The sequence below is a fragment of the Clinocottus analis genome, unplaced genomic scaffold, assembly GCF_023055335.1.
Source record: "Clinocottus analis isolate CAN_PGR_092001 unplaced genomic scaffold, fCliAna1.0.p SCAF_3, whole genome shotgun sequence".
Lineage (NCBI taxonomy): Eukaryota > Metazoa > Chordata > Actinopteri > Perciformes > Cottidae > Clinocottus > Clinocottus analis.
In genome coordinates, this window is record NW_027176042.1 from 13156524 (window position 1) to 13274264 (window position 117741).

Below are 117741 nucleotides of genomic sequence, written 5' to 3' on the forward strand. Positions count from 1 at the left end.
GTAATACTTTAATATAAAACAATGTTTTTTAAATCAGGCATCATCACCGAGGAGAGGATTAAAAAATAACTGTGAAAACCATGACATGATAATTATGCTTACTAATAATGATATACATATCACTCCATGTAGAAAGACACATCAATGTCTGTGTTTTTGTCCATACCTGTACAAAAGTGTACAAAAACAACAATTACACAGCTGGATTATGAAAAGACAATTAGATGAACTGAAACACAAAAAATCCATATTGTGTAACATCTGCCATCAATACAAGGTCATCGTCAACTTAAACAAAATCTCCTGTGTGGAGCAGGTACTGCAACTACTGTCCTTCATCACTACATGTATATTAACATGCTATCAATTTTTCATTTTTTAAATATCAGAGTTATCGTCGATACCAGTATATTGCAACACCCCTTGGTATGACTTAAAGATACATCTGGGCAACCAAAATTGCTTCTGCAAGTAGGGAAATATTTCTTCCTGCATTATTTTGGACAACATGACCTCAACGCATCGCAATCCCCATTGATTTATAACTCAACAATTCATTTTCACTTGCCAAAACACAGAACTCTTTAAAAGTACACTTCCAGCAGATCTCACCTGATTAGTAAGCAGTATCCTCTTTCAGACTAATGAAAACTGTGGACACAGTTGCTTGTTTGACATATTCTTGTTAAACATGGGTTTCTGACATGGAACAAATTGAATTTTGTTTCTGCTTCATCAGTGTGAGCTCATGGTGTAACACTCTTTGACCAGTGAACTGGAAAGACAATTTCAAAGGGAGATGTAATCATCTAATTTATGCAACACTTTTTTCTCAGAGTAACCATCAATACACTGCTTGTTCCTAATCCTTTAAGGGTAATCAACGGAGTGCTGACTACACACTCTACACGTAAACCTCAAGTTCATCCAACTCTTTATCTGATATCGTTTCTCCATCATGTGGCAACCAAAGAAAGTGCAGACTGTGGCTTTGTATGGAGTCGGTTTATTTAGTGTTTACTAATGCCTGGCTTTAAAATATTCCTCTTCTTGTTTTTTTATCAGCTCCCATCCAACATATTACTTACTAATGTTATTAATAGGTTGTTACTTATTCACATTTACCTTCTTTTAAAAAATATCTTTATATAAATTTGCTATGGTTGTTACAGCTGTTTATTACTCTGTACTTGCACTACTTGTACTCTATCTCCTTGATTTAAATGTGCAGTGAGTAACATTTAGGAGTACTACTGATAGAAATTAAGTATCTTACTAGTAAGAATGTTTTTTGTGTGGTGTAATAAGCTGAATTATTTTTTATTTTAAATGTTTCTATTACCTTGCAATGAGCCGCTTATATCTACATAAAGAGTCATATACATGCCATAAACTGTGTCAAAAATATTGTCAATTTTAATCCTGGGTTAGGAGCTTTATTAAAATGGTCCTCACCCTAATTTTCTCAATCAGCTTTTTATGATAAAAGGGTTTATACGCGAATACACAATGCTATGCCAAAGTGAGAAAAGATTTAATTGTTTCACATGAGAGCGTTCCTCTCTCATGTCTTTTTCTCACTTATTTGAAGTTGGTGAGGCTCAGTTGGAAAAAGGTGATGTCATCATGTACCTAAAAGCACCAATCTAAAACATTTATCAAAATCTTGTGAAGTTTTATCAGATGTGTTGCTTATTATTCCTGGCACTGTCAGTCAACCTTAGTTTTAAAATAATTCACATAGTAAGGATGTTTCGATTTTTACAATACCACTTTAAAGTACGCTAATGCGTCCACAACATTATCTGTTATCTTTTAGATGACGTACTTTATCTTTCTTTCACAAGTGGATTCCAGATCGGTGTTTTGGACCTACTAATTAAAAACGATTCACTCATAATAACCAGATCACAGAGCAATAATGGTTTTATTTGGATGCAGAGGTCGTATACATCCAGTCAGTGGTATGGTGTACATTACATCACAGGGATTCAACCAACCAGACACTCATCAACAAACAGCATCACTAGACAAACAGTTAAAGAGAAGGTAAACTCCGGTCCCCACAACATGACAGCCTGCTCCCTTTTGAGATGTCCTTTTTGAATATTAACTTATTGTCTTCTCATGTCAGTAGACTAACAGTGTTACAAATTTCAGCATATATTCCAGGAAAGAAAATGTCTGGTAAAATCACATTTTGGGAGAAGGAGAGCGCACAGAGTGCCCTGTGACCTTTGCAAGAGGGCCATATCAGTCCCACTGTTTCCAACAATATACTGCAATGAAGGGAAGGAGCTAAAGGACAAGTTACGGCTCAACCACAGCACAGGCAGTTCACACAGAAAACAAAAAACTTAGAGAAATATTCTTCGATGATTCTACTGACCCTCATCAGTAGATTGCATGTATAGTAGTCTTCAGTGATCAGTCCAAACAACATACAAGCCTTTCACGATGATTCTTCTGTAATTCATGAGAGAACTATCTTTGCACAATGTATTCCTTGTGGTGGTTTGACGACTGAGTAGCATTATGAAGTAAAGATAAAAAGCAACATTATTTTTTAATAAACAACTAATAGACAACATATTACAGTAAAAAAAAGTAAATATAAAAGTCAAATACAAATTGCTGTTGTGCACAAAAGGCACTCAAATCTTCTGCTCCACCTAAACAGTGTCTATAAATAAAAAAACAAAACCAGTCTTAATATGATGATAATTTCACCTTTTGAACTTGTGTGCTTTCTTTGTATTTCAATAAACAAATGCTTTTTTTTGAAACATTATCTTCATAGATTTCCACCGGTGCAAAACTGTAAAGACAGACAAATATAACTATACGGATAAGCTTAATGATTGTAACATTATCTCCAGATCATAACTCCCTCGAAAAGGTGATTGTATCACTGGTTTGTCACAAGAAGAAGCAATACCAGCAGGAACCAGCAGAGGATGTGAGTGCACTGTTTGACTTGTATTGCCCTTTTCTGGCTGCAGGAGCTCTGTGAAGAATCGATCCATTGACAACAAGCAAATGTATTTAACTTACATGTATCTCAGTAACACTGCATAATGTACAGACTGACTGCAGTCGACGGTGGAATCTGGTTTACATGCTAATATTTAAGTTGATTTCACTCAATCAAGCATTGTTCTCTTTCACTTTTGTTTTCACAACTGCTACAAGCAGCTTAATATATCATTCCCAATCCCCATAAATGTTTAAAATAAAATCCAATATTGAATTAATTTGTGCATTTTACTAAGGCAAGGCACCACATACAGCCATTGTTTAACTGCCGCAGTATATGAGTCAGACGTTACAGCGTAAAGCATGCAAAACAGAGCAGGCTCTTTAAAATGCGGATAACAAGGTCTCTGGATGAGAGCTGTCAGAATGACAAGAGGTATAGTAGATATAAACACTGACATGTTCTCTATTTAGTTTCCTTCCATGAAAAGAAATAGTCTACAGCCAGAGCATAACTGTATCTATCAACAAGGATAAGGAGAAGCAGGAATAAGGAGCCTGTGACGGCTGTGATAACAGTATGTCACAACATCTTCTTCTCAGGTTTCTATGGCTGAGTATCACATTTTACATTTCGGAGAGGATCTGTCAGAGGGTATTTTTTCCATGTATATTATGCATTGATAGAATCAACCCAATTAGACTTGAAGTGGCAGCAGTTCAAGTTTTGCAAACTGAGGGTGAAAATGGGCGAGCGTGTCAAAAGCCGAAGAAAACATATTCAGGCTTCGTTGTCCGTTCAACAGCAATCGGGTTGTTTCTACAGTACAGTTACCAAATGCATTCTAAGCTCACAGCTACTATTTTAACTCTATTTTACATTGCTAAAAAATGTTTGTAGTTTACTGGAGATGATAAGAAGGTGGTTAAGGATCTTTACTCTAAGTGCCATTCACAGCCAACCCTTTGCCTTTATTTTTCTAACGGCCTGCACAAGATTAACACTTCAAAATGACAAGCTATATATTATGTAGAAGGTTACCACAGGATGCCTACAGTACATTAGTTGATGCATAAGTTAAGTCTGCCCACAGTCCACCCGTACATGATGGTGTGGGACAACAATGTTCTGGTTAGTATGTCTCAGACTCCAGAGATTATCTCCATGCCAGGATGTTTTTATCTTTAGCTGTGAACGGGATGACTTCAAGTGCAACATCTAGATTAGCACACAGATGACAGATTTAAAATTGAAAACATCTGAAACTTGATTCAAGAAAATTAGGTTTCAGACTAATATTTTAAGCTCCCAATGACCATCAGTTAAAAATCCAACATCATCTCTCAATGATGCAAGTCTTTAATGTTTTCCTAATTTTATACGAACCCTGCATGCAAAAGTATATAATGTCACTAAGTTGTTACTTTGCTTAAAATCCACTGTATTATAGCACAAACCGAAAGCATGGCGACTTCAAGTAAGTTTGTAAGTACAGCCTTAAGGCCTGCAACCTAAATGGTAACCAGACTTGGTATTTAAGCCTAAATGTCAACCGTCCAGATGAGGTGTTTTACAAACATCAGCATGAGTGACTGAAACATCAGCTGGACAACGTGAGCTGTGTGGAAACTAATACTAAATGTCTCAATCTCAGTATTGCTTCACTTGTATCCATTGTATCACTGGAACGAGAACATGACTACAGATTTTTTTGTTGTTGTTAAAATTGAGGTAAATCTGAATTGTATGTATTCTTATGAAATTTTTTTTGAATTAAATCAAGTTTCAAAGAGGGTGGAGCTTTACGCTAACACACCTCAACAGCTCCTTCCACTGTTTCATCACCATGGTAGTAACACTCGCTTCAAGAGCTTCCTGAATAATATGAATTAGGTTTGGCAGAAAAGAGAAATGAAAATATCCATATCTGCTCTTCACATATCAGCACTAATTACCATAAGTTAGGAAGATTTACTACCTTCCCCACCTCTGCTACATGGTACCAGACTTATCTCCAGCATCACCGGACATATTCATGTTAGAAGCAGCAGTTGTACTGTTACTTGGAAACATCTTCTCAGTGGGAGTTACAGCGGGGCTGCCGACCCCGGAAGAACTGGAGCTGCTCGAGCGATGCTGAGTGGGAGGAGGGCGCACCGGCCTCATGGGCGGGGGGCGTAGCTGAGCCCCAGCCAGCCGGGCAGAGAGAGCGGGTTTGAAGGTGGTCATCATCTCAGAGGTCGAGCTGCTACTGCGGCGCATGGCTGCATCGGGGTCACGGATCATCATGGTATGCAGAGGACTGCCCGGCTCAGAGCTAACTGGGTTCTTCATGGGCTCCAGAGTGTCCAAGACCACATCGGGGGCCTGCTTCACGGTGTTCTGTCGCTCCAGCTCACGGAGCTCATGGAGCGCTGTAGTCATTGTCTTCTCTATGTCCTGGTTAGAGAGGGATGACGACGAGGAGAACAAAACAATCAGAAATAACAGCCACGTCAGTGAGGCATGTAGCATTTAAAATAATAAGACATATATCCATGAGTTTTTAAGTGATAGTGTTTTAAATCATAAACTGTACACTTCACGTTATTGTTGACCATTTTCAGATAAAAACTGTACAGTGTAAGATTTGGAGGAAATTATTTATTAATTTATTTCATAATGTGTAATAAAGTTGTTTTTAACAAATACACAATCAAGTAAAACACAATAAAACGGCTGCATTCAATATACTGCCTATCATTTTGAGCTGACCCATCAAAACCCATCAGTTTGAGTCAAGTTAGTACACACAGAACATTGGATGTTTTAAATGTATTTGGATCTAATGACTGAAATCAATAACTCAGGTGGATGATTTGGTGCCAAACTTTCAGTGCTCTTTAGCTTGATATTCAGTTCCATACGTCTGTGTCCTTGAGGTCAGTCTGTCTCCCAGCTGCAGTTTGGCTCTGACATTTACTGTGGTCTCAGCTGCTGCTCTTAGATTGACAGCTACATCAGGCTGTCTGGCTCTTTTCTACCAAACCTACCAAATCCTCTTATATGCTAAAATTGCCAGACAGTTCACATAATTTTTGGTACTGAGACTACAGTGCCACCAAACAAACAAACTGTATATAAATACATTGTATCAAAAAAGTATGTTTCTCTGTATCACTTTTTCTTTTTTTCCATCATTTTTTTCTCGACCTGAAATTCCCGCCTCTTACCTCAGCTAGAGCTTCGGTCTCTAGTGATTTGTGGTCTCCAAGGCTGCTGTGACGAGTGGCCCCCGCCACTGGTCTCAGAGGGTGGCCCTCAGGATATGCCTTCCTGTCTGGGTAGTTGATGCTCCCTGCACTGCCAAAGGTGCCAATGTGCCTCTTTTCCGGGCTCTCCATTCGACTCTTGCTGATGGACACCTTGTGGGGGCTGCTGGGACACGCTGCAGCCCGTGGCGGAGTGTCAGCCACTCTGGTTGGGCTGTTGGTGTCTGTACCACTCCGATGACGAGGGATTGCAGCTCCGTCGGACCGTAACCTTACCCTGCAGACAGAGATCAAATCGGACCCACAGTCAAACAGGAAAACTCCTCATTAGCACTCACTAGAACTTCTCCAACAAGAAAGATGTTATTCTTAATTTTTCCCACCTCCCCATGACTCCTCCAAAGTTGTAATCAGGTGATTGCTCGCATGGTGACGGGACATCATTTTTGGAGGAAGCCTTATCATCCAGCAGTGGTCCACTGCTCGCTTCACTATCCGCTTTCTGACTGAGGTTATCTGAGAAAGCATCATCCCTGAAAGAGCAGAGGCATTGATGGTGAGCATAAAACCCACACAGGAAGTACATGTACTGTATACCTACAATAATTACATTTTAAGGGATTATTCAGTGAAACATTGTCCAACTTAACAGTTTAGAAATATTGTCAGCTTTACTGATGATGATGATTTGAAATGTAAGTGAGAGAATTACAGGACACAAGATAAACTGCTGTTACTCACAGGTCTTGTACGACAATGTACTGATGTGGGATGAGGCCATCCACACCATTGTGACGTCCCTCCCACCAGTCTTCAGAAGCTCGGTGATACAGAAGCAGAGAGGCTCCCTTTTTAAAGGACAGCTCCCTGGGGGTACGTCCCACGTAGTCAAACTTAGCGATGGCCTCGATCTGTTCGACCTCTGAAAACGTAAGTGTACATGAACACAAAGTCACTTAGTTTACATTGTAAATACTTTAAACATACCCCTGCAGTACTCTGCTAAGTTATTTTGATTACATGACAAACAGTCTCTACTGTTAAAACATGCTGTATAAGAAATAACGATTTTTAGGTCGCAACAAGTCTGATAAATTAAGAGTATTTTGCCAAAATTAAAAAAGAAACCTAGTCTTGTCTGAGGTGTATTTTACCATTCCAGCCAGCAGGGGGCAGCCAGAGTTAACAGCGATCAGCTCTTACCAAGAAAAAAAACACAGTTTTGCACCCCATAGTTTGAAAAAAAGCGGTGCAAAGATGTGAAAGAGTATAGTCTTAGTTCAGAGGAAATGAAGATAAAAAAACAAGCTGTTTTGTTCAAATTTGGTTTAAATTCCAAAGTAATGACAATAAAAAAGATACCGCATGGTTGTTTTTCTTCCATTAAAACACAACTGCTGCCACAGGACACCAACTTGAACTGGCTACAGGAACTACAGTGCAACACCTGAGACCATACTTTAACACAAGAACCCTCAGCATCAAAGCCTGCAGCAGGCAATCAGTCTGTGTTGTCTATTTCAAGTATGAGCAAGAAAAGAAAGAAAATGTTATTACAAACGTAACCAACAGCACAAATGAAGCTCAATGAGAGGGTTACCCAAGTCTGACCTCACACACTCGATATACACAACAGCACTTAGACCCGTCTACTGACTCTTCACATACGACACCGGAGATATTATTCTGTGTATTACCCGTGTTTTGGCTATTGTGCCTAACCCAGGCATGCATTCAAAGCTCAGAGGAGAATTGGGAAATACTGCACAAAGGAGAAAGTCTCAGGAGAATTGCTGACTAACACTGAACAAAGAGCAAGTGGGGTGGAGAGAGAGGGGGTAGAGAGAGCATAGAAACTATCAAACACACACACACACACACACACACACACACACACACACACACACACACACACACACACACACACACACACACACAAACACACACACACACACACAAACACAAACAAACACAGACAGATCAAAGAGGCAGCACTGCATGCCAACACTGTTTACTCAACTTCAAACATCACAAAGGTCTTTGCAATTGTAAGCTGCTGCAGCAGAAACCAACCAAGTCATCTCTCAGTAAAAAAAGCACTTAATGAAAAAGGTCAGTCTATACAGCTACCTTATCTACAAAGACTAATGAAATCACATTGCAAATATTCTCACATGAAACAAAATAAAAAAATAAATAAAAATACAAAAATACAAATACAAAATAAAGCTGATGAAAATGTCAACATGCTAGTGGCACTCGATGCAAAACCAAAAGATGCACGAACCTTCATCACTGGTGTGTGGTTCAGTTCCATTGTCAGCCTCGTCAATAGTTCCTGGTTCACTGTGTGGGCTGTCACTGTGGGGTCAAATGAAAAGGGAAAAATCACCGCTGTGTGAACATTGGAATATTACAAATATTTGTTTTATGAGCCTTAAATAAAACCCTTTCTTCTCAACCAAAACAACTGTAGTCTCAAAATAACTGTACTTTGCTAACCGGCAATACTCACCAGTACTCCTCCCCACCAGTCATGCACTTTTCATACACTGGGCCGTCCAGCTCCCGTTGATTGGGAAAGATGAGTTCATTGTGGATGATGATGGTCTTGACAACCTCGTTAACATGGGCCTGGCACGCTACAGGATCTTGTCCATCAGGGATGGGCATCAGGGTTGGACCAAAGCAGATGGCCAAATTGTATGGGTCCATCATGTTCTCATCACTGTACTGGGAGAGACTGAGGGACGGGGCAGGGGAGCATTGTGTGTTTAAAGATGTAAGCAACCTTTAAAAACATCAGGTAACATAAAAACTGTCAGTATAAGTTGTTGTCTAGTAATAGTCGGTAATGTTTTTTGTGCTAGGGCTACTCTTTTGTTTACTTTTGGGACACAAATTGTGTCATAAATCATAAGGCTGTTTTTTTTTTGTTGACCATACTAAACCTGCAATACTTTGTTTGATGGCCACTTGGGGACCCTGGAAACAAACTGTGAAACCAATACTGACATATAATCTGATTTTAAGTTCATAAGTTAAAATGTAAATAAAATAGCAACTTTATACATCCAGCAGGTCAAAAGCAAAATTATCACATTTTCAAAGTCATGTTGCTGCCTGGTGAATGTAAGAATGATTTGTCTCCATCGCTGCAAAATAACCCACAATGTTTGCTAACTAGCTGCTAAATGTGTTAGTTAAATCATATTTTAAGAGTTTTCAAATGAAAACCACTGCTGCTGCCACAATCAAGACAGAACTAGAGTAGAACAACTTTAAAAAAAAAAAAAAAAGATTAAGCTGAAAGATTATGTAAAGATACTTAGAAGTGAGGGGAACTAGCTGTGATCTTGTTCTGTTGATTAATCACTGTTCATGACCCTGTTCACATACATTGCATATAATTGCTTTCATACAGAGGCAGAGTCTGGCTTCAACTTAATACAGTTTTGACATACTGTCTTACATGCTCCCTTGCACAACTTAGTTTGGCATTTGCTTGAAAAGCACTCCGCCACCCCTCAAACAAATTGACTTAGCCGGCGTATGCTGCAACCCACTATGGATAGCCAAGTCATTCAGTGGTACAAGAGGAAGTCATAATCAGTCCTTGTACAGTATCAACAAGCTGAGGTTACCGAGTGAAACCACAACTGGAATAGCACCAACATTGAAGGGGGTATAGAAGAGCAGAATAAAACATGGGGTAAGAAATTTAACTATTTGTTATGCAGGCAACCCCAGAAAAAGGGGCATTAATAACATCCCTTAAAAGAGGACAGACAATCTGTTTCAGCGAGGCATGCGTTTCAAAGACCACGAATAACTCCTAAAACATTGCAAACAGATGTGACAATAAATAGGAGGTGGGATTTTTTTCAACATAATTTTTAATCTTGTCTTTTCACTTGACTGTATCTAATTTGTGTTTGTACAACATGGATTTTCCCCAGCAGAATCAAATTCACATGTGAGTTAAGTTCAAGATAAAATGACTTCACTGATGTTTGTGCAAAGAAAAAACTCATCTCTACATGTGTGTATGTGTACACCAGGACCTGTAGCTTATAATGCAACATGAATCAGTACCAACTCACTGATTGAGAAAAGCAAAAAGGTATCTCATGACGATTATGATGGCGCGAGAAAGTGTCACAGTAATCTGCTGGATGTGATGCGCTCTCTCAGCTCCAGACTCCAGTTCTGAAACACAAAGGACAAGTGTAACAACTGTGGTTTATACTGCAATAAACAATATAAACATAGCTTTTAAACTTGTATATACACATGGACATCAAGCCGTTTACGACAGTACACTGAAATTTAGGATAAACTAAGATAAAATAAGATAATCCTTTATTAGTCCCTCAGAGGGGAGATAACAGGATTATAGCAGCTTTACTCACAGTAAACAAATATCAAGTAATATAAATAAATATTAGAACAGTAATAAAACAAAATTAAATAAAAAATTAAACAGTCAGAAAAGTATTAAATATACAGATGGAATAAAAAAAATAAAACAAGTAAAACATGTGTATACGAATTGCACAAGGGTATATAACGGACCCTAGTGAGGAGCATTGATCAAAGTGAGCAAAAGCAAAAGGCAGAAGAGAAAGAAAATGTTATTTGACACTTTAATAGATGCCCCTCTGAGCTGTTCACCAGGCTTCTGAGGCCCACTGAGTGATCAAACTATTACTGTAGAAACAGCGGGGAAATTATTCTGCGGTGAACTTGCACGCGGCAGACTGATGTGGCCCACACTCCCCTCTTTCTACTGGCTCTCTGTAAAGCATCAGGCCGAGAGCCCTGGTGTTGAGATTGATTCCATATGCTGCAGTGCATGCCTTTCTCTTCTTCAGTAAAGAGTCTCTAAGAAAATACAAGGTGTGTTTTCTTTTTTTATATCCAACTAGTTCACTCGTGACTGCAGTGGCTTTTGTGTCGTGCGTGACTCACTGATGGTAGAGATGAAGTCCAGGAAGCGCTCCTTTGGGAAAATGGGGTTCTCCAGTCCTCTGAAGTACAGCTTCAGCACCCCTGCCACTGAGTTGATATCATGCTCATTCTGGTCATCAATCAAGGGATCCTCTCCTGATTAAGACATACAGTATATGTGTGTTTTCAGTGCTGACATTTGGGTTTAGATGGGTTTATTTTGTTAGTATTTGTGAGATTAAAAGAGGGACTAAAATGTCATCTGTCTTGGACTCACCTCTCTCAAATGAGTTCTTAATGTCATTGACTTCCAACTGTGATCCCGGCACGCGAAAGATGCCTTGCTGCTGCAAGCCTGAAAGAAATACAACCCATGATTTAGAGATTCAGAGTTACACTAGCTACAATTATCACCAAACCCCAGTGCCAGCTGCATGAAAGCCCATTGGAAACACATAACCCAGAGCAGGAAATGTAATCTAGTCATAAAGGGAGATGCGTATTTTTCCATGAGAGGGCCCCTCGGTGAGGCGGCAACATATGGTTTCAGTTAGAGGGCTTCTAATCAGTTTTCTAAAGTTTCATTAGGTCCAGATCTGGAGGAAAGGCCTGCAGGCTACAGCAGTGAGCTGAAGACAGATGTGAAGGTAGACAGGGAGAAGGTATAAACACCGTTAGGTGGGGAGGGAGCAGAACTGACTAAACCAAGACCAATTGGACATTCAAAACTCTCTATGTGTGATCTATTGTTATGAGTCAAATCACTGACAGGCAGCTGAGCACCTCAGAGACTTGAGGTGCAGAGCAGAGCAGGTCAGTACCTGCAGCTATTTGTGGAAATAGACCGCCTTGTCCAACAGCTACTGTCACTTCTAATGGGCGGAAGAAGTATTTGACCAACTTCATAGTTGGCTTGCTTTTTCTGCTTTTACTCAGACATATTCGTCACGACAACATGATGTGAGACGTACCGTATAGATTGATGTGTCGGATACAGCTTTCAACAACAAGTGGGATTGGTTGACCTGAATCCTAAAAAATACATTGATAAATGAATACAGACAAGGCAGAACAAAAATAGCAAACAATAAAAACATTACCAAAATGTATACAGCACCATTACTAATAACTAACTATAACTTCGATGTCTTATTAAATAAATACAGATTATCGTATCAATATGAAGAAATAAAGAATATCCTGTTCCAGTGCATATTACTTAAAGACTAGCAAGACAAGAAATCCATTTCATCACAAATGTCTCATAAACGTTTTATGTTGCAAATCTTAGGAGCAGAGGAAAACAGAGAAAAACAACCAAATTACTAGACACTGTTATTAAAAACATAGTCAGTTGTGGAAACTAGCAGCATGCAAGTGTAGCCCCGAGCAGTAGCCAGTCAATTTCTACTCTTGGTCTAAAAGTTTAGTGCCCTTGTGCCCTGAACTATAGTCCGCAGCAACAGATACCTGAACGCGGGTTCGGGCATTCCTTCTTCCTCTGGGACAGAAAGCAGCAAAGCACAGAGTAGCAGAGGAAGAGAGGGCAGAGAAGCACAACGTTAGAGAAGCTCAGATGACGAATCACCCCTCTGGAGGTTAAAGAAGGCTAAGCACAAGGACTGGCAGGAGGAAAGCTACAGATATGCAGTGAAGGTTTGGGTGCAGTTAGGGACATAGCAGATTCACTGCTGTCTCCTGGCTCTCAATTGTAGAAAGAGTGGGTTTGAAAATAAAGCCAGAGATGGTAAATTGTTCTGGAGCGGAATAAAGAGACAGCTGACTGCCGTTCTGTCTGCCCCGGCAGAACCACAGAAGGGAGAAGAAGGATTAGAGGTTAAACAGAGGCGTTATATCATGATCAAGGGGCAGCTGGAAGAGGGAGGAACAGAAGGCCAAAGTAAGGAAGAGAATGAGAGTGAAGGCCCGAGCTGCTTTCCCCTCCTGCTCCACAGGGGCTGCTCAATCATACACCACCAGAGGTACCTTGATGAAGCTTTCCATATTGCCGTTAAACAGCTTATGGTTATACTGGGAGCGTGGCCTAGGCTTCCGCATTTTCTGTGGTTTAGGGGGAAGGGTGGGGGGCCTGTGAAATGATGGACAAACGATACAAAAACACCATATTCTGTGAAAACTGTGCAACCAAACATAAAGATTCAAAAGCAGGTGTGAATGAAAAAACAAAGATTTTTTTTCAGTGAGGTATTTCATTAGAGAGGTCTTTATTCACTGACACATGATAAAAGTTAGCCTTTTAATTACCCCTGAGGGGATGTGTCAAAACCCTAGGTGTGGATCTTCAATAAACTACGTCTTGATTTAATAAAAACACAGCACAGATGAATTAACATGATTAACAAGGCCAATTAGATCACTATCAAGTGATCCAAGTGAGTTGGATCTGAAAGGTATTTGGATATATATCACAATCCTTTGAAAAAATAATCCGCAAAAGCAATATGTTGTATGTGCAAGTAGATGTATAATTCTTTGAGAATATTTTTGCTAATAACAAATGCATCATGGTCGAAAGGCAAAGGACATCATACCTTGTTGTTCCACATTCAGCCCTTTCCCCTGCGGAAACAAAAATACACAAAAGGGCCATGTTCACCATCACTGAAGGGTTTGATGAGATACAACATGACTATTGAAGGAGAGATGAATGGAGCAGTGCGTACTCCATTCAGAAACAAGCTATTGAGCAGTCGTCGCTGAAACCACAGGGGACCCAGAGGACCTTGTGGGGTTAGGCCCCCTCACAGGGCAAATAAAAGGGGGCTGGTGGCTGCAATGTGTATATTATGTTGGGGATGTCTGTGCTGGTTCACTAAACCTATTGTTATAGTTTTTCAACAACACATGCATATATACTAGGCGTATTATTTATTTACTTATTTACTTATTTCTTACTTATGTATACATCTGTTACCCCCTGTTCCTGTTATTATTTATTTTATTTTATCATCTGTGTGTTTAGCTTAGTTTATGGCATTGGGATGCTGCTAGTACGACAAAAAATTTCTCCTTGGAGATTAATAAAGTACTTTTCATTCATTTCATTTCATTCATTTCATTTCATTCATTTCGTATGCATGGAGAAAACATGCACACTTATCATTAAATCCAGCTATACTGTTTCGGACTAATTGAAGAATATGTCAAAGTGTATGTCTCTACTGATAACACACATCCTTCGGTCACTAAGTTAAAGATTAAGCAGATTTTCTGAATGAACTAATATTGTGTCTTTGTCTGACAATGACTGGATTATCAACTGGAGGACAGTCCATGTACAGAAACCCCTGAAAAGCATTATTTATTTCCTCCATCTAACAATGGACAGACAGAGCAAAGGCTAACCCATTTCTCAACATATCATTCTGGCAGATGGACAGGGTCTCTGGAGCATTCAAGTGAAGAAACAACAGCACATTTCCCAGACACCATTCCTCTGAGTGATAGCCGCTGTCTAACTCTGACCAACCAACCTCAAAATTACAGACTTTCTCAAGCATGAGCCAAAAAGTCTCCGTTGATTTTCACCTAAATTCATTCAAAAAGTGCCAGATTCAGAAATATATTAATTATATAAACATAAAAGGAGACGCGTACAAATCAGATTCACTGAACAACTGAATTGGTGACTCCTTATATGGGAAACAAGGGCTGCCAGATATCCTAGCACCATCTTGTCTGGTGCCAGTGCTCGACATAATGTTTTTATTAATACATGCAGCAAGATATAATGCCATATGGCACTCACCAGTCTCATCTTGTTCTCTCTGTCATGCTCACAAACAACCACGCACATACACAAACACGTAATTTTGGGCGTAAAGCAACGAGCAGAACACCCCCCCTGATTGATCACCTGAATAATTAAACATAGGTGGTACCTGGAGACGCCATATGCCACATTCATACACTCTCTCAGCTGCTCCACTGTGGACATACAAATAGCTCTGTCCAGAGAGTGATACGAACCATAATGTGAGTGTTTATGGGTGCACAAGCAGGCAGCTGATAATTTGCCACAGAGGACGTTTTTAGGTCCTGAAAACTTGAAGTAAAGACATGAATGAATAAATCCATGGTGTGAAATGAGGAAATAATCATGTGTGTTGCAAGGCCTCAGCTGTCTGTGCCTGATGCCCTTTTCTATGAGGTGAAGCCCTGATGCAGGAGCAGCTGTAGAAATGGGCCTCAGTCTGGTCCCGCTGATTGATTGGGCGTAAACTGTTCACGGCTGAGGTGACAAGGGGACCCCTGGGGAAGGGAGGGGCTGAGGGAAGCCTTTCTCTTACAGCCTGGAAATGGAAATCCTCCCAACAGCTTCACCATATAGAAACTAACCAGATCATGCTTTAACCAATGGAGAATGGGGAACGGATACTTCAAAGTAGACGTGGTCAGCTTTTTGTGTGATGGTCTTTTCCGTGAATACCAGCTCTCGTTCCTGCCTGCATTCCTAAAAAATGGTTGTCTTTGTAAACTCCTATACCTCATTCCTTGTTGCTTATCTGATAAGACCAGCAGCATTATAACATGAGCTCAGAGATTTTACCGAGCTGTGGCGGGATTCTCTGGGTCATAGAATAAGAGAGACGAAGAGAATCGACTCCTTACCTTCGCCCAGTGTCTGCTTCAGTAAGTCATGCTTGGCCTGCAGCTTGATGATGAGGTTACTGCCATTCAGGAACTCCTTGAATTTCTACACACAGAGAGATGAAGACAACAATGACTGAGCAGTAGCACTAATCCATTGTTATTTGAGCCCATTCAAATGATTCAGTGTGGCTCAAATCAGCATGAATTCAATCTGTTCTAGTTTAATTTAATTAATATTTGCGGAGCATGTGGAAATGTTGACTGATGGCTGGATTTTAAAAAGCACAACAAGTCAGTACAGCCATATGTTGGAACATTTTCCCTCCACAATAGACAGATCAAAAGTGACAAGAACTCACTGAGAAGTAAAACATTTCCGTCTCCTGTTGGTTCGCCCTCCTCTTGGCTACATTCAGCTTGCTCATGTAGAACTCGGAGGCCACGGACTTAATAGACTCAGTGGAGCGGCTGTGGTGAAAGGCATCCGACATGTCAAAGTCCTCTACTGTCAGCATGTCCTGCAGCGTTTGCATGGTGGCATCCAAGGTCTTTCTCACCTGCACAGATGAGGGGAAATAGAACGGAAACAAGATGACAAATGAAGCCTCATATCTTTTCTCATACGTTTTTTGTCGATTTTTTTTCCACAGGACTTGATGAACCGAAGTAACTGATGGGATTTCCAAGGGCAAGAGAGAGAGAAGAGAGAATTACAGCACTAGCATATTTATATCAAAGACAAATTGACCCTTGAACAATAAATGTTCCTTGAATTACACAGAAGATACATAGATATCATCCAGCATTGAAATATCAGTCCAGAGTCAGGCATACATCAGACTAAGACAGGAAAATGAAGAGTGTCTGCCAAAAGAACAAATTATATGTGTAAATTACTGAAGGAGGCTTTTTGTGTAGGGCTGAGATTGATAACACTAATTCCCATTAATGGCAGGGCTCATCTATTATCCTCTATAGCACAAGACACAGGGAGACAGGGAAGAGGCAGAGCCATTGGCACAGGAGTCTAACAAGCCCTGGTTATTATAACCTCAATTTGCACTTTCGTGTCTGTGGCACTTAATGGAAAAGTCCTCTCTTTATCACAAAATAGACAATAGAACATCATAGAAAACATATAATTTGTGCTAGGAAAATCTTAATATATTCTCCCCTCCTGCAGAGAAAGGGTCATTGGAGTGTAATTGCAATGAGAACAGATGGTGATGTGGCCCTCCTACTTGGCTCCAGGGTAAATGAGATGGGGCTTTCTGTCTTTGGGGGTGGGGCTGAAGGTGGTGGTGGAGGGGTTGCTGGACAGACACAGGCCCATCATAAATCCTCACCTCCTCATTCTCAATCTTTAGTGTAGCTAAGCGGGACTGCAGTTGGTGGTAGCGCATCAGGAGCTCAGTCTGGACAGGCTGCTGGGCGCTCACCTGGCACACCTAAGGAGTCGAAGGAGGACACATGTGTTACAACTGACAAAAGAGATCCCTCTGAAGCTTGAATAGTTACTTTGTAAAAAAATAAAAACATTTTTCACTAAGTGACCTCCAGGTCAAGTGAAAAATAAATCTGCAGCATTTTGAGTATCTCACCTCATCTCCCATGTGTGGCAGGTACTCAAAGCGCATTGGAGGACAGAACACCTGATTATGCATGTCCATTATCTTGTGCTTGTCACTGCGGGAATCCAGGTTGTCCACTGCATTCTCTATGATATCCAGTCCCTCGTGGCGCGATGTCTCCAAGTTATATTCAGCAGATAAGTAGGTCCTGAGGGTTCGTGCCAAGCTAGCATGATAGCCCAGGTCACAGCACTGCAGAGATAAAATGTCTGATAAATAACCAGGAACACATTCTGTAAATGTAGTAGTAGTAAATAGAGTTGCAAAATAGAGGGAAATAATTAATACTAATTCAACACAAGGCTGAAAAACTGTGTTTTAAGTTGCAGCTGTTACCACATGTCATGATGTACTGACCACACCCTGGAGAACACTTCTCCATCACTGCTGTGGCAACGTGGGAAGTTAAGACGTGGGAAGACATGAGAAACATTTGAACTGGTGTTACCTTGCTCTTTGATTTGACAAATATGTTTATCAGGGAATAATGACGAATGTGCAAGTTTCAGTAACGTTGGTTAGTTTGAGGACCTTCTAGCATGTTCAGACCTATTTAATGGACTAAATCCCAAATTGCATCCTGCTAGGGGTTACCTTTCAGAAATAGAGGGATAGTTCACAGAATTTTAGAAGCTAGCACAGGACACCAGGGATAATTACAGAGTCTTATCATACAGAGCTGGATGAAGTAACCTAATTAAGCAGAGGATGGTAGTGAGGAGGTTCAGAGGGAGCTTGGGGCAGCTGACAGCTTAGTGAATCACTATGTAAACACTCTTTAACACTCTTTAGCACTGAGGAAGTACTCTTTCTACTTTGGTGCACAAGCCTCATTTCCACCACTCAGTCAAAGTGGCTCAATAGATTAAAGACTAAAGGGGGGAAAATATCTTCTTTTTAAACATGCAAACTGATTAAAACACATTCATATATGCTGCAGCAGCCTGAAGGAAGCAGATTATCAGGGAAGGAAGATTAGATACACGCTTTAATCGCAACACTGTTGAGCACAAACTTTTATGTGTCTTATAGTATCTTTCCCATTAGAGCTGTGCAAACATATTGAAGGTGAATACAGCATATTGCCATTTATGTATATATATTTCATATGTCACTTATTTCATTATAAATATGTTCATGTTTAGATACGCAGCATTTTATTTGATTGCTTAAGGTCTACTCAAGTTGTTTCCCACAGCAACAATACCTCACACATTTACTTTAAAATGCTTTCATTTCAATCCTCACAGCATTCATTATTTCTAAGGAGCGTAGAATAAACTCAACGTGTTGTTCAGAATTACTCTTCAACAGTTTAAAGTGTCTGATGCTAACTGACAAAGCTGACTTCTTGCTGCGTGAGCATCTGGTTTGATGCGTGGTGTGCAGTTACTCTGACTTGACAAACGGACCCTTCTTCCTCACTGCCCCGCTTGTGGCAGCCAAAGCAGTCAAGCTCACAATCCCATACCCTGCAGCTCAGCAGGATTTGGGATGACATGGACATTTATAGTTTCAAGAAACTGGGTCCATGAAACAGGCAGCGGTGAGCATGAATCAGGTTCTCATTATGTCAACCAACATCTCACCATCACACTGCAAATAGCAAATACATATTCTTCATGCTATGTCAACTGTAATTGTTTAAAATAATGTAATGGTTGTTATATTATAGAAATCTCATCTTATCAAGTCTGACCTGGAAAATGTACTATCACTGTGAGTAATGTGGTGCCGTATGGTGTGTGTGGCCTCGAGCTAAAATGTGAAAACTAGGTCATTAACACAAAAAAAGTACTGGCACATTGAAGGGCTGACAGGTAACATCCATATATATATATATATATATATATATATATATATATATATATATATATATATATATATATATATATATATATATATATATATATATATATATATATATATATATATATAGCAAGGATCATAGTGTTCCCATTGTTGTAATACATTATAATTGTAATTACATTATATGTATACGTATAATCACTGTTATAATGCGTTAAAATGTGATTATATGTTACTTTGGTCTAATGGGTAATTTTATGCTTTAAGTAAAGTGAAAACAATATTTAAGGAACAGCACAAAATAACTTTCTTTGAAGCAAACAATTACCACTTATAGTCACATTATAATGCATTATAACAGTGATTATAATTTGACAAAGAAAGGTTTATTGAGAATGAGATTAGAAAGCAAATAAAGTCTCAGAGTCACACAAATCCTGACGTGTTCACATCTAAGAGTTCATCTCAATGTTTGTCTGTTTGTCTGCAGGGTGGCTGGTGGCAGGTCACCCGGGTCTGAAGCCCAGTGCCAACCACATTAACTGCATTCATGCCTTCATAAACACAGCCTCTGCTCAGCAGCTGACTTTGATCATCTTCCAACCTTTAGTGGACAAAGTCAGTCATTTTAAACACTAATGATTACACTAGTAATACATTTTCCAGCAATGTTACTATTTCATATTTTGAGTAAAAGTGCTTAATATGAACATTTTTTATGTAGGTTTTGTGGAAATATATGATGTGGATATTATTGTAGGTTATAATGAAGGGAATATTATAGTATTAGTCAGAAAGGTTTGCTCACTCTGACCAATTAAAGGGAATACCACATGAAGGCAGACAATCGATGGTAGACAGAGAGTCGGCATGTGTCGTACATTATGCCTTTTACTTGGTGACAGTTTGAGGCAGACAATCACAAGTACATGCTGTGTTCGACCCAGCGAAGCTCTCAAAAGCAGCATCAACGAAAGCAAAACAATGAGGACAAGAAGTCAACACTGATGGAGTTCCTTGAGATAATCAGTCAAAAATATCCTTCTGTAGCTGCATAGTACTGCTGAAGGCTGAACTAATACTCATGTCAACAGAAATCATTTACCAGCATAACAGTGTTAAGTTTGTTGTGCAGAAATTACTAATGATGGCAAATTCATTCACTGGAGCCAACAGAACAGCTTGAAAACAAACAGCTATCAGGAGAGTGAATGAGACTCAGGAACAGATGGTGGGAATAGCGACAGTGCGGCAAAGTTAAATCAACATCAGAAATCCCAGCTGAGAGATATAAACAAACACATGTGCCTAGTGCATACTTACATCAATCATATCGGAGACGTCATGGATGTAATATTTTGCCACAACTGCATTAGTTGCTGTCAGGTTCAACAAATAGTCATTCCGGGCTTTTGTGCATTTCAGCTTATTCTCTGAGTACTTGGCTTGCCTCTGGGGAGGAGAAAAGAGAAGATGAGGGAAAAAACATCAGTGCAGGGAAATGAAGCAGTAGGTATGGCTCGAGTGTGTGCTCAGGCAGTGGCAGCTTTGGGACCAGCTTTGGGAAAGGTATAAATGGCAGGGAGCGTTTGGAGATTCAGGCCGAAGAGAAGCTGCTTCTAACCTGTTAAGTGCCACAACCAGGCTTTAGTCGTTATTCTATCTCTAAACACTTAAGTAACAGAAGTTAGTGATATGTAGCATCAAAGCAACCGTCCAACCTTTTGGTGTCTAAGCGTTTTCACTTTCAGAGAAGAAATTTAGATGAGAAGACTGAGTCTGTATAGTGAATATGAAGTCGGGGCCAGCAGTGGGTTAGCTTAGCATGAACTAAGCTAAGCAAAATGAATGTAAAGTATGTACAGAGACTTGCTCAAACTTTACTTGATAGGTAATATGTGGATCTGTATATCCAGTCTGGGTTTAGATAAACACATGCAGTTATACTAAGTTTTAAAGAATATGAACAACATTACAGCAATTTCCCTCAAGTGACATTTGTACTGAAAAAATCTAAACACATTGATTTTGCGAACTTGTGCTTGTGAAGTATTCTCACTCTTGTGTTTAAAACGACACAAAAGCATCATAATTCACAAAGCAGAAACATTTCACCCATTGTTTGAATAGTTTGTTTTTCACTACACATTTTCGTTGCAATTTCCAATTCCACAAAGCCATTATAATGCAACATTCCTGCAGTGAGTAAGAGGAAAAGAATTTAACTTGTGTGTCGTCTTCTTCTTCATCTAACCTGTTAGCAAACTCATTGACAAGCTGTGTTATACATAGTGTTCAGTTCCCAAGCCAAGCAGCATCTCTGAGAATACCAGCCCGAGGAGGGAGAGACGCTGTCATCCTCACAGCCTTTCGATTTCTCGCACCTGAGAGATAATGGGAGTTCAATTCGCGAGTAGAAACTCCAGAAGAAGATCCAAAATAAAAAATGCATGGTTGCCCTCGACTGCTAGCGGAGAAGACTTTATACAAAGAAGAAGTAATATGCATAAGATGGAAAGTGAGTCAGGTTGTTGGCAGGGATTACTGCTGTTTGCTCAGTGTGGATCTGGCAGCAGACCTACAGTGTTCTCCTGAGACTCCCTGACATGATACTGCTGCCTGTCGGCTGGTCTACCCATCTCACTTACTCTCTCTCCGTCTAAACCCAACAAAGTGAGCTGGTCGGACATTTACTTCAAACCTCCTCATTCAGCTTTGCCGAGAAGCTGCTTAACCTGCAATAACTGTGTATATTACTCAACAACACTTACCTGTATCATCTATGGTCGGTATGGTGAACTTGATCAGACAGATCAGATTTCTGACTACCTGGCGGATTTATTTTAAATATTAATTCTCCTATTAGCTCTGTTCTTTTGTATTTACTAACTCCTGAGGTACTTAATGTGCCACCGTGTTCAGCAGATGGTCGCTAACTTTGTCTGTTTGTCTGAGAGTACGTGCAGAATAAGTTTATCAATACAGCTGCCTGCTGTGACCAAACATTACGTTATGAGATAGGCGAGGGTTGACCAAAACCAAAACAATAGGAAGAAGGCTAAGAAGCCACAAAGCTCAGATGAGCTGAGAGGAAGTGGAGGCTTGTGTGTTAATTATGTGTGAGTTCCTCACTATGAGCGACCTCTTTCACACTGACCACAGCAATTACTTGTTATTATATACTGATTATGGCATCTTTTAATGTCCCCGCTGAACTAAATACCCAACTGATGGTTTGGGATTTGAATCTGAATGGCCCTGTATAAGTCAACATGAACAACACGATCCATCCTTACTCACCTTTTCTTTCATCTTCTCAATTTTCCTGACGAAGCCGCGTCTTGGTTGGCGGTCCTCGTGGCGCAGGAGGTTGACGTTGAGATCTCCGGACTTGTTGAACTGTTTCTCCTCTTGCTTCTCAGCATCCTTCAACTTGCTCTCTGCACTGATACTCTCAGTGTGGTACATGTGGTATGTTTTCATCACCTGCAGCAGGTGCAAGACAGATATTCAAAATATTGCAACAGTTGCAGGGATACGGTGATTCATTTAGTCGATTAACAGAAAATTATTTTGATAATTGCTTTAAAAACTGTCAAATTTTTTACGGTTTCTGCTCCTCAAATGTGAAGATTTGCTCCTGTTCTTTGTCAGATTTCTTTTTTTTTTGACTAAACGATTAATTAAAAAAATCACCATATTAATCGAAAAGGAAAATATTTTTTACAGTCATGTACAATAATAAATTGTGAATAGACTAATGCGCTCTGCAGTGGTGTAGAAGTTGTTGTATGACATCTATTGTCGATATCCTCTGTATTTCTAGTTAGCCAGCCATAAAGCGTATGTAGTATTAACCTCTGCTGATCAGTGTAGAAGTGTAATCGGACATTTAGTGATGTAATGCCCTGATTCTGATTGAATATTGTCATGAATACCACAACTCACAGAAACTATAAGGTGGGTTAACTGAAACATGAGATAGATGGTTTAAGTTTCTTTCTGGAACAAACAAAAAAGCATTGTGCATGTGTGTTATACTCTTTACTACCAACAACTAACACTTGAACACTTACTTACAACAACATTACTGTTGTGTTGATTGAGGTAAAAAAGGGAAGATCACAGTTTTCAAATCAGTGTCATTTACCCCCAAAATCTGGTTTGATTTGAGCTTTTTCATGGTTGCCTGGTGGATCAATTTGAAAGTCAATGCAGTGGCAACACAGATGTCACTACATGTGGATAATTTCAAGTGAATCCCGGGGCTTGGGGTTGTGTGTGGTGTAGCCTTGGCTGTCAAATCTTCAACTCACTCCCTCACCCCTTCCTTACTGAGGCTTTCCCAGCCTCATCGCCTGGACAGTAACTCTTCATCACCACACACCTGTTCATTATAGCTCTTTTGAGCAGCAGTGACAGCGTTGTTCTCTGCAGTTACCTCTTCACTTTGATCTCTCCTTAAACACTCAAACATGTGACACTCCACACCCCACAACAACGTGGCAATGACAAGATCGTAGTGACAGAAAACCCTCGTTAGAAAAGACGGAAGTATCCTGCGTCTTTTAACTCGTCCCAGATGCTCATTGGGAGTGTCTCCCCACTTGGAAGTCCATTTTTAAACCTTGTAAAAGAACGTCCAGATGTGAGCATCTCAGGATGTTAGACCGGCAACATAAAAAGTAATTTATTTGTTTCCTGTGATCAAGTAAGTAATGCTCACTTGGTGCTCAGCTAAAGCAGTGGGGTTTCTTTTATCTCTACGAGAACTACTCATCAAATCACGTGTTTTCCATTTGCTCACTGGCAACTATAATCAGCCACTGACCTCCAACCCTGTGATAGTAATATTTACCAGTGCTGCAACTTGAAGAGGCTCTATTTATTCCCTTCTGTGTGCTCTGTGAGTAAATAGCCCTCCTCTCCAGGCAGTGCAGGCATTCTCATAAAAAACAAGAACAGGGTTACAAAAAGGTGCAGGGAAAACACCTGAAAGTAAAATAAACAGATAGAATAAAAGCCACATGTCTATTCTTAGAGTGACAAAGCTTGACTTTGATGTTGCTACTCCATGAAGGGAGAAACTAGGCTAACACATTGTTTGTCCCTGGGCAGTAAAACCGTTTCCTTTTTAATTCCCCTGAAAACTTGCTTCATTTTCCATGCAGCCAACTTTGAACCATCTGACTACAGGAGCTCCAGCTAAAGACAGAAACTCATTTGCAGGAAGACTGAGCCTCAGCTGTGTCTACAGGAGGTGTGTGTTTAGTTGAGTCCTCTGACGACAGCCATGGGCCTTTTCACTCCTGCAGTCTCTGAGCTGTTGAAACAAACTCACCAGCTCGAGAGAAGCTGGAGTTTTCATAAATGCAAGGTAAAAATGTACTGCTTTTCAACATACATTTAAATATTCTCGGCATTTAATTCCCAACTAACCACAATGTCCCTGGTTCCAGGAGCTTTGTTGTACTTCATTCCCTCTTTATCTCCTGTTACAATATTATCCTCTCTGACAGGTCAAAACATCTACTGTGAAGAGTGAAAACAGGCTCTTGACGATATCATGGAAAAATTATGATAAGTGTCACCAAAGTCTAACCAAAATAATGAAGGTTACTGTTTGCAAAGAAGGACAAGTGAGATGCGACAAATCTCTTCTAAAATTATACGCTGTTGATCATATCTTTTCTTCCCAATAATTATACAGCAGCTACAATATTTTAATATTTATTTTTTCAGCACTACCAAACAGTGAGTAAATGTTGTTATATATTGCTAAAAAAAAAACAGCAATGACTGAACTAGACAGGCGTAAATGAATGGAAGCAGCACCCAGGTCTGAGGGAGATATTGTCAATGTTGTCAACAAAAGAATAACCGTGTATCAGACTGAAGAGCAGACATCAGACACAAGGTGGACGAGCAGAGAGATAAGATAAGCTTTATCGATCCCAGTGGGGATATTAAGTCAGTGCGGCAGGAAATTAAAACGGGCTAAAGCTAAGAAAACAGAATTTCACAGAGACAGGTAGCTGAGAGCAGGAAGTGATCGGCTCCGTGTACATCATGGCTTCAGCTTTTTCTCATTCAGGTTTGGTATAGACGACGAGCAACCAGAACGACAACAGGTTCTTCACCCTCAGTAATACTACTCCTGCAGCGTCATACTTTAAGCAATATTTGAACAACAGCTACAGCCCACAGTCTTACCTCTTACTGAGCAGGCAGGGAACCAAATGGGAATTTCACAGTTTTATTTCAGGAAAAAAAAGTTTTTTCTGGCAGCCAGTAAAACCTGTTTGAAAACACCACAGGGCCATCACTAGGTGGCCATGCTATTGATTTAGCTATTTCTGTACAATCAAATAGTAATAAGGGTGCAGTCAGGAAAAACAGACTTAACGAAAAAAGAGCATTACTGCTGCCTGAGGGTCATTAGTGAAATAACTTCTATGCCAGCCTTTGCATTGCCAAACCTCCCACCCACAATGCAGTGGTGAAAGCTTAACGTCCACTACAATTACCTCTCATTTAAATTAGCTCTGTTAGCACTGTTGCACTGTTTGTGTTGCTACAACCATTAGCTGCTCGCCGCTGGCCAAGCCATCCCCATGCTGGGGGTACCAAAACAATGACCTACCATCAAATATTGCCACAATGCAATGGATAGAGTGATACAACAATTAATTAGGAGGGAAAAGTATATGTTTATTTTCTAACATTAAATCTTTAATTTAATAGGAAAGGATATTTGTGTTGTAGCAACAATAATCCATTTCCGAACCTTCGCTGTGAAGGTTCACATAACTCCCACAATCCTCATTTTGATTTAAAATGTTCTGCCAGACTGTAGCTGAGGCCAAGAAGAAAATGAGAGTTTTATCATGCAGCAATGTCCTTGGCCGGAAAAAGTACAATGGGGGAAAGAAACCTATGAAGTTATAAGTTATAAATAATTATATCTTTCAATGTGTTTTAATGAACCTGAAATACACTGGAAACCAATCTGGTGGCTGACGGGTAACATTTTACACAAATGATTGCATGCCAGTCTTTTTGAAAGTATTTGCCACTTACAAAGTCCTTTTATAATGCAAATTAACATAATGAACAAGCGTGCACTTTTGATTAATACTTGCTCTCCGTAACAAGGATCTATTGCAGCATGCAAATGTACAGATGGCAAGATCAGGGAGAGTTGCCAGCCCTGCCCTTTGGTAGTTTGACTTTCATCACATTGCACAGATGAATAAGTCAAAGGCAGCTCTGCCACCTCTTCTGTTTCACCGCAGGGGGCAGAAGATTGCTGAAGTTGCCTGAAGCTCGTCCAGGTTTTTAGGCACTACGCCTCCCTCAATAGGAACTCACCAGTGCAGCACCAGTACAGTATGTCATAATCCCTGACATATGTTCATCTATCTGCAGGGTTTCCTGCAGGAAATCCCATTATTAACGATTCAGTTCTTCAGTTCTTACCAATTATCATAAATTGTATGTAATACAACTGAGAAAGGTTGACAAAATGGTGAAGATAAACAAATTGCTCCACAATGTTGATTAGAAAAACTTACTTAACTTGTGTTATCTGAAAGTATTGTATAACAACATGGTCTAATTTGCTGACAGACCGTTTAAATACATCTAAGAAAAAGTGGTAAATGTGGACTGTTGTACTGATTCTTGAAAACCAAACATCTTGGCTATAAAGTACCACAGGACACAGCTATCCATGCATCCATTCAGCACCTTTCTTACATTTAAATGTACAGGAAGCAGGTGCAGGATGCCCAAGACAATTTGGGTTGGGAGAAAAAAAAAACATTTTTGGAGAAGTGAATAATATGAACTACATTTTTCTCAACTGGCGAATCAAAATGAGTCGTAATAGGTGACCTAAAGTAAACGAGTAAGTCCATTGTTATGGAAACAAGATATGCAATATGCAATATGCTTATTATTTCTTCTCAAACACTTTCTTCCTCTCTACAAAAATTATGCAAACAGTCCAACAAATGATTCAGTCATGCATGATGGCAGGCAGCTATTTCACAGAGACAACCAGGGATCTGACCTCTGAAGAGGACCAGAGCTGAGGGGACCAACAGATGTGAAAGTCATTGAAGCTCAGGAACTTTAACGACTAAGAGAGAAACATTGTGCTCCAGCAAGTCATCATTTCCTACTGTAAAATATATTTTGTGTCATTGCAAGTACCTACCGTAGTTTTAGCGAGCTGTTTCTACTAAAATGGCAACTGAGAGTATATTATGCATTTGGGCTGATGCCTCGGTTTAAGGTCGCATGGACATTAGCTGAGGTGGCAACGTGATGAGGAAACGTTTGGATCTTTTATAATCTGGCCAGGAAATCATAGTTGAAAATGTACAAAGAAGAATGCTTTCTTATTTGTACTTTTTTTTCAAGTAATAAAAGTAAATAAAAAGGAGAAAACATGAAATAAAATGTCCAAAGGCCAGAGAAAGCAAAAAGAACTGGATGAGCTTGGAGATGAGATAAGGTGAGGCATCGATCAGGAGCAGACACTCTGCTTACACTACGTACTACTTACAGTGTAGAGTTCATTCGTCACCTTCACCAGCTCCTCATGCATCTGGATCCCAATGTCCTTGCTCTGAAACAATCAGAAATAAGAGGGGTGAGACAACAAATAATGTTGGAGACTTCAGCTCGGACCTGTTGGTCTGTTATGCTGACACAATGACTTTGCTGAGTCATAGTGAATATCTCGACAACTACTGAATAGATTGCCACTGACTTTGGGACAAATCCAAAGACATCAGCGAATGAATACTAATGACTCCCTGATTTGTTCCTCAAGCACCATTGTGAGGTCAGAATTTCCATTTGTGCAAAACTTGAGTTCCCCTGAAGTGACACTTCAATGTTCATCAAAAGATTTGGGCCTTTCTCCTTCCAATATTATGAGTATTACAACACGAGAGGTCCTGACTGAGAATAGTTGGTTTGATTTTCATAAATGTTCATTTAACTATGATAAATTTAATGAAATTAATGAAAAGTATGAATCAGTATTAATTAGATGAATAATGAGGTTTAACAAATCTATTGTACAGTGTACACACAATCACAGTGTTCTTGTGCTTTGAATGTATTAGTAGTACTTCTTTTGTACATTTATTTCTTGTTCAATAGGCAGGACGAGCAATGACACATGCACACTCAATTTCCTGTTGCACTTTGAAGTGAGTGTGTACATCTGTAAAATGTGTCAAGGGGTGATAATAATGTGTGACATGATCCTCTGACAGAGACAAACTCTATGATCTACTGATGTACTACTGCGCTCTACAAAGTTGAATAATACTCAATAATGTATGAAGAGAAAGTACAAGATCTATTTCCAGTTTCGTATCGCATTTAAATGGTGAAGAGTTTGCTTGAGCAATGATCTCTTTCTGCTGACGATTGTCATATGTTTTGTTTGGGATAAACTGTCAGGCATTCAGTGAACACCTCATGAAGACACAATTATTTCTTCTCAGCTGTAGACACACATGCAGCTGTACGTTTTCACAGTCATATCACCGCAAGCATGCCTTGTGATCAACAACGTGTGGCACACCTGGACTGGAGAAATAAATGACTGAATATATTGCTGTCTGTGTTTGTGTGGAAGAGAAGCATGAAGCCTTTATTTGAAGACAAAAAAGGTGAGACAATGCAACAGTACCACAATGTTTCAGCGTGATGATCTGACACATTCTGAAAAACAGAAGAAACACCTCTAACTAACTTCCCAGAGTTATGGGAAGTTGTGATGTTTGAGGAAGCTCGATTCAAAAACTAACGTTGTCTGTACGATCACAAATAGGATGCTGGTCGGGTAACTTATGTGACTATATTTTGTCTTCTATTATATTCATATTTGTCATTTTATGTGTCTTTATTGATACCATAACCTGGTATACGATCATGAAACTCACCATTTTACATCACAACACATTGGGGTCTCTGCTTCAGTTTGTTTAGGTAAGTTTGATTGAGTGGATATTTACTTTTTAGGTTTTCTTTTATCTATTTCGGTTTAGGATTTCTTTTATCTGACAAGGGACCACAATCTGTGTAACACAATGATTAGGTTGCTAGCTATGTGTTTAAAATAGTGCGAAACGTTCTGTGCTCTCGACCTTTCTTAGAGGTTGACTCACTAATGCTGGCGCATCTTAGTGACTCCACAAGATGCATACTTGTCATTTCACATTTGGATCATTTTGAGTATCATTTTCTGTCACATCAATATAACAATTAATAACTGTGTTGAAGGAAAACCAATACAGTTAGGGACAGGGCAAGAATTTATTACATTTACTGACCCTCCCCCTCACCCCAACACACACACACACACACACACACACACACACACGCACACGCACACGCACACGCACACACACACACACACACACACACACACACACACACGCATAAAGTCGGGATTTGTTGTTTTTACTTTGTTTGCAGTAAGTCCTGCTCAAACAAACAATGAACTGAATGTGATAAATGGGAAATATCCACAGATGCCTCCAGCAGCTGGAGAATAGCATCTGTATGCATCAGTGGCTCTGAAGTGAGACAGACTGCAGCATCTACTGCAGAGGCGCAGGGATGATTCAACCAGCAAGTGAACCACTGTGATGCAACACACTGTAAGAGATGTGGCGGGTTGTATTGTAACAATCCTAATAGAAACATGTTAGTATGCATGCTTAAATTATTCCCTCCTAGCAGGCAATAAGGAGGAATATTGTACCCCGCTGTAGTTTAAAAACGTAAAATGTATTACAATCATTGCTTGCATAGATGAAATTTGACCTCTGCGTTTATCCCATCTTTGGCCTTTAGGAACCAGGGAAGCTACTACAAAGCGCCCTTAGTCACATGTAGATAGTAGGAGCCGGGGATTGAACCACCAACAATGTACCTAAATGAAAAGCCCACTCGATCCACTGAGCCACAACCATTCACACAGCCATCTATGTATTAATATATTCTCTTTGCAATTAATTTAAACAGAAAAGGGCCATCTGTCCAGTCAAATCTAATACGCATTATTTGAGACAGAAGAACAGAAGATGCAAACATCATAACATATTGACCATTACTTCACAGCCACCCTCACAACTCTGTGAGACTATACAGTTTTGTTTGTCATTTATATGCTAAACAAGACCTTGATCAAGTTTGTGTTGACAGCTGTACTTTCTGTCCTTAATCACCTTGTCATGTATAACAGTCAATCACCCAAAGCTCTTTCATGTGCATGAGGCACGTGTTACATGACATTTGTGATGCATTATGTATTGCCTCCTAATATATCTGCCAGCCAGCAGCAGCAGAGTTATCCATTCAGACTTTAAAAATAGAAAAAGCTACCTGAGGGTACCTTTCTTAAAAAGGTTGGAGTGTTTCTCCCTTTTCAGCTTTGGTACAGTTTCTGACAAACATTGGCCTTGCTTGCATCCACACAAGTATGCAAACACAAAGATGCACATGTACAAACACACACAAACTGAGACTGTGTCTACTACCGGACACTTGAGCACTTTGAGCACTGACTTTCACTGCTTAAGGCGCCACACTGACAAAACCAGCAGAATTCAGTTCACTGAAAGTACCTGGAGAGCGCACTGCAAACGGTCAAAACATGCAGTGTAAATCGATGGACACTACTCGCACTGGGCGCCATCTTGGCTACGTAGCGGACGAGGAGCCCTTTTGCCAGCTTTTCATTAATTTATTTATATCCTCCTGCCGCGATTGTGGAGGTGTCGCAATTTCCACATGGGGTAGAGAAAGGGACAAAAAGAGGGTCCGTCACTTCCACCAATTGGTTAACGTAAGTGTTCCATTTGATACAGTGCGTATCAGCGGCGGAGTGCACTACAGATGTTAGTGCACTGTATTGCAGTGTATTCGTAAAGTGTTCGGTGATAGACATAGTCAGAGTAACATTTGATTGGAGCCTATTAGGCAGATTGCAGGTCACCTACAGGATGGCCTGCAAGAAGAATACAGGGTTCTGATGTTCGCATAAGTAATATCTGCTATGTGCTGACAGTGAGCCAGATGTTGCTCACAGTTGTAGGGGCTGCAGACAGTTGGGCGAGGGATTCTTTGCTTCACTTTTACCCATGCGGTTTTGCTGGTCAGACAGAATATACAGAATCCATGTGCGTTGAGATAGAGCTAAAAAAAAACACTTTTTTTTTAAAGCTAACATCACTGAATATGCTGAGGCCAAAAAGGTAGCCCAAATGTAGAGTGGTAGCTTTCCCTTTATCTGCTGCAACTTGAACCTTGCAAGTTCAGTTTCATAAGACACCGAGGCATAACAACGAGGGCCAAAGTTCAGCAAATGAAAGCTTCGAGCGCATTGCTTGATAATCGTTGTGTCTTTCTAACGCTGACATTTTGTGACTCGTGAAAAGAGAGTAGCAGTAAACAATGAGGGAAGGATGATAGTTTCACTGACCTTCTTGAACAGCCGAATGATGTCTTCGCTGATCTGGGCCAAGCGGACGATGACATTGTTGGTGTAGATGTCGCTGAGGGTGGCATGGTCTCGGCTCTCTCGCCTTGTTTGGTTCAGCACCAGGTACCAGCTGTTTACGGACGACAGCAGGTGCTGGTCTTTCCTGAAAAAAAAAGTAAAATACAGCACTGTTAGAATGTTACAGCATCTGAACAGGTTGTTTTGTATCTTAATGATTATTTGCTCTAAGAGTCAACAGATACCCGAACAGCTCTGTGAGGCTATACTTACTCACAGCAGTGCTTTGAGCTAAAGGCTAACATCCGTGGGCTTACATGCTCCCATTGACAATGCTAGGATGCTGATGTGTGTAATGTTTACCATTTCAGAACAGCGTGTTAGGCATCAGCTGTTGTAGATGCAAAATGCTGGTTTACCATAATGATGCACAGAGCCCTGATTGCTGCGTAATCAGTTTAAACTGTCTCCGCCTCGGGTGGTCTCGAATAGGAAGAGCAAGGCACATAGACATAGAACCACCCACACACACACACACACACACACACACACACACACACAATCCATTCAAACCCTTGTCTGGATCCTATCTACACGTAAGTATTAATCAATCAATCAACCCTGAGGAGAAGGAGACGAAGAGGGAGAGGAGTAAATGAGAGGAAAGAAGGGAGAGAGCCAGAGAAGGGTGGGGGATAGGGTTTCACTAGTCAAAAATAAAAGAGATGAACAGCACCAACATCAAAGAGCCCTCCTTCAGAGAGCTTCTATAAAGCTAATCACATCTAATGAAGTTGATATCTAGCTTCTCCAGAGAGCTTTCCCCATTATTCCTTTACTTAACTCCTGCTCTAAACACACTTACGTCAGGACACAAACACCAGCACATTATTCTGATGACATCAGCGAGAGGCAAAAAACAGGATGGCATGTGTTTATTTCAGGGCCCACTTCTTCAACGTTACACTGAGAATGGTGTCTTGAGATGCACTTTGTCATAGAGAGATTCAATTAATAATTAATTAATTTGAAAGAGCCGCGATAATCCAGCCATAAATTCACACCACATTTTAGTCTTACAATTAAGATTTAATAATACAATTATTACTTTTTACACTAATTTGCTGTTTTACTAACACCACTGATGTGGAGCATATTCTCTTTTACTTCTGTGGGATGGACTATTTCTACCGTCTCAGTCACCGTCCCTCATTTTGTACCGGTTCTGCTTGACTAACCTATCTGCCTGCACAGGATGCAGCTCTTTGGTGTATAATTGTGGTTTGAGATTGAAAGGTTTATGAATATAGTAAGCACCTCGACTCTTCGCTAATCCCTAAAAGTGGTCAGAGACGCTTCATCACATCCCTAAGCACAATCAGGCACATTTTAGTCCTTTTTATCCTCCTTAGCTTTCAATCATAACACTGTTCAGGTAAATCCTTGGTCCTCCTCTGATGGTGAAAAGTGCTCGTAGTCCTCAATGGAATAGTGGCGCTAAATCTGCTGCTTAAAGTTATTTACAGAAACTACTTTCTTGACTTTGTGTTGATGTTGGTGGTCCCTGTAGACAAAATCAGTCGTGTTTCTGAGCAGCAGAAGCCCTTTAGAGAACCTCTCATTTTACTGCAGCTGGGTCCGACAGTCTGCCGCAGTCTTAGGTTCAAAGCTCATCTCGTGACCGGAGGAGGAGTCGCTCTCCAGAGATCTCCACCTCCCATCAGAGCTTCTGACTGCAAGTCGGAGGCAGCTGAGAAGCCGGTTCTGGGTCTGTCTGCACGAGTTTGCGCTTAGGTGCACCTGCATGATTTCATCTGATTTTGCGGGGAATCGAACCAAACGGCATCAAAGACAAGCATGAAGAAAAACTATATGGAAATAGCTAATCTTCTCGCTGATCAGTATTTATTTGAGACAGTTTCATAACAAGTTAAAAGTTTATCACCTTTTAGATATGCTATGTCTCTATGTCTCTATGTCTATATGCTATTAAAGCCCTGAAAAATGAAACAGAAAAAGGACACAAGATCTCTTTTTTCCAGTTGCTGTCCTCATTACAAATGAATTAGGAGCCGGAGGTTGATAATTAGGTCTGTGTACCAGCAGCATCTCTGGAATTATTTTAACGCAGCAATAAATGTAGCTACTCAACTTGTTTTATGGGAAAAAGACACAAGCTTTTCTACACCGACTATGAGATCGAGGCTTATCCATCACAAAGGATCGACTCCAGCATGTAGTAAAACTCTTTCATGTCTACTCTGTACCTCCTTCTTCTGGCTGAATTCTCCGAAAAGGCTGAGTATGGGTTAAGAGCCGGCGGCTCAATTAATCTAGGGTTGCTGTTGGATGGCTCCATGCCCTCGGTATTTATACACAGGATATCATTAACATGCAGAAGACAAACAATGAGCTCTCCGAGTCTCCAGAGAAGTGAGAAGGAAGACGAGAGACGAGAGCAGCTTTCTGGCATCCTATTACATCTGTCTCATCCTGCAAAGCACTGCCTGGCTGTCTCCATGGTTTTTACAAGTTCTGCACTGCTTTTCTGTCTCTGTGAGGCAGACACACGCATGCAGTGCAATCTGTGAATACATGGAGGAGTGTGAAGCAGATCTGACACAGAGACAGTTTGAAATTTAGAAACAAAGAAAGAGTGTATGGTTGGAAAATATTGCAATAATCCTTTGATTCAAGGATAAACTGATGGCAAGCTGTCTCCATAATGTGCATGCCCTGAACAAGTAAGCATTATATAGAACGCTGCATATGCTTTAGTCATGGCTGCACTGGATGCCATCATCTAATCACCCAGGGCCTATGATGTGTCTGAGCCAGGATTTTCAGAAGGAAGTGTGTATTTATCAAACCAGGACTCGGCTCTGTGAAGGCCTTTAATCCCCTCCACACTGCATGTCTGTTGCTTATCAATGAAACAGCCAAAGAAAAGGGGAGGGAGCCAAACACAGTTTCAAGAGACAAGGCGAACGTGGGCACATGCAGCCAGCTTTGCCATTCAAATTCGTTTTCCCCCTGTTTTCAAGCAGGGCTTCAATATGCTACAGCGCTGATCTGCACATCATTTAGCAATTTTTTTCTTCTTCTTTTTTTCGTGAGCAGACACACTGCCAACATTTAATAATGCACAGCTGCACAGACACATAGGCCAGAGCAAAGTGCAGCACACTGAATAGTCAATGAAGGTTTTGACAAGATCTGAAAAGCAAACTGCAAACCAGCTAATCTATTGATATTGCACCAGCTGGACTTGTCAACCTGACACAATCAGGGAATTGACTGCTGTCTTCAAACAAACCCAGCTGAAAGAAAAATAGTTCAACCGTTTACCCTTTGCACCTTGAAGCTCCTGAGAGCCGTCATGGTTATCGGACTAAATGTACAGTTTGGTGCCAGTGCATTAATGCACCAGATACTATGCAGCAGACTTCACTCGTCATAATAATATCATAACTAAATGGCGTTGCATCATATTTCTTTTCAGGTTTTGTATTGTTGCTCGAGGCAGCCTAACACTGCTCTTAAAAGAAACACACTGGAATATCCATTGATACATGTTCAAAGCTGCGCCATGCTGACCATAAAATGAACTGAGCCAGCACATGAAAATGAGCAAAAGCGCCTTCAAAACTAAAATAATTCACATAAACTGTACAAAGATCTGGCATTGTAAAGACACCAAAAATGTTCTCCTCCAGTTTATCCCAAACCACACACACACACACACACACACACACACACACACACACACACACACACACACACACACTCACACACACACACGCACACACACACACACACACACACACACACCAATTTGGACATTATCACAAGCCCTTTCTTATCTCCCCCAGACAGGTTATTCTCCATATCAATATTGCATGAGTTGCCTTTTTAATGGTGCTATGTTATGTTCTGAATATGCCTGTTTGACAGACAGATGATACCAATCCACGCTAATTTGATGTGTTACATTATAAATCCCATCCCCTATATACCTTGAAATGTCTGCTCCATAATTATAATCGAGTTAGCTGTTGTCTCCCAGAAACTGTGAACCAGTAAGATAAAGGAAGTGGTGCACTATCTGGCACAGCAACTGTAGTATGGGGCATCTCCTAAACCCTTCAGTGTTTCTTGTCAATGAGACAAATGACGTAAAGTGGGAAAGCAATATTTTCCTTGGTCGGGGTGCTGCGGTGCAGCTGTAGCTGCAGTAGCTGTAAATCACTGTGGCATTCAGCTTGCTAATGAATCTGCACTGTGAGGGTTCAGCCAGCAGATTGGAGGCTGAGATCCAACACATATAGAAGTCTGTAATGGTCAAGATGACTCTATTGTGTTGCTCTGCTTTGGATGTCCCTTAAAACGATAAAGGTATAGATAGGCACACAACTCTGAAGTGCTTCTCTGCAGAGCAACACAGTGTACAGATCACAACCTTCACTGTTACACACAAAGGATATAGTTCAGATTTGCTACATGGGATGAAATACAGAGTAAGCGATAACTCAGACAAAACCAAAGACAACTATCTAACATATTTTTCTGAATGTTTTTGCTGGTGCGCACAGGACTGTTGGGCTTTATGCCAACTAAGCGTTTTTATTAGACAAACAAGTGTTTTTCTTGCCTCGGCCCATTGGGTGTTCTGGTGTCTCGCCATGAACTTAACTGCACTCAAGTGTGAGGCCTGGCACAGCACAAGGCGTTTCACAGCTGATGACCAAGATTTGCGGTTGCCCGTCTGTTGACCTGGAGTTATTGGCAGGTGCAATCATGTTTATGCTTAAAAAACTCAGTTTACATTTAATATAGCTTGCATACGCTTTAAGCAGGAAAACTTACGAAAGTGTTAATTACAATACATAAGAGAGAGAGAGAGAGAGAGAGAGAGAGAGAGAGAGAGAGAGAGAGAGAGAGAGAGAGAGAGAGAGAGAGAGTGAGTGTGTGTGTGTGTGTGTGTGTGTGTGTGTGTTTCAGTATGACCGAGTATTACTATACTATATATGTCTAACAACAAGTGTAGTAGCCGCCCACCCACACTTCCTGTGTGGTCTGTTACTGCTTCAGTTCAGCTCTTTAGCTCACATTGTTGACGTACTGTTTCATATTTTTAAACATTATCCGTTTTATTATTATTTCATATAATTTCATTATGCTGAATTAAGTGTCAATATACCGGGGTTTGCATAAAAAGACAATCACTAGAAGTGCTGAGGTCACTATACTGTGGATGTGTAGGTGTGTGTCTCTGAGTGTGCGTGTGTGTATGGCAATGTCAAGTCCCTGCACTGCTGTCTGCAGTCTAATATGATCTCGGCAGTGTAAAATGTAATATTATTGGAACATGTGTCTGTGGATTAGCTGTTTTCTTACTCGCACTTGTTCCTTGCTGTGTGGATAAGATCAACTGTACGGTCCAAAGGTTAAGCCACTGCGTCTCGTCAGCAGCACAGCTCTGTCTTCTATCATACAAGTCTTGGCCGCAGTAAAGCAAACCTGCTTTAACACATGTCGACTCAAATTATGCAGTCAAATCCTCACACACTTCACACACTTTACACACAACACACACACACACACACACACACATGCACACACACTGCTCTCCTAGTTCAATAATCTTCGTAACGTAACTCACTTCTCTTCAAATGGACACTATTCAATGTGGTGAATTGGCTTCTTGTGTTTATCTGTTTTTATTTGGAATAAACCTGCTGGGTTGGTTTGCAGTCTGAATCAAACTCGCCTGTTTGCCAGAGGTGCATGATTTTAGGAGTGATAGAGTTTATTTTCATGCCCTGCGTGAGTCATGTACCAATGTGTTAGTGGTGGTTTCTGAGCAGACAATCCCTTTTTTTCTTCAGTGTTTCCCGAGCTGTAAATCTAAATGGGTCGAAGCTACGGGTGGATTATTGTTACCTTGACTCCAAAGATCCATCTATGCTTTTTGCCTTTGAACTTCACCATTGGCTTTACATTTCTCTCAACAGACATAGACTTTCTTTCATTTAAATAGTACATGGTAAATAATCAAATCCAGTAAAAGTAATTGGAAATGATTTACTGTATACATAAACTCAGTGGCGGGCTGTGGATTTTCTACCAGCGAGTTTAGTTAATTGACAATTTAATTATAGAATATTTTTCTTTTAATTATTTAATAAAATCAATTATAAATTAGCGATAACGTTGTGATTCTGCTTAGGCCAGCAGAGAAGGCTTAGCAGGCCCTGACGGCCCGCCACTATATATATATATATATATATATATATATATATATATATATATATATATATATATATATATATATATATATATAGTCCAACAAAATAATCTTGCATAATTTATTACAGTAAAGTGTTGATATTTTGAGCACTCTAAAACACATTTTAGTCCCTGACAATGTATTAATCCTTGTTGGCTTCAGTCAAAACTTTCTTCTATAAAGTTAAAGTTAATTACAATACTGAGTGCATTGGATTTGTTACGTGCAGCCTCTGTCTTTAACTTCTTTAATGAACTGCATCCTCATCAGCGTGACCGCACCAGTCGACCTTTGAAGATGTCATAGATATCTTGACCGTAATAATATATATTCTCTTACAATACATAATCATATTGGAGAATTTTGTTGTGTAGTTCTAACAAGGCACTGTGATTAGCAGCTGCGCTATGCCTCACAGTCGAGATATAAATAGTGAGTGTTTAGAGGAGGATAAAGTCACTTGGCATACACATCCCTGTGGTCTGCTACACAATGAAAGGAAAAGGGGAAAGAATACGTTTAAACTCAACAAAAAACGTTTAGTTAAAGTAAACTATATTAAGGAAAATTAATATGAAAAGGATGCTGCTTTCAAGCTACAACCCGCCAACGAAGACCTAATTTCCACAGAGGATGAGGTACACATTTACCCCTCATGTTCACAAAATCCAATATTATTGTATGTGATATATATATATATATATATATATATATATATATATATATATATATATATATAGATATAAACAATGCCTTCTTACTGTCCAGTAGTTTAAATTCAGATAAAATTGTTGATAGACTGCTGAGTTGCCTTTAGTTGTTAATGTGCCAATGGCAATAACGAGCTTAACGAGCATTGTTGAGTCATGTTGGGCTTTATTTTTGCCTCCGGTGGCCCAGGGCTGAGAAAATAGTGCAAACTCGGCTGGTAAAAAAAAACAACTTCATCTATATTTTTACACTTTGTTTTTTCTTAAAGATTTTTTTTTGTATAGACCAAAAACACAAATTGGCCTCTGAGGGCTTGAAGTAAAAATGTGCAATAATTTAACTTCAAACAGATAGCAACTAAACAACGCAGTCTTTTAGTGAAGGTGCATACGGAGAAATTGCAAATCAAATTTGGAAAGCATAAATAAAGACATGGAACCAAACCAATGATCTTTCACACAATTTCTGTAGATGTACAGTTTCATCAGCAAATGAGGTCACCAGGGAGACTCACTTGAACTGTTGGTGTTCCCTGGAGCTGCGGATCTTGGAGGAGAACCTCTCGGCCAATTTCTCTAAGCTGCGTGAATATTCCAGTTCAATCTCTGCTTTGCGGCGGAAGAACTCCTGCAGGTCCTGCAGCAGCTGGATACGAGACTCTGACTGTTGCTCCAAGCATTTGAACTGCTCCACCAGCTGGTTACGGATCTCTGTTACATCAAAACAGAAAACACAAAGGGTGTGAGTCAACTGTTGATGCTGCTGTTACAACATGCCTTGGTTATAAACAACCTGCCAAGCATATTATAAAGGGTATTATCATTATTTGCCTTAAAAGACAAATGTTCTCAGGCATTTGTCTTCCACATACTCATGTAGAGAAATGAGGTGAAGTGGAAAAGCAAAATGACCTATGGTCGGGTTGCTGCAGTTGATTGACAATAATGTTGATTGACAAATATGACAAGTAATAAGACGAATATGTTTAGATTGATCCATCAGCCACTAACAGAAATATTAGAAAATAATACTCCAGAAAAACTTGTGAACACTGTGAAGCAGGATTTCCTCAACATCTGTTCGGGCAACACAATGCTGTGGAGTGACTTCAGCCAGTCTTGAGATAATGCTGCTCGTGATTGACTGACAGTAATAATCAATTGCAATAACATACTATTTGTAGCACCTTTAAAATACTTCTGGAAAATGAAAAACCTTCAAATAAGCCACTAAATTAATCGTCTTTTAGGATCTTATAGGATATCACATTTTTGGTTAACACAATTAAATACATCAAATGCTTTTGTTTAAAGATATTTCATTGCACGTCAAGAGACAAGCAGTAACATCAAGCGCCCATACTGAGAGTGGGAATGAGCAGTGAGGCTCTGTGCCAAGCTGTAACTCGACTCATGTTGTATTAGAGGCGTCTACACTGTGGACCTACTGTGAGATCAAACTGATTCAATGAGAAGCTAATGCACTCTCCCACTTGGAGCAAGTACAAGAGTAACGTTTCTCCTTGAGAGGAACCTGATGCTACCAGGCAGACTAGAGATCCTTCATGCCAGTGGGAACCCATGAGAGGAACCTGATTCCTCTTTGTCGTGCTGTCATCAGCAACAATAATGCCCCTGCTCAGGGAACAGAGAAAGGCCTATTTAGCAGAACAGAAACACAACCTGATGGAAGAACAAGTTGCAAACAGGATGAGTGGTGTCACTTCTCAAAAGGAGGGAAAGCTCCTGAACTAATGAGCATCTTTTATTAGAAACCAAAATGCTGTTTGATCATCTCATCTTAAAGACGTTTTATTGTCACATACAAACACTATTTGACTCAGTGCAGCTCCTGAATAAAGTCTCTTACTAGAATTAAATGACAAGAATGCAAGATTACAGCACATCCAGCAATGGTTTCATCATCATTGTCTTGAATGCTTTCAGTGTTTTCTTGAGTGTTGTCTTTAGCAATTCATCAAACAAACTGTGATGGAAGAATAAAAGTGTTGTTTTTTTTAATAAAGAGTAATACACAATATATCACATGATGCTTTGCACAGAATGTATGTTTTTTCCTCAACTCAAAAAGACTTATTTTATCTATGTGTTTACGGCCTGCGTGGTAAAGCACTTGAAAGCAGCAATGGAAAAAGTAACTTCCTAAATGTAAGTCAATGTAAGAGTCAACATGAGACATTGCAAGTAATAAACCTAAAAAATAAGGATGGAGGATGGATTTTTATGGATATCTGAGCCATGGCAGATGAACTGCTGACTGAATGGTGAAACCACTGCAGAGACACAGACTGTTTCCATGCTGTTGAGGGGGTGAGTTGGTCAGCCAAGCCCTCCTTGTGGATATATGCAGGCTCTCACTGCATAAGGGAAGCTTGCCATTTGAACTGAAACAGTGATGTTGTGGGGGCGAGCCTTTTCTCTCCCTGTGATGTCGAGCCGCCTGGCTTTCGCCTCAAGCGGCATGCTCCACTCTGTGGTTAACCATTGTCCCAGCCCTCTTCTTCATCCATGGCCCTCCCTCGGCCTCCCAGCGCTGACGGCTTAGAACTCCGATTTTAGTGGGAGCCCTGAACCAGAGCTCAGGGAGAGATACCACTTAACTGCTTCAGTCCTGATGGGAATAACTGGCTGTCCCAGACGTGCGCTTATGTTCCCTGTATGCAGTCTTTTTTGTTCTATGTTATTTGTCTTTCAAAGAGAAAAACAGTGCCAAAGCAGGCAAGCTGAAAAAAAGCCCCAGGAAAATGTGACACCGATGTGCATGAGTGACAGGGAGGACTTTTGAAAACATTCTTTCACAAAAAGGGAACTCTGAGCCAGCAGCTGCAGCTCTACATTTGACAGATGAGTTTGGAAAAATAGGTCACGCACACCAGTAGTGTGCCTTTCCTCTCAGAAACCATGAGCAATTGGAGAACTATTCCCTAAGTATTCCCAGCTCTTTGAGTGGCTTCGCTGGCTGCGGTTTATACAACGTGAGGGACTCCTCTGTGGTTCTTTTCAATCTGTGAGGAGAATGTAAATGTAGACCAGAAGCTAAAGTGAAAATGATTGTTCCTCTATTTCAAACACCACCATAAGTCCTGCGCACTATTATTACACTCCTTGAATAAAAGAAATCCTTCTGATGTCCATATTTGTTTCTGCTCGGGTTTGCTACCATGAAGTGAAGAAAAAAAAGACCAGCATTTACAATGTAGATAAAACACACATTGAGTAATTTGACATACAACACATGCCTGCATTGCTTTCCAGAATGATGACTGTTTCTGACACATAAGTTGCTTTTAAAGCTGTTAAAAAGATGTAAGATACTAGAGACATCTCATTTTCTGTATGATCTACAGGTATGTAATACCCTCAGTATACTTGAACTACAGCCACACTTCCATTCCTCTCTGACATGTATAAAAAGGCTTTAAATCCACACATTTCTATGTAAAGATGCTAAACATGGATGCCCCACTTTCAGCTTGATTTATACTCCTGCGGCTGTTCGTCTATGTGTTATGTGTAGGCACCTCTCGCACATGCCAGGCATATTACTGCAGTGGATTCTGCTTTGCATGTTATCTATTTGTTTTTTTCAAATCCTTTGTCAGGTGGTCTCTGATTTATGTGATAAACGTGATTCAATGGTTTGATTTAAGATTTTGCCCACACATGTCCATGGCTGGAAAACAATATGTAAGAGTGGGATTTTAAGGAGAAGCTCCTGTGTTTATATTTCATAAAGGTGTTGTTGTTGTAACAGGATGTGGTGGTACTTGTCCAGAAAATCCATTTCTCAGCTCTGAAGTCCAATCAAACATCTGCAGTGCAGGTGCATAGTAACTAATTATTCAGGAGGTGCTTGTTGCGTCTATGCAGCTCTTTGTGTACTTGGAAAACCATTTCTTCAGCTCTGCACAAGCTTTTCCACAGAATTATAAATTAGACATTAGCTTCTCTATTTTTTGGGGTTTAAAAACAAATAGAAAAACGATTTAGACAGTTGCAGATATGTTTCTTATTCTTATGAAAATATGCAAACATTACTGAGTTTATGTACTGAAATAGGGACTTTTAGGGACTAGTTTAACTATTGAACTATTAGCATGCTCATTGCTCAAGAGTAAAGTTGTCAATGTATTAAAACATAGCCTCATTTTAAGTTGCTGACCATTTATTTAAATTACACCGTTACTAAATAAGGGGAAGGGCAAGCCCGGTGGGCAACCGATCAAAAACACAATTCCTCTATTTTAAAGTGAGCAAGTCTAACCTTTAATGTTGTTGCCTAATTTAACATGCAGATAGAATCTGTGGCAGGCATGTGTGCCTCTAATCTTTTTATTTAGAGATGAAGCCATCTGCTTACTTTACTTATTTTTTTTCGCCTATTTTCTCTTGAGTGAGGTTATTTTCAAACAAAAAGGCTGATAGAGAGCTGGGGGTAAGTGACAGTACAATACAATATAGTTATAGTTAGGCCTTTCATAATAAGTGTAATAAGAGTGGAGAAAGAATTATTGCACTTCTCCAATCTACTAAAATTAAAATGTTTTTTCTTTTGAACTGGAATGGTCTGTGTGTGTGTGTGTGTGTGTGTGTGTGTGTGTGTGTGTGTGTGTGTGTGTGTGTGTGTGTGTGTGTGTGTGTGTGTAGGTATACATACACAGTGTATGCATGCATTGTGTATTAGCTTAAAATCTCCAGTAAGTCTGATTATCTGTCTGAGGTCAGCAATCATGTTTTATTGTTCTGCAACCTGGTCTATAGCTGCAAACCTGTAAATTATTCATGATGACATGTCCTGTAAATTACATATTATGAGAGCAGACAGTATCTATATATATATATATATATATATATATATATATATATATATATATATATATATATATATATATATATATCTCATCATAAAGATCCTGTCCCCTTATACTAGACACCTGCTCCACAACATAATCTCCCCTTCAACGTTTAAGGACAGGAATTGAAAGCACAGTGGACACACAGGAAACCCTCGGAAAACAATAGTTGGATGTTGACGATTCTTGACATTTGACCCTGACAGACAAAACCAAGTGTTGGCAGCTGAGTTAAAGCCCACTACTAACTGAACTGTCTGCTGTTGCGCTCCTCCCAAACATTTGTGTTGAACTCAACACTAACCTCTTGCGAAGGGCCTGTGTTTAGAAAATACAGATAGACATCAAAGAAATTGATATTGAAGAAAGTTTCTACTGACTGTGAAAATCCATTGATGCTCAAGCTGAACGCAGCCCCTGTTCTCAAAACTACAAACAGTTAATAATCGAGATGGTGTGAGTGTTTGATGCTCAAAACAGTTTAGATGAAGTTGCTCTGTTCAACAGAACTCACAATAGTTTTAATGTTTTATGTTTTTGTCTCCCTCAGACAAAATGCAGCTCAGTGCAAAAACCTGTCAACAACTTCCCCCACGGATGTAAAACTGATTCACACTAAAAAGGACACACAAGACATTTCCTCAGCACTGAGAGGGTATCACTGGCTCTGATGTAATATGGAGCTTTTTATGGCCTGAGAACAAGACATTACTTATTATCTAGTAAAAAATTAACCTACACCTCTTCCTGAACTTAATCCAGGACACTGGTGCAGCATTTTAATGCAAGTCTGCTGTTTGAGAGGGCCATGTGACGTCTTGACGCAATGAAGTAGTGATACAATTTGAGTGACTGAGGGGGATTTTCTGCAGAGTATTCTGAAAGCAGCCGTGCTGAACAGAGCAGCAGGCTGTCAGAGAAGGAACAGGAGGGATGGATTATGACATTGCAGATCAATAAGGCTAAAATATTATCTTCCATATTGATGGGATACATCCTCTTCATATTTTTGGATTCTAGTGCAATGACTGTGGAGGGAAGATCGACATGTCTCTGTGTAATGGGGATAAATTATAAATCATAACAAGCCTCAGAAGGTATTAAACACTTTGAAAATTACATCTTCAGATGTCCACATCACCATGCAGTAAGGCACACATACTGTGTGTAGACAGACACACACACACCAGACAAAAGCCACTCTGAGCCAAATTTCACTAACTTAATCCCCAACTCAGCTCTGCAGTAGCTGGGCTCAACACTGCAGAGCCAAAGTCACAAGAAAAACAGACACAGAGACAAATGCAACCCTTATCCAGACCTTAATTCACTCTCTCTCTCTCTCTGTCCTTTGCACTGAGTCTTATAATACAAGTTCCAGTCGTTGAACTAATCCCCCACTTCTCTGTTCTTTTTTTAAAATCCCTAATGATTAATGCAATTTTTGATTCATAAGGGCATGGTCCTGATGTCAGTGCAGGTTCTTTTCTGCTCATCTATTGCCTGTTCCCTCATTAGTCCAGGCTGCAGCAGCACATGTACTCAAAGATAAGAAACAGGAGACCAATCAATGGCTGAGCAGAGGTGAACCGACGGAGCGTCCCGCAGCAAGATGTCAGCTGTCAGTCTCTGGGTCGTCCCTCACTCCTAATCCTCCTTCCTAATTATCCGATGCTTCATCGGATTTTCCACTGGATGTTCTGTCAAAGTAAGTATCCATCAAATTTGCTTGTTTCATATTTCTACCAACTTCTAGCCTCTCATTGAAAATGAATGCCATTTAGGCAACTGGTTGGTGATAATACGCCACATGATTAACAGCTTAAGTCTCTTAAACTGTCATAAACCTTAAACCACATAGCTTTTAATGAAAAAACAGTCAACTCCTGATGACAAAAAATACATTTTTGCTCTGCTCCACAATGCAAGGAGAGGTAAATCATCCCAGACCTCCTTTGTAGCGACTGTATCGTCATCACGTTGTGAGTCTGACGCTTCAGAGTAGCCCAAGCATATTAAAAAACTCCAAACAGAAACACTCCCTTTCAGCGTCTAGCTGTCCATCACTGCTGTATCCAGGGTCCAGGACAGCAGGACCAGGCTCAGAGGTGTCTCCATGGCAACACACTGTCTCCAGGGAGCAGCTTATTGGAGGAGAGGTGGAGTCTAATGGATGTGGACGGCTAGATGCACGTAGGGATGTATGCACTGAGACGTGGGACACATTTGTAAAGCTGACAAGGTGTCGACTGATCAAAGCACTCAGACTGTGCCTTAAATTAAAATGAAATACTCCTTGAGCATTTTGTATTTACAAATGCACTCAAATGTTTTAAATGCATTCATAAAAAAGAGAGTGTGGGCTTCTGAGCAGCCTAAAGAGCTTCTTGTATTCCTTCTGACATCATATACAGTAAACTGTAAACCACATCAACTGCATACCATGAAAAAGACTGGCAGCTTTTCTTTGTCACATGTGAGAATAAACTGAATATCTTTTGAGTTTTGGACCTATGGTCAGACAAAACTATCAATTTAAAGACACAACCTTGGACTTTAAGAAAATGGTGATTTTACATAAATAAACGTAATACATTTCTAATCATTAGTTGCAGCCCGACAGTAAATAAATGCTTAAAGCAGATAAAACTAAATGCCACAGTTTTGGGTTCCTAATGATAGCAAAACTGTGCCATATTTGCTTCTATTTCTACCACCAGTGGTGGGAGAAAGGGATTCATGGGCTGCAAATAGGTACAGTCTTTAATTATCTAAAGTCTTTAGTGGGACTTGCACTTCACTGGTACCTAATAAAGTTAATTTAGAAGGTCCCCAGCCTACACTAGAAGAACTTAACTCATTCCTCTATGAAATAGTCACTTTTTAAAACTCTCGTTGGAAAGTTATTTTTAGACTGTCCTGTTTTCTCAGTTTCTAAGGTTACAGTCTAAGAGCAGGAAGTTATTAATTCATGTTTTGCTACTATTGCTTAATCTCACTAAACTTGTTGGTTAGTAAAGAATTTCCTGTCACTTTCGATTTGCCAGGCGATAAGGAGCAGCTGAACTGCCAGACAATGACCTCTGTCACATTGTAAAGAGTTTTGAGACCATCAATAACAGTTTGTTTTATGATAAAATAATAACGGTATTAAATTGTGGTATTTAGAAAAGAAAACGTACAAACATAGTCATATTCCATTAAAACCTTTTAAGAGCACTTTGACCTGAGCTTGTAAAGTTTGTCCTGCCTTAAGTGTCAATATGCAGTGGTAAAGTATATGTCTGTATCTTCAAAGCTTAAGTGGAAAAACAAAATACAGTTTGTATATAAAAAAAATCTATTAATTCAATAACTGTTCATTTTAAAAACTTACAAAAGCAATGCATGCTTGCTATGATCCATTCACTCTTGATTTGAATTAACTTTAAGTGTAGCTCAGTCCTCCAGCAAACAGAAGAGCATTACTGGACTTCTAATACAATCATGGTGTTGATAGCTACACTCCTCCAGACAGTGTTGATTAAGATTCATTCAGCATACACAACAGAATGAAAGGAGACGTGAAATCATGCACTGACTGGCACCAAACAACCAAGAAAATGAATGTGTTTTATTGTTTAAACGACCCTTTGTCTACTTCATCAAGGCCGGCACACAAATTAGAACAAAAATACAGGGACTGTTTTAGATGATAATCTACGCCTGGCAGATCACCAGTTTCATGAAGGTCTTATTATCTCTTGAATCTTTGTGAAACCGGCAGAACAAGCTCTCAATTAATCAAGTGGCAGCTGCATTCATGAGTTTCCAGAGACCAGAGCAGATCTCCAAAGTTGGGAGAACTCTGATGGCAGACTGCATTTATGATATGTCTAAGTATGACATACATATTGTTGTTGTTCTAATGGTAGCTCTGAAACATTTAATCTGAGTCTATGATATTGTATGCGGTAGACGTGTTGCTTTATCAACATGACAAGCTTCACAACAGTTCTTCAGAAACCTTTTGGGCCAGGTCATAATGATGATGTTCATATTACATTCATTCTATTGATTAAATGGGAGTGGGGACCTTTAGAGATGCTGGTAGGCCAGAGACTGTTTCTGTCTGTCTTTATGTGAAGCGAAGCTAGCTGGCTGTTGGAGGTAGCTTTCTAGTTAGCTTACACACACAAAAGCAGTATCAATCTGCTACTCTTAACTCTTGATAAGAAAGTGAATCAGCATATTTCCTGAAATGTCAAACTTTTCTATCAACTTCACTTCTCTATATACTCACACAATGAAATCCCCCAATCTTAACTCAGCAACAGAGCAGTTAAAGCTGTTGTTTGTTTGACTAGTCGCTGTCACAGCACACAAACAAACCAGCCCTTAAAGAAACCCACAATGCATTGGACCAAATAATAAGCAAGCTGTCCCACTGAAGACTATTCTTTCTAAAAAAGCTAGTACATTGTTTTTCTTCTTTGCAAATGTTCTCTTAGTCAGCAACAAGTTTGCCAAACAAGCTGCCAGTGAGTGAGTCAATGCGACCATTTCTCTCCCAACTTCGTAGACATGTCCTTATTTATAAAACAATTCTTTATGCACTTCCATCTTATCTGTGTAAATGAATTCATCAGAAAAATGCTGGAAGCTATCGTCTTTGCTCAGTGACAAATGTGCAAGGCGTACTCCTGCTAGTTGTCCCCAACGTCAGTCTAGAAATGGGTAAAATGGGTTTTAGGTTTGCTGCTCCTGCGGCTTATAATCTGCTGCAGACTGCTCTGGGGCTGGTCTCTTTAGGTGTTTTAAGAAACAGACTGAAAGAGTTGGAGGAAGGTTCATCTGGTTGTAGATGTTTTTAAATGAAGAATGTGCACCTGTGTGAGCTATGATATGATGACTTGAGTCTCATGCTGTGATCTAAAAAATGTTCTGTCACTGTTTTATATGTTTTATCTGTATGTCTGAAACTTTTGTGAAACTATGTGTTACTGCTGTCTTGGCCAGGACACTCTTGAAAAGGAGACTTTCGATCTCAATGAGGCTTTCCTGGGTACATGAAAAGGATAGCTGACTGACCAAATCCCACTATGATGATAACAAGCTCTGATCTTAATTAACAATACCAGCATCAGTTAACCAACACATTTTTACTTTGCTAAAACATGTATCTCCTTCAGAAAAGCACACAAGACACACATAGTGTCTCACAGAATTTTCATCAGCGTTTGACCAAACTCACCTGTTCAGGTCATTATTAGGATCATTGTATTAGACAAATAAGGGGTGGGGATTCTGAACATGCTAGGTACTGTACATATTGCAAGCTAATGATTGACATGTGCAGTTGCAAAGAACATACAATGATATAATTAATAATTTTAATTTAAACAAAAAAGTTTGTGTGATCTGAAATAATGATTTAATAATTTCATGATTTTATTCGGTCTGCTTCAGTTAAACTTGTTTCTGGCAAAAAGGAACCAGCAGAGACTTGGAAAAAAAAAAGAAACTTGAACCTCGAGGTGAAAAAACTCTGCTTCTTTTTCAGTATTACCTTAAGTTTGTTTGTATGTGGATCGTTGGTATAACTGGACATTAATGAGTACATCTGAAACACTGAACAATTTCTAAGAGCAGTTGCCTGTATTAATTTCCCTGATCAGAGCAGTTGTTTTTAGCCTCGAGGAAAAATAAGTGAAAGCAAATTAAGTATTAAATTTCATCACATTAACACTGTGCCTCCTCTCAAACACAATATGCCTGTCTTTCTGTATGCTTGTGTGAGTGCGTGGGTGTATTGGTGTCAGTGCGGTTAATGACTGCCATGGTCGTGTCTGACTTAAACAGTAGTTACATCCAAGAAAAGACTACCATCAAACTAAACTAACTCGTTTAATCATTGATCACGCTGACTTTTATCTTGCTAGTATACTGCACGAAAAATACAAACACCAAGGTTCCCATATGTAAGAAAATGAGAGTGGGGTGAAAACGGTGCTGCACTCCAAGTAAGGAGCTCGGCCAACTGAACAGGCGACCTGCTGTCTCCCGAGCTGAAGTACAGTACAGCCCAAAGATGTAAACACAAGACCAGTTTAATAAAACTGAACTGTTCAGAGGACAATGGATGTCTTGACTTTTACTTTACTTTAAGCGTTGAGGTTTGGTTTCAAAGCTTCTTCCTGTGTTCATATAAGGTGTAGTTACTGCCGCTATCATCCTCGATCCGCTATCATCCTCTCTTTCTATGTTAAACAAGCAAGGTAACCTCTGCTCCCTGGACTTTTAAAGCATCCAGTTTTAGATGATGAAGACTGATGGTTCAGTCCATTCCCGTCCTACGGATGTGGAAGTTTATACTGCAGCCATATTTTAGTTTCAGAACCTGGAGCGTAAATGTCAAACAGCTGCTGATGGCTGAGCCCGGGGAGCAACACTTCACAAACTGCCTATTAGACTGCAAACAGGAGTCGGGGGTTGTGCTGTGCAGCAAACACACGGTGGTACGCTCCAAAAGCCGCTTTCTGTTCAGCGTATGAACCCTGTCTATTGACATGCTAATGCCAGATCTGTCAGCTGAACAGCTTGAATCAAGTGAACACCATCTCCCAAGGCTTTTTCAGAGACCTGGGCTTTGGGAGCTAGCCTCAAGGGTTGTCAAGAATTCATTAACTGTGGTTAAGATCTTTGACAAATGTGGTTTGTTACAGTTCAACAGCGGAATTAACTTATATCTTATACCACTTGCAGCCAGTATAATTAAGGAAACAATATTTTTCCCACATAGCCAAAGTAATGGCACTGCTGAAACCAAGTGATTTTTGTTTTTTCATTAGACCTGATAAATAATAAAGAAACCCCGCGATGTTGCTCTGTCCCAATCAATGACACACTGATGATTTGGCCCCTTCTGCCATGTACACATTAACAATAAAGCAATAAGTCAGAGGAAGACAGGTGCAATTTCCAATTTGAATTTCATTATGTTCGCTCACTGCCTTCTTCGATTCATAACATTGCCATTGTTGTGAGGTTGTGGATGTCGGGAGCATAGCCCTCTGTGTATTTAGGCAAAGCAACAAACCAGCTATGAATGAGAAACAAGCAGCTCCATAAATTCTCCTCTTCTCCATAAATTAACATTTACTTCATACCCCCACAGTTCAAGGGCCCTGTCTAATGCAAAGAAGCAGCACACAGGGCCTGACTCTGTGAAACTAGAGTCATTCTCCCATGGCTCAGTGAGATCTAAGATGAATAATTGATGTCTGAATTATCAAAAACATGGCCTGGAGTAAAATCGAGAGTATAGAAATAAGATATTGGCAGAAAAAAGACATGCAATTTCCTGAATGACAAAATTAAGATTTTAGAGGCACAGAAAGTCTTGTAGGTAGGACCAGCAGCTGAATCACAACGATCAACACAAAGAAGAATGTGAAGCCTAAATGCAACGGCTCACACTTTTAGCATCCAAAGGTCCATGGACTTGTACAATACTCTGGGGATGATCAGCTGAAGCCCCGTAGGCGCAACATTAGGGAAACCACTAAAGAGTGAGAGTGCCAGTAATGGGTCCAGGGCCTTGAAACTGAACCCCAGCTCCACTTAGGGAACTGTCTGCTCATAACCAGTCTACTGTGCTTGTATGTACAGTATGCCTCCATTATTTTTATACCACAAGGCAGAATAAACTGTCGCTTTATGTATTTTTTGGTTGTTTATTTGAGTTTCCTGTATTATTTGTATTATTAATATATTAATAATCAACACAGTTCATCATAGTTTGACTTACATTGACTGCATGTCTAACACAATGCTCGACAGCAAGCACTGTATCGTTTCATAGTTCATTAATAAGACTCAGATATATAGCTAAACCATCAGTCTATAATTGAAACTCTGATTTAAGCCAATTAGGATTAACTAAAATCATACCAGGGGTGAAGTTACCTTGGCGTGTGTAAAAGGACTGAAAAAATGTTTTAATAAGGAACAGAGTGTTTAATCCTTGATAATAAAAAGCCAGGTGGGAAACAGTCAAACTGACTATGAATCAAAGCATAACGTGAGCATTGAGTGATCAGCTCTGAAGGTTAAAGCTGAAGCCATATTGATATCATAAGACATGATGAATATGTATTAAATCTATTCCAGAACGTGTGATCAGCATGTTTAACCACACCAGCCACAATAAACCAAACGCAGGCCCCAAAATGTGAAAGAATGAGGAGCAATAATACAGCCAGTCCTCCATCCTGATTTCAGCACGGGGATCATTTTACCCGGCAATGGAGCTGCTGCACATCCACGATCCTAACCACAAATGATAATTCAGCACACGGACATCCCTCTGGCTGTTGATGAATTAATCTAAGAAAGCTGTGCACACGAGTGGGAAAGAAATTGAACCGGCGGATCGCTGCTCGCACTCTGATGCTCTGTCATTGGATTGACTGTCACGGTTTACCTGCCATGAAGGAGGGAAGCCTGTCAGTGCTCTCTGTTTGAACACGATATGTGTAAAAGCCATAGAGGTGGATGGCACTAACGTATGGTGCAAAAATCAAAAGAAAAGCACGAACATGGAGGAGGGTAAACGGGCTCTTGCTCGGCGGGCAGACAATGCACACAGAGCGGACACAGACAGACTCACACCGCACCTTTCACTTGGGTCTCATAGTCCGCAATGATCTCCTTGTCTTTCTTGAATTTCGTAGATGACATCGTTCCTCGGGCTGTTAGGGGGATAGTCTGCAGGTCGAGGACTATCCTGAGTATTTATAGGGGATGATCCCGGACTTGCGACGGAGCAGCGTGTTCCTCCTTTTCTTTTCTAGCAGCCGCGCATTGAGGAGAACAAAAGCGTAAATGTGTTGTATTCCCGCAGTCCGCGCAGTTTGAACCACCTTATCAGTGCAGCAACAACACACGAGCAGCAGTCCAATGTTGCATTCTTCTCTTTTTCTCCTGGGTCTTTCTCTCTTTCCTCCTCCTCCTCCTCTCCTCCTCCTGATGGTACCAGTCAACTCAGACGCTTGAGCAGGACAAAGTGAAAACACAAGCGAGCTCAAAACTGTAATAACAACATGATGAAGCGAGCGGAGCTTGAAGGTTTCCAAGCAGTCAGATCCTTGCTGTCGCTTCTGTGCCCAAAATATGATGAGACATGCGTAAAAGCAGCGAGACGGGAGCTCAGCTTCGTACACTGACAAATTGCGTTGCAGGGGAACAGGAATTTAAAAGATCGTCACGTGAGCCGCCTCATTTTGTCAACTACAAGTCTTTCCCCCCGCCCTCTCTCTCTCTCTCTCTCTCTCTCTCTTTCTCTCTCTCTCTCTCTCTCTCTTTCTCTCTCTCTCTCTCTCTCTCTCGCTCTCTCTCTCTCTCTCTGTCTCTCCCCCCCTCCCTCCCTCGCCCCCTCACCCTCACCTACACACACACATGCAATGCATGTGACAGAGTTTTGTGATCCTTTCTATTGTTAATAATGTAATGATGTATGATAGTGTTCTTAGTTCGGCCCACACATATTTTGAATTTAGTTTTTTGGAACAGTTTGTACAAATACTTTGTATGTCCTACCTGCGTGCACGTTTAAGGTGTTTATGTCACTGGCATTCTTGCTTTCACATTCATCTCTAATTGTTCCGCATAAACAATGGGTACAACGAAGGCATGGCGATACACCTCTTTGCAATAAAGGAGGGTGCGGTGCAAACGACACAAACTAGCTTTGTAACAGGATTGGTGTGACTACATTTGTGGTTACCACAGCAGCATCGGTGCCTTCATGGTTACACCTCTCACTTCACAGAAACTCTGCTCTGTGTTGTAACTGTGGTGTTGTTGATTCTGTACACATGACATCTATCGTACTTCTGTCCATCTGGGGAAAGGGATCCTCTTCTGTTGCCCTCCCAAAGGTTTCTTTCCTTTTTCTCCCAGTTGAAAGGTTTTTTTAGGGGAGGTTTTCCTGAACTAATGTCAGGGTCAAAGGTCAGAGGATGTCGTAAGTGTGATTCTAAAGCTCTCTGGGGCAGAGTTTGTAAGTTGTGATTTTGGATTGTACAAAATAAATTGAATTGAGTTGAATTGAATTTGTCTGCGCCTCTGTGGTGGAAGTCATGCATTTCTTGTATGGGAATATTTGAATTCATATCATGAAGAAAGATCCTTGTAGTGACAGAGACTGAGTGTTACTGTCATCTGGTTCTTCACTGCGTTTTTAACAGTCCATGGAACTCGGTTTGTTGTCTGTCACCTGAGCTTTTCTCAGTTCAGGAGGGAACAGGCTGTTGACTCACAATGAGGTGACTCAAACCTACAAACTGCCAAACTGTGAAGTCTTCTGCATGTCATTTCCATCTGCACCACATAGCGTCAATGCACATTTCAAGCTGACAGGTTGGAGATCATTTTTGACAGATAGTGGGTAAACATTCTGCCCCATCTGAAAACAGATAGAAATGATTTTGTAGTAAAAGAATCTATCCCAAAAATCCTACACCACTTACCCTCATGGCCCTATATCAGTGTTTTACTAACGATCTTGTAACTGCAGACCTGATGGCTTATGATAAACCAATAAGCATTTACTATAAAACTTAATCATTATGGAAAAGAGAAGTTAAACATCTACTTAACAATGAAACTTAATTTATATAGCTCGTTTTAAATCAAACTTACTAATTGCCAAGCAATAAAAACAACATTAAATCCTTTAGAAATGTTCTTCAGGCCTTGCTGGAGGAGCTCAAGCAGCAATCAGGCACATGCAGGATCACAGATGGAGGCAGGAGCCTGACCTTTCAAGGCTAAAAATATTAAAGTCAATTATAAAACCCACAGATGACAGTGAAGGCCAGCATGACCGAAAAGTGTGTTGTGGTCATTTATCTTAGAACAAGGACATAGCGGAAAAAATAACCTATAATGTTCCAAAAAGAATGTATTTGTGAAAAGCACATGAAAGTAAGCTCGAGCTCATGTTGGTGGTCACCAACACCAACCTTAAAAGGAATGTAATATGAAGAAATGACGATATTAGATCGTACAAATGAGGTGGAACAAATCGTCGCCCGAGAGGGTCAAATTTACCAATTACAGAGATGAAGAAGATGTCTGCAGTGTTTGTCTCACCCAAAGAATATCCATAGACACAAATGTTGGCATCCTCCTGCCTTCCTGTTTTCCCAATAGTGACGACTTAAGAGATCCTGTTTGGATTCAAACATGCCTCGTGATGTGACAATAATATATTTTCTTGCTGTTGAACACAACGGGCACAACCTTCTTTGCAAGAGAAAAATACCCTGAGGAAATTAAATGGCCTCTGGTAGTGTGTGTGTGTGTGTGTGTGTGTGTGTGTGTGTGTGTGTGTGTGTGTGTGTGTGTGTGTGTGTGTGTGTGTGTGTGTGTGTATCTGTGTGTGTGTGTGTGTGTGTGTGTGTGTGTGTGTGTGTGTGTGTGTGTGTGTGTGTCTGTGTGTCTGTGTGTCTGTGTATGTGTGTATGTGTTCAGCGAGACAGGGAAAGGATGACTTCATGTGTTGAGTTTCTCACTGCATCACACTGTCTTTTGTTACTTTGCAGTTCCAGTTGTGAGTCCAAATTGTTAGTCAAGCCTTATGTATCACCTCCACATCTGAGGAGTGGAGCCCTGAGAGAGCAGACACATCAGCTGTGACAGAGACTTGCTGGAGGGCCAGAGTGACAGCAAGGTGGATTCTGCTTTTGTTTGTGTTTACCACAGAGAAGTCAGCGGATGTAACCTTTCCGCATCCCTTCATCCCTGTTTCTCACCCCTACCTCTCTCATTGGGCAGCTCAGGGGGGAAGCCTGGGGAACTGTGACTTCACTATTTTTATAGCACAAAGATCCATTGTGAGATTCTTTTACTATTTATTTCTACGGAGATAACAAAAGTGGGAACGGCTCTACCCAACGTGTGAAAAAAAAATGCTGTTCTTATAAATGTATTTGCAGCATCATAAAATGTATTCAAATGTTTTCATGGTTCCCATCCGGCACATATGTATCTTGGGGCAAATATGAAGTTCAAGTTGATTGTTGATGTTGTTTTCACTATAATGTTTTCTTTCCAGTTAGTTAAAGGAGAAAGAGGCTCTGACTTCTTTAATGCAAACGACAACCTCTATTGTTTCATACTGTCATTAATCAATCATCAAGCCCTCGTGCTGAGGGATGTCTTTGTGATATGCCATTTTCTTTCCTGTTCTTTCTTTCCTGGAGCTGTTTTTACTCACTGTGAGACACTTTTTGATTATTCTCTTTGCAGATAATATGAAAATGTGTGTTGATAATGTGTTAACAAGTTATCATTTATTTGTCAAAAGTTCCCTTACTGTACTTTGTGCAACAGCGGCCATCTGTTGTGCAGGACTTTTCGTTCCCTGATATGAATGCATGCCCACTCGTCTTGCAGACTTCACACTTACTAATCAGATAGAAAGAACAGACTTGACCTTCAATAAACAGTTAGAAAAACAACAAAACATGTTCAATAAACATGGTGTATGTTGTGTGGAGACATGGAACCAGCTATTTGTGTTTTTTCTGACAGACAAGACATTTAAGAATTATACTTTAATCCTAAATAAAAGTTTTTAAATGTAACTTGACTCCAGTGAATTAGACAACAGTAAATATACAAAGAGCTGCTCTTTGTAAATGAACAGATAATGGTCTCACTAAGTTCAAGCTCTTACTTCCACTGCCCTTAATCACACAAGGAAATGTGACACAGAAAAGAAGAAAGTTATAATGAACCCCATCAATCATAAATGATGAGTCTGGAAAGAAGATTATGGGTGACTTTAAAATAACTAAGATGCTTGGACTGGCTATAGGAAAGACTTGCATGTTTAATTTAAAACAAAAGAATAAATCAATGGCAGTGTTGTGGGCTATGTTATCATAAGCCACTAACAAGCCACCGATCTAGCATGCAGATCGAGAATCACTTTTGGCCACTTTAATTGTGTTCATCATCTGGTGCAATATAAATGCATTTAAATATGTTCATATACTGATTTTACTTCATCTGTATATTTAATATTGCTGTTGTATTATCTTTTTTGTTTGTATTACTGTTCTACTGTTTATTTATATTACTTGATGTGTTACTACAATGTGTCTCTGTTTGCAATGCTGCTGCAATCCTGCAATTTCCACACTGAGTGACAAATAAAGGATTATCTTATCTTACATTGTTACTTTGGGTATTGTAATATGTGTTTGATTCAACTAAATACTCATTGTTGTTAGTAATAATTACTTAGTGACTACACAGTTGTATCTCTTTTAACCCAACGTCTATACAATTGATTACAATTAGTGGTGAGTAGCAACCCACAATTTAAAACAAACTGTGTTTTATTGTTCTATTTTCTCCTACTAAATATCTTAAAGTTGTGTTTTGTCTTTGTATTTATCTTGTTCACTTAAACTAGGTGTTAAGTGGCCTCTCTCTTACTACCTGTCTTATAATGATTGTATATCGTTTGTTGTTTCCCTGTGAGGTCTAAGGTTTTGTTCAGCGCTCTCAAACTACGTTCTAAAGATTACATCATGGCGCCCTCTGTCGGTTACCTGTTGGAAAGCTGCACCCGGAAGTAGTAGCCAGTGAAAATGAATGGAAACACGATGAAACAAGCTCGTGCAAACTACATTTCCTGTTTGGACCCATGGCTTTAAAAAAAAAATCAAAGTTGTTAAGATGACAGTTTTAATCATTTACATTATAATTTAAGCACCATTTACCTATAATTTAAGCACTAGGCCCACTTAATGAAGGTCATACAAAAAATGGTGGCAGAAAAAAAATTACACCTCTAACTTATATATAGCTGTAATTTGATCTTTAATTTTTTTTGTTTTATTTGTCATGTAATTTTTTTAAATATATTTTAAAATGTAGATGCTGAACACTATGACAAATACAAAAATGTATTTCACTCAACACGATATACAATACTGTAATAGTTTTCAGATGTTTAGAGAAAAAAAGAAGGAAAAAAATGTTGATGTGTGTTAATACGTGTACATAAATTATAATATTGTAACATATAATAATAATGTATAATATTGTAATATGTAAACAATAGTACTACTCTATTTTCACATTGTATGGTCCGAGAAGTATTTTAACATCCAGCCTCTCTCGGACTACGTTTGTGGAGGTGATGCTTTTATTTTGTTGGGTTTCCGCCGGAAGTCTCCATGTTGCTGCTCCTGAGTGAAAACACGATATAGGTGCCTCGTGTTTCACAGGTTGGTTTGACTCCAGTTAGCAAGTTAATTATAACTCTTATGCAATATTAATCTGCTGCTACAGTTCAACTAAGGGGCTTCACTCATAAACACGTACAACGTGGCAGCGACGTAAAAGAAAAGCCGCTAGTTTACGTCAGCTTGTTGTTTAGCGAGACGTAACAACTTTTTAGCACCCAGAGGCTAACTTTAGCCAGCTAGCTAAGTTAACAAGTAGCATTTTATCCCCAGCAATAACGTGCATTGTAACAGGTTTATTCACTATGTTTAATCAAACCGTATTTTATGCTAACATGTGACTTGCAATAGTTCACAATATACTTTTATAACACGTTACTCTCTTGCAAATGACTCGTACCTGAATGTCGCAAAAATCTACACTATTAACGGTATACCTCTCTCCCCTTCCAAGTGTTACATGTGAGTCTCTGAACTTGGAACAAGCTGTGATACATATCCTCCAGTTATACCTCCGAGTCTGGGGAGGTGCAGCCCACAAATACAGCATGTCCTCCCAGGAAAATGGGGCTGCAGAGCCAGGCCCTGATACAGTCGGACCACCTACCTCTGCCTTCACTAAGGATGATGCTATCACTGGGGACGTCTTCACTGTCACCATTGGAGCAACCGTGCCGACAGGATTCGAGCTCACTGCCGCAGAAGAGGTCAAGGAGAAAATTGGGGTGGATGCACGAATCAGCAAAGATCGTGGCCGCATCTATTTTCCAATAACCACTGACAAGCTTTTCCAGGTAGGAAACCTGAAATCCATGCATGCCTTCAGTAAAACTGAGAAGAAAGTGTCCAGAAAACCTCAGTCTAAAATGTATCTGTCTGGCTTTCTGTCCATTTTTTTAATCCATAGGTCCATCTTCTGAAATCTGTGGACAACCTGTTTGTTGTGGTTGAGGAGTATGATTATTACGAATTCAAAGAATCAAAGGTAACTCAACAACCAGCATTATTTACATGTTGCTTATATTTATCGTTTGAGGGTAATAAACACTTGTGTTTGTGCAGGAAGAGACATTGATGGAGATGATGCAGCTTGCCTCTAAAATCCCCTGGACTAAGGCCTTAGAGGTTTGGAAACTAAATCGCACCCTAAAAAAGAGGAAAGGCTACCGGAAAGGAGGAAAGAGCACCAAAGTAAAATCTAATAGTGAGGCCACGGATGCAACTGTGGCTGAAAGTGAGCAGCAAGAGCCACCACAGGAGGCGGCGTCTGCTGCTGAAAATGAGACAAAGGCTGAAAGCGAGCAGAAAGTGGTACCAGAGGTGGCATTTGCTGCTGAAAACCAGACGAAGGCAGAGAGCACGGCTGACGAAGAGACCAGCATACAGGACTCCGAAGAGGCAGAACCCGAGGCCAAAATCATCAAGTTCCGTGTGACGTGCAACAGGGCTGGTGATAAACACAGCTTTTCCTCCAATGAGGCAGCCAGAGACTTTGGTGGAGCTGTGCAAGAATTTTTCCAGTGGAAAGCAGACATGACGAAGTTTGACATAGAGGTAGTCATCCTTGTTCAGATTGGTCAGACGCAAAGTTAATACCGTCACACTGGCCAAGACAAACTTTGCCTATTGAGATTGATTTGCAAGACATGATCTAATGTTTAGTTTAAGGAGTAACAAAAGAAAAAATAACAGTGTCTTCACAGTGATAACAATTTGTGGCCGCCTACATTTTTTTAAAGAGTCTTTTAATTCAGCAGTTGCCAGTTGTGTGTAACTTGACTAGTAGAACGGCAGTTTCTTCACTGACTAAATTCAGTTTTAATGCCTATTGTGGGTAAGCTGATATATAACTCAGTGTTTGAATAGATGTTGAAATGATTAATCAATTCTATATGTGTTTGCTTTGAGCTGGCATGTTTGTTTACTAAATAGATAAGACTATTAGGTTGCTAAGAAACACTTAATCTACATCAGAATAGTTTTACGATTGTTTTAACTCCATAGAATATAAAAATGTATGCGTGGTTACATTGATTATTGCTTTGTAATCCTGCACTCTATGTTCCTGAATTGTAGGTGTTACTAAACATACACAATATAGAGGTGGTTATTGGCATTGCACTCACAGAAGAGAGTCTTCACAGGAGGAACATCAGTCACTTTGGACCCACCACTCTGCGGTCTACCTTGTGTTACGGCATGCTCAGGTAATTCAACACTGCTTTCACTCTATTTTCAAATGTCCCAGGGAGTTAAGGATATAGTTGAGCTATTGTTAATATATATTATTTAAGTCATTTATAATTCCAAATTTCTAATTGGCTGATGATTTTGGTTCACTAACTGAATGTTGTGTTTTAGTCATAAAAAAATAAATTAAAAAAAACTGGCATAAAGACACTTGCGATCACAGGTGCAATCACATTGCAGTGTTTCCCCTACCATTATAATAGGGGATCGGGGCGCCCCCCTGAAAAAACCCCGCACATCTGTAATTTGCTCTATAGCACCAGATCACAAAATGTCATTTACGGTTCTCTTTCCTGTAGAACAGATTTACACCTTTTATCTGTTATTGAAGAAACTAAACGGCCGTATTTTATTGATCGGATCGACACGACAGCTACGTGGTTGCGCGAGTTCCGCCCTCATGTGCACAGACGCTTGCGCGCATACAGGTGAGCACTGAGCACACGCACAGCAGCGGACAGAGAGCGTCAAAAAATATGTCGCGTGAAAAGTAGACAACTAAGTTAAATCTGCGTTTTAAACGCTCCCAGGTTGAAGATGGCATCAGTAGCTCTCCTGCAAGGAGCACCGGAGCAACTCTCTGAACGACGCTCTCTGAACTGAAAGTAAAACGAACCAAAGTGCTCGTGTCTTGTACCAACAATGAGCTGCTGGCTTCACACATTACAAAAGTACAAAGTACACGGACATAAAACTAAGTCATGAATAAATACATGGAGAAATGCCTGTACTTTTAGGTAAATGTTTAGTTACGCCGTTGACAGGTTAAACTGGTTTATGAAGAATAAACTGAGAGCGGCCGTATCAAATCTACAACCCAGTTCATATTTGTGGAGGAAAGCATACCTGCACTCATTCTGTTTTGTCAAAAAAATATTAGCTCATTGTTTTCCACAATGAGCTATTTAGTAGTAACTAAATATTAGTTATTTTTTGCACGTTAGAACATTATTTTCATTTTTCTAAGTGATTGCAATTTAAGAAGAAATTGGTTTGATGGAGCAACCTGGTTTACTTGAAAGTTATTGTAATTTCCTTTATTCTTTCACTATATAAGCACAGAGCGAGTCATCAAATGATGTTATTTACATACCCCTCCACCCCCTCCCCTGAAGCTGTACACCTCGGGGAAACACTGCCTTGGACAGCTACCTAAGTTACAGGAGGAGGAAGAGTTAGTGACAAAAATACTGCAAGCTGCACGCACAGAGTCTCACCTCCAGTTGCAGCAGATCTTACTGGGTTTGCCTCCTCGCAGTCACACAAATGAACACACATGAAGAAAAGAGTGCAGACAGACAAAGGGCTGGAATGTTAATGATTGATCATTGAACTATGTCTTTCACTGAGTACTTGTAGAAAGCAAAGTTGGCCAAATGACGTCAAAAATAAAAGGATTAATAGATTTATTCTAATACTATGTCATGGAATAGTTTCGATAGATAGTGGACAGGACATGACTAAGTGACTGAATACAGGCCGATCCAACACCATCATAGCGGCCAAAAACAACTCTGTTCTGGAAATAAAGGTTGCGAGTAGAGGAGGTTGATGAGAGCGAATAGTTGGCCGAAATAAAAAAGGAGGACAATTTATGTTTGTAGAGCCGAGGTAGTTAGCCCAGATACATGAGTCATTACTCTAATTGTCCATTTAGACACACGCAAGTTGTGTATTATCTGTTTAAAATGTAATATGCAAATTTCTGCTGATAGGTAATGCTACAGTTATTGTTTTTTCAGAGGTTCATTCAGTATATGATCAAAATAAATGGTAATTAGACAGAAACTTAGTCAAATGAAAACATTGTGTGCACATTCCAGATAAGTACAATGAGAGCAAAGAAATACAAATAATGACGATGTTATGCCAAAGAACTTTGAATATTTGATGAAACTCATTTAGCATGTTCCAATTGTTTTTTTTTTAAAGCAAATAGTGTTCAATGCATTTATCGCTTTAAAAAAATGAACACTATTTGTATTCATTGAATACAAATAATCTTGTTAAGTGTGTGTGTGTGTGTGTGTGTGTGTATATATGTGTGTGTGTGTGTGTGTATGTATGTGTGTATATATATATATATATATATATGTATATATATATATATGTATATATATATATATATATATATATATATATATATATATATATGTATATATATATATATATATATGTATATATATATATATATATATATATATATATATATATATATATATATATATATATATATATATATATAAAAATGAGTCCATATAATACAACCTATGATGTCGCACTGGTGATAAACTGTATCCATAACCGATTGTCTGTTGACAGGCTCTGTAAACCTCAGACATCAGATATAATAATTGATCCAATGTGTGGGACTGGAGCTATACCATTAGAGGTGAGACATAACTGCTGTACCTGGACTACAGTATTGCTTGAAAAAGTGTTGTATGCCCAGCCCCTCACACTGAAAAACACATTGTTAACTGCACCACTGCCACTGATCTTCTGATGACCTACATTATATAAATTTCATGAGCGAACTACAGACTGAAGACTTACAGTGTCAAATGATCAACAAGTGTCCTGATGGATATACACTTTTCTTATGTTTTGTTTTATTTAAAAAATGTGTATTTTTCTTCTCTTTCCAAGGGAGCCATTGAATTTGACAGTTCCTTCTACGTTGCTGGTGACAACAATGACATGGCAGTTAACCGCACAGTAAATAATATATGTCACTTCCAGAAACGGAGGGCAGACAAAGGCAGGTGAGAGGCTGCACAGCTGGACATCTCATGAGGTAGTTTTCATATCCAATTTTGTGTAGTTGATTGTCATAATGACTTAAAATCCCTTTTATCTCATTTCAAACAGTGTATCTGGATTGCCCATTGACACAGTGCAGTGGGATCTTTGCAATTTACCCATGAGGACGGGCTCTGTCGATATTGTCATCACGGACATGCCCTTTGGGAAGAGGTACCATAATCACAGTGGTGTTCATACAGTACATGGCTGATTAATCACGTCAATAACATCACCAGGACTGCATTTTTCCATCTTAAAAACATTGCACGCCTCCGTCCGTCACTCTCCTCCTCCACTGCCGAGATTCTGATCCACTCGTTCATCACTTCCAGACTCGATTACTGCAATAGCATCCTTTTCGGCTCACCATCCAAAATCCTCTATAAACTCCAGTCCATCCAAAACTCCACCGCACGTCTGCTCACTCATACCCGCTCCTGTGACCACAGTACCCCCGTCCTCCAGAACCTCCACTGGCTCCCCGTCCCTCAACGCATTAACTTTAAAATCCTTCACAACCAGGCCCCCCGCTATCTCACCGACCTGCTCCGGCACCACACTCACTCCCGCTCCCTCCGTTCCTCTGATGCCAACCTCCTGTCCACCCCACTCTTGACCACGCACCGAACCTGGGGTGACAGAGCTTTCTCCATCGCCGCTCCCTCCCTCTGGAACTCACTCCCCAAACCCATTAGAGACTGCACCAACCTGACAAGTTGTAAATCACTAATCAAAACGCACCTTTTTAGATCTGCTTTTAATGTGTAATTACTGCTGTGATTTTATATGATGTCCTTGTTTTATGTTAATTTTAACCATGTAAAGCAACTTCACGTACTTTGAAAAGCGCTATATAAATAAAATGTTTTATTATTATTAATAAATAGTATGTGAAAATTATGCTGAATAATTTGTGTTTCAATACTAGGTCTAAGCTGACCAACATAACCACGGTGCTTTAGATGGTTAAAAATGTAATTTTGAAACAGAGTACTTAACAATGGATTTAGCTTTCAGCCCAACTATAAGTTAAAATATTTCCATTGTTTTCCTAAAGAATGGGCTCAAGGAAGAAGAACTGGGACCTGTACCCGTCCTGTCTGAGGGAAATGGCCCGTGTGTGCACACCAGGAACAGGAAAGGCTGCCTTGTTGACACAGGACAAGAAGTGTTTTACCAAGGTAACTGTATACTCATGCAGATGATATGATTTTCAGTTAAGACATTTCTAACAAAGTTCCAAGTAAATAAGATTCCATGGCATGAACATTACATTTGAACTTGTCATGTCTTGCCACCAATTTCCTGTTAGAGAAAACTGGTGCCAATATGGCACCACACCAAAACACAACTCAGATTTTGGTGCTTCCTTTCGGTGCCTGACCCGTTTGAAATACCGAGTGTTTTCCTAGTTTTACAGCTTTGGTGTAGTTTCAACTAGAACAGCTCATTTTGGAAAAGTAAAAGCAAATTACAAAGCAAAACAGAATGAGTGCAGATATGTGAGCCATCAGGTTGTATCAGTATTAGTGGCTGCGGATGCACGGCAGTTGCCAACCCGTGCATACAGCAAACTACCGTATACAAACACAACAACTGCTTTTCTCTGTAGCCTTGTTATTCATGAACCAGCACCAATGAACAAATAGCAGAATAACACCAATATATCCTTAAACTTTGGACCACACAGAAATGGGACAGTGAGTGCATCAACCGAAACTGAGGCAACATACAAACATGATTACTGCTCAGGAGTCGGCAACGTGCACCCGTTTTACAATCTTTTACAATTTGTACTAATTTACACTGTGGTGACTAGTACATGGCCCTGCTCAGCAGGACAGTACATTGTGCCCTCTGATGCTCCGCCATTTGTGTTTATTAGTGTGTTCCATATACAGTGTGACAATACATAATTTAAATACTATGTTCCACCCAAAAACAATTTAGTTTTCATCTCCACCCTTGTATCATCAATAGTTCTGTTTTCTCCACACCTCATTGAGCTTTAGATGGAGGTGTGTCAAGATCACAACCAAATAGTACACTGTGTTTTCAAGTATTAAACCTGTTGCTATGAAAGTCATTCTAAAAATAATTAATTCCCAGCCACCAATGAACATCTTATAAGTCTCTTTCTGCCAATCTGTACAGGAATCCATTTTTCTTTTTGATGAAAGATCAAAACAGTTTAAACAGAAGCTCAAAGGATATTCCTTATTTATTATGCGTGTAGCTGAACCAAATTGTTGTGTAATGTTTCTTAATTTCTCATCAGCCACTATGTGCCAAATTAGGGAGTGAAAACATGTTCTGCTCTTCGCAAGAATAACGCATCAACGTCATAGTGATGTAAAACAAGCAACAACCTTTGTGGTTATTGTTACCCGCAGTTAAACTTGCTGCACATTAAAAATAAAATATATCACAAAAAATGGATAATATTAACATGGCGTTCGGTTGTGAAGTGGAAAGGACCAGTGTTGGTTTTCTCAATCCATCAGTTAAGCATTTGTAAATGCTGGTGTTTTTTTAATGTTTATGCAGTTCCCCAAGTTTAAACATCCTAATGTGGTCCTCTACTTAAAAGCTCATGTGCTGAATCAATTTACCTTCTATAAATAATCTCTAAATAAACCATCTACAGTTCGACTCTGCTAAATCTCTGAGTCATGGAATAAGACTTTAGCCAGCTGTATTTGTCTCAAGAGCTCTTGTTTTACACAGAACAAATGTGTCATTTGTCAGTTTGCCCTCATAAGATTTATGTTGTATGCAGGCTATCTCCAGGATGGGAGGACTGTGGAAGAGGCTGCATACCGTTTGGGTCAATGTCGGGGGTTTACATGCTGGCGTCTACCTCCTCAAGCGGACTGAGGGCGTGTTTGGCCAAACTCCGGAAGATGTCCATGAATCAAAAGGGATGTCTAATGCTCAAGGGGATGAGAAGGTCGCCAAGGAGCTCCCTTAGTTCACATCCTGCGTTTAAGTTCTGAGTTTATATTTGATGCTGTGTAGGATCAATATTATTTATATTCTCTTTTTTTTTTTTTTTTAATCATTCAGGTTCTCTGGTCAAGCTTCTCAAGCAGTTTTTGTGAAACTTTTTTTTTATTTCACATTTTGTGATAATTTAAATGGCTAACTGGACAGAGAAAATACACGTTCATGTTCAGCAGCAGTTCAGTAGTTCTCTTTCTCGGTTTGAATGAGGCGGTTCATTTGTCATGTTGCTGTTCAGAAACCTGCTGAAAATTGTGTCTTCAGACGAGCTGCACCCACTTTACAGAAACTGCACATTGCCATATTGTTCTGTTTAAATAAAAGATTCAAACAAAATGTGAGTTGATGTAAGTATTCATCACATTATACAAGTTGTCTGACGGTGATACAACAAAGAAGTAAGATGTATCGATATTATTATCCTTAATTTTTGAATTAGTATGATAATTATCATTATCTGTTACTGTTATTTTATATTTGACCTGCTGGAGGAGACAGTAGGTGAAAGCCTCACAATGAGACTGCAAACCTCTAATCAGTGTTTCAGTCATGCTTCCATGGTGAACGTGCTGACCTGAACACAGTAGGAAGATAAAATCACCTAAAAAGTCATAAGGGAAGTAGAGTATTGATGAGTGACACATGCGGTGTGCGTGAGCCATTCCATGCAGGATTATAACTTCCTTTAAGCTTTCAGTAAACTGTTGCCTAACCCGACAACTAGTGCCAAGGGAAAGTATACATAGTACGTTTCTAAGCAGTTCCTGTTATTATTTATTTTATTTTATCATCTGTGTGTTTAGCTTAGCTTATGGCATTGGGATGCTGCTAGTACGACAAAAAAATTCTCCTTGGAGATTAATAAAGTACGTTTCATTCATTTCATTCTTAATACTAATAAAAAAAACTCATGAAATTAGTAAACAAGACCACAAAAGGTTCTTCTAAGTGATTTGTATATATTTGTATAGTAATGAACTAACATGACAATAATGCCATGTTTTAAACTAATATGCTGTAAACAGGATTCATATTGTTAGTTTGAGTACGGACATTTTTCAAAGTCAGACAGATAAGTGCGGATACCTCCCCATCATCAAAAAACTAAAAGGTTGACGCTAATATTGATCTGTTCTAGGTCATCTATTCTTGCACAGGAACAAATGACCTACGATTAGCCGAGCAGCTCGTGAAACGAGCGTAAGAGGAATTTAATTAATATTATTTATGTCTCTGTCAATCAAAGTCAACGGGCATGATGTCAGCGAGTACGCCCACACCCGCAGACTCTTTAGTAGTGAGACGAGCGGTGTGCAAGTTCATGACCGATGGGAGAGAGCAACACAGTGACGTCGATGTGAGCTCATAAAAAGCCACGTGAGAGCTGATGGGACTTCATTGACTGCGCAGCGAGGAACGTAAACACACGAGATGATCTGGACCCTTTTTCTGCTGGGGCAAGCTGTCCTGCTTTACTTTATTCTCACACACAGATCGAGGTGAGCTACTGCTTGATTCACTTGTGTTGCCCTGTGTACATGTTGTAAATACTGCCATATTTGTCACAGCAGGGAACGCATGCGTAAATACTCCGTTTGACACTGAATCAGTTGGGCTCTTGTCAATTATGCTCTTGTAATAACTGTGCAGTCAAGTGTATCGCTAATAACGTTGTGATGAACCCATGTATTGTATTAGTTGAGCAGGTTGTTCATTCTCCAGTCAGAGGCATGCGGTACACGTGTCTTTTTGTGAAGCTTTACTGTTTTTTGTTTTCCTTTCAGACCGTTGCAAATCAGATTTTTTAATTATTGTTGAGTTGACCTTTAATCTATACCCATATTTTCACGATAAAACACACAACCTGCACTATTTTAAATCAAACGTTATGCCTGTGTCCAATGAGATTAAAAAGCAGGAACTTCAGTTGACCTCTATGGATGAGGAAAGTTTTCTGCTTGGATGAACTTTATGCTACTGTGGCTCTGTTATTGTCCAGGACTGTTAGTTGTGCTGTTTATTGTCCAGGACTGTTAGTTGTGTCCCCATCTTTAAAACTGTCAGTAAAGATAAAGTGCCCAATAAAACTATGGGTGAGCATCTTAAAAGTAGCAACTACTTGAAAATACACAATCATTTTGACTTTTCTTTTCTTGTTTGTATTTTTTCTTTCTCTTTCTTTTCCTTCTTAGATCGAAGAGTGATCCTCCTCTAGATAAAGGAGTTATCCCATGGTTAGGCCATGCACTTGAGTTTGGAAAAGATGCTTTCAAGTTCTTAAACCGAATGAAGCGGAAACACGGTGACATTTTCACAGTGAGTAGAAGAAAACATAAAGAAACATAAACATAAAGATGCACATTGGTCTCACCTGTAGACACTTAAATGTTAATTGTGTATGAGCACTTTTGGACTTCATATTCATTCAATAGTTTAGCTTCAAAGTCTGCTTGAAAACTGTTAAAAACTTTTAAAATGACAATTTCCTGACACTACCGCCACTGAAGAAGATAATGTGAGAGATAGATCAGCTACTAAATGGACTTGGAGGTCAGCTTGTTTTGTCAACCACCGTTTCTAAAGTCAAGAATTAATTTTATGAGTAGGATTTTCTGATGATTTATTATTTGCATTATTAGTATCAAATGTCAGTTTTAATGCTAAGTTTAGAGGAGAAAAGTGAAATCATGAGTAGTGAATTAGAAAAATGTTACAGATACAATAACATAAAGAAAAAAAATCTCAATATACTAGGATTGATTTATCCTGAATCCAAATACTAAGTTTGATATTAGCAAATAATTTTCCAAGAAATGGGATTCCAAGTTATGTATTCATAAAAAAAAATCTTGCATTTCAACAGATATCACATAAACTGGGATGAATATGGTTTGCTTATGAACTGACAACACAGTTAAGATTAAAGAGACATCATATTAATTAAAACAAAGTATTATGGTATAATATATAGCTGTGGTGTTAACTGTGTTTTCTAAAACAGTTAAGCACTCAGAAATGCTTGCAAAAAGAGTTATATCTGTTTATGTATATTATACTCATTTCTCACTTTGGCACTGCTGTACAGGTGCGTGTTGCGGGACGTTACGTGACGGTACTGCTGGATCCGCACTCGTACGACACGGTCATCAACGACTCCGACTCCCTGGACTTTACTCGCTATGCACAGGTGCTCATGGAGAGGATCTTCAACCTGCAGCTCCCATGTCACCAGCCAGCTAAGGCCAAAGCAATAATGAAGAAGTATGCCCTCATTTGTTTATACTCCTAACTGGAAGCTTGTTATGTATATTTTCAATTTCATTTCATATAAATGTAGAAGCGAAAATGGTTTGTGGAGATCCTCCCACTATATTCTTGTAAATAGTATGGGTGGGGATATTTCTTTTAAAACAACTTTTCTATTTTGGGAAATCTATATGGCTTCTTGTTTTGCTTTTGCTCTGACACCTGTTCTTACGAAACACTGGCATACATCAAAGAAAGGAGGAGAAATACCTAAATTTTAGTGTTTTGTGTGTTCACAGGCACTTCCTGGGAGTGAATTTTGCCGCCCTGAACAACACTATGAGCAGACACCTGCAGGCCTCACTCAAAGCTGAAATGCCTCAGAACCAGAAAGACTGGAAAAAGGAGGGACTATTCAACTTTTCATACAGCCTACTCTTCAAGTAAGAGTTGCCATCCCCCCGAACCACAAACACACACACACACACACACACAGGCACGTAGGTACGCCCGCACACGCACACACTGAACTATGTTAAAAGAAGCAATCATGTCTAAAGCTTTCAGCTAAACAGTTTACACACCAGTCAGTCCTCTGTTTGTAAACCCAGCAAGAAAAATGTAGGCTGACTCTTTCACATAAATGTTCAAGGTCACCTTTCCGATCAAATTTCTTTTGCAAAGCAGATGTTCGTCAAAATGTATAGCCGCCTTTCATGATATGAAGTTTTACTAGCAAACAAAGGAGAAAGCAGATATCTGGATTGTGAAACAATAGATGGGGTAATGTTTCCCTGTGACATGGGGACATCCACCGAGATGCTGCACCTTGTGTGGGCCAGTGGAAAAATACCACTTGAAAGGGGATCGCTTGTGTGCTTTCAGAATGGAAAAACTGTGGCGGCTGGTTATCTTTCCATCAAGGTAAAACAAATCTCCTTCCTCTGCAGGGCGGGGTACCTGACGCTGTTTGGGGGAGATCAAAACAACAACAACACAGACCCCTCAGGTGTCTACGAAGAGTACAAGAAGTTTGACGCTCTCCTAACCAAAATGGCAAGGGGCACACTAAAGCCAGGTATTGACGCTGAAAGCAACTCTCACAATGCGTTGTGCCCACTGATATTCTCCATGAGCTCATCAGACATCAGGGTCACGCAGCCTGCACTTATCTGAACGCAAAGTGACGAAATGAATGACAAACGTGTCTGTCTGTGCCTGCTGCACACCATGCGCAGATTTATTTGTTTTGCAGTTGCCATAGCGGGTTTCATTTACTCACGTGCTTACGTCAAGGAGCCTTTTTTTTAAACTTTCTTTCACGACTCATAAATCATCATCGAAGTCCTGTACAGACTGTGACCAATATTGGACTTAACTTACTGCATATGCTGTGTTTCCCTCAAGCCTCATCTTTCTCTGTGTGCTATATATCATTGTTTAGAATTGTAGTCGGACAATTACAACATTACGCACGCCTCCTCAGTCCTTCTTGTCATACCTGAAATAATGTTCCTCTCACACCTATTATGCTCAAGGATATCTGTATATGTTTCTGGGCTTTGGTTCACATTCCGTTCAACGGGTTCTGTTGTGCCTGTGACTCACTCGAGCCTTTACTTTGTGACGTTTGTCTGTGTGACAGAGGAGAAGAGGACAGCCCAGGGTGTTCGGCAGAGGCTGTGGGAGCTTTTGGCTTCAGCCGGTGTGACTGAGGACTCGGGGTCGAGTCCCTGGCTTCACGACTACAGGCGGCTCCTGCGGGAGGAAGGGGCCAATGAGGAGACGCAGAAGAAAGCAGTACTGATGCAACTTTGGGCCACACAAGTGAGTGAGACGTCAGAAGAAACATGCTTTGTGTGCAAAGCAGGAACTTCAGTTGACCTCTATGGATTAGGAAAGTTTTCTGTTTGGATGAACTTTCTGCTACTGTGGCTCTGTGCTGTCCCTAGTGTCGTGAAGTTGATTTACTCCAGTTGCACAGTTTGACGTACTTCACATGACCATTTACATTTTCTACAAATTTTTTACTTTTTACTTTTTTTACACTACTTTTACATGCTAGCTGCAGTTGCTGGGTACTTTGCAGATGGAGATTTGAACTAAAATAAAATGGTTTGAAATAATAAAACATTGTTAAAGAATGTGTGTAGTAGCTCAACTAGAGAGTCCAAAGCAAGTGTGTGCTGCAGTGTGTTAATAAATGACATCAAAACATTTTAAAGTACTGATAAAAAAGCACCAGTAGCGCCAGGGTTAATTATTCATCCTTGTTTAATACTGGGTTTCAGAACGCATCACTACCTTCAGATAACACAAAATACTAAAAGGTTTGCAATGGAGCCAGTGTTTTGTTAGTGTCTGTTGTGCGCTGCTGTAGAAACATGACGGTACCAGATGGCGGACTCCGTGGAAGATGAGCCACATTCATAGAAATGTAAATGGCTGTTTCAAAGCTAAAGAAAACACAATTATTCTTAGTTTTGGGTGATTATACACTGATTAAATATTAAATCATAGTTATGAACATCATATTTGATATCTGCCCCTTAGCACCCCTATATGTTACACACTCTTCCTTTAAGTTAAAAATCTTCCTTCACTGTGCAGTACTTTTACTTAACACATGAGTGTGCTGCACTTACAGTTTTTCTGTCTTTGATTGGGAATTGTGATGGAGTATAGTGTGTCTCGACTACTTTTTAATTGTGATGGACTTCAAGAGGCTGAATCTTGTCATGACGATGTATCGTGTCCAAAAAAAGAGAAATGGCAACCTAAATGATAGGATTCACCGTCACTACAGTCCACACAGTTCACAGTGTTTCTGCTGAAAGGGATTTGAGCTGCTCTTGACTTCACACAGTCCTTCTTTCAGCCAGCTGGAGGGTTTATTGCATCAAAAGCATTAATCAGATGTTTACTTCAACATTTGACTGCAGGGTGCTTACTCATCCTTTTTGTTTTTCTTCCTGTCATCGTGGTGAATTTCCATTTGATTACGAGTTTTGAGTCATAACTTTTCGTCACTGTCTTTATTTCCCTCAAACTTTAGTGGAAGCTTTTAACATGTATTTTCATGACCTGCAGATGATTTATTGGACAGTTTTTGCAGCAATGACTAACTGTATTGTAATCACAGTGAGTTTTAGTACTATGATGTTTAAACAGTGAAATATTTCGAAACTCTCCCACACTCAGGTCTGTGATACATTTCAAGTGTGGATAATGGTTTGTTCTTGTGGAGCATATTATCAGCAGTGTTTATGTATTTTAAAGTAATCCTTAATACACTCTGTGGTGCATTTGCAGTGACTTAAGAGGCAGTTTCACTGTGTTGAATTTCCATATACTGTTGCATGTGTCTACTCCTGGCAAACAGCGCCTCAGTTGGCTGTAAAACTAAATAGCTTCGTAGCTTGTTCTTCCTTTGGACACAGACGGATGTCAGAGGACCTCAGGTTTCCAATGGCTTTCCTTATTAAGTAAACCATTACCGCGTGAGACTGTCCGGAGCATGGCTACTCTCATCCCAGACACATAAAAGGGAGCTGTTTTTTTCTTCTTTTCATCTCGCCAGATCTTCAGAATCATTAGACCTTTTTATTTAATTTAAGTCAACTTGTACTATATATATATATATATATATATATATATATATATATATATATATATATATATATATATATATATATATATATATATATATATATATATATATGAGAGTACTATGGCTGCCTACTGATGTTCTTATTTACTATTAGCAAACAACCACCTGGGCCGTCACTATGCAACACCAGAGTGAGAGAGGCACCTGTACCATTGTCTTCAAGAGAGTCTCTGTCTGTTTTCAGGGAAATGTTGGTCCTGCAGCATTTTGGCTCTTGGGCTACTTATTGACCAATCCTGAAGCTCTGGCAGCGGTGAAAAGGGAGTTCAGCGGGATCTCAATGATGGAAACCTCAGAGACCTCATCACAGAACAGACCTATGGACACGCCTGTGTTTGGTGAGAGTTTGATCCCAGCTTTTGTAAAAAAAAAAAGAAAAGAGAAACATGTATTGGTGGTACTGCAGATTGGTCTTATTGTCACTAAGATGACGTGAAAACTAAAGTCTAGATTAAATAATACACATTATGTACATATATAGTGCACACAAATATAGAAATATTGCAAATAAGGACAAAAGCTGCTGCTCTTTTGCTGTTAATAACATTTATTTCTGCCCCTCCCCAGATAGCAGCTTGGAAGAGACACTCAGACTCACTGCTGCCCCTTTCATCACCAGAGAGGTGGTGCAGGAAAAGACTCTTCATATGGCTGATGGCCAAGAGTACCTGCTACGGAAAGGAGACAGAGTGTGTTTGTTCCCCTTCAACAGCCCTCAAATGGACCCTGAGATTCACCACGAGCCACAGGTTTGTTGTGCTGTCTTGTTAAAATAAAAAACTCCCACTGCTGCCAACAGGAGTATAGTAGTAATTGTCTTTGAGACTTTTTGGCAGCAGACTTAAATGTAATTAGCGTAGTTGTTCATGTAAGGTGCAATTCACGCCTACAAAGCTGACCCTGTGTTACCCAGTGAGAGGTCAAACCCAGTGGACCGTTGAGGGATTAGCTGAGCATGGGAACAGAAACACAGCTAATAGGCGTTGGAAGGACATTGCATGCTGCATTAAGAAACTCTGGTCCACCAGAACTTAAACAAACAGACATTACACTGTTTGATCAAGCTAACTTTCATGAATAAATATGTATTTTCCAATTGCTTGCATCCCTAAATGTGTTTCCTTTCCAGAAATACAAGTACAACCGGTTCCTGAATCAAGATGGATCAGTGAAGAGAGATTTTTACAAAGGAGGGAGGCGGCTGAAATATTACACCATGCCATGGGGCGCAGGGAGCAATGGCTGTGTGGGAAAGCAGTTTGCCATCAACACAATCAGACAGTGAGTGTCCGAGAATGAGTTCATCATGTAACTTTACAATCAGCTAAGGCCTCAAAATGTTCGACACTGGAGGAGTTGACTTTTCTAATCTCATGTTTTATTTGTATTTATTCTTCAGGTTTGTTTACATGATGTTGACTGACTATGATTTGGAGCTGTGTGACCAAAATGCTCAGATGCCAGCAGTAAATGCCAGTCGATATGGATTTGGGATGCTCCAACCGGACAGGGACTTGCTTGTCAAATACAAACCTAGCAATAAAAACTAGGTGTTTAGTAAATACACGGTAGTTATGCACGTTACAACACATGCACTTTCTTTATGGTATCAATATGCCCTTTTTTACTTTTGTAATCTTTATTTATATTATAGTATATCATCATTTTGTTATTTATCAATAAATGTAATTAATACAATATTGTGTTGTCAAATTTCATAAGTCTTTTTGGTCAAATTATTTTTTTGGGGTGAATTCATACAGTCATATTAAGGTTTGTGCTGCACCCCACATTATTATTTTGTGAGTCGAACCAATAATAAGATAATGGCATTTGTCTCAGAGCTGTAAGAGGTTCAGCTTTGGAGGATGGTTTCGTATATTAAATACAGAGCATGAGCGTAATTAGGGGACTGCCTGTTCTGTAAACAGAGCCGCCCACACATCTGTCACCCTGACACATGCCCGCTGTTTGCACAGTGAAGCTGAGTGGAAAGTTTAGATTTAGATGTTGTTTGGAAATCAACTGATCACTTACTCGAAGAAGTTACTTCGTTGGACAACAGACTGCAAGATACAGTGCAAGTTTTCACAGCAATGAATATGTTCTTATTTCTACTCATATTTTCAGAATGAAAAGCCTGTAAACATGTTGGGGCACAATCAGGGACAAAATCAGCGCTATTAATTGTTTTGAGCCCTTTTGTGTGGCTTAATGATGAAGTTTCCCACTGAGCCTGACTGTGTGCCAGTCGGGTTGTCTCTGCCAAGTCTGATCGTATTATTGCACAGACTTACAGTAGATCAGATATTGTATTCCTTATCGCTTTCCAGTTTACTAAGTATTTACAGGCTACCATCCAGGGAAGAATACGATCACTATGATATTCCTAGGAGGCATCACACTACTGGTCTGTCTCTATCAGTCTGAATGTATGCCCCATAGAGATGTATGATATGTTTAGTGGCCTGACTTGGGTGTTTGTATACTTTTGACTACCTTAGTACTGCATTTTGTACTCTTTTATTGGCTACTTTTCTTTGTACTGCTTTATTAATCCAACTATACTTGCACAGTAACTAGGAAAAATAGCAACGTTGCCTTGTTTTATGAAGGGCAATGTTTCTTGTTCATGGTCCCTGTGATAAAAAAACCCAACAACAACAAAACTGATATGTTATATAAATCATATGATATTGTTAAATAATACAAATGTTGCAATACTTTTTATTACAGTGTTGCAGAAATCGTTATGGATACATAATACCTTCTTTAAATTATATTTAATACGTGCTGATCCATAACACGGCTCCACAGAGCAGAAACGCCATGTAGACGCAGTGAGCTGCGGCTCACTGGCGCTGAGAGGGTTAAACTCACAGGCTGCAGCCGCTGGAGGAGCGTGAGTGAAATCAGCCCCCTGCAGGATCCCGTTCGCAGTCGCAGGCGCCGGCCAGCTCTCACTCACTGTGAGCAGGTGGAGGACCGAGACCGAGAGTATTCCGGGCTACTCTCAATAGTTTACTTGCTGAAGAGGGCTGATCAGGGCGGACTGGGCACGAGGATACACTGTTATGTTTTCCAACATGTCGCCACGTAGCTCATGATGCCTCCACCGGCTCCCAGCTGAGCACCGGGCATAGCAAGTTTTTACGCGTTTACACTTGAAATGCTGCTGATGTCCGTCCATAAGATGATCGGAATGAACGGCAGGCACGTATGTATACGTATTTATTCATTGTGTTCATCTCCTATTTAATTTGTTTAGGCTATAGCCCACTCGGTTTCAATTTGATAGTGTATGTCCTGTGTATGTCCTGCTAACCACCATATGTACTTTGACGTTCAGCTCATAGGAAATATTCATATATTTCCCGAAAATGCAGTTGTTGTGCATCACTCAGATACGCGCTAATTAATGTAGTTATTACGCCATGTTTCCTTAGCTAACTTTAAGAACTGCTTTAATTGATTGTTAATTGAAACTACAGACCGGTCTGAGGGGTTGATCTAATGTTTTATGGGCTGCAAATCAAAGTTGATAAGCAGTGTTGGTATCAGTCCATCTTATTATGTGGAATAGTATTAATATCCACATATTTACACGAGTAGTTCTCGACTACGCTCCTTTGAATCAGGATTGATCTCTGTTCCTTCCCGAGCTGAGATGTTTCAGCACCATAGTGCGCGGATAGCAGGTCTGCAGAGTGACAGACAGGCGCTTCAGCACCGGACAGCGCTCACAAGTGAAGTCCAGTTTATCATTGGGATGGCTCTCCACCCCCGCACCGACACCCTTGTCAGCAAGACAAGCGGCTGTGCCTCTCAAAGCTGATTAAAATATCTATTTGGTTCTCTGATGAGTGGATAAACCACCTGACATTGCTACTGTGGGATACCGACACTGGCTGTTCAACAGTGTTTTAAATTATGTATTTTTATTTATTTAATTACAGCCACAACAAGAAACAAGGGGGCACCCTGATGCGGTCATCTGCCGGACCACGTCTTCATAATCTGCCGAATTGTATCTTCTAGTCTTTTCAAGTGACCGGGTTACTTGACCGAAGATGATCAAAACAGAGTCTCGGTCGACCACCTCGCTGCCACCGGATACCATGGACATCATCCGCAGCAAGACCCACGCCTTTCGAGTGAGACTCAACGTCGGGGGTCTTCTCCACGAAGTCCTGTGGAGGACGCTGGACAGGCTGCCCCGCACAAGACTGGGCAAGCTGAGGGACTGCAACACCCACGACTCGATCATGGAGATATGCGATGACTACAGCTTGAATGAAAGCGAGTACTTTTTTGACAGACACCCCGGAGCTTTTACCTCCATTCTGAACTTCTACCGCACCGGGAAGTTGCACATGATGGAAGAAATGTGCGCCCTCTCGTTCAGTCAAGAGCTGGACTTCTGGGGCATCGACGAGATCTACCTGGAGTCCTGCTGCCAGGCCAGGTACCACCAGAAAAAGGAGCAAATGAACGAGGAGCTCAAGAGAGAGGCCGAGAATATGAGCGAGAGGGTCGGAGAGGAGTTTACAACCACGTGTTGTTCCGAGAAGAGGAAGAAGCTCTGGGACCTCTTGGAGAAACCAAGCTCATCATTTGCTGCTAAGGTAATGTCTTACACAGCCAACACGAGAGAGGATAGCATTGATATAACGTTTATATTACTTATTTTTTGTGTGGAGGGAAGGTCGCTGCAGTTTGGTAAAATGGTTTGAATTTAGAAAAATAGTTTAAGACAAAAAAGAAAAGGAGGAACATAAGAAATGTCGGAATCAGAATCAGAAACGTTTTATTGCCACGTAAGTTGATACAAATCAGGAATTTGTCCTAGTGGAAGGTGCATCATAACACAACAACAACAACAACAACAAAGAACATTTAACTATACAAGTGAAAGTGTAAAACTTGGATAAAAACAAGTAAGTAAATAAGTAAAGACGCAGTAAACATGAGGCTTTTTGAGACTGGTTTGATCTGATGTCTGACTCTCTTTAAATACAATGCAGTGCTTTTAATCTGTCACTTTGAGCAGCTGGAGTTCAAGTGAGAGGGAGATGTTGTTATGCACGTCAAAGCTGTCAGTAAACATTTGCCTCATCGGTGTGTATTGGAGAATAGTATAACGTTGGAATCTGTTATTCCACTTAATTAAATAATCTTGTATTACTCTGAGAAGAAAAGGTGCTGTTTTTACTGGCAAGTCAATTAAAAAGCCTTTTTTTATGTTGGTGAAAACATGACAGCCTTCATTGATTCCCTTTATTGGTTTCAGTCAGCTGTTCCTGAGCCATGTATTGCCTGCACACTGTTCTCCTGCATATTCTATGAAGGCAAATTAATGTCATAAATAGAGAGCACAAATGTAACAGTTTCACGTGTAATTTACTTAGATAAGCGCTTTTACATCAATCTGCAAGCAAAAGTTGCGCGAGCAAAAGTTGCTCTTGCGAATTTTTGACCTGCTTGCTCCAGAAGCTTCAAACTGGCTCGTGTGTCTGTTGCCTGCTCTTTCTCACTCTCTCTCTCGAGTAGATTTTCTTTCCTACAGTAAGTGGGCAGACCAAGTCACCATCACCATCTCATTAGACTGAAGTTGCAAGTAGGCGGTAAAAAGCTTTTTTGCATTAAACTTGGGATTCAGTATGAGACATGGCAGACCAAAAACATATAATTGTATATATATATTGTGTTTATAAATATGTATTTTATATATACTTATCTATTTATATAGATACACATATAATTGCAACAATTTGGTCAAAAGTAATAAGACAGTTTGAAGTTTATAGTTTAAAGTAAAAGTTAAATTAAAGTCTTAAGTTATAAATTTTAACCTTTCAGTCAAACTGATGTAATGTTACTGTGAATGATTAATAAACTAATAAAGTTTGCTCAGTACGGAATTATGTCTCATGTTTAATCTATACTGAGAAATTGAAGCCAAATTTCAAAAAATCCTGCCGGGATGAGGCTGCTCTCGGCGGTCATCAGAGCGCTGACCGCCCGGTGCTGACGCGGCTCACCCGTCCCAGAGCAGGACCTAAAAGTGTTCGCTTTTTAAGTCGGTTGATTCTTGACAAACTGACCACAGATTTGCTGCTCAAACAACTAACTTCTAACCTGCCAACATCCTAAAATTACATTTTGTGACTCAACAACAGTAGTATTTTGAGAATAGCAACTTTCAGTTTTGTTTTCTCATCCGCCATTGTTTGCTGGTGCGAATTGCATTCTGATATCCAGCCAACCCAAAGACGAGGATTGTAACCCATCAGATGTAGAGATACGATGGTGGCCGGTCCGCCCACTTACTGTCAGAAAATCTACTGGAGAGAGAGCAGGCAACAGACACGTGAGTGCAGTTTAAAGCTTTCAGAGCAAGCAGGTTAAAAATTCGTAAGCGCAACTTTTGCTCGCGCAAGGGCAACTTTTGCTCGCGCGAGCGGGGATTTTGCTTGCGGAGTCAGATAAAAGCGCTCGTCAAAGTAAATTGTGTGTGCGACTGTTTGATTTGCTCGCTTGCATGAAGCTCATTTGTGCTCTCTATGTATGACATTAATTTCTCTTCATAATAATCATTAAATGTTTGTTTTCAATGGCAACACAGAGCAGATGACAATAATGACACTCAGTGGTAGTTTAATCCATAACATGAATAATATATATATATATTGTTCGACCTCCTTTCCACAGTCACCCCCTTTTAGCTTCATTAGCCATCACTGCCTTATATACACAGTCCAGTATTAAATCATCCAGCTCATTAACAGGCTCATGGCTCACACTCCAGGAACAAAAGTACTTCGCTTTGCTTGATCAATGATGTTGTGTCATGTTAACAGCCCTTTAAGTGAGCTGACGTGACTGGGTCGATAATCATCCACAAATGTTAACTCCTCGATTGCATTTCACCATTACAACAACTCTTTGGGGGAATCTGCACATCTGCCTTTTTCAGTCACATTTACCAGAGAGAGTCTGGAAAAAGCTTTTATTTTCAGAGTTAATTATGACTATGTGTCTTTAGTGTTTCAGTTTCAATTCAATTCAATTTATTTTGTACAGCCCAAAATCACAAATTACAAACTCTGCCTCAGAGGGCTTTACAATGTGGACACATATGACCTCCTCTGTCCCAGGACCTCACATCGATTCCTGGAAAAACATCTCCCAAAAAATCTTTAACGGGGGGAAAAAGGAACGAAACCTTCAGGAGAGCAACAGAGGAGGATCCCTCTCCCTGGATGGACAGAAGGACAAGATTTTTTTTTTCAGAAAGCAAATTAGTTTTGTAGTGTTTTTTTATTTACCTTTTTAAACTGTTTAAACTGTGACAGAGAAAATAGGTTTTCGCCACAACATAATTAGGATTGCAGTTAGTTGTATGGGAATGCAATTTTCTCGGCTAAAGGGGTTGATTCATGTTGACTGGCAATATGTGTTAGAGTAACGAGAAAAGAAAGTCTATAAAAGGGAAAGGAAAAAAGAAATTCCATCCATCTATATTTTTATCCTCTCATCCGGGGTCGGTGGCAGTGGCAGCAGGTCCAGCCGGCTGACCCGGGCTTCCCTCTCACCTGCAACGTTTACCAACTCATCCTGGGGACCCTGAGGCGTTCACAGGCAAACTGGGCAATATAATCCCTTCAGCGTGTCCTGGGTCTTCCCCGGGGTCTTTTCTGTCAAACTGTAGTGTGCATACATTTTTCACACATTCATCTATGAAACAACTCCTATATTCAAGACACAGACTGTAGAAGCTATTAATTGTCATTTTATGTTGCTTTGGGCTCATATTTAAGATTGTGAAAATCTTCTTGGCCTCACCTTGTTCTCCTCTCTTGGAGGCTTTGGATATTGATGGGCTTTTTTTTACATAGAGAGTCTTTGTTAATTTAAAAAAAAAAAAGCTTTATTTCATCTAATAACTTGGGTTATTGTTGCTGATATAAAATGAACCCCCCTCAAGACATTTTGTGCAATTCCTCAATAGAATACACCCGGTCGTCTATTATTGCCAGCGTAAGTCAATAACAGATTTATCCACAGTAATATCTATAACTGTTCTAACTATTTCTAATAAGTATAACTGTTATTGTTATACAAACACTTAACAGTTATTAAACGTAACTTACTCAACTTTGAAAATAGTAAAAGTATTAGTATAATGCAATTGACTGTCATATCCTTAGTTAATTTGATAGAATTAAAGTATTTTATACTCACATATTGCTTATTCATAGCTTTTATATGGTCTACAGTAATTCGGGGAGATTATAATTAATGTAAGAGACATAATGATGAAGATTGTCCTGTTTTTCCAAATAGTTTACCTTTTTTATTTATTTGTTTTTTTTTACTTTTTTTTGGCTTACGTCTTAAAATAGTCTCGCTTCAACACCTACCAGGTAAACACACATAATGCTCCACGTTAAGGGGTCCAGAAACTTTTCAACAAAAGAAAGAAAAGCGAAGCGGCCATTTTTTGACAAATTGGACCATAAATTGTGGTTTAGCTTTACCATATGAGACGGAAAACTGTTTAAAAAAAATACCACATTGAAGTTAAAGGACAGCCATTAAATGCCGTCTTCTTTCTGAGGCTTGATTGAAGAGTTGCTTCGGTAAAATGGCTTGTTCCCAAACACATATTCCGCCTCATTTATTTTTCAGTGCCGAGATGAAATTTTAATTGCACATTAATAACGCTTGACTTACTGCCGGAGAGAGAAGGTGTGATCCAGAATATCTATAGCTCCAGATGTCACCTAATTTAATACATTAGCTTGGACGCCATTAGATACTGCTTCACTGGAACGCCTCTCATCTGAAGGCAGTTATAACCTCCCCAAAAATACACATAGCACCAGCACAGTTTTTCATGTCAAAGTAGCAGTGAAGGACACCATGTGTGCAGCATTTGGTCATCTGTCTTTCTGCTTGGGAGTGTTAAGGTCTTACTGAATAGTTTTAGACCACCTTGAGTATGCATTTCCACCATGGGACGGCCCACTAAATTATTCATCATAACAATATGGAAGCTATGGAAACTCAGGGAAAACGTGAAGGTAATCATTTCATGTGTTGGTACAGAACAGTATGTGCTGAATGCCCATGTTGTCATTTTTAGCGTGGTAGAGTGGGAGGGAAGGGTAAGTGGGTTGTGAGTGAAACCAGTCTATGTAATACAGCATGGCGATGTTGTTTAATTCTCCCTGAGGGGCAGCTCAGTCTTGGAGGGATCACAGCCGCCCTACAAATCACACTCCCAGGAGTTTGGCATCTGAGAGTGGCTGTATTTAAAGGCCAGCAGCTCTAACGTTTTTCCAATCAGCTTACTATGGTAATGGAGTCGTATACATGAACACAAACATTTTCAGCAAAAGCCAGAACAGTCGGGGTACATCCACAAGAGATTTCTGCCAGTTCGGTTTTGTCTGTGCTCGTCTCACTGGTTTAAAAAAGGGCGGGTTCAGTCAAGCTTTATCTAAATTGATGAATGTGATGAAAGTGTTGAAGTGGTCAGACAATTTACTGATATCATCCAAATCTGATGAAATATTTTGAACTTTAACTTCTGACTGTTACTTATTTAGTTACAAATATTCTGTGTTATAGAGAAGATGTAAAACCAGGTTTCGGGTGCTTTAGTGTGAAAGCAGTTTTCACACACATTACCTTCGACTGTTAAAGGTCTTAATATTTGTTTAAAGAGGTGTGTCACAAAATTAGAATTATTAGTATTATCCCAGGAAATATACCTGGAACTTTACCTCACATCTTAGACACGATTAAGGCACCGGGAATGTAGATGAAATTAGCTTTTTTTTGTGTGGAGGGAATACACAATCAGGAATCAGGTAGACAGACAATCCCAGACAATCACCAATGCAGGAAGTGCAGAAACACAGAGGACACAAGACTACAAAATAAAACAGGAAAACTGAAAACTCATATCATGACACCTTTGGTTTTGTTTTAATATTGTCGGTACAAGCAACATCTCAGAGCTTAGAAAGATGAGAAAATAAACAGTTACGCTGTGTTATTTCTTTTAAATTAGGGATTGTACAAGTATTTACATTTAATTAACAATGTGTTAACACAAACAAAGAGATGCAACTAGACAATTTAAAACAAAAACAAACTAAATTGGATTAATATTTCATTGAAAACACGTGAGATATTGAAAACACAAATTACTGCGGTTCAAAATGCATGTCGTAAAATAAACTCCAAAGTTTCTCAATATATATAGTAGTTGATAAGTTAACTGACCCTAATTGTAACTTACAAACAAAAAAAGGAGCACGTTCAAATTACATTTCTGTTTCCTTTTACAGACTCAAAATACTTTTGACAGTTCTGCACTCTGGGTTTGTGTCTCCTAAAAGTTTGTGTCTCCTAAAAGCCTGCAGCGTTGTCTACTCCCGCTGAAGCTGTGGTCCGGAACAGGATACCGAGCTATAAAAACTGACACTTAGTTCTTGTGCCTCTGCAGAGGCTATTTGAACTAATTGCATGGAAACTTGTCAGAGAGCCAAAGACATCCATGACTAGAGGCAGTTAGCTGCACATCTTGCCACACATGAGATATGCATGATTGACTAACTGTAAGCACTTTGCTTTGCTGTTTGTGAAGAGATGTATGTTCACCCTGTTAATGGCTATGGGGGGAAGTCAATGGCAAACACCTTAAAAACACCCTGACTAGCCATTAGAGAGAGATTCAGACATGTGACTTCCCAGAGACCACTGCCTGCTGATAGCTCTTCATGAGGCCGGCGTGCAGTCACTCGTGCTAACCTCTAGCGCTGTCTCTCAGGGAGCGCTGGGACCAGAGGACATGCAGCAGTACAGTCACTAGGATTTGATGGTCTCTGTTGTTATTTTCAGCAGTAGCTCTGAAGGCGCTGAGACTTTCGCCTGTGTCCTTGAGTTTGTCCTTGTGTTTCACTCTCTTCTTCCCTCTCCACTGTTCTCTCGTTGGATTTGTGTTTGTGTGTGTGTGTGTGTTTATGCTCAACCCTGTCTATGCTAGTAGCCAGGCATGCAGGCTATTCAACCGAGTGTATTTCACAACGAGTTTTTAAGTGTTGTTGCTGGGTGACGGCAACTCTTCCATTGTGCTTAGCTGAGTTTGAATAGCCATAAATAAAATCAGTGGCAGAACGTTTCCCAGCTGCCAGACTGCGGTGCACTGTAACGTTCAAGTGAGCTTAAACAGTCTCAAGGAAAGTTTGACAGTCGGAGAGAATCAGAGTCTCTCTGTCTCTTCCTTGCTCTCTTATCACCTTATCTCCATGCTGCTGTTTTCTTCTATTGAACTTTACATTACATTCACTCCTCGTGAACTCGCTCCTCATTGTACAAGTGCAAGTAATCCAGTCAGCATTAAAGCTGTCTGTATTGTACAGAGTCTAGAAAAAACTCTATACATATATTTGTTTATAGAGTTTATTAGGCTCCAAACATTTTTAGGGGTGGCTCAGTGAATAAAAGTGAAAAACTATGACAATACTTCCTACATTAGTTATCACAATGAGTCTATGAGTCTCACAATGAAACTATTGATCTAAATGCATAGAAATAATATCTATATCCTCATATTCCATCAGAAAAAATACAATAATAATATAAATAAAATACTTATACTCAAGCTACACACGGACTACCCGTACTGTTAATGTTGTTGTTTAATGTTCAGACTCTTTGGAGTCTGTTGACACCAGTTATAGCGACAGATGTGAAGGTCGCCGTGTTGACAGGTGCTCGCAGCCTTTCCCAATTTCGTTTCTGCTGAGCTTTAAGTCATGATATCTAGATGTCTTTATTTTGGGGCCACAAATGAAGAGCTTCATGGTACAGTCACAAATAAGAAGCACTGTTCTACACTGAGAGAGACATTAACATTATTGATTTGAAACATGCTTTTGATGCCATTTGATCAGTGTGGGAACACATGAGTAGAAATACACCTATAAGGAAAGGACTTAACATGTCCCACCCCGGTGGCTGCTAATCGATAGAGAACGTCTGCCCAACCACAGAGATCAGGATTAAATTGTTTGTGTGAGTGTGTTCCCTATTTATCGTATTTCCTCAGCTGAAACGATGTTTCAGAGACTTCAAAGACGTGTGTTGTTATCAGAGCTTCCACATTGCGTTGGTTTTATATACGTTCGACAACCAGACCTTTAGATGCTTTATGCTTTTTCATCAAGCTCCGATACAGAAAACAATGTCACTACTCTACAATATGTTGAGAACTAGAATAAATGTGCAATAGATGAAGGAGAGGTTTTACACCAGAACTTCTCTTTCATTCCCTCAGAAATGATCAAATGAACATTGTTTCAAATGATGACATTATGTTCTTTTGGTCTGTTAATGGCCTCCATCATTTGTGGACGTGCTGTGTGGACAGACTGCTCTCTTGTCTGCCACATACTGTCTTCTCTCTCTGGACCTCATTAGCATTTGACTAATTATGTCCCTACATAAATGACCTAATGCACAGACTGACTGGCTATACATTGTTTAATTTCCCCTGTGTGGCTGGTGAAGCCATGCCTGAAAAGATTATATTTTGGAGTTCGACCACCAAGCATGGGAAGAGGGTTATACACAATGTGGGGTTGTGTAAGAGCATGGATTTCTCCATCTAAGGTTATAAATGGAAATCACCAAATGTGGAGTTATGAAGTTCTCACATAAATAAGATTGTTCACATATGAATATTACACTTGAAATAAAAAATACATATAATCATAAAGCAATCAATGTTGCTATATTAACAATGGACCAAATTACATTCATCCAGAGAAAATTATTTCCATTTTAACATCTTTCAGTCTCTTGTTTTGATTTTATTTTCTATTTCTGATGCAACGGACTAAGGACATAGGATGTCGTGTGCTGTACAGCTTGCAAAGCCCTCTGAAGCTAATTTGTGATTTGTGATATTTGGCTGGAAAAATAGATTAATTGATTGAACTTTACTGGTTCAGTCTCACTATTTGGTATTTCTAAATTATCAAATTGATTTTGATTTGAGTATTTGGAATATCATGATTTAACTCTGCTTTTGCCAAATACTGCCAATGTGATTTGAGTCAGTAGAAATAACAAATCACAAATGAAATATCAATGAATTTCTTCATCAATCAATGACCGTTTCACTGTTATATTCGGACTTCTCATTAAACTGTCTCTATTTAATCTTACACACAAACTCAGCATGTCTCCTGACGAGACAGGAGAATCTGTGTGTCTCCGTCTGAAAGAACGTGCCGTTTCATTGTTATCACATCATGCCGAGGCCAATCTGAAGACATAATGGTGGGATGAAGCCATGAAGACGTCATGGTGGCCTCGGTGTATTGATAACCATAAGCTGTTTAAGAAGGTAGTGCTTGGCTCATTCGGCGAGCAGACTTGGATACACAATTGGTAAAGCAACACGTTGCATCTGTCTCTGCTCCTTCGAAGAATTAATATTCTTGTTTTAATGATTTTACTCCAAGGGGTTGAGTGAATTTTTCTAACACACAGTATGCTACACATGCACACACAGACCCCGCTGCAAAGTATCTCTGTTTGACACACCTACAAACTGAGCTTTATTTCTACTACAGTGCCTTATCTGACTTTCCTCATAGTTCTCACACATTGGTGAAGCCGTGGACGCTGGCATTTAAAAAGGTGAGAGGTCAAGTGCAAGAGGACGGAGACATAACTGCTTCGCTGCAAAACTTCATTAATTATTCAGATAGACCTGTCAGCGAGAGAATATCACTCAAAAAGACAAGAAGAGTGGTGTGGGGCCTCGTGGTCACCCGCAGAGGAAAACAGAGTTTGACATTAGAGCCCAAAGCAAATGTCTGCTGAAACTACTTCCTTAGCTACAGTTGCAGACCACACCAAGGTTTTCATCACTCACTCTGCAGGCTGCAACTGAAAAGGTCAGTTTCAGCCACGAGTACAGGAATGACAGGCATGAATAATGACTGAATAATGCAGTGAAATTCTGTCGTCAGAACAAGGCATTTTCTGACGGCAGATTTATTTTCTGTCGAGCCTCAATCTATGTAATTCATCTTTGAGCTTTTTACTTTACATGATATTGCTTTCTGATGTTGCTTATTTGGCCTTTTACCCAAACTCAAGTAACCCATGTGCTTTACCCTACATGTCACTAATTGGAAACAGCAGAACAAAAAGTTGGCTCATGTATTTTTAATCAGCTTCCTCTGTCATGTACACCTCACCCAGGGTCACTTAGCTGTCAACGATAGAGTACAGAAGCAGGATGTAACTGAGGAAGTTTAGAGCTTTGTCCTTTTGTTTGGATACAGTACCAGAGCTCCAGTGATTTTCCTTTACTTTCATCAACCCCTTGTCTTTGCTCCTTAATCATCCTTTGGTCATATGAGATGCTTGAAGAAGAAAGGTCAGTCTTGTTTAGATGTAGCTGAGCCTGGTACAAAAGATTAAAGTAATGCAAGTTATTCTAAAGCATTCCCCTGCCAGGAAAAGTGCTTCTCTTTTGGATAAAATGTCTCCAAAAAGCAGTTGAAATGTAATGGCATGATGATGAGCATCTTTGAATCATTGACATCCACTTTTGGCTTCCTATTTTAAATGGAACTGGTCACATGGCACTCAAGGGTAGATATGGTTCAGCACACCTATTCAAACCAGCCTGATTCGTCCCTTTAGGTCTATTAACTTATTGTTGTGTGTGGAGAGACGTGCACGCTTAAAAGAAAGTGCAGAAGAAAGTGTTCTGGGGCTTAAATGCTGGTAGTACCCGAGCTGCACGCTCGTTTTTTCAAACACACAAACTAAAAAAAAAACAATTCTACAAATAAATCACCACTACAAGACAGCATGTAGACATTCAAACACCAACAAACATGTTCTTGTATTTAAAATCTAGTGGTGTTTGAAGTCCCTCTTCTCTACAAAGGCAGGAGGAGATCCGCAGCGGCTGTTCACACGGATAACTTGATACAGAACCCAACACCGGAAAGCTACATGGACGAATAGTCAACAACAGAGTTCAATTAACACTAGATCACCACCAGTCTCTCACTGTGGAGCATCATTAGCCTGTCTGCTGTGGTCGACAGGCTAAATTAAAGAAAGCGTCAGGTTACATCATACGTCTTGCATCATTTGGGACGAAGCTGGTGACACATTTACTGAGCAGCTGTTTTCATTTTACAGCTGACATCTGCACCCAGATGTGTGCCTTCACGAGAAGACAAATCATCGATACAGTTGTGTGACTGTCTGATGCACATTTCAAAATGTATTTCACAAACGATCCACTGCAACATGAGAAGGTTGAGTTCATCAAGCCACACACACAGTTTTAGATCATTGGTTTCCTGGGAGAGCCCCTGCAAGGTTTATAGAGATAATGCAGCTCTTGAAGTTGTGTTGGTTTGAGTGGGAGTAGAGAGGTTTCCCTGCTGTCCTCACCTTTGATGATTGCCACAGTTTAAGCCAGCACAGGGAGATTAGATCTGTTCTTCACTTTGATGTGACCCTCTCAACTTTCACCTTTTAGATTAGGCATGACCAGAACGATGAGAAGCAGTCATGAGGAGTTCAATTCAATTTCTGGATCAATGTGTCCACCTACTCTCTTTAATTGATGTGCTACAGAATAACTAAAACCAAGGCAATAATTTCTATCAATAATGACAGAAAGCATAAAAACTGAACATAGAATATGTTTCTCTTTACTACTTTATGAATTTTGTATGCAAAACAATAAACAGCATTAATTTACAGAGAAAACTTTGACGTTGTTGTCTTTTCAACAACTACTAAGGTATGCACAGTGACGTTGTGGTGTTTTATTTTAACGGTGTGTGCACAGAGGGTTTCAGAAGGACGATGCAGAAGAGCGTGTTCATAGTATACTGGGTGTTGCCCATCCTAATGAGGCCCTGCTTGTGAGGAGTGTTGAAGCCACCTTCGGCGTTACATCTAGCCCAGCCCCATCAGAGTTTCTGCTTTAGCACAATAATGGCACTCCTCTCCCAAGGGGCCTCTATAAATAAATACGCTGTCACACATGTACACACACACACACACACACACACACACACACACACACACACACACACACACACACACAGATACACATTCATGAACAGAAACTGGTCATTTTCCAAAACTTTCTCGTGCTTTTATAGAAACCTGTTATTTTCCTATTCATTTTCCCTATGAAACGCACACACACCTTTAAATAGACACATTGATGTTGTAATTTTGTTGATTTTTTGTGGCAGGCTGGACCCTTTTCATTGCACTACATCAAGCGGTTTGTCAGTTGTCTAATTTCCCAACAGCAGCCTGATTTATAAAAGTGACCTACTTGTGAATCCAAGTTTCTTTTTCCACGGAGAGAGACAGAAAAGGGAGTTTGAGTACATGAGTGATACGGAGAGGTTTAGTGTTAGATTTACTGGCCCTTCACTGATAGTTGTGGTTTCACTTTATGTCTTTGTTTCAAATATTGCTGGAATGGCTGCCATATATTTTAATATTAATTTGTTATGGTAAGCACAGAAAAGTTTTCATAGGGTTCGATAAAGCTCACTAATTAGCGTACATGGTACAGCTTGTTTGTTTAATACAAACAAGTGTACAAATTACTCTATTACTTTTAATCTGACCCACCAAATGTTTTTTTACACGGAACAATCTGAGAGGCAGGCACTGTTTGGAAAATGGCAGACACTTAAATACTTGGCAGGAGATTGGATCAACAATCTGTCTGGCTGTAGCTCATGCGGTCCTGAATCCACAAGTTAGACGGTTCAATCCCTGCTCTTCCCGTAGTTTTCATGTTGAAGTGTCCTTGAGCAAGACTCTGAACCCCCAGTTGCTCCCTGGGTGCTTCACAGCAGCCCACTGCTCCTTTATTACTAATAATGAACTAAAGATGGGTAAAATGTAGAGATTAATAAAGGATTATACATATAAAATAAATCTAAAATTCAAACTTGTCCTTTGCTCTTTCAATGAAGAATAAGTCTCCAGTTCTGATTTGACTGGTGGCATTGTAAGGCGAGGCAAGGCAGGTTTATTTGTTTAGCACATTTCAACAACAAAGGAATTCAAAGTGCTTCACATAAAACTGTAAAAAAAATCAAAACATAATGCAAAAACAAAATTGTCACATCTACCCATATACCTTTTTGAGGAACCGCCATTGTGTTTTTCGACCAACACTCGCGTCTCTGTGTCGTGTCAAACACAGCTAAACCATGGTCATAGCTGCCAGTAGCTAAACACTGGATGCTGACCGGTTTAGAAACTGCTTGTTCAGACACAATTGCAGCACCTGCCAGTTGGTTTTTAGTTTTGATTCACTTTGCAGCGTTGCGGGGTAATATTTCTTAACCCTTTGGGTGCAGCAACTTTCTCAAGTTGCCGCTCTTGGACTGGAAACTCTGACCCTGGCCAAACTAAAACCCTTTATTCATTAGTGAGCTTCAGAGGTGTTGGTTGATGTATTTTTGTTCTGTGTGCAATTATCCAAGAGTACAGGGCTTGTTTGTACTTGTTACATTATGGATGCTGTAGTTGTTACCGTATGGGTGTTTCATTTGCACTTAAGTGCACAAAATAAATAGACTATGAAGAATCTCAGAAACAGTTTTTCACAGAAAACTGACTAATTGACCAAAGAGTAGACTGTAAGTTTAACTGAAGGTTATAGACCTTCAGAGGCAATGCTGCTGTGCTTTCAACATTTACAAACTTTACTGCTGTTATTAGACAAAAGTAGAATTAATAATTGACTCCTTGTGAAAATAAATATTGCAAAGATAGTAGATTCCCCACTTGGCTAAAGAGCCCACAATTAAAATAGAAATACACAGTCAGACTAGCAGACCGCTCTGTATGATACACTGTGCTGTATTAATGTGTGTGCACTGTATTTACAGTACCACATACTGTATGTGGGTGTCTGTATTTATCTTGCTTGTCTAAGTGAGCGAGAGAGAAAAAGACACATTGTGGAAAAGAAAAGCTTTTCTGGGTCAACACAGCAAAGAATTGCATCGGATTTTGCTTCTATTTAAAACTGAATATAAGGCCATACTTTCTGCCTGTCAAAATGTTTGCTATACTGTGTAGTTAACTGTGAATTTCATCTGTTAGGTTGCAAAGTGTATGAGTACATTTTTTACACGTCAGTGACCCGCAGAGTGATGTATACAAGTCTTTAAAATATCTAGAATCCAGTGTGAACACATGGTGACGTGAGAAAGGATTAAAGGCCACACATCCTTGCAGTATTTGTTGATGGTAATTATGCGAAACTCCTGCGGTGTGCTGACTGGAGAGGAACTAATGCTTATTTGTAGTAATTATATTCTGGAGAGAACTGTAGATGAGCCATACAAGATGTAGGTGATCACATTAGTTGCCCATGACTGTGTCTGGCAGGATGACATCACAGAGGATGTCCCTCAGGAGCAGCTGAAAGAAGACCTCCTCAGCTACCTCACCTTAGACCCTGTGGCGGACTCATACAAGTGTTTCGATTGCTTAAAAAGCATCCCGGAAAGGTCTGAAGGGTTCATCTGAATAAAAATGCTGACCTTAGCCTACCCCACTGTGTTACAGTGGGGTAGGCTAAGGTCAGAGTAGCTGAGTGTATTTGATTGTCTAGCAGTGTAGAGTGGGTGGATCCTGTGAGTTTCAATCACTATCCCACTAATCTTTAGGAAACAGTCCCAGGAGTCCCTGTTCTCCCCAGTCTGCTGCCAGAGCCTCAGCCTACTCGCTGCTCTCATGTCTTTCATTCCTTTCTCCGCCTACCAGACAATAGTCACCAGCCATTGTCGGGTGTGAGTTATAGGCCACAGAGGTATATAGGCATGTTGCTCTTAAGTGGGCCAAGCAGGAGAGAAGAGAAGATGATGTGGGTCACAGGTTGAAGGTTATAACTTTGTGCAAGGTGAGTTAGCGTCGAGACCAGAGGTAAAAAAATGACATGCTGTCCATGGTGTGTTACTCTGCTACCCTGCTTATGTTCATGCATACCACTACTTCATGTTTTCTCCTCCTTTGTGTTGAAGGTCATGTACTCTCTCCACTATCTCCACTATAGTTTGCTCCCATATAATTATTCGCTTCCTTGCTTTCTCTGTCCAGTTTAAATTAGTTTACATGGTTATGCACATCACTGGCGTGGGGCAAAGTCAAATGTTATGCATCTAAAGCTGCAGGTTTCATCTCATAATCGTTAGAAAAGCATCGCTTGGCTGTGTCATCCTGTCTGTGAAATCTATATCTCAAACAAACCACCACAAGCAACTCCATCTCCCACGAGAACAGAAGCCGAGAGTCGACGGGTCCTGTGTAAGCTGAGCAGCGTGATGTAAATTGAAAGGATTAGAGATCTGTGGGAAACCTGACTCCCATGTCGTTACATTAACACATTTTGTGGTTCCAGATGCAGCTCTGAGGACAGAAATATAGACTCGACTGGGACAGTTTGGAAAGTCTCACTGTGTGAGTGTGCCAAGGGCCGAGGCTGAGGGGTGAGACAATGAAGAGTTGCGTTCACTGGCCGCTAGATTAATTGTTTAATTGACTGTTCGGTAAACCGTGCACACAAAAATTACTGTCATACATTTCAAGCTAGCCAGCAGCTGTTGATATTGCCGGCGATGACAACTGTGGTTGTTGGATTTTATAAGATTTATCTAGCAAACTAATTCAGCTAACGTCAGCTCCATGAATTGGTTGACAACGTTATCTCCAGTTGACCTTTGAATGTTTTCAACTCATTTTACAAAATGAATTGTGTAAAAGGGTCCTTAGATAGGTAATTGATGGTTACATTATATTGTGCTGAAAGACTGAGACTGAGCTCATAGTCCCCAGGCGAAAAGTCAGCATCCTCTATGTTTCATAATAAGACATGGAAAGGACGAAGGCTTCTAAACAGTAGTACAACTACAGGGTGTTAGGACCAGGTTTTTTTTTTTATGAAACCTGTAACCCCACAAAACAATGTAGTCGGACTTGGAAGCTGTCAGCTAAAGTAAGCCGCACATGCGAATGATTTGCAGGTTATGTTTGAACAAAGAAACACCCATTTTAAGCCAATTCTTAGACTTTTGCTTTGTTCATTTATTATTGTTAAGGCTGAAAAAAAGACATAATCCTTAAAGAATTCCACTATTACTGCAGCTCCAATCAATATGCTTCAGCCTGCAGAGAAATACAAACTGTGCCAGGGATGCCATACTTACATACTGCTATAAAAATAACTCACAATAATAGACACTTCCATGTGTTATATGTTATGTAAATAGGACTTGTAATTAACATTGGCAGATATATATCCTCCTCTTTCCTTTCCGCTTAAGACTGAGTGGTGACGACGACAGCATGTCTAAGTCATTTTTGTCTTATTACGCCTTTATGTAATGCACTTTCTCTTGTGGTCCGCACAGTAGGCTTGCAGCAGAGCAGAGAGCTCAGAGCAGTATTAGATAGAAATCCCAGGAGCTATCCCATGGAGAACTTGGCTCTGTGGTTAATGCCAACAGCAGCCAAATCTCTACGGATTTGCTTTCTAATCCTAGTGTGATCTCTCACTCTCACAGTCTAATGCCAAAAAGTGATTACAGAAATGCTTGTAATTCTTGTTGTGAAACATACTCCCTGTGAACATCAAGGGTCTTTCACACAGAAAGAGATTTGGTCATTTGCTATATTGCATTTTTAATAGATTTGTAAATGAAACACCTTTTTGCCTTGTGCATAAATATAATACTGAGTATGAAATACTGCAAATGGAACAATCATTTATTGATGGGTCATATAAACATATGATGGATCATATAAACAGTGACATGGATACGATCAAGAATATCCAATGGTTAAAGGTCTATCAATCCAGGTATACAGCTCAAATAGGAAAGCCCAACCTTAACATTAAAGATGAATTATTCTGGGAGTGTTGTGACTAATATATATTGTGCAGATGATTTGGTGGAAGTAAGATGAGACCGTTGAGGTCCTGAGCACTAAAAGAGAATGATGAGCATCTAACATGCTCAGTATATACATTAGACAGGAAGGTTCAAATTGGTTTAGGAGTGAACTGGAGAGGAACAGGAAATACAGATTGCTTGAATGATTTAAGAGTAACCATGAAACCAAATGAATTGCACTCAAGTGGTGTGGAAGTGACCGGGAAAGTGAAGGAGATAAATTAACTGATGTGGGAATAATGACAAAAAGGAGGGGAGAATATGCCAGGTTAAAAGGCCTTAAAGAAGTATACTCTAGGCGTGTGTTTGGGGTGTCACTGAAATGTGGCAGTCTGAGCTACGCCTTCTCATATTCTTTTAGGTAGGGAAGCAATTTGACTTGACTGTTAATCAATGTGCAGAGAAGATCAGAAATGTGAATGTGCCACTTTATTGATCCCTTCTTTTGACTTGCACCTTTCACATATATACGTCACAGCAACAGCAGAGGATGTCTAACCGTCAGGACTCTGCAGCCTCTCTTTCAACACGACAGCAGTACAAGCTGCACAAGCAGCAGAAGAGTCAGATTAGCAAATTAGCAGGAAGGCTAACAGCTGCAATTTAAAACAGACCCTTGAGCTGATTGTTTTGATTTATTTTATTAAGGGAATTATGTTTACTCAAAACAAACAACTGTGTGCTCAACCTATAGTACAGTTTGATCTGTAATGGGGGCGACATGTGTCGAGGAACTGGAAGAGAGATCACACTAGATAAACTGAAGGTCATCTCAAATGGGTGATAATGGGAGTGAAACTGTTGAGGAGAAGGGTCAAAAGAAGCAGAGGGAGAACGGCTAACTGTGTTTTAATCTGTGGTCAGAATCTCCATGTATGGCAGTGATTGGCTGGGCCAGCGTGTTTGTCTGTCGGGCAGTTTACAGCAGGCCTGGATGGATACAGGTAGTGTGTGGAGCCTCAGGCACCAGTCTGACATGTGTTTAGCAGTGAGTGTCGTTCTCCACTTGAGCCCCATACCTGGGAAACTAGAACGAGAGCACATAATTAGACAGACTCAAATGGTGACTCACTGTACAAATATATATTTTTTACACAATATATATGTTACTATATTTTACATATTTGCACATTTTGCACTCTCTGTTTAGATTTTATTTAATTTCCGTTCACATTTAATTTAACCTCCTGAATATATATATATATATATATATATATATATATATATATATATATATATATGTATATATATATATATATATATATATATATATGTATATATATATATATATATATATAGGTATATATATATATATATATATGTATATATATATATATATATATATGTATATATATATATATATATATATATATATTTACTATATACTAGCGTATATAGTAAAAACTATAAGTAGCGTATATATATATATATATATATATATATATATATATATATATATATATATGTATATATATATATATATATATGTATATATATATGTATATATATATATATATATATATATATGTATATATATATATATATATATATGTATATATATATATATATATATATATATATATATATATATATATATATATATATATATATATATACGCTACTTATAGTTTTTACTATATACGCTACTTTGAAAAAAAAAATTCCCCTTGGGTATTATTGAAGTACATATCTATCTATCTATCTATCTATCTATCTATCTATCTATCTATCTATCTATCTATCTATCTATCTATCTATCTATCTATGTATCTATCTATCGAGACCAAAGTGTGTGGGTTTTTATGTCGTGATTTTGTCTGGCCCAGTTGGATTGCATCTTCTGAAATCTGATCACTTTCATCTTTTCCCCTTCCTAATGTCTCCTCTTCGGGGCCCCGAGGATGGCAGCAGCATTAAACACATACTTCTACAATTAAAGGTTTTGTTGGACCTGCAGATCACCGTCTCCCTCACTTCATACATCTGGGATATTCGCCCTTTGCAGAATCAAAGTCAGCAGTCTGCGACAATCGATACAGGAGCGCTCTATCTTTCTCATTCCAACAGTATTATGACGTTAAGATTTAGTCTGAACACAGGGAGCAAATAATAACACAACTGCAGCTGCTTACCCACACAACCCATATTTATGATCTGTACATTGGTTGTGTCACGTTGGCAGCCAATCACCTCACTCAAACAGAGTTTTTGAGATTATTATTATTATGTCATAGTCAAAGGTGGTAAATTATGAACTAAAAGCAAGGGTACCATCCTTGAAGTTTGACGCTCTATTAGGATATAATCAGGTTTTATTATTATTTTTTGTGTGTTGGTTTTTCCTTACTGTATTTAAGGGTCTTCACAAGTGTTTTTTCTCCCTTTCTTGCTTAAATAACATTACAACACTTTGAAGCTCTTTAACGCTGCTCACTATTATTTAGGCTTCTATAAATAAACAATGAGCGTTGATCTTGTTTGGTAGCAGGAATCATAATTGCAGCTTATTTGAAAATATGAGTGGGAATGAACCTGCTGACACCAAGAAAAACTACATTTCCCTGAGGCACCCGTGTTTATGAATACACATTTTGTGTTTGTGTGGGTGTGTGTGCGTGTGCGTGCGTGTGTGTGTGCGTGTGTGTGTGTGTGTGTGTGTGTGTGTGTGTGTGTGTGTGTGTGTGTGTGCGTGCGTGTATGTGTGTGAAAACAATTCTTTTCTTTATCAAATCTGCTAATTATTTTTTTAAGTAATTATTGAGTTAACAAAATTTCAGAAAATAGTCAATAATAAAATGCTGTTTACAGTTTCCTCAAAGTCAATGTGACACCTTCAGCTGCCATTTTGTCTGATCATCAGCCTGAAACCTCAAAACATGTATTTTATAATTGCATTTATAAAACAAAGAAAAGTAGGTAATTCTCACATTAGCACAATTCTGCTTGAAAAATGACTGAAACAAAGAATGCACATTGTTTCTGTCAATCGAACCGATTAATCAACAAATCATTTCAGCTCCAGTGTGAATAGTTTCCTTTGTGGCAAGAGCTTGAACTTTTTTCTTACCAACTATTAAGTATTAAATTATGAGAAATAAGAGTTATGCCTGCTTTCATGAACTTGTGTGTATAAATATAACATATTACCATAAATGCATGAACCTTTTCCCACCATGTGGTTCAGCGTCTGACTCCTGATTTTGTGAATGCGTTGCTGCATCGGTTATGCAAATACTAAAGCCTCACGTCACCATGGAAACAATCAGCTGAGCTGTATGCCACGCAGTCTCCCTTTGAGGAGATATGTGTGCACATGTGCTGCCAGTATGTGTGTTTGTGCATTTGCACACCTGGTGTGACAGCGAACACGTGTGATAGAGGAGAAAGAAGATAGTGGGAAAGAGGCAGCGCGTGAGCCTGCGGTTTCTTCCCTCATCCATTATGACAACATGACAACTAATCCCACTGCATTCTGCATTGATGGAGCCCGCCCTGTTTTTGATCCCTCAGTGTGCAAATCCTGTTTCAGTCATTCACGCAGATCGCACGCAGCTGCCCGCCATTGTGTACATTTGCCATATGTTGTGAGAGACAGTTGTGCACGCTTTTCTGTCTCATTACAATCTTGGTCTCATTACAGCGCGACTGAACGGCCCCGACGTGCACCACAAATGTCCCGTTAAGTATGTAGAGTTAAGTATAGTATGTTCCCATTCTGCCCTATTGTTAATGTTTGACTGCATTGAAAGGCTCCATCACCATTTGTATGTCAGGCGTCTAAGATCAGAGTGAATGTTAATTTTTTTAAAGCTTATATTCCCCTAAACTGTTCTTGATGAAAATGTCAGAATCTCAAAGTATTTCTTTCTTTCTTTCTTTCTTTCTTATTCCTTACTTCCTTACTTCCTTACTTACTTCGTTACTTGGTCAACGTACAACCAATTGAGTTGTATTACTCTATTTCAGACATTGATTATTATTAACTTTGTTTTAAACATTTCATTAAGGTGTTTTAGAAAGTAGGTCACTTCTGAAGTTTCCTTTTCTGCCTGTTGCCTGAGGGCCCTTTAGTGCTTGCACATCCCAGCTGCATACATTATACACTATACGCTGCACTTCAAACATCTTTCTACTCTCGGTCTCTTTTTGCATTATGTATCTCTAACCTTGCTTTACTACTGACGATGAGCAGGTCTTAGAGTGCCTCGGCCTCCAGAGTACAGTGGGGCAGAAATGAGCAGGACCAGGAGATATTAGGTGGACTCACACTATTGTAGCAGATATCAGACTTGAGACATACTGTACATGTCCACGCACACGCGCGCGCACACACACACACACACACACACACACACACACACACACACACACACACATACACAAACACACACAGAGCTGTGGTCATTATTGCCGGTCAGGCAGGAAGTTTTTGATCTGCCCTTCCACTCCTACTGAATCATTTAAGAGGAGTGGGTGTTTCACTTCTATGGAATGAAAAATAGATTTTTTTTTATGTTTCACTTCTACATCTGTGTTAACTGTGCAAGAGGAGTATTCTTTGGTTTCATTTGCTAGACGTTTCTGAAGAAACAATTTGGACAATTTAATTTAGCAAAAAAGCAAAAAGCTACAGGAAGATCTGGGAAGACAAAATCTAAAGTCGCCATGCCATTACACTGAGTGTCGGTGCTTTTAGAACAAGACTAAGGGCCATTTTTGTTTGTGTGCATTTTTTTTTCATCACAGATATAAAGCAGACTGAACGGGCAACAGTGTGGGTGCAATCTGAGGTGACATCTTACCGTTTTCAACCATGAGATGCTTACACAGAAATAATGTCCTATTCAGACGCAGCGGGAGATGACCATCACATGCTTGAATAGAGAGGAAAAGTAACAGTGAGAGAAAAGGTGCAGGAAGAGATTCCTCCAGACAGCCGGTCGTGCACCTACTTCTGTAATTGCAACCTGGTGAGATCGTTGTCATGGCTACACTGAGTGGTGGGCCTGGCGTACTGGGACTGGTTAAGATGATTTCAGTTTTCTTACATTAGCAGTTTCACAGGTGAAATGTGACAGTCCAGAATAATTCTGCTGCAATGATAACATTGTCAGAAAAAAACCCAAAACTGCTGTAGTGCAGATAAATTTATCAAGAGATGCAAGTCCAGCTCAAAAATGGACCTGTACTTGTACAGCGCTGTTCTAGTCTTTCGACCACTTAAAGCGCTTTAACACTACATGACATCATTCATTCATTCACACACTGGTGGGAGGAGCCACCATGCAAGGTGCCACATCAGTATTATCAACCATTCACGCACACTCATACTCCGTAGGCGCAGTTACAAGAGCAATTTCGAGTTAAGTGTCTCGACATGGGCGAGAGGAGCCGGGGACCAATCCTCTGGTTGAAGGATGACCCTGCTCACCACTGAGCCACAGTTGCCCTTAAAATGACAATTTATCAAAGGACATGAGCCATCACATGGAAAGGTTTAATAAATAGGAAGCTGGTTAGCTTAGCATAGACATTGGAAACCTCTTTGTTTTATCTGTACAAAATCATTGGTGCAATGCTGCTGTAATCCTGTAATTTCCCCACTGAGGGACTAATAAAGGATTATCTCATTTTATCTTATGTCAAAGGATTCCCCTACTATATGGTGCAGTACCTTTTAATGTTTAATTACACTTGAGCATCAGCTTTATCCGTCTTGAATGTCCTCAAATGTCTCACACTGAAACTGTAGTGTTAAGCTAAAATATGGCATCAGGCCTCTCCAGTTTTAGGTGTTGTTCACCGTAAGCAGCAGGTAACTCTCTCCACTTAGTGTGGACACCCAATTATGTCACAGGAACCAGTTGCTACCTGCTCTTTATGGTGCTCTTTATTTAACACTGAACAGGGCCGCAGGGCCTCAGCGGCAGGTCACCGGAGACTGGAAGTTTAGTGAACATTACTTAGCTGTCAGCAGACACCAGATCAGTAAAGACATCTTATGGACCTTTGTGTTGGCTGCATGGCTCATATCAAGCCTCAGGTTGGAAATCCTTCTGTATCGTATGATGAGGCTCCATGGTGGTGTGGCGGGCGAGTAAACAGCAGAGCTTGACGGCAGAAAAAACACATTGCTCTTCATCAGAATGGTATTGTTGCACCCTTTAAACGAACAAACAAATCCACGATTAAACACAAGCATAATGTGTTTGTCTTCAGCCTGCATACTGCACGTCTTCCCAACTTCTCTCTTAAAGAGACAGCGCTCTCTTATAAAGGGTCAATACAATACTTTATTCACTTCACAGTCAGTATGTGTGCAGGTAATTAATGTCTGAAACATTGAAAAAACAACATATGAATGAACTTAAACACATTTAAAGTAAATTATTAGAAATGGAGACAGTCATATTAAATCAGCAAGACATAAATAAAATAACATATTTCAGGGCACGACAGCATCACTCTGTTACTGGACTTCCTGCGCTTTCACTGAAATTCACGCAATAATTGGCCTTCATTCATTCAACCTCAATAATTACTTTTTTTCTGACAGAGGTCATGAACTTCCGGGTCTGATGAAATCTCCTGAGTTATGTTTGCATCCTGGTCATGATCTGCATTAGCTAGTAGTGTTTTATGCCCACTGCTCCTGTTTATGTCTGTCACCTAATGTTGATTGTTTAATTGCAAATAAACCTAACTTCACGAGACTGATAGACATATTAATTACACCACGGTAACCTGGCAGCTTTTTCTACTGGTACTTATCCTATTGTGTAATGACCACACCAGCACATCCGTAATAAGAGTTGAAAAATGAAACAATGATTTTGTTGTGCATTGTGCTGCCAAATGGTCCATTTTCACAGAGCTGGTGGTGATTCAGCATGATATTATCTGTTCTCTTTCCCGCCGGCCAATAAATACTGCTACCAGTTTCAGATTGAAAAAAACGAGAGACATCTGGAACTCCAGCTGCACAAAACAAGGATCAAGAACAAAGACAGACATTTTGAGAACTTGTCACTTTCAGCTGGCTGTGATGTGTCTTTGCGCCGTAGAGATGTGATTGTGCTGTGAGCCAGGAGTCTTTCCGGTGTGCTGCATTTCAGGCCCACATCAAGACGCCCACTGGATATCAGGAGTGTAGACCTCAGGATCACAGATGTCAGACTTCTTCCATTAGTAGGGCTCAGCTGTGCAAGCTGTGTGTTATTTTTCTGCAGCCTGGAGAAGAGTCTCCCCAGCCTAACGTTTCCACAGCAAGTCTAAACAGACAGACCAGCACAGGCTGTGACCTCAGACTCTTCATTAAGAGTTCAGAACAATTCCCATTCTGAAACATTGCTGATGGGATGGAAACTAATTTGCTCTTGTGTGTAAAACATTTAATGGTAAATCCTGTCACTAAAAATGTTTTTAAAAAAGTACATATCTAATATTCCAATATTTCATATAAGCCAAGTCCACAATGCTACAAATACATGTTTAGATAAAAAGTCACCAAAAAAAAAAAAACTTCAAGTCAACCAAGAAAATTATAACTTTTAGATAAAATATATAATGAAGTGTTTGGCAAATAAATACGGGCTTGTTTAGGAGAGCCCCTCTATTTGAACAGCACACTGTGTTGAAATGAATTATACTAATCTTATTGAATTAATAATACAGGTAAATGATATAATCAATCAATATGTTACAGGTTTGTGTCAACAACATTGCGTTCATTCAAGTGTACATTGAGACTTTTTGCCAAATAATTATTAACATAAGCAGCTGTTCACTAACTGTCATCACTTAACTTCATATCCCCTTTGAAATCAATAGTCATACATCATGAAGGTGATGTGGATCTATAAGCATATTTTTGCTCTGCCAGTAGAGAAGCTCCTGTCTGGTTTTTCATGACTTAATAATTTTGGATCAGTCTTTCATTTAATGCCCAAACTGATTTATATGCCTTACGAAATGACTCAGATGGAGTGAGGAAGTAATCTGCAGCAATCTCAGTACAACATAGTTTTGCTATTTAATTCTCTAAATTATTGTTAAATAATAAGATACAGACACAGGAGAAATCTAGTCCTAGTTTTCTGTTCCAGGTGAAAAGACCGATGGGCATAGCACAGATGTTTTATCAAGGGGAACTGACTCTCAGCATCAGCGTTTGTACCTCGGCCACAGGGAAACGATCTCTCGTATCACTTTCTCACTCTGCAAGTCTTTTATTATGACTTCATTTTTCAATTTAGGCTCCAGCCTCCCCGCGAGTCTGAACAGGATAAGCGGTTTGAATAATGGATTGGAATAAATATAAAATAATATAACTTACAAGTACCTGAAAAGTTTAACTAAATACTGTGTTTGAGTACATTTTCATACTTTCAACCAGTGTAAGATTAATTAATGTATATATCTACTATCTTTTGTTGAATTATATGTATTCCCTTACTCTCGAAAATCATGATTTGCTAATGACAAAGAAGACATACATCAGAGCTTACACAATGCTCTGCCTCATCATTTTAACACCACCTTCACACTTCACATCCCGGAGCTGGAAGCTCAGTCATCTCCCCGACTCCTCCTCGGCTCGGGTAGACATGCCCCCTGCTGTGGGCTTAAAGGTGGGACAGAAAAACTTGGCAGGCAAAGAGATATGAGGCAGATGAGGCAGAAGAGGCAGAAGAGGCAGAAGAGGCAGAAGAGACAGAGGGCACATCTGTGTGGGACACAGGGGGCCTCGTCACTTTGGGAGTTGCTTTTTTTGGAAACAGATGGGAAAGTGGCACCTGAGGCACTTATATAATTCTTCTCAAACGAAATGTGATGTAAAGTAATGATTTATAAAAAGCCGTTATTATTGCTCCTACTTGTTCATTGTTCCTCCTTATTCTTGTATAGTTGTCATCTTTTCACATCAATTTGATCTTTTTCAAGCTCTCTCAGTTCAGTCTCGACAGCATGTGAACAGTGTGTGTTAGTAAAAATTACTAAATGATACAATGTTTTACAAAACTTTTTTTTTCTCCCCAAAACCATAATTTAATTTATAGAACTCAAATTGGAATGCTACAGTATTTAAGAAAAATAAACATCAGTGAAAGACAGCTGACCTCAGACTTTATGTCCCTGTGCTCGCTCCCTGAAGAGCCTGAAGGTCGTTACTCCTGCCGTTCCATTTAATCACATTTGTTCAGTCTCTTATGCCATCATTTGGGACAAGAAATGTCTACATTTTTAGTATTTACAGTAAAAGATGTTGCTTGTTGGCTTTTAGGAGGTTAACATCTCTGCAGATGGGTTAGAAATTAACAACTCATACCAGCTAAATTTGAACTAGGAGCATGTTGGGCTTCTTTTTTATTTTTAAAAAGGTCAGGACAGTGTTAATGCAAATGGTGTTAGGAAGTGTTTTTAAAGGTCAACCTCAGCTGCCATAATAAGCAGTGAAGCCAAATTATAGACCTTCAGACCCTTGAGGACAAAAATGTTCCCATCGAAACTCATTAAAACCCCAATGTTAGATCCCATTGCCATGGCAGCAATACATCATGCATTGTATTATATCAAGGTTTCAATCTGAAATTATAGCTTTTACTATTACCAAAACCATTCCTCATGTTTATCCTGGGCCTCATACATGCTTGTTTCTAGTTTACGTTGATTTTAAAGCTGATTTTAAAGAATGAGTTTGCTGATATTAAATTAAATGGTAAAATTAAAACCTGAAAGCTTATTTCTTTGTGCCATAAATCTCCATCTAAAAAACGATTGAAGTTGAATTATGTGTTTTCATTGTTGCACAAGTTAACAAGGTGCTTCAATAACATGAAAATCAGAAATGTTGTTTTGAGTCAAACCATCCTGCTGTGGTTAACGTTCACCAGCTGGAAATAGTCCCCAACAAATACTATTTACTTGTGTCTGAGTAATGTTTGCTGAAACACATTTACGTATTTAGAAGGAAGTAATTGATTTCCGTCGGCATTGAGATTGCCACTTTTGGTCTTTTTGTGATATTTTTTTTACTGAAACAAAAAGATAGAATACCGTCAGCCTAATCCCTGAGCAGCCTAATACTACACAAGAGTGAACAAAAAGAGGGGACTTGTATGTTAATTGTCATTAGTTTATGTAAGAGAGCAGCAGGTGAGAGTAGTTTTATTGCACTGCACTCCCTGTGAGGAGTTTTCCGAGAAGGTGATGGTAACCCTGTGGAGGAAGTGTTCCCAGCTGCAAAGGGCTTCTCCACTTTGTTTACTGGCAGCGTAATTCCATCCATCTTTTCCAATGAAGTATTAGCGTAACACTAAAACCCTGACACTGTATCTCTTAGAGGGAACGACAGCAGAACCGCAACAGACTCTCGGAGGAAGGTCAGCTGTCAGCACAAAGAGCAAGAAAACATGTATTGCCAAATCATAAAGGTGGTAATACAATAAGAGGATTAGAGATGCCACCTTGCACTCAATATGTTCAGAGGAAATAAAGTGAGTGAGTCACTAAGTCTCACAATCCCTCCATTGAGTCAGTTCAAAGGGGTGAAAAAGGGAAAAACCAGTTACGATTAGAAAAGACCAGTGAATCAACGTTTCACACGGTGTGACGTAAGAAAGCTTGAGGAGTAATAATACCAGGCAGAAAGATTTCCACTGGCAATTACAATGCCACTTTGTTCATGGTGTCTGTTTTCATTCTTTCCTAACACACACACACACACACACACACACACACACACACACACACACGTCTGTGACAGCATGGCATAATCTGTGTGAACCTTTTCACTCCACGGATAACACTACTTTGACTATATTATCAGCAATTTTATTTTTATTCAGAAAAAGACAATATATTTATTTGGATTTTTTTTTTTTATTAGAGTGAGTTTTTTTTGTGATCCGAAGAGTATTTGTATTTAAAAGTAAACCAATGAGTGAAACAGATGCTCTACTGTGTTTGTGTTGTAGTCACATGTTTAGAGCTTTACAGGGTTAATTGTTGAGGTCAAAGACAGAAACATTGTATTTAGCCAATTAATTATGGACTGCTATAAAATTGTGGTATAATCGAGTTATCCAGAGGATGCATTCTATTGAATTTGGTGATTTCCTGACTGACAGGTCAACGTTAGTGTCTTCCACTGCAGCTCTGCAACTCTTCCTGGCCCTGTGAGCACTCACACACACCTTTTCCAGGACAGCGCAGCTTGCACTCCAGGAAGATATTAAATATTCAGCCCCTTGCCTCTTGGCTTGTGGGGCAGAGAGACTCGGGCTAATTACTGAGCTGGGAGTGGAAATGAGTGTGTGTATATTATGCATGTGGGTTTGTTTGTTAAGCATGAGTGTGTGTTAGGGTCGTGTTGAAGCAGCAGCAGTCTTGGTCAGATTAATCTTCCGTTTATGCAGACAGGTTGTCCTCACAACCTCAGCACTTGTCATTAAGAAGAATGAGGTAACACAACACTTACCATGACCCTCTTTAACATCGCATCTGCGCCCTGATATCTCTGCTGCAGAGTGAAACATATTAATCCAATTAGATTTTTAGCTTCATTGCCTTTATCTGAACTGCAATATTACACTTCTATCTTTCGTCTCAACTGTGTCTGGCAGCTACAATAAGATATTATATTACATTTCCTCATTTGTAAAACAGTGTCATTGTCGCACGCAAATCCTACATACGCACTCACATCACGTTGACTAACCAAGGAAACTCACATGTTTCGGCAGCAAAGCTCAGACTCATTCCCTCTGTGTCACAGACTTGTCACAGTGCTGAGTGCCCTCAGACACTTCTCTCTCTCTCTCTCTCTCTCTCTCTCTCGCTCTCTCTCTCTCTCTCTCTCTCTCTCTCTCTCTCGGTCTGTACTGCATCTCTGTGGTAAGATCACATCCCCATGATTTCCCCTCTGGCTGACCCCAGTTTGGAGTACGCCCAGTGTGGAGGGGAAAAAGCAAGTGAGAAGGAGAAAGAGAATTTCATGGGAAGTTGAGCTGGTCATGCTTTGGTTGTTCTAAAAACACACTACACACCTTGGTTCAGTTTTAAATGCTGCCCTTTGTATTCAGCGTGATTCATCCGTGACGCTCGGGCCTAATCAGTACATCAACACAGATTAGTGTTGATCTGACGAGTATAATTTCCACTGGATGGTCCAGCTGATCTCAGGCTCAGCCGCCCATTCCTCTTTGTCTTTAGAAATATTTGCAGCTAAGTCAATGGTACAATTTCTTTTTCCAACCTCTCCAAACTTTGCTGTGTCTGCTAATCTGACCTTTACAAACTACACTTCACTGATGGTAATGTTAGTAACAAGACATCTCTAATGGGTCGTTTTCATCCATCACGGTCTTAAGGGATCCAGACCTGGAGGCAGGCTATTTCAGAGATCGCTCTGATAGTTTACATTTTTTGTTTGTCCTTTACTTTAATACACCCTCACTATTGAACTATTTGGCTGCTGAAGTTGAAATGCATTTCATCTAGCCTGTCTCCTGCCCTCTCTTATCTCCACCACGGCAGAAATATGCTTTTAGTCCCTCTCTCCTCAAAGGCCAAGGTAGGTGTGCAAGCAGTCTACTGTCGAGATTAATTACAGTTTATGGCCACTGATTGGTGGCAGGGAATAATCCTGCTCACCACTGGCCTGGACTCAGCCTCCACAGTGACCTTGTGATGGATTTTACACCGACTCTGGGACAGGACTAATAGGTGTGGCACACCTACACACCCACAACCGTGCAGCCTTCTTAAGCACCAGCACTATGATGAGACCCTATTGTACTCAGCAGATTATATCTTGAGTAAGTGGCTCAATGCTTCAGAGGTCTCCAGGTGTCTGTCAAGCCGGCTCACAGCATGGCGTGCTTTGTAAAACAAGTAATACATTCTGGTCTTCATTTGGCAGTGAAGGATTGAAGCACAGAGACAATGTGGCAAAGATTTTAAAAATGTCCCAATTCAATCTCAACCTCTCTCGTCTCCCTCGTTCACTGTCTCGCTCTGTGATGCATGTCAAGACTTAAAAAAAAGAACAAAAACATCTGCCCCAGAGATGGCATTAGCTCTGACCTCATTTCTTTTGAAATGCTGACATGACATTTCATGAATACTTAGGAGAAAGTAGCCAGACAGTTAAATGGGTCGTGAAAAAATATCATCAGTCAAAGCTATTGCAAGTTGGGATATTTTAGTCATTTCTGAAATGCAATTTAGTGTCTCAAATGGAATCACACCGCTTTGACACATTGAAATGGCGTTTCTCACGGGACTGACCTTCTTCCTCTGACATTGTTGAAACACGACTTCACTTTGATGGAGTGTTTTAACTTTCAGAATGTAGTTCAGGGACAACTGCTAACTTCAGCTCCACTGGCCACATCCAGGCCTTTAATATACCTTTTAACATTGCAAATTGCAAAAGAGGCAAAGTGAGTGACTTTTTAGTCGTAAGTATAATTATCAAAATGAAAGTTTGAAGTGTGGTACAAAATACAGATTCAAGGTTATGAGAAGGAGCCTCTCACAAAAAAACAAACATATGGCTTCAGAGTTATTGCATGTTCAGGGCAGCCGTTTAATCTTTGTTTTTTAATAATGCAGTGATGTACTGATGATGAAGCGTTTGCTGCTTGTTTCATGAAGATTAAAACACTGGATTGAATACGTCCATATTTTGTTGCTATGCACATACTAATCTTTCTTCGTTCTTTGGATTTGCAGAAATATATACACTACAAATTACTGAACAGGGCCATGTGAGGCTGTACATAAGCAAAATAAAACTATTGCACAAATAAAAATGTTGAGCTGATGATGGTACTGAATCCAAAATCAGAGAAACACCAAAGTCTGCTTGATTAATCCTCTTAGGACTTGAAATATTTGCCCAAAATCTCCTGATAATCCTTTCAATATTCATTGTGATATTTTAGTCTAGAACAACAGACATTATCTCTATAGAAAAAAATAAGTTTAATACAGCACTGGGGTATATTCCTCAGACATTACTGTGTATTCATCAGTATTTTTCACTGTTTTCTTCTGTGTTTTGTTTTCCAGATCCTGGCAATCATCTCCATCCTCTTCATTGTGTTGTCTACCATTGCCTTGTCTCTGAACACCCTTCCAGAGCTGCAGGACATCGATGAGTTTGGTCAATCCATAGACAACCCGCAACTGGCCCACGTGGAAGCTGTGTGTATTGCCTGGTTTACCATGGAGTACCTGCTGCGCTTCCTCTCCTCCCCCAACAAGTGGAAGTTCTTCAAAGGTCCGCTGAATATTATCGACTTGTTGGCCATCCTGCCATACTACATCACCATCTTCTTGACAGAATCCAACAAGAGTGTGCTGCAATTTCAGAACGTCCGGCGCGTAGTTCAGATTTTCCGGATCATGCGTATCCTACGTATCCTGAAGCTGGCTCGTCACTCCACAGGTCTTCAGTCTCTGGGTTTCACTCTGAAGAGAAGTTACAATGAGCTGGGCCTGCTCATCCTTTTCTTGGCCATGGGCATCATGATATTCTCTAGTCTGGTGTTCTTTGCCGAAAAGGACGAGGAGGATACAAAGTTTAAAAGCATCCCAGCTTCTTTCTGGTGGGCTACCATTACTATGACAACAGTAGGCTATGGAGATATTTACCCCAAAACTCTCCTGGGAAAGATAGTTGGAGGATTGTGCTGCATTGCTGGAGTACTGGTGATTGCCCTGCCTATCCCCATTATTGTGAATAACTTCTCAGAGTTCTACAAAGAGCAAAAGAGGCAGGAGAAAGCCATCAAAAGAAGGGAGGCTCTGGAGAGGGCGAAGAGAAATGGCAGCATTGTTTCTATGAACATGAAAGATTCACTTGGCCGCAATGAAGCACTTGTGGATATTATGGTGGAAAATAATGATGAAAAGACGGAGAAGATGCATGATAATCATGTGCCTCCGAGTGTGCAGAGAGGTACAGCCAAACTCAGGTCACAGATGAGTCCCAGCAGCCCCACCAAGACCCTCAAATCAAGCTACCAAGAGCAGGCCAAGCCCTCCAGCAGCCCTCAGCATCTTAGCGCACAGAAATTGGAGGAGATGTACAATAACATGGCCACGGCCCAGTCACATCGCAACTTTAACAGCAAGGAAAAGAAGCCGCCGTCCAAAGCAGTTAGGCAGAGAACAGAAATAGAAATGGGAAGCATCACCGCTGAAGCCGTCACAAGTAAAGCAGAAACAGTTGCAGACATGAGGAGCATGTCCAGCATTGACAGCTTCATCAGCTGCACCACTGACTTCCCTGAAAGCTTTCGCTTTTCCCACAGCCCCATCAGCAGCATGCCAGTGAAGGTCAGCACCCACCCCAGCCTTGAGCCCACTTTGGAGAATGAGCATGAAGAATCCCAGGGCACCAATACACCCCAAACAAGACGAGGCAGCAAGCTCAGCCCGTATGCTGACAGTCCCAGTGCTCTGCGCTTAAACAACCCGCTCAAAAGGCACTCTCTCAAGGTCAACTTCAGAGCTGGAGAGGATTCTGGGACAGGGGCCCTCTCAGACAGCTCGTCAGTCCAGAGCCCCGAGGTGTCCGTCTATACATCTGCCAGAAGTAGGACACCCAGCAAGAGCCCGGAAAATGTTCTTCCCAGGAGCCTCTTCACATTCCACGATGCATCCATCAATACGTTCATCGACGCCGACACAGATGAGGAGGAGCACCAACATGATGGTTCAGGCGTCAATTCATCCAAAAGACTCCTGGAAAGAGCAAGCCCCAAGATTGGCCGTCAGTCCAGCTTCCAGCAAGGGGCCAACCACACGGAGGGCCTGCAGACAAAGCTGAGGAACAGCACACTGCCGGTAGAAGGGCAGGAGAACCATGTGGCTCAGGAACTACAACCACTTCAGGGAGAGAAGAGTCACTCCAACACTTAAAGATACAATAACGGGCCATGAAAGAAACAGGAGAGGAGGAAGCAAAAAAAAAAATAATTTAAGAAGCACAGTGAACTCAGCAAAACTAAATTTCACAAAAATGCAAAAAGGCCCTGAAAACATTTGCAGGAAGATTTGAAGAATTACATTACAAAATGCTTCTGCCATGGAAATAGCTGTGGACAATGACATTGTTTGTGTTTTGCTCTTGAACCTTTTCTAGGACTCCTGAATTAATCAATTTAGCAGAAGACTCTGATCTAAGACGTTTTTAAAAAAAAGGACAAGGAATGCCCATCTGATCGTTTTTACTATTTATACATTTCTTCTCGTCCAGATCGACATATATTTACGAGCTAGTTGTAGGCGTATAGGATATCATTTTTATAAGCAAAAAACTATTTTTCTGACATCCCTGGATAAACTTTAGCAAAGAATGTCCAAATCGTAGCAAACCACAGAAAGCATTGAAGCCTGGCACTGAACGATGGGAAACTCATTCAGCTGTAGTTCAGATACCTTTGTTGTTGTGTGAAGAGGGAACTCACATGTTTCTTAAAGTTATTAGTTAAACTGTGTATAAATATGGCATTACAAAACCAACAGTGGGTTGGAAAAGTGTATAGTTTGCTTCTTTTACCTTCCTTCCTCATAACTGGCCTTAGTTTATGTTGTGTTTGTATGAGGGGGAAGCAGAGACAGATCACACACACAATGTATTGTTACATAGTATTCTTGATCTCTTGTGAACTTGAGATTTAGGTATTTGTGTCCAAGTTCATCATCTTGCTGGTCTTTATTTTTTACTCCACAGAATACATTTAGACACAGAGACAAGTAACATCCATAGATTTCCATTTTTGTCCCCATTGTGTCTGACTGCTGGCAAGAGAGCACCTTAACATGATAATTAGTTTTGTTGTGAGCACAGAGAAATAACCTCTTTATTCTTGTTTCTATTTGTGTGATTAGTTTTAGTCAGAAGAAATTCAAAAAAAAGTGTTATTTCAAACCAACCTCAAAGGTGTCATCATTCCTTTTGTAGCTGATAATCTTAACTTCACATAAAATAAGCATCACTATCTGCAAAGACCCAATTGAGATTTACTGAGATGTTGAACCTCCAGTGTAATTATTGTACATGTACGACTACACAAACAGATTATAAAAAAACACACATTTATTGTACGAAGAAAAGATTGAAAATAATTTATATTTTTAAGATATTTTCTAAAAGAATGGACTTTTAGACAAATATATTGTTCTAATCTCGTAGTTTTGCATTTCAAAATGTGTACTGCATTATTTTGATGGAGTTACAATATACTGCAGTAGGTGGCTTTGTATCGTTTGCTACCGACTCCTTGTACATATATGTCCCTCTTTCCTTTGTGCAATCAATGTGAAGAACCAAAGAAATGTTCTCACTCATAACTCGTACAGATGATATGATGGTACATTTTACTGAACAAGAAATGTAAGCATTCCTTATAAAAAAGTTGACATATTTCAGGGAGCCATACTTGCTCATTCAGTAAAAACATGTATGCAGATGAGAGGACTGGCCTCTTAAGAGGAAAGCTGTTGACGGGAAGTGGAAAGAGACTATAGATGGAAAATAAAGAGGGAACACAGCATTTTTACATCCATGCCGAAACCTAATTTGATGATTTACACACAGTGGATTTTGGCAACATGTTTGCTTCCTGGGACCCACGACATTACGCTCATACGATTTTACAGGACGTCTCTTAGAAAACATGAAGCCACCTCGCAGCTCTGTACCGCTCCAGCACACAAACGGCGTGGAGGTACCGCACATGTCTGGAGGCCGCTTTAGTTCAACCAAATATCCTGTTCCTGCTTGTCTGTACGCACCCGACCTGGGTGTTGATCAACTGGTGCTCTCATGCTCTTTGTTACTTTATTCATGCAAGCATGGTTTTATAGCATTATTAACTTTACAACATAACATGTGAGCATGCTACCAAGCATCTGTTTTTAACAGTGGAACTTTACTCTGAAAGACATAGAAGTATTTATGCTGTATGGTTGTTTGCAATCATTAGACATAACGACATAATATGTTTGTGCCTTTGCTTTTAACACACACCTGACCCACACACTGAATCTGTCTCCGTCTAATGGAGCCCAAATGACAATTAAACAAACTGTACAGCAAATAAATGCACAGAGAACTGGGTCATTATGCTGTCAGACTGCACTTATAGATGCCCACACCCGTCTTTCTCCCTGTCTCGTGCACGTAAATGCACCAAACATTTACACAAAAAATGCCCAATCCACAAAAACAAACGAATGCAGACGCCGTCAGCATAGTGAACAACCACTGTTTCCATGGTGATGGTTGAGATGACTGCTCGCATTGGATGCCAGCAAGTAGGCTAATTTACAGAGAGACAGAGTCCTCAAAGACTAAGATAACGATTGCAAATATACAGTGTTTGCATTCTGCATGAATTCATTCATTCATCTCCGTTGCCCTCCTCACCTGTGGCTTCAGTCTGATGGACCCTCAATTATATAAGAAATTATGTCAACAGAAAACTGGATTGTGGGCCTTTAAATCCCCCACATCATCACTTTATTCCACAAATCAAAACATAGTCTGTGGGCTCTCTCTTTTAACGCATTTCCACAGACAGGACCATCACCATCATGCGCCGTCAATGAAAAAGTTACACAAGCAGAAAATGCACACTCATGCACCGGGGTGTGTTTTTCTATTACCAGCACCAGCCTTGTGTTGGAGTCGTTTGTGCATAATGACAGTGCATTGATGGCAGTTGAGTTGAGACATCCTTTTGAGGATGTGTTCATTTCTTTGATTCTATAAATATCATCCTGGGCTTAAGAAAGGAGGGGTTGGAAGGAAAGGCTCAGTTACAGCAATGTCATGGAGGAACAAATTTCGTCACAAAGACTGTGGTGAAAGGGGGCCTACGGAAACTATCCAAACAGTCTCTGGCGTGTGGTCATAATATAACCATTTCAAACTGATAAAATAATCATATTACTTTTTACTACTTAAGGCAGGAGAATCGCAAGTCTTACACAGTGAAGACCCATTAACATTCATCACACAGCAGTCAGACATGCAGTAAATACTGAAAAACCTCATGGACTCACTTTCAAACAAGCCATAGTCTATTTAAATAGATACAACTCTTTCCTCTATTATATATTTTTTCTTGTTTTTTGAACTGCACTTTATTGATTTTTCTGTCTCAAATCTTCTGCTTTTTAGTAGCCGTGCAAATACAATGTCAACATGCAATGGTTCAAACTTGCTCCATAAGCACAATGTATAATGCCATTTTCTTTAAGCACAATAAGCCACACTAGAGGTTTAAGCCAAATACAGATCATTTCATTTTCATAATCTTCCCGCTTCTTGAGGGAATGAATCACATCTTTTCAGCTCACAAAGGTTCATGCGCTGCCCTTACTGTGTGTGGGGAAACAGTTGTTTTGAAAGTTTCATACTTTGTACCGGTGGACTTAGTAGCATCCCATCTTTGTGATTTCTTGTTGTTCAATGCATGTAGCGCTATTAAACTTTGACACACAGAACTTGTAAATATCATGGAAGCAATTTTATCCTTTTACTGACAGATGCTTAATAAAGGAAAAATAATCCAGTATTGTTTCACTTTATCAACTGAAATGTGTTTGTAAACACACACACACACACACACGCACACACACACGCACGCACACACACACGCACGCACACACACACACACACACACACACACACACACACACACACACACCGACACACACACACCGACACACACACACACACACACACACACACACACACACACACACACACCGACACACACACACACACACACACACACACACACACACACAGGCACACAGGCATGCACGCACACGAATGAGAACAAGCAGTGAGATTGCGCAATGACTGGCGCGTAGTTCCTGGATGATAATATTGTACTACAGCACCACCCAGTGTTGCGTTACGGCTGCAGCTAAAAAATATGTTTATAATTATTTTCGAGCAAATATTTTTCCAGTAAAATGGCAAAATAAAATCTAAGTCTATCACCATTTTCCACAGGCCAAACATGCCGATTCGCCCAACAATTCCACAGGACAGACACTGCAGACATCATCTCACCTTTTCATTATCATCAATTTACTTCTGGGCTGAGAATACCATGATCGTGTCAAGTCTGACTCCTGTGCCAAATGTGGTACAGTGGCTGTTTGCTGAACTACAAAATAATTTTTTAACTTTTTTTTAAAATCATCACATGTACTTCAGCTTTAAAGCCATTTTTGTACTTGAACAGTATTACACATGTTTAAATTGAAGGTTGCAGCAAGAACAATTGGAGACTGACAGATTGAGCCGTTGGTCAGAAAATCTCTAGCCATTACCATGATATAAATATATATATACAAGAAAGAGTCAACAGAAAAAAAAAATTTTTGCGTAGCTGATTAATGACTAACTTGATGAAAGACATTCACTTTCACAGCCACAAAACAACATCTCTTATTGAGTCTATTTAACAGTAAACACCAAAATAATGTTCTAACAATAGCAAGCACGTTGTGGCTGCAATTGCATGAATGTCAACAAAGGGTGCTTTCTCCAAAAAAAAAAAAATGTATGTCTGTGACAAACAGTTGTCTTGAACAATTTTTTAAAATTAAAATAATGCTAATTTTGTTGTCCCCTTTCCTGTAGATTCCAACACCAGCTTACCACGCTGACCTACTGCCAGTGTGTTACAGAGCTCATCATATTTTTAAAGAATTTATTGTAGATTTTCTCATTGTGCAACTCAATGAAAACTCTTAGCTTTATAGTGAAATGCTGACAGCTCACGAGTGAAGTGGGTCTGCCACTGATGAATTGACCTTTGCGCATAAGGAGGGGCAGATGTTTAACCGCCTCAGTTTTTTCTCCGGTTTGCAGGTTTTTTTCTTTTTTTAGTGGGACCTGTCATAGTGCATCCCTCTCATTCCTTTTTGTTATTGGATTCAGTGAAGTGAACCAATCTGTTCCTTGTCCAGGTTGATGTGGTGCCCCTGGAGACCTTAGAGTCTGAATCCACTCAAGGTCCACTCCAAGGGTCTTTTCCCTGGCTCCATCTATGTTTGTCTTTGAGTGGGCAGAGAGCCGGCCATCATGGGGCTGAAATATTTTTTGCTGTGTCCTATTGTTCGTGTGGCGTGAAACCCGGCCTGCCACATCTGAGATGAAAACAGTTGGAAAACTGTTGAAGCTGAAAAGTCCGTCTACGTGATCGCTGGCCGATTCTGCTCAAAATTGAAAGTTCACATTGTACACAACGTCATGTGTACGGGTGATGTGCAACACACCACCTGGAAAAGGAAGCAGCATTTCAATAAAATATTTTTCATGATTTTACTTACATGGTTTTAATAAACACATGTTCCATCTTTCTTACCTCCTGTTTTGTGCATTCACAGAAATCTTTGGGTAATTATCTTTGAAATTCAGCAGCTATTCCAGTCGATTGTGAGGTCAGTGATGGATCACTCATTGACACAAAGTGCTGCACAGGCATCTTGTAGTTCTTTCTTTTGTGGCTGAAATAATCAATGCTGCTTTCAGTTTGTCTTCTAATGAAAAAAACTGACCTTTTCTTTAAACCCCTTTTTTAGTTTCGTCTTTGAGAGTATGTTTCAGCATGCGTGTCCTTTCCCATGCATGGAGCCAATTCTGAGTAGGTAAGCAAGGGTCTGTAAGGTTTACTGTGGTAGTTCCTATTAGAAATAGGGCAGATGAGATACACTTATACTACAAAGGTATATTTATATTGTTGGCATTCTTTTATTTTGTTTAGAGATGTGCATTGACAACATTCTTAACTGGCATGTCAACTTTTGTTATTACAATAACAGGATGACTAAATACATAATTAGGATCAATGGAGCGGTGTACATCAATAGTTCTAGAAGTGATACCAGCATTAATAAAGAGGATATACCTGATGTGAAGCCCTCAGAAATCATCTCGTTGTCCAGGTCTGCCCATGTCTTCTCAATGTCAATATTGAGGTCAGTGTCTGTCACAGTGTCCAGGTCTGGCCTCTTGAATGTCCTAACTGAGAATCAACATAGAGCAACAGTAATAAGAACAGTATTGAACCCATTTGCCTTTTTTTTTTTACTTCAATATCACAATATATGAAATGTATTGAACCGGATAACTATTATATCACCAACATTAAACTGTACTACGTTCAAAACTAGGTATGATGTCAGAGGAGCTGCTAATTGTAGATCTATTCATGCAGAATACAGACACTTCTCATTTTGTGGGTGAGGGGGGGATAACAAACTTTTTAATAATGATAATGTTTCAAAGACATGCATTTCATCAATTTACGTGGCACATTGAAAGGCACTTTCCAGCTGGCTTGAGCACTGACAACTGGAGGATTATGGCCACATTGGTGAATAAAGAATTGAAAACCTCTGCTGCAGGATGCTACTTGTTACCAACTACACCAGACGCAAGAAAAGGCTGTCTGGCGCTTTATTAGTCCTGCCAGACATAAAGGTTTTACAACGCTGGGAAAAAAAACAGGCCGTCGGTCCAATCCGAGTCACTGTCCTTATGGTCACATTGTCCTCTGTTTGTGAGGATCCGCGGCAAAGTCTGTGAGGGAAAAGAAGTGGTGGAAAGCTCTATGTGTTATTTATAAAGAGGATGAGGGCGTCCAACGTGTGTACCACTTGTGCAGGTCACGAACATGTGGGTGAGGCACTTATCGCGAGAGCCAGATGATGCATTAAAACATTGATAATAAATATAGATGCAACATATTTTAAATCTTGGCAATGCACAAGAGCGCCTATTATAACCCCAAACTATATGTGAACCTACATTTGATTGTGCAAACTGACTGCGGGCTATCAATCATTTCCGGAGTGCCACCTGTCTAGTCATGGAGCCACGCCCACTTGTGGCCGCAGACACACCTGCAGCTTGTTCTGTGCCACTGATTGATCTCTTTTCTTCTTCTCCATTCTGACCTGTGATGCTGACAGTGTATCAGGACTTGTTTGTATGACTTTTATTTAAATTATGTCACTGATGCTGCTTTAAATGTACAAGTACAATACTTGTGATGAATTGTTGGCTTGCTAAAGCAAAATCACCTATAAACATAAAGAAGTACACTACAAGTAAAGAAGAAAAACAACTTTTATCCTAAACAATATATATATCGTTTGTGACTATGAAAATCTTATATGAGAGCAGTTGTCTTTATTGGGTTCTTGTCATGGAAAAGTGACAAGAACATATGTTAAATATTCAGCAGACTACAAATTCTCATTTATTGATGTGATGTGTCATATATCATGACCAACATGTTGGTGATTACATTACAGTCAATGCCAGTCTCAACTTCAGGCTTTCACAAATATTCTTAACTTCCACAAGTAAACATTTCTCTGCAGCAAAACTTAAACAAAGCTTACAAGTGCAATAAAAAAACAAGACAATCTATTTGATTGTCTTGTAACATACAGGAGAAAAAGAGTTCTTATAATGTGAGAAACATGCTATACATTTGGTAATTCTGCACACATGCTAAGTAGTTTAACACCATAACATTTTACACTGAGTTGGATAATCCACCTCACATCATGGATCAGGAATAACTTTCTTGAGATGAAAGGAATGACGTAAGCAGTGATCATGGATCAGATACTAAACCATGCTTGTATAAGTCAGTTTACTCTAGTCAATTGTTGCTGGGGTGAAGGTTTTTTTTTTTTATAAAAGTCAAACACAATTGAGAGTAAGTTATGAGTTACCTTTTTACACAAACACAACATTATTCGTGGTCTTT

At 39.8% G+C, this 117741-nt stretch overlaps 4 protein-coding genes across 5 annotated transcripts; 3 read left to right on the plus strand and 1 right to left on the minus strand.

Moving 5' to 3' along the window:
• Positions 1–1914: 1914 nt before the first annotated feature.
• srgap3 (SLIT-ROBO Rho GTPase activating protein 3) lies at positions 1915–52846 on the minus strand. 2 transcript variants are annotated; one of them, XM_068593433.1, is made up of 22 exons: positions 52295–52846; positions 39279–39474; positions 31747–31909; positions 27805–27867; positions 22533–22718; positions 20556–20684; positions 17394–17615; positions 17139–17240; positions 16152–16349; positions 15811–15895; positions 13731–13758; positions 12649–12679; positions 12150–12210; positions 11456–11533; positions 11200–11334; positions 10332–10437; positions 8744–8971; positions 8516–8589; positions 6970–7150; positions 6612–6761; positions 6190–6505; positions 1915–5416 (listed from the first exon to the last, which is right to left on the minus strand). In XM_068593433.1, the coding sequence occupies exons 1-22, from the start codon at positions 52356–52358 to the stop codon at positions 4970–4972; spliced, it is 3243 nt and encodes a 1080-aa protein (XP_068449534.1). In that variant the 5' UTR covers positions 52359–52846; the 3' UTR covers positions 1915–4969. The 2 variants fall into 2 exon arrangements, with proteins under 2 accessions (XP_068449534.1, XP_068449532.1); XM_068593431.1 differs by lacking the exon at positions 12649–12679 and adding an exon at positions 13165–13267.
• A 5004-nt stretch (positions 52847–57850) lies between these two features.
• Positions 57851–66277, plus strand: thumpd3 (THUMP domain containing 3). The gene is made up of 10 exons (XM_068593390.1): positions 57851–57925; positions 58338–58677; positions 58791–58868; positions 58946–59437; positions 59960–60090; positions 62456–62525; positions 62783–62898; positions 63005–63109; positions 63996–64119; positions 65718–66277. Exons 2-10 carry the CDS (start codon positions 58432–58434, stop codon positions 65907–65909), a joined length of 1554 nt encoding a protein of 517 aa, XP_068449491.1. The 5' UTR covers positions 57851–57925; positions 58338–58431; the 3' UTR covers positions 65910–66277.
• Positions 66278–67364: 1087 nt separating this feature from the next.
• Positions 67365–74419, plus strand: LOC137796451 (prostacyclin synthase-like). Its single transcript, XM_068594388.1, has 10 exons — positions 67365–67440; positions 68134–68257; positions 69027–69202; positions 69487–69630; positions 70138–70265; positions 70833–71014; positions 73042–73195; positions 73425–73606; positions 73987–74138; positions 74257–74419. The coding sequence occupies exons 1-10, from the start codon at positions 67373–67375 to the stop codon at positions 74405–74407; spliced, it is 1461 nt and encodes a 486-aa protein (XP_068450489.1). The 5' UTR covers positions 67365–67372; the 3' UTR covers positions 74408–74419.
• Positions 74420–76866: 2447 nt separating this feature from the next.
• LOC137796352 (potassium voltage-gated channel subfamily B member 1-like) lies at positions 76867–110749 on the plus strand. Its single transcript, XM_068594245.1, has 2 exons — positions 76867–77482; positions 107993–110749. The coding sequence occupies exons 1-2, from the start codon at positions 76928–76930 to the stop codon at positions 109847–109849; spliced, it is 2412 nt and encodes an 803-aa protein (XP_068450346.1). The 5' UTR covers positions 76867–76927; the 3' UTR covers positions 109850–110749.
• The last annotated feature ends 6992 nt before the right edge of the window (positions 110750–117741 follow it).

Excerpts from the sequence above, each read along its gene's own strand:
- srgap3 (XM_068593431.1), bottom strand. The coding sequence starts at position 52,358 with ATGTCATCTACGAAATTCAAGAAAGACAAGGAGATCATTGCGGACTAT. Across the intron at positions 20,685-22,532 it reads TTGAGAAGATGAAAGAAAAG|AGGCAAGCCAAGTACTCAGA; the intron begins GTGAGTAAGGAT and ends TCTCCTCCCCAG. Across the intron at positions 11,534-12,149 it reads CCGACACATCAATCTATACG|GCTTGCAGCAGCAAGGCATC; the intron begins GTACGTCTCACA and ends TATTTCTTTCAG.
- thumpd3 (XM_068593390.1), top strand. The coding sequence starts at position 58,432 with ATGTCCTCCCAGGAAAATGGGGCTGCAGAGCCAGGCCCTGATACAGTC. Across the intron at positions 58,869-58,945 it reads ACGAATTCAAAGAATCAAAG|GAAGAGACATTGATGGAGAT; the intron begins GTAACTCAACAA and ends GTGTTTGTGCAG. Across the intron at positions 62,526-62,782 it reads CTGGAGCTATACCATTAGAG|GGAGCCATTGAATTTGACAG; the intron begins GTGAGACATAAC and ends TCTCTTTCCAAG.
- LOC137796451 (XM_068594388.1), top strand. The coding sequence starts at position 67,373 with ATGATCTGGACCCTTTTTCTGCTGGGGCAAGCTGTCCTGCTTTACTTT. Across the intron at positions 68,258-69,026 it reads AACACGGTGACATTTTCACA|GTGCGTGTTGCGGGACGTTA; the intron begins GTGAGTAGAAGA and ends ACTGCTGTACAG. Across the intron at positions 69,203-69,486 it reads GCCAAAGCAATAATGAAGAA|GCACTTCCTGGGAGTGAATT; the intron begins GTATGCCCTCAT and ends GTGTGTTCACAG.
- LOC137796352 (XM_068594245.1), top strand. The coding sequence starts at position 76,928 with ATGATCAAAACAGAGTCTCGGTCGACCACCTCGCTGCCACCGGATACC. Across the intron at positions 77,483-107,992 it reads GCTCATCATTTGCTGCTAAG|ATCCTGGCAATCATCTCCAT; the intron begins GTAATGTCTTAC and ends TTTGTTTTCCAG.